The sequence below is a fragment of the Motacilla alba genome, chromosome 4, assembly GCF_015832195.1.
Source record: "Motacilla alba alba isolate MOTALB_02 chromosome 4, Motacilla_alba_V1.0_pri, whole genome shotgun sequence".
Classification (NCBI taxonomy): domain Eukaryota; kingdom Metazoa; phylum Chordata; class Aves; order Passeriformes; family Motacillidae; genus Motacilla; species Motacilla alba.
In genome coordinates, this window is record NC_052019.1 from 47,855,592 (window position 1) to 47,999,770 (window position 144,179).

At 44.8% G+C, this 144,179-nt stretch overlaps 1 protein-coding gene and 1 long non-coding RNA gene across 4 annotated transcripts; both read left to right on the forward strand.

Annotated features, from left to right (window-relative positions):
- Positions 1-6,348: 6,348 nt before the first annotated feature.
- On the forward strand, positions 6,349-9,076 carry LOC119700071. Its single transcript, XR_005256648.1, has 3 exons — positions 6,349-6,393; positions 6,553-6,629; positions 8,983-9,076. It is a non-coding gene; the product is annotated as an uncharacterized LOC119700071 (long non-coding RNA).
- A 2-nt stretch (positions 9,077-9,078) lies between these two features.
- CXXC4 (CXXC finger protein 4) lies at positions 9,079-87,579 on the forward strand. Of its 3 annotated transcripts, XR_005256647.1 has the most exons (3): positions 9,079-10,240; positions 86,146-86,297; positions 87,354-87,579. XR_005256647.1 is itself a non-coding variant. In XM_038134369.1 (2 exons), exons 1-2 carry the CDS (start codon positions 9,161-9,163, stop codon positions 51,032-51,034), a joined length of 1,095 nt encoding a protein of 364 aa, XP_037990297.1. In that variant the 5' UTR covers positions 9,079-9,160; the 3' UTR covers positions 51,035-51,145. The 3 variants fall into 3 exon arrangements, 2 of the variants coding, with proteins under 2 accessions (XP_037990297.1, XP_037990296.1); XM_038134369.1 differs by lacking the exons at positions 86,146-86,297; positions 87,354-87,579 and adding an exon at positions 51,020-51,145; XM_038134368.1 differs by lacking the exons at positions 86,146-86,297; positions 87,354-87,579 and adding an exon at positions 27,747-34,959.
- The last annotated feature ends 56,600 nt before the right edge of the window (positions 87,580-144,179 follow it).

Consider the following 144,179-nt stretch of genomic DNA (forward strand, 5'->3'; position numbering starts at 1 on the left):
AAATGTGAAAGTGGAACTAGCTCATCAAAAACTTACATACAGGGGTAAAGCAAAACCTGTCACTTCCAAGACAAGTACCAAAATTTAAAGGGCAGCCAAGCCAAGGAGGTACAACCTCCAGAATGTTTGCAAAGGTCACAGACTAAAGTACTGTAAATGTAGAAGATGCCTGAGTTGAGTTTATCCACTAAATCCTTACTGTACCAGTTCTGTACATATGTCTGATTGCATACTAATCTTCCCCCAGGATTGTTTCTTCATTTAGTCCCCGGTCCATTCTCAGCATCAGTCTTTTCTTCCTTCATACGGTTGCCCCAGCTCCACACAACCATATTCCAAAACTGGAATTTCAAATTCCCTTTTTGTACAGGTTCTCTCTGTGATATCTATGTGCTTCTCAAGCATCAGTGAGTTGGTCTCCGTTCTGTGGGATATCTTCCTTGCTTTGATAATGTGATAGAAGAGATCACTAAATTTGAATACTCTGTGGGTGATGCTGACCTTTTGCTACTCTCACATCGCTTAGCAGTTCCAGTGCAGGTAATGTATCTACAGAAGAAATCTTATTCAAAGATCAGCCAGAATTGGACACTTCAGAGAATTTTTCCCTATTGCAATTCTAGCAATTCTCTTGTGTGTGAACTAAGATTTCTTTCTTATAACTCAGAAATATGTGTAATTTGGCCAAATGAGGTATGTTCATGATCACCAAATTTCAAACTTTTTGCTTCTAACTGCAAAGGCATTACAGCTCCTTAGAAAAGTAGTTCTCAGATAGTTATTATTTTAGCACAGAAAATGTCTTAGTTAAGAATGAACTCTGGAAACCAGGTGAATGGTTTTATGGACTGCATACTTCTCAAATAGGGAACTTTTAAATCAAAGAGGTTAAACTTGACAAATGCAGAAGTATCTGAAAATAGGGCCCAAAAGGAAAGAAAAACTATCAGGCATCCTGAACTAGCAGCAGTGATTCAAATCTTTCTCACAGTTTTTGTTGTTTTTTGGTTTTTTTTTGAGGGGGCATGCAAGCCCTGAAAGAACAGATACACTTTCTGAGTAGCTGCCCCAGAAGAGTGTTGGTGCAATGCCATTTGAAAAAAACAGAATACAGCCGTAGCACTGAGAAGCCCAAAAGCTGATTAGGTGAATGAGCCCATGCTTACTGTGTACTGGCCAGGGAATGCTTATTCTAAAGCCCCTTGTTAGTTGCTGGCATGACATTTCTGTCTTGACATTTAGATTCATACAGCATTCACAGGGTAAAAGCCACTCAAGTCCCCCTTCAATGAGGGTGGTTCTTAAGAAGCATGAAGAAATGAAACTGTAGGACTGACATAGGCTGTCAGTCACAGGGGAGAGACACCTGGAGGTACTGAGTTGATCTAAGCAAATCCAGGTTGTTCTAGTAGCCAGTTCTTTGGACCCAGGTTTCAGAGCTCTCCATCTCTGTCCTGTCAGAGTCCCAGTATCAAGACAATAAGGATCCCTGTGTGTTTTGTTTTTCCTGGGCACTGCTGTTTCTCATTTGGCAGCATCCTATCAAATGCAGAGCTGCATTGTTGACTTGCATCAGTGATGGATCAAGCCCTCTGGGAGTTGGCATAATTGGGGATCAGCAATCTGGATGCCTGCCTAGGAAGCATCAGGAAAACATCTGTACCTGAAGCAGAATCAAACCATATTCAAAGTAATGGGAATGTTTAAGCTGTGATAACTTTCAGAAAAATCCCTCTGCTACATTATTTTAGTAAATATTTGTATGTGTCCATAATAGGGGGTAATCACTGCATTTCCTTTCAAACTAAAGGAGAGTAGTTTTCAGTAATATTGGATGAAAGCAAGGAATTCTAATGGATGGGTTTACCCTGATTTTTGCTGACAGATAGCGCTTTTTAGCAGTTCTCAGGTGTCTTCTCTTGCAGCACACAAAAACTAGTTTGTGCTTGGTCTTTCCCTTTACTAATACAAGAATTCCACAGTAGCTGGCAAGCAGTGAAGCATCCCCCTTTGCCAGGGAGCTTGGAAATCAAGAGGGGCAGGTATGAGGGAGGTGAATAGGGCATGTCTGGCTGCAAGCATGGGAAGGAGGAATGGTATGTAGGTGCCGGTGGGAGGGAGGGAAGGGAGGGAAGGGAGGGAAGGGAGGAAGGGAGGGAAGGGAGGGAAGGGAGGGAGGGAGGGAGGGAGGGAGGGAGGAAGGGAGGAAGGAAGGGAGGAAGGAAGGAAGGAAGGAAGGAAGGAAGGAAGGAAGGAAGGAAGGAAGGAAGGAAGGAAGGAAGGAAGGAAGGAAGGAAGGAAGGAAGGAAGGAAGGAAGGGAGGAAGGGAGGAAGGAAGGGAGGGAGGGAGGGAGGGAGGGAGGGAGGGAGGAAGGAAGGAAGGAAGGAAGGGAGGAAGGGAGGAAGGGAGGAAGGAAGGGAGGGAGGGAGGGAGGGAGGGAGGGAGGGAGGGAGGGAGGGAGGAAGGAAGGAAGGAAGGAAGGAAGGAAGGAAGGAAGGAAGGAAGGAAGGAAGGAAGGAAGGAAGGAAGGAAGGAAGGAAGGAAGGAAGGAAGGAAGGAAGGAAGGAAGGAAGGAAGGAAGGAAGGAAGGGAGGGAGGGAGGGAGGGAGGGAGGGAGGGAGGGAGGGAGGGAGGAGAGATGAACAGAGATGAACTGCAGCTCAAGAGGAGCTGGGCATGGTATCATGGCAGTGCAAACAGACAGCTTGCAGGTTAGATTGGAGCCCAGGTCCCTGAGAGTCCATGAAATAATTTGTAGCTCAAAGAATGTTAAAGAGTTATGAGGGATTGCAGGCAATGGGGTGCAGGTCTGCTGTTATGGCTGTGGATGGTGTACAAGACGTTTCCACATGTTTCTTGCACCAATTAAGTAAAAAATAATTTGTTTTGGGAATTTTGAGAAAACTGATGCATCTCTTTTTTAATTTACCTCATCTCAGAAGGAAAGGACCATGCATTCAGAGTGCCCACAAGACGGGTGCTAGAAGAAAGGCTATGCCAGAAATGTGTTTCTTCCTGAGAGTGCAAGACAGATGAGACACTATTTCCATTTTCATCAAGGGGTGCAGCACAGAGCTGTAGGCAGGTAAAAGGACATGGTCCTGAATAAAAACCTACCATTTCCATTTCGAGGCAGGAGATTTCCTCATGAGCAAGGGAGGGGAGCAGAGGCACTGCTTTTCCAATTCCCGTCCACAGTTCTTCTGTAACAAAAGCCCATACCCCAAGGTTTGCCTGCTCAGGATGTGTGCCATGTGGACTACCCAGAGGAGAACCAGAGTTGCAGCATGTCTGGTTTAGAGCTCTTGGACCCAGCAGAAGGGAACCTAAACACAGCAACAGGGTCAGAGTCTAGCCCTGACACTGGATCCAGGAGCTTTAAGAGGCCTAGGAAAAGAGCACAAGAAAGGAAAAAGTAATTATATTAGAAAAAAACCCAAAACTCCAGCTCGCAGTCTAATGAACTGTTGAATTCCCCAAGGGCTTGCTTCACCTCCTTTTTCTGTTTCTGGTACAATGCTTATAATCCCTGATGGATCTGGGCAGGTTTACAGTGGTCACTTGGTAGATACACACTAGAGTCAGTAACAGAATGGACAAGAACTGAATGTGAATTTCAGTTTGTTTCTCTTTTTTTGCAACTTTCAGAACAATGTCAATATTTACAAAGGCAGGGCAGCTCCCATGTTTCCATGTCACAGCATACTGCCCTAGCTGCATTCCTGTGAAAAAGGATATAGGAATGGTTTCTGAACTAAAATCAGAGCCTGTGATTTTAAACTTTCTGTCCCTCCCATGAATGCACGGATTATGGTGAAAAGGGTAATCCAGAATTGTTTTCTTAGGACTCCATCATGAGACAGTTGTAGCTACCTCACCCATAGACTCCTGAACATAACAGTCCTCTTCAGCTCCCAGATTGAGGGCAGGATGCAAGGTAAAACAGATTTGTATCCAAAAACAAAACAGAAACCAGAAATTCTCATCTACCTCACCACCCCTTCCCCCCCCCCCCCCCCCAAAAAAAAAAAAAAAAATCCTCAAAGTCCCCAAACCCTACTAAACAAAAGGTTTCAGAAAAAAAAATCCCCAAAACATCTGAACTGGATACCACACTTCTTCCCCAGCACCAAAAAAGTGTACAACTTTAGAGGCTGGAGTAAAAAGGTTATATATAGCACTGCAATGTAATTCACATGACAATTAAAAAATACATGAAATGGTCTTCCTTATGCATGAGAAAAGATTATCAGAGTTTTCCCCTTTTCCTCTTTTAGCTTATTAAAAATGTAACTCCTTCAAGAGTAATAAATTAACTCGGATAGGATTGCTTAAGTGAGACACAGGTTGTGATTAAAGGAAGTTTGGAGTTCAGGAGAAGTCTGTGTTTGAAAAACGTCCTCAGTGTTTGGAGTATTGCATATGGCTTTTGACAACTAATTTGGGAGAAGAGTGGTAGGGAATGAACCTCAACAGGAAAAGCTCTTGTTTTTTGTCACTTTGTGACATTACTGAAACACCGTTTCCCCTCATTTGTATCTCCCCCCTGCCCCATAGGTTTGTGTTAGAATGTATCAAAACAGAAAAAGACTTTGAAAAAGGCAGCAGAACTGTCATAAAGGATGATGGTAGCTTGTTGGGAGTTTATTCTTTATTATGTAAATCCATGTTTGGGGGTATTTTAAAATGCATCTTGTATGGTTAGAAGCAGCTAATTAACTCGATAAACTATACTGCTTCCAAATGAAGCGTACAAATCCATAACATAAGTGCCAGGGGCACGACTTCTTGCAGATCTGCAACCTACCTGATTGACCAAAACTGTCCCTCATCTGTACCAGTCAGTCTTGCTTGATGGAGCATTGGCCATGAGGCTGCTGGTCCTTGCTGAACCCCACTGCTCAAATCCACCTTGTCTTGCTGCTCCTGAGAAGAGGTTGCTGCAGTGCTCTCCCTTGGGTAACGCTGTAGAGTTCAGTACCCCGAGCTTGAATTCAGCTTGGAGCGGAAGGAAATAAAACTTCAGTCTGCACATAAATACTTCCTTTACTTACATATAAAACCAATGAAACAGTGCAATTTTCCCTTCTTTTTCTGTAATTTACAAACGGTTAAAATTATTTTCTTGGCAGGAACATCCATTTCTTAACTCTTAGTGCCCACGCTGGCAGCACCAGGCTGCAGCAATGGCTCTGTAAGTACCAGTGCTCACTTTGAAAGTACCAAGAGGGGCTGGATGAAGAACTTGCGATGCATAATTTATTCAGTGAATATAGGCCTTTTTTGTGCTTGCAAGAACTCCGGGAAAGGCAGGTGGGCTTGGCTGGGTTTTTTTTAATAGTTTGCTGAAATTCTTTAAAGAACTGTAGCGTGTTTGCATGCAGTACCTGTACTTCAGCGGCTTGTTTAGAGATGCATTTTAATGTTGGCACTTCAGGTGTGGGATTCGCGTGGCTTGCCCGGACAGGTGCCATGCACCTCCTGGGCTCTGGCACCTGCAAAGGGCAAATGTTGGGAAAGAACTTCTAGTGAGCGCCGAGACACTTGTCTAACATCCACTGTCGAGCTGGCTCTATTTCGCCTGAATGTGTCTGAAATCTGCAGCACCTCACGCGTCTGAAATAAAATGATTGCGTACGCGGTGGTTGGTAGTCATTAGAGATCTGCGAAGGCGCGTGAAAAATGACACGCTGCGCGGCCGTGCGCTGACCGGGGCACCGGCCTGCCGCTCCAGCCCGCCGGGCCGGGCCGGGCCGGGCGGGGGGAGCGCCGCTCCCCTCCGGAAACTTCCCGGGGCACAAAGTTTGCCGGCAGTTCCGCGCCCGCCCGCGGGGAGGGTGACAGGGCGCAGCGCGGGGGGCGCGCCCTCCCCGCCGCCCGCTCCCCTCCCCTCTGCGGCGCGGCGCGGCCCCGCCCCGCCGGCAGCCCCGCACCGGGCGGCCGCGGCCGCAGCGCCCCCGCCGCGGGAGGGGAGCGCAGGGGGCGGCGGCGGGGGCGGCCCCGCGCTGCGCCGCGGCCCGTGCGCGCCGCTCGGCGGCGGCCCCGCCAGCGCTCGGCGGCGGCGGGTGTCCGCATCCCTGCGTCCTCCCGGCGCGTTCCCTCACCTCGGCGGCGATCGCCTCCCGCCCGCCCCCGCCCTCCCCTCCCCCGCACCGCCACACGCACACGCACTCCCGGCGCTGTGTGCGAGGGCGGGCGCCGGGAGACGGGCGGCGAGCAGCGCGCCGGCAGAGGAGACCACCGCGCACACGCACACACACACTCCCTCCCGCCCGCCCTCCCTCTGTGCCTGCTCCTTCCTCGCCCCCCGCCGCCTCCCCTGCTCCCCCCTCCTCCTCCTTTCTCTGCAACGAGCTAGAAAGAGAGAGAGGGGGGAAAAAAGCCACTTACAGGTATTTGTTTAGTGGATCGGCGGCTTAATTTATCCCCCCCGCCCCCCCCCACCTTCCCCACCGCCCCTCGCAGTTTGTTTACAAGTATCAAAGTTGTAATTGAGGAGCTGCCAAGGCACATCTGGATATTTTTCTTCTTCTTCTTCTTCTTTGTGTTAGGGACTGATGTGCAACTAATTAAAGGCAGACAGGCTGGTAGCGTCTGCACACTCAAGCCCCCCCAAATAAAGAGCCTGGTAAGTGACTGGTTTGCTTTCCCCCCTCATCTTTTCCCCCCTTATTCTTCGCGGTTTTTTTTTTTTTCTTTTGTTTTTTGGTTTTTGTGTGTATGTGGTTTCGGGTTTTAGTTGTGGGGGGTTTTTAGAGGGATGGGTTTGGTTTTTTTTTTAATTTTGTGGGTTTGTCGGGTGCTCTTTTTTTTCTGTTGTTCTTGTTATCTGGGATCGTAAAAGTAGATTAATGCTAGACTTGGGCAATAAAAGGCGTCGCTATATTAATTTATTAATTAATCTGCACCCGCCCCTCCTCCTGAATCTTAAATATGACCTTTGATCTCTCTGTCTTTGGCAGAGCAGACATGCAATATTGAACGTGTACGGTCACATTTAGCTTAAGCAGGGACAGAATCGCAAAGCCCGGCTAGCAATTTCTATTTATTTATTTCATTCGTGGAAAAGAGGGCGATAGTTAGAGGGGGAGGGAAATCAATAACTGCGTCTCGGGTACCCTTTTCATGCTCCGGAGATGCATCGATTAAACAATAATGACCCGGTTGGTGGGCACCATCATTTTCTCGCTGCTGGTGGCAATAAAGCCTGAGAGGGGATCGTGGGGAGAGAAAACGCAGCCAGGGAGGGAAGGTTTTGTGGAGAGAAGCCAGTTTAATGCTGGGGGAAATAGGGCAAGAAAACGCATATGACTTCTGGCATAAAGGGCTGAACGCTAACATTTTATTCCTTACCAGATGCGTGGCTTTCGTACACATGGCTGGCAAAACTAGTTTTATTGAGTAGTTGTTATCGAGGACATTCAGCTAGGTTTTCCTTTCTGGAAACGGGAGAGGTTTGGTTTTTTTTTGCTGTAAGCAAATCCTTCGCATCCCTCCACAAGACGACGCTTAGCCTAGAGCTTTCCGGGGCAGCCTTTGTATTGCCACTAGACCTCTGAAGGCAGCGAGAGTCTGGGTTTTTCCCTGACGTGGAAACACAGAGGTGGCTCCTGCGAGCTCGGGGTCTTTTTTTTTTTTTTTTTTTTTTTTTTTTTTTCTCCGACGGGAGGACGCCCGCCAGTCCCCAGTGCAGCCGGGGGTGAGGTTCCTTCTGTAGATTTACGCTCCCTTCATCTGGATTTGTTTACATAAAGCCCGCTTTCAGTGCACGACGTTGGGAGAAGACGAAGTTTTTGCACTCGGTAGGTTGGGCTGCAAACGGTTCATTAATCTAATTATGATCGTAATTACCGTAATTGATAACCATTTTGAACTAAACATACCAGAGTCTGGAAACTAGACGTAGCCCCACGAGTGCCTCACGAGTGAGCGGTTCTGATAGCCCTGCATCAGAAAAGATGCTGGAAATATCTGAACTATTCAGGTAGAGCATCTGGAAAACAAAGAGGCAGTGTTCATAAACTGAGGGCTTTTTAAGTTATGCTTATGTTTTGCTTTAGTTCGCGCAGGCTGACATAATATACCTTCCTCATTGCCGTGAACTAAAATACCCTCCTTCACCTCCCTGGGGGAGAAAGGGGGCGGTAGGAAATAAATCGGACGCCGTGTCCTTAGCCCCCTCCTAAACTTTCCTAGCCTGGAGCAGAAAGCCCCCTTTCCCCGATGAGGGCTAGTTCAGTCGGTACAGCGACGTGCCCTCCCGAGCGTTCCCGGGCTGTCTCTCGGCGAAGCCCCCTGCCCCGCGGCGCCCACGGAGGGGCTGTCCCCGTCTCGGTGTGTGTGTCCCCAGCCCTCCCCGCGCAGCCCCCGGCGGCGGTGACGGGGAATCCTCCCCGAGAGGCTGGGATAAATACTCCGTCGTTAGTACAGCTGCAGGCGCCGGGATCACAAGCTGTGAAATTGCTTAAGTTTTTTTTCTTTTTTTAACCTAGCCCCGTGCCCCCCGCGGCCTGCAGGCAGCCCCCCCGTACCCGGAGGCGGCGGGGGGACCGGGGAAGCCGGTGCCGCCGCAACCAGCGCCCGGCGGAGCCAGCTGTGCCGGCAGGCAGCTAATGACCGCCGGGCGCAGAAGGACACCGTGGCAGCTGGCGGCTCCCTCCCCCACCTCCCTCTTTTTTCTTTTTTTCTAATTCCTTTTATTTATTCCCCCCCCCCCCCCCCCCCCCTTCTCCCTGCCTTTTCATTTTTCCCGGTTCTGGTAGGTGGGCAGCTCCCGGCCCCCGTGTCGTGTCTCCCGCCCCCCACCTTGTCCCGGGACCGGGTTTGCTCCACCCGGGCCGGCGCTGCGAGCCCTCTGCCCGCGGGTAGGGCGACGTGTGCCCCGCAGCCGTGTGTGCTGCCCCCTCCCCCGGGGTGGCCGTGGGCGGCCGTCAGCGCCCCCCGCGCGCGCACCCCCTCGGAAATGACTTTTTGTGTTTCAGCTGCGGCAGCTCCCGTGAGGATGCCGGAGGAGCGGCTGCCCGGCCAAGCACCGACCGCGGGGATGCGTCCGGAGGAGGAGGATTAAGCGACCCCCCCCCCCCCGCCCCGTCCCTCTCCCCCCGACCCCAGCCCCCCCCGTCCCGTCCCTTCCCGCCGCCCCCCCCCGCCCCGGCCACCATGAACACCAACGTGTGCGTGGAGAGCGGCCCCAACCCTGAGGCGCCGGGGCTGCCCAAGGACAGCCACCTGCCCGAGGGGGCCCTCAACAGCCTTGTGGATTACAACTCGGAGATGGAGAGGTACCGCTCCTTCGCCACCTTCTACAAGACCAACGGCGGCGCCTTCCCCCAGGCGGCCAAGATCGCCCGTATCACCACCCCCATCTTCCCCAGCGCGGCCGCCGCCGCCGCCGCCCGCATCGGCATGTCCCCCTGGAACTGCGACACCGCCACGGCCGCCGCCGCCACCGCCATGCTCTGGGGCAGCGGCGGCGGCGGCGGCGCGGCGGGCGGCGCGAGGAAACCCTCCTCCTCCTCCTCCTCCTCCGCCGCCGCCGCCGCCGCCTCCGCGGCCGCCGCCGCCGCCTCCTCGCTGCACGCCGGCAGGGGCGGCATGCACCACCGGAGCGACTCGCAGCGGCTGGGCAAGCCCGGCTGCCCGCCGGCCGAGCAGCCCGCCCTGCCCATGGCCAACGGCAACTTCCTCTCCACCCTCGCCCCCGAGCACTGCCGGCCGCTGGCCGGCGAGTGCATGAACAAGCTCAAGTGCGGCGCCGCCGAAGCCGAGATCATGAACCTCCCCGACCGCGTCGGCACCTTCTCGGCCATCCCGGCGCTGGGCGGCCTCTCCCTGCCCCCCGGGGTCATCGTCATGACGGCCCTGCACTCCCCCGCCGCGGCCTCGGCCGCCGTCACAGACAGCGCCTTCCAGATCGCCAACCTGGCGGACTGCCCGCAGAGCCACGCCTCGGCCTCGCCCGCCTCCGCCCTGGGCGCCGCCGCCGGCGCGGGGGGCGGCGGAGGCGGCGGCGGTGGCGGCGGAGGCGGAGGGGGGGCCGGCGGCACCGGCGGCGGGGCCGGGGCCGGGGCGGGCAACCCCGCCAAGAAGAAGCGGAAACGCTGCGGGGTGTGCGTGCCCTGCAAGCGGCTCATCAACTGTGGAGTCTGCAGCAGTTGCAGGAACCGCAAAACGGGACACCAGATCTGCAAATTTAGGAAATGTGAAGAGCTTAAGAAAAAACCGGGCACTTCGTTAGAGGTCAGAGGAGATGATTTCTTTTTCCCCAGCCTCCCGCCGTCCCTCCTCAACCCCCTGCCCCCGCCCCTCCAGTGCTTCTTGTCTAGCTTCAAGATGCAGCATCCCTTCTCCGAGGCCTCCTTCAGGCTCTGAGGGAGCCCCCGCCGCGGGCGCGGCTCCCCGCGGCGCGGCCCCGCCGCCCGCCCCTCTCCGCCCCGCAGGGAAGAGAAACGCCGCCTCCCGCGGCGCCCCGCCGAGCCGGCCGCCGGCCCCCGGCCCCGGGCCGAGGAGGGACGGCCGGGGGGCGCCGGCCCCCGCCCCGCCAGCTCGTGGCCGTTACGGAACGATGCTAACCTGGTTTACCTGCCGTGCTGTTTCCATAAGACTGCTGGCTCTTTGGTTTCTTTTTATTTTTCTTCTTATTTTTAAAAAAAATTTCTCTCCTTTTTTTTTTTTTCTTTTCTTTTTTTTTTTTTTTTTTTAATTAATGGCAATCATGACGATTCGGGGCGGCTTGTAGGAACGGGGAGGTGGGAAAGGGAAAGTTTTAGCTGAACACCAGGTTCTCGCTGTCAGAAGTTCAGGGAAAGCAATGGCGAGTTCTTCTCCAGGTTTGCTGGTAGCAATGTGTCCCAGACAGACAACGGGCCACGGAGCCCAGTAGTAGGTGAAACGCACCCAAGTGATCTCTTTGGCAATGTCTTTTATGAAATAACCTGCTCGTGGTGTATTAAACACAATGGAAGAATAGCACAGGTATGACTGAACTGATTTCTGACTGAACTGTATGTACGGTTACTCTTACAACGTTTCCTCGGAACTGACAATGTATTGTGTTCCCCAAAGCTGTAACAACAGGTTTTGAGATTTGCTAGACGTAGGAGAGACAGGCAGATCCCGTGTTGCAGACATTTCGGTTATTGTATTGGATATGACAGACAATGGGAAACAAAATACACAACCGTGAGGAAAATGGCAATTGGATGGTATCGTTAGGGGAAGGGAACAAGTGCGAGGAAAGACTAGTAATCATACTTAATTCCTTGTCATTATAAAAATTATAGTGTTGCCGGTTCGACACACATCTCAGATGCATCTGAAGGTGTCGAGGATGATGGATTTAGTACAGAGGAGTAGTGTGTGGTGGGTGACACCAAGATTTGTAGTCACAGAAATCAGCAGCTAAGTGAGAAATTGCAACTTCCCTCTCGCGTGTATGCGCGCGCGTGTGTGTGTGTGCGTGTGCGTGTGTGTGTGTTTGCTTAGCGGTTTATTCCCTTGCTCATTGCTCACAGGAGCTCTCTCCAAGAAGAGATGGGATGAGGGATTCCAGGGAAAAAGCAACACTTAGACCCAATTAATTTGTTCTGTGTTAAATAAATTGAGATAATAGTGTTGGTATTGACACTGCCATGGGACAAAAGCAACATTTGGGGGTTCACTGACATTTGGCTGATAGTATTAACTCTTTCCTAACCAGCCTCATCAAAACAACTAATGAATTCCTTCTTGCAAGAGTGAACTGACCTTGCTGAAAGTTTAATTTGTAGCTCTGCATCCTTTTAGCTCTTTTTTTTTGTGAATGGTGACCCAGCATTGCTAGCACAAAAACCAGGATGGACTTCCCAGGGGAGAGAAACTAGACTGGGTTTTCAACTCCTGTTTTTCTCAATAATATGCCTTTGGTTTTGTAGCAAGTTTGCAAAAAGGATAGTTAACACCCTGGTCTGCTAATGCTGAGTACAGCCTAAAAGAGACTCCCTGAACCAGAGGCATGGAGAATTCCCCCCACACTACCCAGCACTGAGAGTGCCTTTGTGTGTCAAGTTCCCTCATTAGGCTTGCAAACCAGGGTGCTGCTGGGATTTAATGTTTGTGATAAATGACAGGTTCTGATGGTTTATCGATTTGTGCAGAAAGTGAGCTATCTCTGGAAGAAACGAATTTGTACATTATCAGATCTTCCTATGGGTTTGTGTGCATCTCTGAGCACCTTTCCAGAAGTTCCTTGCTCCTGACAAAGGTCTTTGGTAGTGTTAAAAACTTTTCAGGCGTGCTATGAGAATGCCTCCCATTAAAATTGTTTAACCATTGTGACTAGTAAAACCCATGGTTTAATTAGCCACTTGTGTGCTCTCATAACCACCTGCCTTCACTTCTTGTCTTCATTTTCTCTTTCCCCCACTTGCTCTCTCCTGTTTGTGCTCTGTCAGATACGTAAACACAAAAGCTCCTCTGCTGCTGTACTGTGACTCGAAGGAAACAGGTTTCTCTTTCCAGCTGTGGAGATGTCAGTAAGGCATCACTTCTCTGCAGGTCATGGCCCATCACAAAGTTTTGTCACAGGATGTGGCTAATTTCTTTACAGAGGTATGGTTTGTCAGTAGGAGAGGAAGAATAACTTATTTACGTGGTGTTTTCCTTATATCTTCTTTCTTCTTTATAAAGAATTAAAATTAATAAAGTGACAGAAGGGCAGCAGCTACAGCACAGGTGCAGCAGCAGTGCTCTGGCTGTACGGCCACCAACTGGAAGGGTGCTGGAGGGTGACAGGGCCATCACAAGGGCCCTGTGGCAGCGGTGTTGGTGTTGGGGCTGGGCAAGGGCAGCCTCCCTGCAGAGTGAGTGCCTGGAGCAGCTCTTGGCCTGTGCTCCCGGGGAATCCACTGCTCTGCGTGGATGGTCCCCCGGCACCTCGGTTGGCACGCACCCATGGGTATGCGTCAAGGATTGAGGGGCTCACATTCCACTACACACTTAGGTGATTCGTGAATTGTGCTCGACAGTGGCTGCAAAGTGCAGGGGTGATTTACAGCAGGGGGTGGAGCCATGTTTAAAAACAAATTAAAAATTAGAAAAATACCAATAAACCGTAAACTGGCTGACCCCACCGAAACCATTTCTCTCTTTTTCCTTTAAATCTCTTCTATGGGTGCAATGAAGGCAGAGGATATAACTCTCAAAGATAGTACATGGAGTTCAAGACAGATTCACATGAATGCTTTCCAGTTCCTGACCCTTGCATTTTCCATGGAATGCTTCTCATCCAGCATTTTTTTTAAAACACTTGAATTATTTTTTCCTACTTTTCTTGTACTGTTTTCACATTAAAAGTGTCCCAATGCTCTAGTATTTCTCATAGAATGTTATTATTACTAGGAAATTTTATGTACGGCAATAATAAATCTATAAAAATCGGATTGACGTCATGTTGCACGCTGCCTACTTGTGTATGTATATTCTGTGTTCATTCAGATTTACAATCGGTTTAAAGAGACATAATCTTTATTTACCCGTAGAGACTACTTATTTTCCTCTGGTTGGTGCACATGTCTGTAACTTCTGCTGCAGGTTATGAAGATTAGGTGCCTGGTGGTAGTTCACATCCTTCTCTCTTTTAAGCGAACCCCATTCAGTGTGTGAATCTCAGTTGCCCCAGTGCTCATTTTCATTAGCGTGACAGCAAGTTCAGGCAGAGAGGCTGACTTGCGTCTGCAGGGGCTGAAGGGTCCTGCCAAATGTGAAATATCAGCTGTTTAGGCATGCTGTCATCGTAGCGGGCACCACTTGCTCCCTTTGTAACAGCCCAGCTAATTGATATGTGCGCTATTAAAGCGAGCGTTTGCATACCAACCTGATTGAGTCAATACCAGCCTCCAAATCCGAGGCACTTGGCTGAGCTGCGCTTCAAGCCAGTGGGATTTTGAGATGGCCTTCTCCAGGGATAGGTTGTGATGATTGATTTCAGCAGGAACGGCGTCTGATCCTGAAAGTCTTAACACCATATGGCATTGCCACGGGGGAGAGAGGCTGCGCTGGCAACCTCCGAACTTGCACTTCGTGTTGCGGTAGCGCGTGCGAGCGCTGTTAAGGGAAGACTGCTGAGCTCTGTGGATAGGGGTCAATTAGTAGGGGCCTCAGAGGAAGCAATTTCCCCGCTGTCTATCTGGCTTTAAATTACATGCACAAGTTAAGTGACGGCATGATGGAATTGAGCAGTGGTGAGGGGAAACTGTAAAGTCTGATAAGAAGCAGGCGGCTAACACGATCCAGCGGGCTAACTGGAAGGTGGAAAGAAAGACCACATTGTAGCTCGTGTTGCCGTTCATCACTAAACATCAGCAGTGCTGTTGTATGACAGGCTGTCTCTCCTGCCTGCCACTGTCTCGTAGCCCTCCATCTGGCTGAGGCTCCCTGTGTGCATGTGTTAAACACTTTGCAAAAGGGCAAAAAAGCAGTCCTTGTTCCCGGGCGTTTACAGCTGGAGCAAGAACTGCCATCTGCCCCGAGCGCAATTTACATTGGTGTTGGCTGCAAAGCCCTGATCAGCCCTGAGAGCTGTTTTTTCCTTTCTTTCCTCCTTGTTTGTGACCCTGGTGCTCTGCCAGGGTTCTCTTGTTCTTCTGTTCCCAGGCCTGAGCCTGCAGGGAGTGTGCCTGGTGCTGGAACTGGCTGCTAGCACCATAAGAGAGCCCTCACTGGATGACTGTGATGCTCATGCTTGGGGCTTCCAACATGGTGCATGATCCTGCTGTGACAGTGTGAGCAGGGAGGGTAGGAAGTGAGAGGCATGGCTAGATCTGACCTTTGTTGGACATTCTGCCATGAGGTTTTGTCACTTTCATTCAGATACTGCATGTCTGGGATAAACATACGTTCTATGATGAGTTTTCCTTTTGACCTCTGGAGGTTCTTGGGGACAGCACCAGGCCTCCTACTGCCACCTCCAGCAGAGACCAGAGCAGCTACATCTTTGCTCACCAGTGCCTGATCTCTGCTGCTCAGAAATCTCTTTGCAGGGAGTTGATCTTCTGCGTTAGGTTCACATCTTGCAAGGCAGGAATGTGCTGCAGTTAGTGGGAGTCATGGGATGGAGGAATATGTTTAGAGCCCAGAGGAGACAAAATTTTGGTCTCCTTGCAGTTCTGGCAGATGACTGAGTGCAAGTGATTTCCTCTGAAATGTGGTTGGATGGTGCCTGGTTACCATTTCATATGTTGTTGTTTCCCTTTCCTGGTGTCATACTTGCAAAGCAAAGAAAGTGCCCAAACCCCATGACATTACTGTTTAGTTTAGAGTATAAATGGCTGCTTGATACACTGTGCATACTGCTGTTAAGGGGAGGGGGGCAAAAATGAAGTTACTCCTGCCTAAGAAAATCTCTTAGTGGTGAGAATTGGTACTGAACTGAACAGAATTTCAAGAAATTCTGCAAAATTGTAGGCTAGTCAGGGACTTAACAGCTTCTTTCATACAAACACTGCCTTCTACTTGCATTGAAAATCGCTTGCTTTAAATCATTGAACTATGATTGTTTGCTAGTGAAATTGTCTGTATGGTAAGAGAGGTTAACTGGTTGCGGTGGTTCTGAATTTTGATTGCACTCAGTAGTTCTTTGCATGGTTTTCTAAGTACTAGTATAGGTTATACATTTGGAACATCAAGATTCTGTGCCAGACTCTGGATTTCAGTGTTGTGACTGTTTAATTATTTTTTTAAGCTGATATAATGAAATCTCTATGTAGTGTTTAGGCTGGGCAAGCTACATGTGTCATGAGAAAGATGATGAATGAGGGTGGTTTGGGATTTTTTGGAGCAGTAATTAGCATAATAAGTGTGGTTTTTTTCCCTTTTCTTTTTTTCCCCAAATCATCTCGGTCACTTTGAACTAGATATTTCAGTTAGAGGTACATAAAACCATCCTGATTTGGAGTCCTATGCCAGCTACAGGATGTTAGGAAAATCTTTTCCAATTTTGTGTTTGCACAAATTGTTGTAGACTATACACATCATGCCTGATTCATATAAGGAGACTTTGTTTAAGTTGGTAGGTATGTGAATGTCATGCCTCATGCCACTGATTAGGGGTGGGTTACAGTAAGGAACAATCTCACTTTTTGTCTGCTTATTCATGTATGTTCACATTATCGGATCTTGGGGTCACTTTCCATGCAATTCTGTTTGCTAAGTGCACACCTAACACCTTTACTGAAGTCAGGGAAGACCTTGCTCACTTGGAGAATAGATTAGGATGTCAGCAAGCAATCCCTTGATGCTGGGGAAAGAAAAGGAACAGAAACTTTTATTTTTTGGTCAGAAAACAACATCCTGGTACTGCTTTTTGGGTTTAAAAAAAAATGCCCTAAAGAGTTAAAAAAAAGGGTCAATATTAATTTCTGCATGCTGTGTCATGCATTTATGTATGGCAATGACTAAGAACAGGTCTTTTCCAAATGTCCTAAAATTTGTATTGTTAAAAAGGAAACTAGTAGTCTTACAACTCTTAACATGCATTTATTTTAAGGGTTATGCTTGGTGAAATAATTCTAAGTAGGCAAACCTAGAATGTACACCTTAAAGACTCATCAAATACAGCATAATCCTTTTGATCACTGGTTGCAATGGGAAATGGCTGCTGCTTGCATAGGGATAAGCTTTTTGGATGTACCCAAGTGAGTTGGGAGTAGTAAGTAACTCATGTCACTGTAGCCTTGGTGGCTAATAATCCTTAAGCCTCCAACTGTGTGCTTAAAAACTGGCAGCGGACACCATGTCTCCTGAGGAGTGCCACCACCCAGGGAAAGCATTTCTCTGCTTCTGTAGTGTCTGTGTTTTTGATAGCTCATCTGCTTGGATGATTGTACTGACCCACAATGTCTGGAAGCACGCAGCTTCCTTTGACACCTTTTCTGCTATTTGAGAGCCCTGACTGCATGTCTGCCTTCTCTCTTCTTTTGGGTACTTCAGTTGTTTTCCACAGTCTGTCTTGTTCAGTCACATGCAAACACCTGTCCTGAAATTGAATTACTCTGCGGTGTAATCTAAAGTCATCCCCCATTTCAGCATCCTGTGCTTTCTGTTGTGTGTTGAGTTATGTTGTGCTGTACTTTAGATGCGACAGCCATTTAATAATGTTGAAGCCTTAGCTCTGCAGGGGCTAAAAAGATCCCAGCAGGCTTGTTAACTTCTACTCTCAGACATTATGGGAAATATTTTCTCCTCCTGGAACTCTTTGGCATCCTCTTAATTAACACTATAAAAATCCATAGCCAGGTATGCGTGAAGCCTGTTTAATTCTTTTGCAGTTTTCCAGAGTTTCTCTGTTCCTTCCTCTTTAACCAGACAGTGGTGCCAAGTGAGATACGAGAACATAAAAGGAATAAAGGCAGCCTGGGTCATGCTGGATGCTGTGTTCTTGTCAGGCAGCATGCTCATCAAGCGCCTTTCCCATACTCACCATAGGACCTTATTTTTTCCCTGCTCTACTCAGTATTTTTCTTAACCTCTGAAGTGCTGGGCATTTTAGAACTTTGCACCTCTCTCAGGACAGTATTCTTTTCTGCTTCAGACTGCTGTGGTCGTGGTGTCTGTTGTACTTCTGTGTAGGATCCCCACTATCTGGTGTCAGACTTCATTTGACTAGAAGTTATCTTTCTATATATTTGACTAAAAAGCTATCTGAGACAGACATGAGAGAGATTATTGACTGGTTTAGGAGTGGAGAAGCAGTATTAAAATTTGAGGTGGAGAGAAGAACTTAATAAATATTAGAAAATGGCGTAAATCCAAGGGAGTTCAGGATGGATATCTCTTTAAGATGAGGGCAGAGGAGGAGCAGAGAAGATCTGCAGAGTGCTCAAACAGAGGAGAATTCCAGAGTGGCTGAGAGTTGGTTATACTGTCTGAAGCCTCAGTGAGGGGGTGCCTGCTACTCCACAGGGGTGACTCAGTTACCATGGGACAGACTGAACGCTGAAGGGTGCAGTGGTAGGGCTGAAGAAGCAGTGACATTTCCCTTGCTGAGAAGAACACGAGCTGTATTTGCTGCTATGAGTAATAAATTAGTATTCAGGTGAGGCAATTGAAGAGCTCACAATCCCAAAACTTCTGCAGGGGAAGGCCAAGATTTCACAGAGCTGAAGGGAACCTTGATGAGGGTAAGCAGGGCTTTCCCCATACCCTCGTGGACATCATGAACCAGTTTTTAAAATTAATTTTTAAAAATTGACTGGAGTTTGTGGAGAGAATTTCGATATCAGGGTGAGCTTTTGGCATGGGTGGAGTCTTGTCTTCCAAACAAGTTGTTCAAGGGGTAAGAAAATGAGAAAGACATACATACAGAAAAGCCAAAAGATATGGAAGAGAGAGGGGAAGCTTGCAAAGGAGAGGCTGAAAATGATGATTTCTTGCATGAGGACTTCTTGGTCTTAAAGGTTTCTTTGGTGGTGTGTACTGGGTTTCCTGGGAAAGCTGGAGCATGCTGATGGCATATCAGTCTGGCACAATGTTAACACAAAGATATTGCCCCATTGTCATGAAAAAAATACCCCACAACAACTGCAGTTCAGTGACACCTGTCCTACACATCCTAACTGTGATGGGAGATTGCGTCCAGCAGCCTTGGCAGTTACAGGCTTGGAAGATAGCTGAAGAGCTCTCAGAGTCTGTGTAGAAGCTACAAGGAGGGCAGAGTGAGAGGCCCTCATTAAAGATGCTGGAAACAGAAAAGGAGAGACAAGGAATATACAGAGAATATACATTTTTGAAATATGTGATCTCCAAAGCAAGTAGTACTAGTAAAAAAAAGTCTTTTAGTTTTAAAGCAAACCAAACAGAAGAAAAATACATTTGGAAGGGTTGTGTGGCCCACATGGCAGGGGGTGAGAGAGGACTCAGTTACACCATCTTAGTAATGATGTAAAACCCATCCCCTCTACATCACCAGTTCATCTGAGCTCTGGGAGGTGGTGAAATGGTTGGCTGGTTGCTTGGAAGCTGATGTAGAGTAAATTGGAGGTCAAAGTCCAGTGGAGGTCACAGTGTCATGAAAATAATTACTAAGATGGGTCTTAATTGTCATCCTTGCAAATTTCAGAAGACACATTTGGGAAAGAATGGGATTTAAAACCATTTACAATGTATTAATGTTTCCCTCACCCATCAGGAATTGTGGTGACCTGTGGTGTGAGAGTGTTGCTGCTCCTCTTCCTGTGTCGAGTCAAACAATACATGGTGCTCACCTTGATGCTTGGCTACAAGAGAGCCAAACTGGCACCTGTGATGGGTCTTAGGCATAGGCTGGTTATACTCCCTCAGCTCAGATATCGAGTGCTGCATTTGAGTGATGTATTTCTGTATTTCTCCTTCCTTTTTTTTTTCCTTTTTTTTTTTTTTTGCAAGCTTTGCAGAAAAAGAAACAAGCAAGCAGAGACCAAGAATTTAATGGATATATTTTTCACTGGCTCTTTTATCAACAGCGTATGAAAAATCCCAAAGGACAGAAGCAGTTAGCTAACCAATGAGGCATCATAGCTGATTTTAGGTTCCATGCAGGAGACAAAGATACTGAAGCCCTAGCAGCTCAAAGGGAAAGAGATTTAAATTTAGGTTTGGTACTAAGAAACGCGCCTCTCCTCTGCTTGGAGACCAGTCTGTAAGAGATTACTGTACCCCAGGGCAGCAGTTTGGAGGATGATAGAGATGTCAGCCTGTGAGTGCAAAGACTTGTACCAGTGGATGATGAACCAGCAGGGATTTCTCATTAATGGAGTGAATGTTAACAAGAATAATTCTGTTTTGTGAGCTGGTGTGTGTGGGAAGGATAAATGATAGGGGCTGATGGATGGTCTTCGCAGAGATTTGATTAGGGAGAAGGTGAATGGCAGTGTGCGTGTGAGAGAGGGGGAGGTGTGTGCACGTGATACATCCATTGCAGTAGGCAGGCACACTTCTAGTTGATAATGTCTGCCAGAGAAGTCATCAGAAGTACCCAGACAGGTCCTAGGCAAAAGCAGAAGCTGAGCACCGGTGTGGATGTTTCATTTTTAGTGTCTTGTGCATTGTAGAGTCTTGGGTTTTATGTTGCATGGTGGTAACAAACCTGTATCCAAGAATTTCTCTCTAAAACTTTTGTCAGTAACAGAGCTTTCTGCTAATAAAGCATTTGACTATTGATAGTAATTCCCACAGTCAGTATGGGAGCACTGAATGACACCTTTTCTGACCTGCTTAGCATCAGCTTTGGCTCTGAAGTAACACTCCTAAAGCTTATATGAGCCCTTCCTGAAAAAGCAGGAGACAGGCCAGACCTACTGGTTGAGAGGCCAGGCAGGCAGAACCAACAGAAACAATCCCTCATCCTGCCTGAGCCCTTCATATGCTGCTGGAATTCAAATAATAATTGAAAAAAGGCAAAATATTCACATAAGCTGAGTAGGCACTCCAGCGGACTTAGCAGCTCCACCCTCAGGTACAGGGTTAGCTGAAAAAGCGAATGAACTGCATGAACTGCTCGAGAGAGATGTAGAAATAGGGAAAGAAACGTGACTCCCTTTGGCAGCCAGATGTGGGAGACCCCTCACCCGAAAGGCCAAACCTCTGATACGTCCCCCGCTGCCTTTGGCAGGAAGCCATGGGGAGCCCCGGGCGAGCAGGAGTGGCCAGCTGGAGCTCAGGGCGGGTGGCAGGAGGAGCCCCGGCCCGGCTGGCCCGCCGCTGCCAGCCCCGGTGCGGCGTGCCAGGCTCGGGAAAGCCGGCGGCCAAGCCGTGCTCCCCTCGGGAGCGAGCGAGACGGCAGAGGTGGAGACTTGGCTCCGTCCCTCGGCTGGCTGGCCAAAAGGGCTGCACTGGCACAAGGGAGGGAGTGTGCTGGAAGGCGTCCGCAGCCAGCTACTCCCAGCCCGGGAGGGGATGGGCAGAGGAGGTGTGCTCCTTCCCAGGGCTCTGCCTGCATCCGTGTGCCGGTACCCTCTGCGCCCCGCTGCAGTGCTTTGGTGACTCGGGCTGGCCCCTGGCGGTGCTGAGGCCGATGGCGGAGCATGGGAGCTGCTCTCCTTAGAGCGGAAGGTGATGCTCACCGGCACACAGGGGGGCTCCGTCACTAACATTTCCTGGGACTGAGCTGTTTTTTCTTTGACAGCATTAGTCTGGATTCCTTACGATTTCTGATCTGTAGTTGCCGTCTGTTTTCCCCAATGGCATTACACATTTTTTCAGATCAGGACCCCATTCCCCCAAATTTGATCTCATCTCTATAGTGAAAAAAAAAGTTAATATATAAAATAAACTGTGGTGTGCAGTGAATGTAAATGAGGGATACCTTTGCTCCTTTTTTTCTCCCGTGGAGAAACACATTACTTCTCTGACTAATTCTATTGATTTGGCTGGGGAGCTGTGCCCTGCTGCTGATGTCAAGTCCAAGTGGCAGGATCTGGCTGTACAGTGGCAGGTCTCCGTGGCTGTTGGCACAAATGCTTTATTCCCCAGCTGACTCCACTGAAATCTCCTGAGGTTACCTCTGAGCTGTTTGAGAAGAGCTGGGTTTTCAAACCTTGACCCTCACTTGGGAGTACATTTTAAAAATTTCTGCTTGCAATGTCCTGTAGCAAAGATTTACTTTTCACTCAGTGGAGCTGGCGGCGGAGAAAGTCAAATGAGTTTTCCTAATCTGCTGCGTTCTAAATCTGGTTTGTCTCAAATACAGCCTGAGAGATATGCAGCGCAAGTGGAAAAATAACTGCCAGCACGCAGATGCGTGTCCTCTCGGAGCAAATAAAGCTGACTTTTAAAATGAATGTTAAACCTCATCCTTGGTATGAAGGGAGACAGGCCTGTAGCTCAGGTATGGGGAGAGATGTTTTAAGGTGGGCTGTGGAAGAAAGCTCACCACCAAACTTCTGACCCAGCGTACATGTCCCTTTTTATCTGCTAAGTCCAATAATAAGCTTGTTATTAGAGGACATCTGTTACTGCCTGATAACTCGTACAGCGAGCAGGAGCACAGTGTTGGTGGGCAGCCAGGGATTTTGGCAGCTGCAGGGAGCGGCAGCTTCATGGACTGTTTCACACCTCGTCCAGAGCTGGGGCAGCACATCCACACCGTGGGCCTGCGGCTGGGTGGGAGGATGCCAGGAGTTTGAGGCGAGGGCTATTCCTGCATGGAGCTCCCCTGTGCCAGCTGGTGTGCATGTGTGCCAAAGCCTCATTCACTCATCCTCCTGCAGCCACAGCTGGCCCCCTTGGTGCCGGGTCAGCGTGGTGGGTGTCCTGGCATACCTCCAGGACAGGCAGCGGAGCAGCTGGGAGAAATGTGCCACATGCTGGGTTCTGCTTTTTCCTTCTGCATTTCCAGGGGATGTAGTTCACACACTAGTTTCCTGCCCCCAAGCCTCCTTGCCTGAAGAAAAACGTTCAAGGAGACTGTGTGAGCTGAATCTTAGCGTCATGAGGTTTTCCCCAAAGTCATTGCTGTAGGTAATGTATATTTATGAGCGGAACAAAGTGGGCTGCAGATACTTTGAAAGGCTGCTTTCCTCTCAGGGTGGCTTAGCATTTAGGCAAGTAAGGAGCCAAGATGCTGTCCAGACTGCATTTGCCAGTGGCAGAAGAGGCTGGTGCAGGACAGATGACATCTTCCACCCGCCTTCCTGTGTGTCAGGAGATGCTGATGCTCTGTGGTTCAGGAGATGGTCATCTTTCCAGTACCTAGAGGGAGCCTTCAAGAAAACTGGAGAGGGACTTTCTACAGGAGCACGTAGTGGTAGGAAAAGGAGAAATGGCTTTAGACTGAAGGTAGGTTTAGATTACATATTAGGGAGAAACGCCTTCTGCTGAGGGTGGTGAGGCACTGGAACAGGCTGCCCAGGGAAGCTGTGGATGCCTCATCCCTGGCAGCGTTCAAAGCTGAGCTGGGCGGGGATCTGAGCAACCTGGTGCAGTGAGTGATGTCCCTGCCCATGGCAGGTGAGTTAGAGGTGATCTATAAGGACCCTTCAAATCATTCTATGATCTGACAGTGCTCTGCAGGTCAGGAGACTGCATCCCTCTGCTGGGCTTTAGCCTATCACAGTGTAAGACAGCTCCATTCCAGCAATGAGACTGTGCCTGTACCACCCTGTGTGCCCTGAGCCCAGCTCTTGTCTGGGGAAGGATCTTTCCAGAGAGGGAAATTGGGGTCGGAAAGTGAGTTTTGAATTTGCACCAGAGTCTGTATTGTTTATGTATGAGCCATGCTGATGTCATTTCCAGGCTGACCATCGGACACCTGAATTATCTTGTAGCACTAGAAATACAAGGTGCGACATGAAATAAAGGCCAGTTTGCTTTCCTGCTGGTGGTCATGTGGGCTCTGTGAGACTGATGAGGTGCATTCACACAGTGTAAGAAAAGCATGCAGGCACTGGTTTATGGCCAGTGGTGGTCAGTATTTGCAGAGCTGGGCTGCTGATTGAGTCAAATTGCATTTCATGCAGGGGCCAGGACTTTCCAGCTGAATTGTTTTGGCCACCATAGAGCACCAGATTTCTCTATATCTGACCATATATCTCTTTCACAATATATATATAGATATATTGAGATTTACATAGACACAGTCACACACATATACATGTATATATGTGTATATAACTTACTGGGCCAAACTGCTCCTCTTGTTCAAGGCATTTCAAGGAGGGATTGTTCTCCAGCCTGAGAAGCTCATGTTGGGTTATCTGCAGATCTTGGTAAACTCAGTTTTCCTTGTGTTGCTCGCACCAGTTCTGCTGCTTTGGGAAATCCACCAGTTTCATGTCATTTGCCATGTGAATTTCAGATTCATTAACACGCTGTGTATTTTTGTGGTTGCATAGGTCTCTGTAAAGACCATCAGGTAGCCAAGATTGTGTTGGACATAGCTCAGTTGCCATAGACTTCCCAAAGAGCTTCTGTTGAGCTGGATTGTTTCCAGGGCTCCTCAAGAGGAATGAGGAGTGCCATATCTGGCTAATAATTTGCTGTAGCAAACATATGAGTTTACTTCAATGAGAACAGGATTTTTGCTCATGGATCAAACATCAAAGGATTCTTACATAATGCAATATCTTTTAACATTGGTAAAGTATTAGGTCATAATCATGTAGTGCTCTGATATATTTTATTATTCTATTTTATTTCTGAATGCAGTTCACCTCAAATGATTCCCTAGCCTTGTAGGAAATAGTAATACAGGTGACTTACAGTGAGTCTTGGTTGGATAGCTCTGAATTTTTCCTGCACCCTAGCAGCAGCAGCATCCCAAGCAGGCACAGATTCTTTGTATCTGTATCACACCTTTCAGGTGGGTGTGAGACTCAGCTGAGGAGAGAGGATTCTCTGGCAGGTGGGGTAGGCTTGAGCTTGCTAAGGGCTGGGCAAGCAGGTGGGCCTTGCATGAGCAAATCCCACTGTCTGGCATCCCATGCCTCCTTCAATCAGTCACCCCAGTGGGCAGTGGGAGGCATCATTCTTTACTGAGTGCTGTTGCTGTGAAAACGCAAGTGTTGAAACAGACTTTGGTGAGGAATTTACAGCTCCTGCCAGCATGGTTTTTTATGTGTTGTGTATAGCAAGGGTCTGCTTTTACATTTCCCTATGGGACATCCAGGGCAGATACATAGGTATCATTTTTCTGCTTAATTGAGGAGATTTTCTGTTGGTTTCCGTTGCCTGTTTTTTACCTCCTTCTCCAAAAATGTAGCATGCTTGGTTCCCTACATGAAGCTCATTTTTCTAGGCAATAATTAGATTTTCAGATTTCAAATATTTGAGCTACTTCTTCTGCAGTGAAAGCTGGCATATAGGGAGCAGAATATAAAGTTTGAAAGTGTGGAGGACATTTCATCCCAGGTTTATGTAGGGATAAATCCTCTCCAGCACCATGCTTTATGGCATTACCCGCTTGGAGAAGCCAGGGCTGCAGGTTTCTGAGCTTCCTCCTGAGAGCAAGGCTGCCGTTTGTCAGCATTTGCACCGGCACGAGCAGTGAAGGCTTTTACAGCAAAACCATGCTGATCAACTCTGGTTCTGCTCCTCACCACCCCTCCCTAGGCTTCCAGGGGGATCTGTCTTTCCTGTCACTCAGGATAACGATTCCCCACCAGCAGCACAGAGATCCCGAAATGCGCTGTAATCTCGCCGAGAGTTTACACGGCCAAGCTGGGTTTATACGGCCAAGCACTAGATGGTCATTGCACTTAAACTTGTGTGTTGGTGTGCTGAACCTCTGAATGGGTTGAAGGGTCTCTCTTTGTCTGCAAATAACCTTATTCTTGGAGTGGTGACATCTATGGATTTCATTGCATATACTGGTTAAGATTTAACCTGATCTAGCCGTTCAGTTTTAAAAGATTTCTTTTTTTTTGTTTGTTTAAGGTTGGATTAATAATTCATTCCCAAACTGGTAGTTAGCGTAATGGATATTTAATTGTAAATGTATATCTTCAACTAGAACCCGGTACACAGATACAAAATTTCCTTATTTTGCAATTTTTCAAAAGCACACATATTAAACCACAGCCTTGCCCTTCAGAAATACTGTTCTGTGTATTTAAAGGTCTGAATGACCTTTTAATCAGACATTACACCTTTACTTCCAGCTGATATGACAACGTCTGACAGTAACTCAACCTGATGTGGCGAGAAAATAAATAAAAGCCGTCTCAGTCACTATGTCTTTAAATCTGTCTAGCTGTGGTTTTGTGTTCAGGCAGATGGACCCACAGCAGAATATTACATTTAGTTTTCAAGTGAAGACAATGTATTGAGTTTAATATGTTTGCATGTTTGACTGGTCTTTTGAGGTCAATTTAGTCATACGATTGTTTCCTGCCATTCCAAACTCCAGCCTCTTCTGCAGCCAGGCTCTTTATAAATTATAAATCTGTAAACCTCGCTCTCAGCAGCCATCTTACAGCCCACACAGACCGCTGTGCATGCTCTAGAAATTGCATTAGCTCTCCTCGGCGTACCTGGGTGCGAGGGCTGCTGTGCTCTGTCACTACTTGTGCTCATGCTCACCTCATGTAAATGGGCAGAGCAGGGGCTGGTAAAGATGGATATGAGCAATTCCTACTTTTGCACCACCAACACAAAGAGAACTCGCACTAGTCAGGGTGATTGTATTCAACACACCAGCTCATTGTCCTTGGAAGTTAATTTTAAGATGATTTATTGAAGTGTAACATTTGTGGAGGGGGAGTGGATATTGAATTGACAACAGGTCAGGGTTCTGATAATACAGCAGAATTATTTTGATCTCTGGTATTTCCAAGTGCTGAAGCAATAAACATAACAATAACAGCTCCCCTTTCATATGGCTTTTACAAAAAGAGAAGCTGCGTACTGCTTGAGCCTGTTTATCACAAACTGGGCTAATTATTCAACAAAAAATACATGCCATACTAATGAGCAGTTCCCTGGAATTCAGAAAGTAATATTGTGACAGCAAGTACAATGCACGTGTACACTGCAGGATCCATGGTCTGTTGGATTTTTATGAAAAATCTAGGAAAACATTAAAAAGGTCTTCTCTGAAACAATAAAGAAAGCATTCTTTCAAAAAGAGACAAATACTTAAATGTGGCACCAGCAACATCCATGAGAACTTCTTTGTTACAAATATTCATTTGCAAATTTCAAGAGTTTTGCTTTTAGGAGATTTTTTTCAGATATAACACTACTGTTTTGTGGGTAGTTCTTAATGAAACGAGTACTTGTAAGCTGGGACAGACTGATAGAGTGTCATGTTAGGGCTCGCTCTGCCCTCCCTGGACAGTGCTGTCATTAATTCTGGAGGGGACACATGTGGATCCAGATGCATGGGTTCAAGGGTGCTTTCATCATCTTTTGACTGAAGGAAATTGAGGACGAGAAGTTCCTCACAGAAATGACACAGCCTTCACGGGCTCAGTCCCTTTGGCCTCTCATGTAGGTTGTACTTTAAAGCTGTGAAGGGAATTTGCTGCTACTCAAATGTGTATGGAGGCATCCGAATGCAAGTGGGTATCATTTTCAGGGTGCAGCAGGTGGGGGAAGGAGGGGGGCAGTAGCTCTGTTTACACAGGACTGTTACTGTGTAAGCCAAGGTCCTGCACATGTGTGAAAGAAAGGACAGGGGCGGTCCTGGGCAGCACCCCTAAGTCAGCATGGTGATTCCCTCACTGGAACGAAGTCATGGATTTGTTTTCAGTTCTTTCTTTGCAACCTAAATGTGGAACAAGGTGAGGTTTGAAAATGCTAGCCTCTCCTCCTGAGGTGTCTGAAGACACAGCACGCTTTCCGAGTGACAGAGCAGGGCCTTTGCTACTCCCCTGTCTCGAGCACGGTCTTGCCAAAGTGTCTGTTTAACCCACAAACCCGCTGAGCCGTAACTGCGTGCCCAGTATGCTGGGTCAAGGCAGGAGCCACTGTACAACCGTGTGGTTATTCTAAAATCACTATCCGTTTTCCAGATATTTCTTCTAGCAATGTTTACATTTTCATGACTACCTTGTTAACAAACTAAAGAGAAATCAATGTGTTAGGTGTGTTGCATACTGAGTACAATGTATTGCGTGTGATCCTAAAATGGTGTGAGTTTGGAGAAGGATGTTTCTATTGTCAAGCAATGGGAGGCATCATGTTGTTCCTAGATAACTGAAAGTATGCCTAAAATGTAAAGGAAAAGAACAACTAGAACTCGAGTATGCCAATGCCACAAAAGAAAGCTTAACTTGTTTTCTTGCTTTTTTTTTAGAGAACACCTGTTCCCAGCGCTGAAGCATTCCGATGGTTCTTTTAAGCAGTAGTGTATCTTATTTTCGAGGCAGTCCGAAGTGAATGGCAAGCTAAAGTCTTGTTTTAAGAAACTGCTTAGTCCACCATTGAAGAATATACTCAGATACTATTTTCATTTATGTATAGGGGTTTCCTCAAAAGCAAAAGACAAAAACCTGTGAGCCTGGGGAATTGGCCAGCTTCTTCACATTCAGTACACCGATTCTTTCTTTGATGTAACTTAGCTATACTAGTGAAGTTGTTGTCTATTTTTAAAGTGGCTGTAAAAACAAAAAAAAGTTTGGGTAAACCCCTGCTATAAAGTCATGTATCTTTGAAAAGTAACATATCTATACTTCATTTTCAAATATATGTGTTTCAGTACTGTAAACTGTACAGATAGCAGCTTGTATTTTGTGTGTTTAGACACAAGGAGACAATCATGTCTGAGCATCAATGGAGATAAACGGTTTGTACACAACAGTGTGGTTCTGCGAATTAAATCCGGAGCAATAAATTCTAGCTTTAACTATTATTTTGCTAGTTGTTTAGCAGCAGCAGCAGCAACAGCAGCACTGTTTTACCATGCATCCTTCCATAGAGACTTGATGCCAAGTTTTCCAAGATAAAAAGATTGTGACACATCTAGCAATTACCTTCTGTTGTGGTGTTGTGAGAGGGGAAGACGTAACACTTAAAATTAATCTTTCAAGCACTATATTAGAATAGTGGTTTGTGCACTTGCATTGCTTCCAAAGGAGCTTTACAGAGGGGTATCTCTCCAAAAATGCTGTCTGGTGTCTGACTCATTTTTCACTGTGCCCAGCATAGGCAAATGTGCAAAACTAGTCATTTAAATAAAGGTTGTTCTAGGATACAAACCAGAGTATGGGACCTTAGGAAAAATGATGACTCAGCTTAATTACCCTTCACCTACAAGATCTTATGTAACATTTTCAGTCAATGGAGTAAATATTTTATAAAGTGGAATGCCATATTTTTGGTTCAGGTGGAGCTCTTCACAGTTAAGTGAGTTTTGACAGTTGGACTGGTTTAGGTCTCACTTGCACTTGTGCTCATTTGAGAGCCTGGGTATTTTTGCGGTATAAAAAACTTTTTTTTAAAATACTTTTAAAAAAAGACCACTTCTCCCCACATGTTTCTTGGTCCACTGATCTCGGCTTTGCTGAATGACTGGTCCCTTAAGCCCTTACAAAGATGCTTTGCTGTTCTTCTTCCTGTTCTAGCTGTATGGAAGAAATGTCTACTCCATGGAAAGACAGCACACAGAGGGATATAGCTGACATGCCATAAAAGATATGGAGGATTCTTTACTTAGGGATGCTTACTATCAGTCGATCAGCACTTTTTATTGCTTGGCTTTGTCATACCACTCACGAGTGAGAAGGCCATGCCACCAAAGTAAGTGAATGCTGTTGTGCCATGTATTTGATAGATTTATAATTTTATACAAGATAGGCCTACCAGTAGTTTCACAAACAAGGTGCTGGGCATGGAAATAACCGGTTAATGTTGCACAGCACATGTAAATCTCCTACTGTTTCAGCACTTTCTTCTGGTTTTTGCTAAGTACTTCAGCCCCTGGTCACACTTACTAGGTGAAGCACGAGGAATGAGTTGGGAATGCTCCAGTGTGGGACCCGTGCAGGTGGGGAAGACGCCAGCTTTGGCAAGTGAGGGCTGGCAGGTGTTGGGAACAGCCCAGAAAGTGAAGACCAAGGGATGGAGGCAGAGAAACCTCCTGAAGTCACATGTGTGTGTCAGCAGGACCGGGCAGAGCGTGGGTGACCCAGGGAACTGGAGGGCACAGTTGGGCTGGGCTCACACCTGCATCCTCAGCTTAGGGTCAGTGCCTGCGTCTGTGTCCTTGTGTCGTATGACGTCACGTACATGCCTTCGGAGGTGGAATGTCACGCTTAAAATGCTTCTATCATGGTGCCCCTCTTACAGTTTGTGAGATCCTCAGTTGAATACCCATCCAATGCCCATTCAATGAGCTTTGTGTCTGTTTGTAGGGCAGCCTTGTATGGATTTTTTTTTTGTGTTGGAGACTTTTTTGGTTAGGGGCCTCTGTTACTGATCGCTAGACCAATATGAGCTCTGCAAGGTCTTCTCTACCAAAGTGCTGACTGACTTACAAACTGAAGCCTTATTTGCACATCTGGCTGGTAAGCTTGCCTTGCTCTTTGGAAAATTCTCATTGCTCTTACAGAAGCAGAGGCAAAGTTAAGTTCAGGCTACATTAGGTGTACAAAGATACTCATAGCAATGTACTTACTGTCTAATACCCTAATGTTGCATGTCTTGCTGTGGTTCTTTTTTTTTTTGTTTTGTTGTTTTGTTTTAAAGAACTGATGGATCTGTATATTGTAATTGTGGTGTTTTACATGTCAATCCAAAATTGTTAAACACACAAACAAGCATACCTGTTAATTATTGAAAATGAATAAGAGGTGATTTTTCTTTGATTTACCCTTATGGTTTTCATTTCAGATGTTGTTCCTTTGCACCATCAGGTTTTTAGATTCTGCTGAAACAGTATTTAATATGATGTAGTGTGCATAGAGCATTTTAATTAGTGATGTTTGAAGAAGGAAATCCATTTTCTGGCCTGTCTCTCCCCACTGCCCTCCCCACCCCTCCCCATTTATATACATATTTGTCAGTCGGATTATTGTCAAGTTCTAATTACCAAACTTATGCTTTTCACAAGGTCCAATACAATTTTCCAGTGTGAAAATTTGTATTCTTCTGTGTTCTTCACTCTAACAGTGAAAAGTAAAAAAAAAAAAAAAAAAAAAAAAAAAAAGGGTGTGGGGGAAAAAAAAAAAAGCAGAACTCTTTCTGTCTTCTAGGTGTGAGCGCTAAGCCTAGTGGAAGCATTTTTGGCATACCCCAGATAAACTTATGAAAAATGGTAAGCTTGAAAGGGAGGCACACGTACCCATTCTGTCAATTAATAACAGACCCTCCCTATGAGGGAAAATACTCCCTTTTGTACAGACCCCCTGGTATGTAAGTCCTACAATTAATGTTGAAGAATGTAAAGTCTTTAAACGGGCTATATCTGTAATCAAATAATGAAGAAAGAAAGTAGTTAAATGAACATACCATTCAGGGTCGAATGCATTCAGCAAAAAGCAGTAGTGGGTCTTTGATCATGCTTAGATGCATAGTGATATCAAACAGTGGGTTCTCATGTAACAGCTAAATGTTTCAGATTTTGTTTTTATTAAATTTGGCAGTTTCACGCTGAGCTCTACTGTATTCTTAGTGAACAAAAGACAGCTCCTATGTTAGAAAGTACTCCATTTTCACAATTGCAGGGAACTAGGAGGGTATTTTCAGAAACATGGACCACAGAAATGTACTCCTTTCACAGTGTTCTCCTATTTCTGAACTGTGCAGTTATCTATTAAATTTTCTAATAGATATTTGTGTAAGGTGTATGTATGCTTGTGCAATTATGGAAAAAAACAGTTTTGGAAAACAGTGTATTTATGAAAAAAATAATCACTTATGGGGCATGTACAAAACTGTATAAAAACATTCAATTTGCCCAGTAAAGTTGTTTTTTGTGATATTTCTGTGTTGTTGAATAAAGGACTTTAGTATTCAAAATATCTCTCTTTTTCCATAAACAGGTCCTGTTTGTGGGATCTTAAACAAAGAAAACCTCTTTTACAAAAGAACCCTCAAAATGAGCGAGAAGGTCCAAATGCTGACCTCAGTCTTGCGTGTGGGAATGAATGCTTATGAAGTGATGGTACAATAGCCACAGAGCTTATTCCTTCTCAATTGGCAATTGATGGAAACCCCATAAGTTGTATAACTGAAGGTAACATCGTACTCTGGATTTTTTAAGATAGCAGAAAAAAAATGCTGCCTTTTCTTCGACTAGGAATGTTACTTTGAGATTTTGAAGCTATGAAAGGTTAGTGAAGTAAGAGCAAGACTGATTACAGAAAGCCTTAAACCCATTAATGCAGACCTGTGTTGTATAGAAAGAGTGGACTAGTGAGGGCGGTGTGATAAATTAGCAGTTAGCTTTGTATGGAGAAGCATGCAAAGGTGAAATCTCATCTGTAGCTCTTGCAACAAACAGTGGTCCTGAGGATAGATTGTCCCATTGCTGTTGAGGTACTTGGAATTACAAATATGGTTTGTGAGAGAATGACAACATTATCTTCCTTTCTGTTTTACTGCTTTTCAGTTCAAAGTTCAGCTCTCTACCTGTCTCAAAAGCTATACATAGCTAAGGAAATGTTTTCCTCTTGACATTTCATTTCCCCGTACTACTTGCCGGCATTGAAGCAACTTCAGACAGGTGGGAAGGTTTGTGACAGGCACATCATCTGATTTTGGTGAAATTTGGAACGTCATTTTTCTGCAAATATTCCTTTAATCAACAGAAAGTCTGCTCTTAGGTGCCAAAACAGAATTTTGAACGAGTTTGAAAAATGAGGTAGGTCCTTTAGTCTGTGAGATGCTTTCAATGCCAGCTGATTTTCCAGGGGGAGCCTTGGTGTATCCTTTTGTTTTTTCAAGAAAGCAACAAAAGAAAAAAGAACAGAAGTGGATTTTCCACTGATCCTGTCTGCTCTCATCGAAATCCATAAGGATATATGTTCTTGGGAGACGTAGACCGCTCATTAGACAAGAGTGAATCTTGAGGTCTGTTTGAAGAGGAGGAAAAGGGCTGCCAGGTTGCTCAGGCATACTCAGTGATCTCTCTGGATTAAATATAGAATTCACAGGGAGGAAATACACTCATTTCATGAGATGGTCGATTTGGAAGCAGGAAGAGGTCTCTGAGTTCCTATTCTTTTAATGCTTTCTCTTTCAACAGCTTTTCCCCTCAAGTATTGTTTTATACTGGTCTGAATGAAAAACGTCCCTCAGCTCTGAAGAAATACTCGCCTCAGATATGAACCTTGCAGTTTAAAACTACCTCTAGGTTTTTTTATAGCTTTTATTTTTTTAATTTAAAAAAACCCACCAAAAAAACCCCAAAAAAAACGGAACAACAAAACCAAGCAACTAAAAGTAAAAACCCAGTCAAGAAGCAGGTAATTCTTCAAAGCCAAAGCTGACCAACTTATTACTGAGCCTATTAAAGGAAGGAAAATACCCTTTTGTGTGGAAACTCAATTCTTCTGGGCTGTGTTGGGCTCAGTTTGGTTTTGCCACTAGCCATGGTAGTGCTCTCTTATATATTTCCACAGAACAAGTCTGAAATTATAAACAGTGTAGTGATACAGGGCAGTGTGCCTTCTGGGAGGCTCCAGTCTTCCCCGTGTTCCCATGGGCTTTACCAGACAGCTTATGGAATTGGAGGATATTGTATAGGTGGCTTGGTTATAAGTTTGATCTTACTTCCTTGTAAGGATCTACTCAGTTACCAGTGTGCCCTGAGCATGGATAGATGGCCCCAAAATCTATAAAGGAAAGAAATTCTTCTTCTTCTCAGTAATAACTGCAGAACATACAATGATCTTTGAAACCACTGTATCTATCTGAGGCACGAAAGATGAAGTGCTGCAGGATCTGCTCCCCCTGAAGGTTTGTCTTGGTTTGCTGCTTGGTTTTTAGGGTGGATACACTTAGCTGGGTTGCTGGGTGCTTCAGCAGAGCCGTTTTGCCCAAGGCAGGCAGAATAAAGGAAATGCCAGTAGCAAAATGTTACTCTTGCAAGACAAGGATCTAGATTGCCTAAAGAAGCTGTGATGTTCTGGAAGATTTTCACAGCTCTTCTAAGTTCTCAGATGATATTAAAGGATTGTCACATTATTAGTAATGTAATAATCAGGAAGAATTTGTCATGCTACCGCCCATTCCTGAAAAACAGGTTTTAGAAGTCAGCCTTAAAGGGTTAATTTCCCAACCAGCTCTGAAGGTGCTTCTTAGTATAATATGACTTCCCTGTAACAGAAGATGCTGTGACAGTGGGTTGATTGGCCTGCATAGAGTCTTGACTTGCAGAGTCAAAGATCTTTGATAGAAAATACTTCAGAATTCTAGTAGAAGGATCTGCAGGTGTCATGATGTCAGCCAGAGCCTGGATTAATTATTTGGTGCAGTTCTCCCCAGCTTGGTTTATGGTGTGTATAAGCATCCTACATTTGAGAAGAAGGCACCTTTCTTCCCTTGCTCCTTTAAGTCTGCTCTCTTCACAGAGTTAATGAGACTAACCCTCTGCACTTCTTCAGGAAAGGCCAAAGCATTAGAAGAAATATATCTCTTTTTGGCTAGACATTTTCTTTTGGGAAGAGACAGAAGAGTTAGTCTGGGTCAGAAACTCCTGCTGCTTTCTCAAATCTCCTAACAGGAGTTTCTCTGCATTGGATGTAGCTTGTGAGCAGAGTCCATACATCAGCTTAGCAATTGGTCACAATCCTACAGAACATCAGCACTAAAGCAGACAGGAGCCAGTGGGGGATGTTCCCACTGCCCTCTCCCTGGTACGTGTGACACACACAAGTTTATGCCAGGTGTCCAACACCCTTCCCATGCAGGGAGTCAGGCTTGCTATGCCCAGCAGAGAGGTGAACTTCCCAGAACTGAGCAGCCTGTAGCACCCTGGAGGTTTTTAAGAAGAGAGAAGGTTTTTACATGTCCAGACAGGGACTAGAACATCTCAACCCACTTGTCTCACGTTAGCTCTTGATTTATAGCTGTGGGAGTTGGTGGCCACCAGGCTGTAGGAGAAGGAGCTGGACTATTGAATATACCTAGTCTCTTACATGCCTACGTTTTAATGGTCATACCTAGAGATTGATAGTGAATTTGAGCAGCTGATATGTTGACCGAGATTAATGCAAAATTATTACAACTGGTTTTCAACCTTTTGTTGGAGAATTAGTGAGTAAATAACCTGATCTAGCAAAATCTGTCACCCACATTAGGAGATGTGAACTAATTATTGCTTTCTGATTCTCTGCTCTTACTTGTTTTGCCTTTTTATCCTGATTGTTTGCATTCCTAGGACTGATTTGCCTTTCTGATGCAATGCCATGTGATCTGCTGATTAATTTTTGTGAGCAATCATAAGCTCCAACCTATGGCTGACTCCATATATTTTTATGCTATGCTCCATAAACATTCATTCATTTATTATGATTACTGTGTGGAAACAGACTTTTACAGGCTAATAAACTTGGATTTGAACTGGTTGAAGCGTTTCCTGGTGTCACTTCTCTTTTTTAAGAAAAAAACCCCGAACTACACACAACAAAAAAGAAGAAATAAAGGTACAAACCTTGACTTGATTTAACCAGGTTTCTGTAACTATCTCCACAAATGCTGCCAGTACTAGACTTGGAAATACCAACAGCAAAAGCTTATTCTCAAGTTGATTTCATTAACAGTGAGAAACACTCTTTCAAAATAAAACAAACTTCCAGAGCTTAGGGCTGCGAAAGAGGGGGAAGGGAAATCGTTTTTTTTTTTCTTTAATTGGTTACTCTGGTGTCTTCTCTCCTGTAGACCTGCTTTCTTAAACACGCTGACATGAACAGGGCAGCTTCCAGCTGAGACCAATTAAGCAGAGCATTTGCCTCCAGTGTGGCTCACTGGCTGTGGCCGGGTGATGCTCATTGCAGGCTGTGCGTCGGCGCAGGCACAGCTGGAGCACGCGCGGGCCGCCGACCTCTCAGCACACGCAGGTCCAGGGCCAGCATCTTCTCACGCTCCTGGGGTCTGATGCTCCCTGACCTGCTGTGCCTGGCAAATGTCTGGTCAGAAATGACTCTGCAGGTGGTGGAGTATTTTCTTTTTTCGGTGGTTAGTTCAAACTCAAATAGCTTGGCAATACTAAGTGCAGTACACAGAAGGAACATGAATTCTCATGTCGTAGCTGTTTAAGACATCTCAGTAGATGAGGAAGCTGGCAGTAATTGATAACCCTTTACATGGTCTCTGCAAGAAGGCCATAAGGATGGAATGGCACTTTGTGCAGAGAGAGGCAGCAAAGCTAAAATAGGTTGGCCTGATGTCTGCACACAGCTACAGGTAGTCCTCTGTGTAAAGAAGTCATCCTTTCCATATGTTCATCTGCCGTGTGTCACAAACATTGTGCATTAAAATTGTATTTTTCAGTCCACTGGAGGCCCAGCCACACAGGTAATCTTAATCTCACCAAAGAGCAAATGGGAATTTAAGAGCAGAAGGATGGCTCATGTTTTGTCAGCTTTCAGGCCTTGAATGCAAGCAGTGAGATCAAGTGTCACTGAATGGCGCAGCTGGACTGGACAAGACCCAGCCTCCGTGTACAGTGACCCTGCCAGTGGCACAGCTGTCCTAGACAGGGATCTTTGGGGACCACTACTCTGGTCCCTGCGTTTCCTAGTTCTGCTGGAAAGAGTGACTTTTAGAAGGTGGGGATGATCCTGAGGCAGTCTCACCACAGAGATGAAGCACAAGCAGGATTATTAGTTGATGATTTTCCTGTTGTGACCCAGCACATCTTACTTCAATAACATAAGCTAGAATTGCAGCAGCTAGAGAAAACTGCAGCTCCCCAGCAAGGCAGAGGAAAAAGCTCATTTTCTCACTCTTTCTTTACCATTCTTTGTTCCCCTGTATTTCCTTCCTTTAACTCCTCTCTTCCCTAGAGGAAGGCAGATATGGCAGATGCTGTGGCTCCTGCCAGCAGTCCCCAGCTCCGTGCTTTGTGTCCTGGGAAGGTGATGTGGCTGCAGCTGCAGAGAGGCTTGAGCTCCTGGAGGCTGGAGCACCTGCAAGGTAGGTGCTTGGTGTGTGGAGTGGTGCCCCAGCAAGTGTGTGGGCTGCTGCTCTTCTGCTTGTGCCACTGGGTTCCACGGGGAAATGGTGGCAGATACCAGGCTGAAGCAGTCAATATTGGACTTTTTACATCCCCAGCATGGCAGGGTCAGGAAGCTGATGCAGATTGCAATGATAGCAGTGAATATGAAGGTTACATGTGCCCTAAAATGCTGGTGCTGAGAAAATCTAGGGGGACTTCTGGGGGGCAGAGAATAAGACATGTGCTTGATCCATCATTGGCACGTCCTAAACTTTCTCTGGCCACAGCGGGGTTCTGAAAAAGAGGTTCAAGAAAGGCAGATCTTTTTTCTCTAATTATTTTCTTGGAAACAGCTGAGTTGGTTTTGCTAGGAATTTGAAAGCACACCTAGCTCAAGGCAGGCACTGAGCTGGAGGCCGATAACTTGCCTGAAAGGTTTCAGCCTGCAGGATTAAATGTCTGAGTAAAGCAATGAACCGCCAAAAATGGGACCTGTAATAGGCACTTCAGGTGATGTAAACTGCAGATGTTGCCACCAGCTTTACTAGGAGTAAAGGAGGGACTGAGAAGGGTGATAATTCTGCAGCACTGTGTGGGGAGACTCAGTCTGGTTCTCTACCAGCAAGGCTGGAAGCACCTGGGGTGGGTCAGGGATTTTTGGGTGGGCATCTCCTTAGCATAAAATACCACTTGTATGATGGCAAGGAAAAGCTGGGCAAGGAAAGCAAATGGCTGTGGCGCTGCCAGCCAAAGTGCTTCTCAGAGATGCCAAAGTGTGCCCCAAGGAGCAGGCAGAAGAGATGCTCTCCTGGCACTTGCACTGTGTGGGATGCAATATCTGTCTCTGGTGCCACTGGAAAGAACCAGCAACCCAGTTTGTCAGCTTCCTAGCCTGGTGTGCTGAGCCCGGAGGCAGGTTATATCCAGGGTGGGTGTCCATAGGAATGTGCTGGGAGTGATGGTGATGCCCTGGCAGTGCCACTCCAGGGGGTGGGGTGGCCCCCTCCCCGCGCCCTGCTGATGGGGTGAGAGCCTCTGCCGTGTTTTGATCCAACATTCCACACTGCTGCTCTGACACTTCGCCGCTCCCACTGCGACTGCTGCATTTCTCTTCCGCTTTATGTTAAAACAAGGGAGGTGTTTAAATATTTATTAGCGCTGGAAACTCCAGAAGCCAACGTTCATTTGTATAAGCCACTGGGATTTTTTTTCCAATTGTCAGTAATAATTCATTAATTATTATTTTAAAGTTGTTGTTCTGCCTGGGATGTGTCACTTTCCCACCAATTTGGCAGCAATCTGCACAAGATGTGGGATGTACAGCACCGTGGTTCTTCCTCCTGTGGATTGTTGCTTCTCTTTCAAATATCTTCCCCTTAAACAAAGTGGGTGTTGGAGTTCCTGGTGTCTGTTCAACTAAAGGGAGAATTTTTTCCGTGCTCTTCCTCCACATTATTTTTTGGGGCTGATCAAGTGCCTTCTGCTGTCATTACCCCACCTGTGGAACTGGGGTCTGCTCCTGCCCCTCTGCAGGTGCAGGACACAAAACTCATGGCTTCTGGCACCTGGGGATGCTGCGTTTGGGTGTTGCTGCTGGACAAGCATCTCCTCTTGCTGGAGTGGCTGCACTGAGCTGTGCGAAGCCTCAGTGGTCCTTCAGGCTCTGAGCATCAAATTGTCACAGTCTGGAATCCAGAGCCATGAAAAAGCAATCTTGTCTGGCCATGGCAGGTTGGCATTTTTCTTAGATTACTCTAAATGCAGAGTGTTGCTTGTTTCCCCCTGCTTCTGCCTGCAAATGAGTGGGGAGGTGGCTGGGAAGTGCCAGGCTTCATCTGCGGGGAGATGGGAATGAGGAACTTGCACGGGGAAATGCTTTTTGTTTTCAGCTCAGAACATGTTATTTGTCTCCTGAATTCCCTTTTTGCAACGCCTTTCCCTTGAACACAAGTGGTAACTTTTTTTACCACTTGTGCGTTTGCCACTTTTGCAGGAGAGGACAGTCTCAGAGAGCAAAGCCATTCCCCATCTGAGCCTACCAGGGACATGCCTGTGCCTAATGCTCCCGCTGCCATATTTCCATAGGTCACGGCTGAGCTGGGTACCAGAGCTGCCAATAGCCATGGCAAACAGTAGCAGGCTGCTCAAGGCTGTGTCCTGACTGGGCTGCCCAAAACCTCTTATGGGAACAGGGAAGGAGATGGGAAAAGCCGCTGGGGTTGGTAATTTTGCTTTCACCTGAGGTAACCACAGGAGCTGAGCATCCCTGCTGCAGCCCAGGGGCTGAAAGGATAAACTGCTCCTCTGGGCTGAAGCGTGCCCAGGAGGACTGCCTTACGGGTCACCAAATGCAGCTGGCTGGCTCCTGGCGTGCCTGGGAAGGGCAGCAGCTGCTCTGCTGGGCTGCTCTGGTCTGTGCGGATGGGGCTTCTCTGCTCCTGGAGTTTGGGGCCAGGGACACCTCCAGGCAGAGGAGCAGGGGTGGAAGTGTGGGCATGTGTGGCTGCACACAGGTACCCCTGCAGCTGCCCTCTGTGTCCCAGGCAGCCCAAGCACACCAGGCACAGCCCAAAGACCATCTCTGCTGTTGGACTTAGGCAGTGCTGGGCTGGAGATTAGCTTTGTTAGTCTAACTCTACTTTTTGCTTTTTTAAAGACATGCCATGCAATTCGGCTCTGTTCCCACTCCTCTTTCTCTCCCCTACTCCCCCTTCCCTTCCTGCCCTTGCCACTGAATGGCTCCATAACCCCCATTTCCTTATGGGGAGAAAAAGAGGGAAAACAGACCTTGATTAGTGCAGCTGAGCAACTCCATGAGATCTGGCCTCGCTCTCCCTGGAAACCCAGGCACCAGTAGTGCAGCCATGCAGAAAGCCTCTTCCTGGGGTATTTCAGCTGGCACCTCGAGCTTGCAGCTGGAGCAGCTGGGAGTGAATGCAAATGTGGCAGCACCTGCACTCATCATTTTTGGGGGGGAGCTGGGAGATGTAAAACTTTGCCGGCTTTCCGCTGGATGGAGTTTTGCCTTTGCCACAGTAGCAGCTCTTGGGAGCTGCCTTCTGGGAGGCGAGGCGAGCTGCGGGGGCGCGGCTGCGATGCCAGGCTCAGCGGGATTCGCAGTCCGGATAATGCACGGCCAGGGTTCGGCCTGAATGGCCGGCTCGCGTTGTGTGGTCACACGAGTAATTTGCCGAGAAGGGCTGAGATGAATTGCTTCGGCTCCCGAGAGGCCCAGGAGCAGGGGGAGCCCAGCCCCGGCGCGGCGGTGCCTGCGGCTCCCTCCCGGCTTCTGCCCTGGGAGGAGCTGCTCCCAGGGGGTTTTTAATGGGAAACCCAGGCTCGGGTCAGGATCGCCAGCGCTGCCGGAGCTGCGGCAGGGACCGAGAGCTTTTGGTGAGGGTGCTTTAGCCAGAGAAGGAGTGCTGAAACCCTGCTTAAAACATGCACTTCCCCAAATAAAGGTGCTACAGCTCTGGAGGGGTAGACAGATATTAAAAAATACAACCCTGAGAGCATCCCTTATCAAATGCATGCATCACTGGCTGCGCTGGGAAATGTGCTGCCAGTCAGTCCCCACCCCTTCACCGGAGAGAGGTGGCAGCCCTGCAAGGAGAGGAAATAGGAGAGGGGAAAGGTCCAACAGGTGCTGTCTGGGTGTGTGTAGAAGAAGCTGGCATGGCCCTGATCCCGTAGGTGCACCGGGGCTCTTGGCGCTGCCCGCGGCCCCTGCTGGTCTCCCCTCCCATGCTGCATCAGAGCATTTGCCCCTCCCTGGCCCCTCATGAGAGGAGCCTGCTCCTCATGGCCCTTGCCAGTGTCTGAGGAGCCTGGCAGTGTAAGGCACACGGCCACATTTCCAGGAAACGCCTGCAGGGACGCCCTGCTCTGGCCATGGACCTGGCGCGGGATAGAAGCGGTGTGACACAATGCCTGCGCTGACCCCAGGCCTCTGCCCTATCTGGTGATGCTCTGAGCTCTTTGCTTCAGGTTTGGATGACATTTTTGCTTCATTCATACTCTAATGGGCGCCTGTCACAAGCAGCTTTCAGGCCTGTTTTTACTCTGGTTTGGCCCACAGAGGTGTGGGCAGCACCTCGGTAGGATACCAGAGGAGGAATTCAGGGAGCTGCCATGGTGTTCAAGAGGTGTGGCGGGAACTCCCTGGAACAGGGTGGAAAAAGGGATCTCAGCATCCACCAGGAAGTGGTAGCTTTTTTGTCATGCTTGCTGTGAAAGTGATTTTTTTACTTGTGGGCTGATGGTGTATTGCATATCACATTGCATATGAGTATTGCAGGGTGGACCTGCAGTCTGGGTTTACTGGTGGTTCTGCCTTTATCCAGGAGTGTCTCCAAACCAGCTGCATTTCCAGTGCTGGCAGCAACTAGGGTAGGAGTAATTTGCTGGGCTGGGGTGTCACTCAGCCATGAGTGGTGTGTGACAGCCATGATCGAAAGGGACATTTATTTGCCTTTAGGATGGAAGAGACGTGACACTTCTTGTCAAATCCCATCTTTGCAGATGTGGTTTGTGAGGCAATAAGGCAGAGGTCGTGGCAAAAGGTCAGACAAAGCAGCGCTCTGCCTCGGCGGGCGTTCATCCTGGTGCTGCATGGTGTGAACATGGCACGGGATAGTGGCAAGTGTGAGGAGCAGCTGCTCCACCTTCTGCAGGCTGCTGCCCCTAACAGCTCCGGTGCTTTTGTCAGTAATGGCTCACACGCTGTTTCGATACGTGCACACGTGATTTTACACTTTGGTGATATTTTACACCACGAGAATTACTCAGAAGACCAAGGGGTGCTTCATGTGTCACTTGCTGGCTTGGTGGAGCCCCACATGGATTTTTGCTGCTTTGGAGGCCTCTTTGAGAACTGGAGGTGTGCAACCTGTCTGAAGTGTGAGTGTAGATTTTAAAAATGTATTAAAGGAATCCTTTTGTTTAAATATGGACTCGGGTCTGTAGTTGAGCTCTGGTGGTCAGCATGGACTAAAGCAAAGCAAACTAAAAGTGACCATCAGCTGTGCACCATAATGGACTCCCATGGCTTACTCTGCTGCCATGAATATAAAGACAGGAGACTAAATGGACCAGGGAAACAGCAATGAGGGATTTCCACACTCAGGGAGGGGAATTTTTCTGGGCTACAGCCTGACACCTGCCATATCTGGGGCATCAGGGTTAGGTTCTGGATCTCATTCCCATCACTCCTGCTATTGGCAACAACCATGGCCACTTTGCAAAGCTGTGGCATGCATGCAATCTCTGCCTTGTCCTTCTCCAGCACTGCCTGTGCTGCTGAAAGCTGCTCTTTTGCAGCACTCACAGAAAAACCAAACCTGCCGTTTGCAAAGACCCACTCTGCTCCCCTTTTCCCTTTCGTAAATGCACATAACCAGCACTTTGCACCATTACACCTCCTCGGAGATGCAGAAAACACATAGGTTGTTTGTTTTCACATATACCTACCTAATTGATGGGTTGGGAAAGGGGAGGCGGGAAGGGAACTTCAGCCCTATTAAACTGTTGGGAATTGCGTTCCTTAGATTAGAAGTGTTTGTATTTATTATAAGTGCTGTGAGTAGCTGAGGCAGAGTGAGCTGGATCTCAGCATTTGGGATAAAACACCAGCCATGGTGGAGCCCTTTATAAACATTTGCATTTTCCCAGATGCCAGGGATAGTTAATCCAAACGACAGACCTGGAGTTCAGTTTCTGTGGCCTTCAACAGTGTTGCCTCCGTGCTGGGCCAGGACCTTAGGCAGCAGAGCCAAGATGTGCACATCCCTGCCTGGTCCTTTTTTTCCAGAGGAGCTGCTGGAAAGCTACTCCTTGGGTGTAAATACCTGTAATCTTTGCAGGTGGATTTTTAAATCTAGAATTGAGCTTTGCTGCTCTGATCTATTTATATACAGTGCGTGGGGCAGCAGTATATTCAGGTGAAATTTTTCAGGGACTAGAGAGATTTGTGGCTTATTTATGGCTGAGCATAAGAAAAGAAAACAAACGAAACAATAAGCTCCCAAAACCACCCAGAGTGGGTTTTTTTTGGTTGGTTGGTTGTTTTTTTGTTTTTTTGTTTTTTTGTTTTACTTTATGTCTGTGCACCACACTAATGTTTAATCAGAAACTGAAGCAGAAAAGTGTCAGAAAAGCCATGTTCATATTTCTCAGGTAACACTGATGGTTTTCTCTTTCTGGGAGCAGGGCTGCATCCTGCAGGGTCATGGTACCTGTGGAGAAAAGCACAGTTATTACGTAAAACAGAACGAAACGGATCCAATTCCATCTTCCTCTCATTTCAAGGGGTTGCTGTGAAATTCGGATGCGTAAAACCTCCTTTTGGACCCTTTTGCTTTTATCCTGATGGACAGGCCTGACACAGTGTGAGCACTCTTAGGTTAGAGATTTCTCCCTATGCTTCTCCCCAGACCCACATCCTCAATGGTGGGCTGCTGCCCTGCCCCCGCTGCCTCCAGCTCAAGCCAGACAAGCAGTCGAGGGCACTTTGGAGAGTTGTCAGGTGGATTGGGCCATGCTAAGTGAAGTGTGCAAGGAGGAGAGAGGGGGAAAGAAAAATACCAGGGCTGTGTGCCAGTTATTCAACCTCTGGTAGGGTGACAACCTCGCAAGGGCAGCAGAGCTAAACATGACTAAAACGGATCCTCTGGGGTGGTGACTCTCCACTTGTCATCTCCTGCCCTGGGCTGAACTCAGCCTGGCTGCCTGTAAAGCTGGGGGAACAGATGCGTGGATTAGTGATTACCTTTCCCCTAATAAAAAGGCAAAAAAAAAAGGGGGAGCGAGCGGTCCTTTAGCAAGTTATTGCTTTTATAGCCGCACCTCTGTGCACTGAGCTGAGACAGCTTCCTCTGTGCATTCAACTGAAAACAAAGAGTGAGAAGGAGAATGAAAGAGCAGGATGCAGCCTTCCCTCAGCTGGCTCCCAGACCTGAGCCCCACTCCACTGCCTGCCTGCATGGGGGGACACCCTGCCCTGGGTGTGGGGGCTGCGGGGGGCACCCCTCAACCTGTGCACTCCTTCCTACCTTCAGCACCCTCAGAAGAGTCAGGGGAAGCCACAGCTGGGGGCAAGAATGAAAATAACTGAGAAAGGCTCCCCCCATCATGGAGAAAACCCAACAACCCCCCCAAAAACCCACACGGGATCACGCAGGCAGCAACTGCACTGTGCACAAACCAGTCTAAAATGGAGAGCATCGCAGAGCCACAGCCTGGTGTCGCTTAGGTAAAATGGGTGCATTATCTGCAGTAATACAGCGATCTCGCTCTTTCACCTCCGCGGCTCCGCCGGCATGGAGGCGATTGCACAGACAATGTGCCATCCCTCATTCCCTCCACTTTTAATTCCTCCCCCCTCCTCCCGTGAATCTATGCAATTTTCCGTTAATAAAAAAAATAAGAAAGAAACTAAAGCTCTTCCTCAGAAATCTAGACATTAGCATACTCTCCCTAATACTTTAATCCCCATCATTGTTTATAATCAGGCTACACACAAGGTTATACACAATGCTGACAGATTTATCTCTCTATCTATGTTTGTCTATCTATCTATCTATCTATATATTTTTTGTTTTAATTGAAACGGCAACATTTAGGTTCCACCTTAACAGTGCACCTTAAAAGATTATCTCGGTTATTTCACAGGCACCGAGCCGGCACTAATAGTCCAAGGCAGATATTGAAAAGCAGCACAGGGCCAGGCAGATCTATTAGAAATTCCCATCCACGCGCCTCATACATATTGATTTCTGACACCAAGCAGCAGTGAAAGCCCCCGTGGGAATAATATATTTAGCAGGGTTCGCTGCGAGGAGGTCACAGAGTGCATACAGATTAGCTACAGAGGACCAAGGCACTAGTGTTGGAGCCAAATGCTAGATTTTATATCATTTTAATCTGAACTTTTATAATCCTTTTAGTTCTTCTTTCTCTGGATGGCAAAGGAAAGGCTCCTCCGCATGTATCATGCATCTTTTTTCTTTTCCTTCTTTATTCCTCCTATAAATGTGCAAATGCTGTTGTAATGGGGAGGAATGTACCCTTAGCATTAGCAGGAATAGGCACAAACAGATTTGGGGTTTATATATAGGTATGTGTGCATGTGTATGTATGCATTGATGTGTGTGTGTGTGTGTTTGTGTGTGTGTGTGTGTGTGTATGTATGCCTGCTTGTGGATAATAATGGTCATTTTGGCTGGAGACATCTCCATTTGAAGATTTATTTGAAGGTTTCCTTCAATGAGGGTGGTGGGAGGGGGTCTCAGTAAATCTCAGGCTCCAGTTTTAATGTGCAGAAATAAAGAACTGCTCTAAGACCTTCTTTTCTTTTATTTTTATCCCAGAGCTTAATTGAACAGAAGTCACATTTATGCTGTTGAGCCTCAGAAAGCAGCAGCAACAACAACCACAAAAATACCTAAACAGTTTTAATTACCTTTCTGCCTGTGCTGGGAGGGAGGAGGTGCCTGCTCGCCGTGCGGGGGGGTGTTGTGTCTGGCTGAGGCAGTGGGGTCGGGGGGCTGGAGGGGTGCCAGCATTGCGGAGGGAAAGGTTAGAGTTGACACACTTTGACACGAGAGTGAAATGCGCTCCGACAACAAAGAAACCAGGAGATTGCAGCTAAACAGACACAAAAGCTCTCAGGCATCTTGCAAGCGAGAGAAACACATTGACTCCAAATTTTTCCCTTTTCTTTTTTTCTTCAATTTATTTAAAGAAAATTTCTCAATTCTTTCCAATAAGCGGTATTCCCACTCTGATCAAGCCCACCTGTCTCTGGCAGGAAAGTCATTCCTAAAAGCTACGGGACATGCAGACCCACTGCTTTCAGTGTTCTCGATCCTGGCATGGGGCAACGAGAGTCACCACCCACTCAGACCCCAGCCTGCCAGTTGTAGATGCTGCAGGATGAGTATGGGTCACTTCCTGCCTGGGAGACAAAAATTAATTTGAGTCTTGTTTTCTAATTTTGAAAATGAAAGGGAGGAGCAGCTTTTGACACTTCTGTTGTCCCTCAAGCCAATGAGGCTCTCAACTTTGGCCTAGGAGAGGCTGTGAGAAGTGCTTGAAAGACATGAGTTGTCTTTTTTCCACTTTTTAGCTCTCTGAATGATGCTTTCCCTGCCAGAGGTGCCCCCCTGTACCTCAGACAATGAAGCAGCAGTCGAGTTGTCATGAGAGAGGAAACCATAATCCTGCAAGAGGTGCTGGGGAAATGAGAGGAGGAAGCTGGCTTGCTGTGCTTGGGGTGGGGTCCCTTGACACCTTGGGGCAGGCTGGTGTGGCCCCAGGCTCTCAGTTACCTGTGGGGCACTCTGGGGGCTGCCTGGCTGGGTCCCAGACCTCCACTGGGGGTCTGTGGTGGCACAGTCAGGGCATCCTCGGGACATCCCAGATAAGGGGAGAGGTGTTTGATGCTGCACAGAGGGGCCAGGTGTGGGTTTGGTGCACGTCAGGCTCCACCTTCCAGCTCATGGACTCGCTGCCAGTGTCATCGTGCCCGGCCATCCCGTCGTGGCTCCAGTGCGAATGGCCAGAGCTGGCTGGGCATCCTCCCCAGCTGCAGCACAAAGAGCAGCTCCGTCTTTCCCACCCATAACCTGAGCTTGCATGCTCTTCAGTCCTTCACATGGATTTGGACGCTGTTTGCAAAGCATTTCTGATTTGAAGAGCAAGCAGCAGTACAGTCCTACCTACCTTCAGAGCTGGCTGCTTGAACATAGGATTTATTTCCAAGAACTGTCTGCTCTGTTCTTGATGGGTGATGCTGTTCACCCCTTTGCTGCCCTCCTGCAGTCTCCACAGGCACCTGGCTGCAAACTCTTTGGCAATGAGTGCTCCTGATTCCAATGGGTGCTCACTGTGACTCCTTGCAGGCTCACTTACTGTTGGTCTTGTCTTTGGGTGCCTCCTGAGAGGAAAGACAAATCTGCTTCTTCCTTCATTGCTGCAGTCAGAAGAGTCATAAGCTACAAGGAAGGTGCAGTGTCACTAGAGAGAGCAAGGCTCTTCTTTGCTTGCCTTTCAAAAGTGCAGTGGTCTTGAGCATCACAGAATCATGCTTTTCTCTTCTTCCCTGCCACACCTTCTTGTGTATCAGCCTTATGGCCCTCCCAGGGATGATGGCTATCACCTATCTCTGTTGGCACAAGCACCCATTCCAAAGTGGGGGCTGTGCTGAGCCTGGCTTTCACCAGAGATCTGAAACTACCGTGGCACACATCTCCCAGTGTACACAGGTGCACTCTCTTGGAAAAACCCTTTCCATCACACTTGTGCTTTCCAGGGGCACAAATCCTGTCACAAACTCTGTGGCAATGGGTACTCCCAGTCCCAAGGCTGCTGTGCTGCAGTTAATGAACCTACCTGTCCTAAAAAAATTGCACCAATGGTCAGGCCATGAAGGTTGTCCCCTTAATCATCAGGTTATGAACTTGGGGCTGCTTTCCCAAGGCTCTGGATAATGTGTCACATCAGTGTTGCTCTGTGATGCCAGAGCAGGGCTTAAGCTGATGCCAGTGCTTCTTAGGGAATATGGGGCACATCTTCCCACCAACGAACTTCATGGGCTGCTGGTGGTGGCCACTTGCAGTTCACCAGCTTCTTGTGAGAGCTTTGGGGGCATTAATAATTGCTTTGCTGTGGCTCTAGTAAAGCACTGGAGTGCTGCACAGAAAAGAGGTCTCTTCATAACAGTCAGCCTCCCATTCCATAAACTCAGCACTTCTCCTGACTTGTGCTGGTTGAGCCAAGTGCTGGCATTTTGCAGAAGGGTTGGTGGGAGCTGTCCAGCCCAGTCCTCTGACATTTGAAAAATGGTAGGTCCGTGTTACCTCTGCACTGCTGGTGAGGTTATTCAATTGAGCAGCTGCCTAGAGCCAAGTCCCACCCACAAATTCTTTGTCTGAGTGGGAATTCAGTGCTGGGGCACAGTGCAGGTCTTGCCAAGGACCTCACTTGTCAACCAAAATATTTACAACTCCTTAATTTTTTTTTGCCAAGATAAAAGTGTGGTGTTTATCCTCTGTTGTTCACAACTCTATACTTTAAATTAAATCAAGTTATAGGTGAAAAAACCCGTGTTTGTTGACCTTAAAAATACAGGGTAAAGAGTGCCTGATGCAAAGCTTTACAGCAACCAGAGCTTGATCTGTATCAATAATGACACCAAACAGAAAAACATATTTTAGGTTTATATGCCGCCTCAAGTACCTGGCTGCACTTCTTGTTTTACTCAGGATTCCAGTCCAACATTCACCACTCAAAAAGTTGCTGCTGAGAGCATGGGACCAATTTCTTCAGATTTTGGTTTTTTCCCTTCATTCATATTTGAAGATCTCCATCCCAGTGGCAAATACACCCAATTTACCCAATACACCAATACTGACATAAGGTCATTGCTGGCCCTTGGCCATTCTCTTCCACACAAGTGCCCCGTTTCCTTCTGTGTCTGGAGGAAATGGCTTTGTTCCTGTGTTTTGGTTGACAGACTCTGTGCTTTATCCTCCTGCCTTGATGCTGCCCTGGAGCACTCTTTGTGGCTCCTTAGAAAGAACCACGCAAATCCTTGAGGGTGGCAGCTGTCTCACCTCCTGCAGGTTTTCTGCCTCTCTGATGGCACTAGTCCTCTTGAACTAGCAGCACTGGAGAGGTGCCTCAGGAATGAAGGGGAAAGGTGAAGGCTGATGGTGGTGGGTATGGTCAGGAAGCCCCTGCTACCCTGGCTGGGAATGGGTCCTTGTAGTAATGAGGAAATCTGTATGCAGACCCATTGTCAGATTTGGGAATTGAAGCCTGTCAAAGAAAAGAGACTGCTGAGGTCTAAGCAGGGTGGGAAGGCTGGGTGCATGCAGGGTGTTTGGAGAGCAGATGGGCAGCTTGGATGATGTTTGCTCCTGTTGTGTCACTGTTGGCTGCACAGCTGGTGGGTCAGAGGCAGGCACTGGCTTTGGTATGTGCTGGTGCAGCCAGTTCTGCAGCGGGGGCTGATAAGTCACCAAAAGAGCCAGAGCTGCTGCGCTCAAGGCCAGGATGAGGCTTTGAGCAACCTGGTCAAGTGGAAGGTGTCCCTGTCTATTGCAGGAGAGCTGGAAACAAAGTCTATGAGGTCCCATCTGATCCAAACCATTCTCTGATTCTATGAAGGGGAGTGTGTGGTTTTCAGGTAATTTCTGTCAGCAGCCTTCACACAGCTGTGCCACGTGCTTGGGAGGTCACTTTTCCCTGAGAAGCTGACTGCCAGAAGCAGACCCAGGACCTGAATATGTGGTTCTGAGGTACCTTCTGTCAGAGCAGCTCACAGGACACCTGATGGCAGGGTGTGAGCTGCGAAGCTGGGAAGTCACTCTTCCCCAAGTCTTCTTCCCTGGCACATGCCTGGAGTTCTTGACCTTTCTTGTGACAGCAGCACCAGTGGACTGGCCAGCTGCAGCACTGTGCAGGCCAGTTTGGGATGGAGGTCTGTCCTCTGTCCCTGCCGGGCGCTGCTGGCGCTGTGCTTGCCAGTGCCTCTCTGTGAACCCAGACGTGCCAGCGGCAAAGAGGTCATTCCTAAATGCAGCTTTTTGATGCTGCTGTGCTTGGGGCGTGTCCATAGGCTGCAATCCATCTCTTTTCCCCCTCTCCAGTTCTCTTCTCCTTCCCCTCAGTTGTTAGAGCCCAGAGGTCTGTGGGCTGCACTGAGTGACGGGTGATTATGAGTGACACTCCAGGATGTACCCAGGCCCTGGCGACGCAAAACAGGGACCAGATGTGGCATTGCCCTTTGGAGAGCAAGGCCAAGAAAAAATGGCAATAATTGGCACATGCAAACTAACCTTATGCTCTCAGAGGTCTTTTCCCAGTGAGGCAAGAATTAATAAATCCTTCTTCATCTTTTCTGACGTGGCGGGAGTTCAATGGCTACTTCCTTAGACCAGTTTTTGGGGGACTGGTTTCAACTAAGATGGACAAAATTCCCTCCACACTTGCACTGAGGCAACATTTATTTCCTATCCAGTACTGTAATTGATCTCAGATGCAAGAGGCCTAAGCTTTTCTGACGTATAGATAGGATCTTCTAAGCACCACATTCCTGAAAGATGCTTTTAATTATCCAGGATATGCAATATTATCTCACAAAACCAGTCAGGTCACAGCTCGGGTCTTTGAGGGGCTGCATGGCTTTGTTGGAGTTTTGTGGGGTTTGAGGGTTTTATTTTTGTATTTTTGATTTTTATAGTGCAGAATGCTGCTTGTATTATTTCCAATTAAACAAAATATTTTATTTTTCTAAAAAGTAGTCTGCACTTGCAATTTCCCTCTCTTGGAGAGGGAGTCCTCAGCAAATACCATCAAAGTCTGTCAAACTGATTTTTAATTTCAAAGTCTTAGGATAATGTAGAGATGCTCCTTTTAATGCAGAGCAGTGTTGGTTGGCAGGAACACAGCAGCCCGAGTTTCTGTGTTGAGGAGGGGAGCAGGGCTGTGTAAGTCCCTGCTCCTGAGACCCTGCCTTTGGAAGGGATGCACCACAGCTGGATTCACATCTGGCTTACACTTAAAAGACTGCACCCACGCCAGCTTCCTCCTGTTTATACAGCTGAGTTTTAAGACACTAAGTTTGTTCTGGGCTTTTGTTTCATCATGCGGTAAAAAGTTGCAGCTTGGTGGCATTTCTTTTGGCAACAAGCTACCTCTCAGGCTGGGATATTTGAAAATGAGCAGAGTTGGTGCTGGGGGAATGCCCTGTCCACATGGCCATCCTGCCCCTTCTGATAGCAAAGCACCAGCTTGTTTTATACCCATACTTCTTTTATCCCTGCTATATATTTATATACAACCATACATTTTTATACATCCATATATATATATATATATATTTTTATATATATATATATATATATATATATTCTAAGAGAGCACAAGGAAACATCTCATTCTGATGCAGATATGTTTCACAGGTATCTCAGTTAGTTTCATGATGACCAGGAAAGGGTGGCCCACTGTTAAATGAGGTGGGAAAGGCAGCAATAGGTGTCAGGAAGACAAAAGCACTCCATACCTTTCCTCCAGCTTTACCCAATTATTCACCAGTGAACTTTTTTAGGTTGACAGTGTTCATCTCAGCAACAAGGAGGTAGAATTTAGGGTGGAAGAACACAGCAGGATATTTTCCACAAGAACAGATCCAAGAGAGCTCACAGAAAGAGAACTTGTGGCAACCAGGGGAGGTCTGAAGCCTGGGAGGAGATAACAGAAATGCCCATCTTGGAAAAAAAGGCAAAGCAAGGGGACTAAGGAGCCATAGACCAGTCAGCCTACTTAGTACATGGAAAAGTGCTGGAAGAAATAATCAAGCAAATTATTTATGAGCCTCTAGAATATAGCATGGAGATAAGTAACAGCCATCAGGGATTTGTCAGGAACAAATCACGTCAAACTCACCTTATTTCCTCCTATGACAGGGCAATAAGCCATGAGGAGAGGCAATGAATATCATATATCTTCACTCAGCAAGGCTTCTGATGTCTCAAGCCACACTCTTCTGTAGATGCCACAGGGATCCAGACCATGGAGTGGGAAAAAGCCACTGACAATGAGCCATCACCCCTGCGCCCCATCCCTATGGTGGGATGCATGGCAGCAAGGACAGCTGGAGAAAAGGTGAGGTGCTTCAATAAGGACAAGTGCAAAGGAGTGGTTTTAGGTCAGCTTAAATGATGTACATCCCTGGTCAGGAATGTTCTGCAAAACAGCAGATCAACAGACAGAAAGGATCTGCTGGGGTTGGAGGGCATCACAAGCTGAGCATGAAGCACAGCTGTGGAAAAGCAGATGCCTCACTGGGTGAAACAAGGGGCAAATCTCAGGTGAGACAGACTTTCTGCACCCAGTGCTAGCAAGGGCTCAGGTGGCCTTGTCTGCCCCAGTTTGAGCGCTGCTGTTGAAGAAAAATATGGATTAATTGGCAAGAGTTCACCTGAGTGCACTGAGGATGGTGTGTGGCACGGGGAGCATGTCCTGCACAGGGGAGTGGAAAGACCAGGATTTATTGATGCTGAGGCTAAATGGTAGGTGCAGGAAGATGGAGGGTGATGTGGACAGGACCAGAAGCCCAGGCTGTGTAGCAGGAAGGGACTGGGAGGTTGGAAATGAGTGAGATTGGTGGTAAAGGTGGAAAGCGCTGGGAAGAAAGTGTGCGACCTGGAGGGTGATGGGCTTGCCGCTGCAGGGAAAACTTTGGGCACAGCTGATCCCACAAGTGAGCAGACAGGGTGGTCCCTCTGGCTCCTTCCAGCCCTCATTTCAGAGGGAGGGAGCTAGGGAGGGGTGTGGTTTTGTTTCCCTGGGCTTTGTGCCCGCACGGGGATGCTCTCCTGAAATCAGAGCAGGCTACTGCTGCCTCGTCAGCATTCGGGATGTTCACCAAAACGAGACCTGCATTAATCAGCACAACGGGGACATAATTAATTATTCTCAGCACCTTCTCAATGGAAATGTTAGAAAGGAGGGCTAAGCTGTCCCTGCTGCCCCCCTGTAATCCTGTGCCACGGCTGGCTTTATTGGCTCTAAGGGGAAAAGAGGCGCATTTGCTTTCCCGCTGATACGGCGTTAAGCATGCTCACTTCCCAGGCGCGTGCAGATGAAAGTGTAATTGCATGGAAGGTGAATTGATTGCAATTAACCTCGGGACTTGGCCTCGGGCTGGGGTGTCCCACCTTCCTCCCTGGGAAAGTGCCATCAGGGGCACAGCGCGCGGCTGATGAATACGTATATCACGGGACGAAACGCACACATTACAGGTGAAAGTACATAAATCATCCAGGAAAACACGTATTATACCGAAATGATCAAATTATAAATGAAGCACATAAATCATGAGATTACACCATTGGATTTTACCAGGGACCATAAATTATATGGTGAAGCCCGAGGTTCACCGAGAGGTTCACGGAATAATGAAATGGGACTCGTATAACTTAAGGAAAATATCGTTATCTCCATGAAATGGAAACGCAAATATCCAGCCCGACCTCCATGTATTTTTACAACATCTTCTATCAGGAAGGCTCACAACAATAGGGCCAGTTAAGCACAATAAGCCCCAAGGAAGCCTCCCCTGCCGAAGCAAACAACGATTACACATTAAAAAGCATGTTCGAAAGATAAGTTTGTAAGGAAGATAAAAAGTCTCCAGCAGGGCTGATAGTTGGGCGGCGAAGCTGCTCCGAAGGTTGGTGACACGCGAGCAGGCTGAAAAAGCTCCGCTGCTAAGTGCGAAAAGTAGGAAGAGTTATTCTGTGAGCAGCCGCTTGATTTCCTATTGATGGAGAGCGCGGGGTGCTGGGGATGGTGGGGAGCTCAGGATGGCGGCTGGAAATGGGCTCAGCAAGGCACTGCCTGGCAGCTGTAGCGAGGCAATTAAAAGTTAACATGAAAAAAAATTCAAATCGATATGCTCCACAATTGGAAACCAATGGTGTTCAGGGGAAGAAAGGGGGAAAGGATATTGAGTGCAGTCATTTCATACCTGATCTTCTGCCGGTTTTTGCCTTTACTGGTCTATTTTTCCTTCCTTGCTCCCTCCAAAAAGCAATTTGCTCTTTTTGCCCCCCTCCTCTAGGTTGGTTTTTCAAACAGATACAATTCAGCAGAGGAAAGGCCAGTCCAATAAAATAGAAACCCCTCGTTTATATTTTTCAAAACACAGCTTTGTTGTTAATGAAGCCAGCCGTCGTGAAAGAGTCCGTCTGTCCTTTGGCTGCTGCTGGGATTTCGTGTAACAGAATGGGTCAGGGCACTGGGTTTTTTCCCAGTCGGTCAGTGTGTCAGTGATGTCAGTGCCATAGGGTGACTCTGGGATTTACACCCGTTCCCAGCATCACGGAGATGGGGATATGGGTGGCACATGTTTACCGGGGGATTCCTTAGTTGTAAACAAAGTGTTTGACTTGTTTCCTTCCTCGGGCATGAGCTGGAGCAAACTGAATTTATGTACTGGGAATGGCTGGTTTATGGCTGACCCTGCAGGAGCACTGACTCAACCTATTTCTGGCTGAAGATGTTAATAAGGATGCAGAAGATGTCTCAAGTGGGCAGCAAAACTAACATTTAAGGCAGAATGCCTAAAATGTTTTGTAGTACACAGACATAATTTTTAATTAGCAGGCACACCAGATATAGTATCCACTAATACTCAGTAGTAAAATCCATCTTCAACAGCAAAACTGTCTTCAGCTCAGATGCTCAGCTCCCGTAAGAGAGGGCTCCACTCTAATTTATTTTTCAGTGAGCTTGGGATGGAAACCTGGGTTTGTATGATGGGAAAATAAATACACTTTTGAAGAAAAAAATGGGGTTTGAGCTGCTAATCCCTGGGAGGGGGAGGGCCATGCACAGCCTCCTAACCAAAATAAGTTGGTTAAAAATAAATAAATGGTTGAGCCTGCTAGGTGTGAGCATAATCATTTTACTATATGATCTATGCGTTTCATTAGTCGAGGTACACATTTCGCTGTAATAAATGTGCTTCAGCAAATGATCTATGCATTTCTTTCTGGAATGTATGTGTTTCACTGGGAAAGGTATGTGTTCATCAGCTATGAGTAATGCTCCTGACGGCCCTGCATTATATTGCTCAGCTGGTATCAGCTCAGCACTGCTCATCCATTCCTCCACAGCTGCAGATGCCGATCCGGCAGGACGGCACCGGCCGGGCCCTGCCGCTCCTGGGCTGGAGGGTGCTGGCACCGGAGAGATGGAGCAGAGGAGGGAAGCGGCAGGGTCTGTGTGCGATGCCCGCCTGCTGGGCACACGTTAGAGGTGCAAAAAGCAGGGGAGGTTGTTGGTGAGGGCAGGCCAGGCTTCGGCAGTGCACGCAAGGGCCCATCTAGAATGCAGCTGGAGGTGTGCCCATCTACTGTGTCCTCAAGTCCTCAGCGGTCCTTTCTAGCCACCCAGCTAAGAGTAGGGTGATTTCTTTTGCTTCCGAAGATCACCCAACGCGGTAAGATCCTCCCGAGATTTCAGGGGGCCAGCCCTGCAGAGGCATCCCCACCACCGCTCCAAATTTTGAATTTCGTACTTGTCTTCCTTGGCATTGCCACTGTGTTTTGGAAATTGCCCCTGCCAGCACCTGAGGCGACTAAAGCTAAGTGAGCAATTGAGAAAACGTTTCCTAACTGCTTGATAATCAGTCCCCTCCCCCAGCAAGGCTCCTTGCCCATTACAGCATTGTTATTCACTTGTAATGACATCGCTTATTACCGCAGAATACATATTAGTCTTGGCCATGGGACTAATGATTTGTATCTGAGCCTTCATTTTAAAATCACTTTTCATCAATACATCCATTTTTATAGATACAGCTTTATATAATTCATTACACATATTTCCCTTTACTGACCTATTTTGCTGTACCCTGCATCTATCACTGTGGATGCTATTCTGCTCTTCTAAAAAAATCCTGCCTTTTCTACATTTCTCTTCATTAATATGCTCAGGAGCTGTGGCCACACGTATTTTTGTATTATCTTATAGTTTCCTCCCCTCTGTCGGAACAAAAATGGTGATTCTGAAAAGGGCTGTAAAATCTGAATGAATCTGAATTAATTAGGAACTCTATTGATGTTACATAATGCCCATTTTGGTTTACCCGGTATATATTTTCTGATTAGTTCCACTCGCTTTCTCTTTCTCTCTTTCTCAAAAAAAAACCTAAACATTTTCAGAGTGTGTCATTCGGTGGAGGCAGTTTTAAAGGAAACCATTTCTGAAGGAACTAGTTCAGTGCTGAAATAGGGCTGAGCGTAGTTCTGGCTCCAAACTGGGTCAGCCAGGAACACTGGAGACCTGGAGTATCTGTTTTCCACGAGGGAATAAATATTTTGGGTCAGGTCCTCAGCAAGTCTAAGTTGGAATAGGTCACAGATTTATAAGCAGCTCGCGCTGTGTGTTGCTATATGCACCTGTCGGTAATGCTCCAGTCACCGAGCAACAGGATCATCATTAAGGGCCTCGTTAAGAGTGGATAATGATAGTCCCTTTTGCCTGTGAGTTTGAGAAGTGGAAATGTCATGGATGAGCCCGCTACTCGGGATGCTTTCATCACTCCTTGGTGTCTGTGTTGGTGTAGTGCTGGCAGGCTCCTGGGAGGGAAAGAATCCCATGTGCTGGGCTGTGTGTGGTTCCGAAGGACCCAAACCAGCCATCCTTGAGGGCTCCCAGGGGCTGGGAACGTGCGCCCAGGGCTGGAGCAATGAGCTTGGAGCCACAGTGGGATGTCCCACAGGGTCTCCCATCACTTTTGACCACCAGCTAATGCTGATGCAGCTGCCCCAGCAGGAATTTCTCCATGCTCTCCATGCAGGTCCGTGCCAGTCGCTCTGGTGGAGTGGACCCAGCTGGAGCAGAGCAGGCTTCCCCCGTGCCAGTGTAGTTTCTGAATGGTGCCTGAGGGTAGGACATGGCCATGCCTGAAGGTGTCCTCAGGTCCCACACAACAGCTTTGGGCCCGTGGCTGCAGAGCTCACTTTGGGTGTGAGGGGAGAGCGGGGCTGGAGGTGCTGCTGCTGATGAACATTGCAGTGATGGACACACAACAGGATGCTGCTGGTCTGCTGCACCCAGCTTCCCTCTCGAAAAAAACGGTGCATGATGCCCTTGCTTCCTCCCCAACACCACAACTCCTGTCTTATCTCCTCCCTCAGCTTTTTTCTCTGTCCTATTTGATTCTGGGCTTGTGGGGCACGTCAGGATACCTGCCAAATATTTGCTGAATCAAGGCTATGGTTAGTCTGTGATTCTCCATGCTCATTTGCTGACTGTAAATTTTTGCTTAGACTCTGGGACATACTTTTTTAATTTGCTGCGAATTGCTGTATCCTTTTCAGATGTTTTTGCTACCATAGCATTATGGTTATGAAATGAAGTTCAAAGAACGCTGGTGGGAAGTAGATAGACTGAAGCATTACTTTGGCTTGTAAAGTAAGGTGGGGGGAAGGAATCAGTTTATACAGATGACCACAAATCTTAAATTACTCTGATGTTTTGGCCATCCCTGGCAACCCCGGTGGGGAGATACATCAATTTTCGGCAGCTGCAGACAGCAATCTGACTGAGGGCCAGAACAGCCCGACTGGAGAGACACAGTACAAGTTAGGGGGCTGCTATCACAGGAGGTTTCCTGAAGGTGCAGAGGGATGGGGAAGGACAGGGAGGAAATGAATCCACAAAACAATATTCCAGGTTAGCCTGTCATTGTCATGAACTCAAACATATATGCAGAGCCTGACATTTGCAAACTTGATGTGCTCCTGCCTGTTTCCAATCTCTAAAATAAACATAGCACGAAGGAGGTTGTTGTTGCCCGAATCCACTTTGTTTGTTGCAGTCAACTGCTTTTTATTAGAACATTATTTAATGTGCAAGCCAGGAGTAAAATCTACTAGTTTTATATTGTTTTAATCTCAAATGGAAGCTAAACTTGGTTTTCTAAAATACTAAAAGCAGCTGTGGTCTAATACAAGATTCTTGAACTTGTCAGGGTAGAAAATCTTTGGTAATGGCATCCCAGATTGTCAAGCTAAAGTGTTTACAATGAGAATTTATTTTGCTTTTTAAACCACGGTAAAAATATTGTGCAAACTATAGCTCATCTGCTTCTTTCCACAGTTTCTTTTTTACCTTATATGCAGTTAATTTTGGAACATTTCTTCAGTGATTCTCAAAATAGCCTGAATTACTAGCGCGTTGCTCTTATCTTTGTTTCTTTGAATCTGCAAGGAACTGCCTCAAATGGTGAATGATTATATAATATTTGTCAGAGGCCATCTTTCCTGCAAATCCATTTCCCATGTGTGATAATCACAGCCAGTCGCAGACCCACAGCCGCAAAAGTGTTGAACAACATACTCGACACATCCATGTAATGGTGATATTCTCATGCCAAACGATTTCAGACTACTGTCAGTGCCAAATATAGTCCTGGCCTCAAATGCTGTTTCCCCCCTTGTTGCACATATAATCTCTGCTTTCCCTGCCATAACTCAGTGCTTGGAGTGGCTAATGACAGCTGATGATGGTGATGATTCATTTTAATACATCTGCCAGATCTGTATTAGATCCTGCCTGCTTCCTATTCTTTCCCCCACATCAAACAGAGGGTAGGCAAAGTCAGGACTGCATTTTCATTTTTTTTTAATCTCAGGATCAGTGACACAGTATCAGACATTGGTGGGGTTAATGCAGTCAATCCATTGGGAGAATTTGTTTCTTATGGAAATGTCTGAGGAGCTCCTTTCCAGATACCTATTCCAGGCATTCCCAGTGGGTTGATGCCTCCGAGCAGAATTTTGGATTTTGGATCCTGTAAAACAAAAACCAAGTGAAAACCTTGGAAATGGCATCAACTGCAGGGCAGTTTCCATGTGGTATTTTTGAAACACAAGAACAGGCTGACCATCCTACACTTCAGTCATACTGAGTTTAGTGGATGGAGAAAGGGAGATGAAGAGACCAGGACTGTTCACTGGTCAAATCAACCATTTCCCTGCTGATATCTCTGGTTTCTCCATTTTCTTTTACACTTAATATTATGGAAAATATGAGGTATCTCAGACCTCCTTTGTGAACTACTCTAATACATCATTTATAAGGAGTGCTGAGTAAAACTTTACTGATTTGTACCTCAGATTTTGATAGACTAATATCACAGCTGAAAACTGTGATTTATAAAAATTTTTGAGCAGTAAGTAATCCTAATAGGACAGGGGGTTGGGTGAACAAGCCCACAGAGGAGTAGGAAAAAAAACCCTATTTTTTTGGCCTGAATCAAGAGTATCTAGGAAAAACATGTAGATGTGATCTTTGTCACCAGAAGAGATTTGGCAGAGATTTGACAAGCACACAACTCGGGCTATTACGAGTGCTCATTTGGGCTTCTCCACCATTACAGAAAAAGCCTCCTTGTACAAAACTCTCCACTTGCTGTTAGAGCATGACAGTGTCTGAACAAGGAAGCACCTGTGAGGGGGAACTGTGTTCCTTTGAATTCCAGAGAGGGGTCCTATTGGGAAACCAGTCTATGCCCTCTCCTGGTAGTCTGCTGGATGGCTTCCCAAAGGAAAAATTGCTGGCAGATCACACAGGTTTGGGGGCAAATGTCAGGAAATAGGTCATCCTGACAAAGAGTATTCTAGAAGTTCACATTTTGTTGAGGGCAATGATGATTCCAGAGGACTGAAGTGGGGGAGCTAAAGGGCTTCAGAGAGCAGCAGTTACGTCTACTCAGCTTAAGTTTCACCATTATCCTAATTATCATCACTAAGGGATTACTCAAGCGAAACTTTATTATTATTATTATCATCATCATCATTAATTTTGAGGCAGGAATTGTAGACATTACGTGTATGTACCCCACAATTAGGATTTTTATAAGATTTAAGCCTTCATCAAGAGGACAAAGCAGAAAAATTTACTGGGTTGCTAATCCATAAAGCTTTTGGGACCTCATATTGAAAGTTCTCTTGCATGTGATAACCAAGAGTCTAATTTCACAGAGTTTTTTAACATTAGAAAACAATCCCACCATTCCACAGAGTCTGGTCAAAACCTTCAGACTGCGTATTCATGCCAGCACAGGAGAGCTCTTACAACACCCCACTTGGTGTCTGAAATACTCTTTGGAGCATGGAGCTGCTCCAAAACCAGACGGTTACGTCACAGTAATCAAGTACAATCAAATCCAAGCTTCCACCTGCAGTTTGCCATTGCATTTGGATGGGGTTTTGTATAAGCAATTGTGTCATAGCAGTAACGTGGACTGATTAACGCAGGGAACAACATGATGCTCCCTTAGCCTTACAGCACTGTTGCTGCCTGGGTTTGCTCCAAGAGGAACCCCACATAATTAACATGACTCTCACCCTTTCACTTTTAACATGCTTCCTAATTAAGCTCTCCAGGATCTGAACTTCACTTTCTGGCTGCAGTGGCTGCAAAATGATTTATCCCCCCATGATGGTCACTAGCGCCAACCTTGCTGTCAGGAAAGCACGCCGAAGCATTTAACACTTTGAATTATTTTATTCCTTCTCCTCTCCTGTTTAAGTAGGGAGGGCTGGTGCAAAACCTTGCATTTCAAAGCCAGCTCATCAATGTGCAAATGTATCCACAGGCCATCTCCTACCCGATTGTGTATAATGGACACACATACGTAAGGGATGATAAGGGTGCATATAAAAAGCCTTTGACCTGTAATTAGCCTATCTTGCTTTTAAAAAAAAAGCCTCTTTATGTCACTCCATTTGCAGATTAATTAAACCTAATAGATGTAATGAAACGCAAAGGGAGCCGATCGCTTTGTAGAGATTTAATATTGATTTGTGCGCTAAACCGGCTTTAGTGTATTTTAAACAATTATTGCCAATAGATAAATTTCTGCAACAACTCTGTTATGTAGAAACAGGTCCTGTTGAGGTACAAAGTCTACCTGTGCATATAGTTGATGCCTAACCCCCCCACCCCCATTTGTATTTGCACAGCACCTCCAGCTCCTTAGCTGAAAGGTGCTGTTTACACAATATTATTTTAATTTCACATGACAAATGTGCTACCATGAAGCTAAACATTCATCATTACCCAGGCGCGCTTTCCCCCTCTGTGGGGAGAAGCAGTGTCAACTGCTGGCACAGCCTCTCGGCAGATAACGCCAGCTGGGGAATAGCAGTCGTGTTCCGCAGAAATCCCATTGCTGGAAAAAAATTCATAGCGGATGTGCCCGGGGGCCAGAGGGACCTCAGGTACCATGGCTCCCGAATCGGGCTGGGATTCTGCCTTCCAAAGCCGCGATTCCCTGACTGGTTCAAATCTCCATCGCGGTGCCAGAACGGGAAGGACGTGGAGCCGGCAGTGATGATGAGAGCTCACACGAATCCCCCGGGCCTGCAAGCAGGGTTTCCTAATTGTCAGCTGCGCTGCGCCAGGCTTGTTTAAAATAATTAGAGTGCAGCGGCTTAAACAGACCGGGGAGGGTCGGGGTGGGCTTTTTTTTTTTTTTTTTTTTTAATCCCTCCATATGGGTTTTTATCAGTTGCTATCAGCTCCCTGCTCATTTCTGACACCATCACTCTGCCAGGCAGGGGGATGGGGAGGGGGGAGGGGGAAGCAAGGTATTATATTTTAAGTGCATGAACGCATTCGGAAAGAAAGAGGACGAACCAGCCCCAGTGTATGCGATGGATGGAAACAATACAGCCAGCACACCCAAACTATATTATTAAAATTAAAAAGTGGGGGGGGGGGGGGGGGGGGGGGGAGAAAAATCTGCTTGCTCCTCTTCCTCCTCTCTATCCTCCAAGAGGGCTAGCTGAAATCTTTCTTAATTACCGCTTATTTCAATGACAGAATTGTAATTTATCATTTAGTTGTAATTTGACATATGTTCACACCTTTGCCATTTCCAATTTCCTCCTTCACTCTAATTGTCTGCCTGGCTCGCCTGTCACGCGCGCCTCCTGGGATTAATTCGAGCTGTCTGTCTGCCGCGGGCTGGCGGCGCGCTCGGGGCTGGCGGCGCGGTGACAGTGTCACTGCGCGCTCCGCTTAGCCCCGCCACGGCACGGCACGGCACGGCACGGCACGGCACGGCACGGCACGGCACGGCACGGCACGGCCCGCCGTGTTTATTGTTTAGATCGCTCTCGCATTTCTGACTTTTCGGGGTTTTATTAGACGCTAATTGCGCTCCCCGGCTGTCAGCTGGAAGGAGAGGAAACCGCGCGGTAATTAGTGGGAGGGGGCCCCGGCGGCGGGGATGCGGGAGCCGGTAGATGTCTCTCGCTCCGCCTCGAGAATGCACACCGGCTTTAAATGCTCTGCCTTCGTTTTCCTCCGCGCCTGTTTATGCTCCCCTGTGTCGCTGACGTGCTCTCCATAGAGCCTTTGCAGCCTCCCTCCCCGGCTTTCTGGGCTCCACGACCCTGCTCTTCACCTTGAACACGCCGCATTCAGCTTCAGCATCCTCTTGGAACGACCTTTCCATGGCCAGGTGCTGCTCCACCCGGGTGCAGCTCCGCACGCCGGGGATGGATTTGGCGCAGGGGGTGTTTGCTTGCCGAGGATGGAAAATAGCGGGAAGGGCCCTGCGTGCCCAACATGAGTGCGCACCATGGCTAACAACCTGCCAGAGCCTGCTTTGGACACCAAGGAGATGTTTGGGCTCCTTTCCCCATGGCCGGTCCCGCCGTGTTCATGCTGACCCTATGCCCTTGTCCATGTACATCCATAACCGTGAGGCTGCCACTGCCAGGCCACAGAGACTGTTTCTTTTCATCAAGAGAAGAGATATTTTCACCAGTGTTGTCAAGTAACAGCTAGAATTAGATTCTCAGCCACACTTTTCACGCGCAACAGCCGAATTCACACTGCAACTTGTTACCTGGCCCCCTTTTCTCTGTCCCACCCAGATTCCTCCCAGAAGCTGTCCTGTGGGCCTCCAAAGCACATATGGATGCTATATGCATCCATACATGTATGCTATATGCATCTTGCTCCGGCAGAGGATCTGACACAGCAGCAGCACCTGAGGGAGACCACCCTCCGAGCTCCTCTCACAGATAAAAATGACTGGGAAAAGCCGTTCAGTGTACTGCTGCTATGGGGTTTTAAAAATTTCTTTCAGCCTTTGCCTGAAGGGACAGAAAACATCCATTCTTTCCCCTATTTTCCTAGGAGATTTTTTTCCTTTCTTCCTTCTTTCTTTCTATTTTTTCCTAGAAGAAGCATAGGGGCACGGTCTGTTTTTGCAGATGTTTCACTTACTCCTGACCCCTGTCGGGATCAGCTAGAGAATTGGATGGGTAAAAGTGAGACAACTTGTGGGCTGGGATAAAGATGGTTTAATAGGGAAAGCAAAAGCTGTCCATGCAAGGAAGGCAAAACAAGCAACTCATTCACCACTTCCCGTTGGAAGTTCAGCCATCCCCAGGAAAGCAGGGCTCTGTCACATGTAATGCTTACTTGGGTAGACGAATGTCATCACTCCAAACATCCCCCCACACTCCTTCTTCCCTCTGCTCTAGGTGCCAACACTGGCACCATTTGGTGTGGGATATGCCTTGGGTCACTTGGGGTCAACTGTCCCAGCTGTGTCCCCTCCCAGATCCTTGTGCACCCCCTGCCTCCTCGCTGGTGGGATGGAGTGAGGAGCAGAAAAGAGCTTAACTCTGTGCAAGCTCTGCTCAGGAATAACAAAAACATTCCTGTGCTAGCAAGACTGTCTCCAGCACTAACCCAAAATGCAGCCCCATACCAGCTACTGTGAAGGCAACTAACTCCCAGACAAAACCAGTACACTGTCCACTGTTCCCTCCACATTTCCTTTTCCTCCATGTGCAACCCAAGTAAAGATACATAAATCAAGGCAAAGAGATAAACTGCCTATCCCAACTGTTAGGTGAAGCCTGAAAATGCTGAACAAAACAGTTTCAGACAGGAAAAAATACCCTCGCATATTTATTAGTTTATTAATTTTCCAATGATTTTGAATGTCCCACCCATCAGTATCTGCATGAAAGAGAAACCCACACAAGCAAGAGTAAGTTGGCTACCATTGTCCCCTGCATTGGAAGTGTGGATGCTGGTGGAGGTGAATTTTGGAGCAGGCTCCTCTGCACTGCATCCTGCATGCCCTGTCCCCATACACAGCCTCTAAGAATGGTGAGCTCCATCACAACCTTTATTTCCATCTGCTCCTGTCAATGGTGTAGCCTTAGGTAAGTGCTTTAAGCCCAGTCTTGATGGTTCAGGTGCCTTAACAGATCCCTTAAGTGTTTAAAATTAGGCAAATGCCCTGAAAACACAAACCCATCCAGCTGATACAATTCCTCCCTCCCTAGAATTAGCCTAAACTCCTTGCTCTGGGCTATCCTGAGCCTTTCTAGGCATCACCCTGGCAACACACCACAAAACCAACCCAAGCGTTGAGTGCAAGCTAGAGGTCAGTGCATCCTGGCACTTTCGTATCCCAAAGGAATTAATTTCAGAGCCAAGGGACACTGGGAAAAAAAAAACAAAACAAAAACAATCGAAACCACCACTCCAGTTTAGCTGGGGGCAAAAAGGCAGTGGTTGGCAGCACTGTGAGAGGCTGGCAAGATGCTGCTGTTTGGAAATCCCTGGCTCAGGGCCATTTGCCTTCCCACAGTGATGTGAGCAGGCAGAAATGCTCCTCCAAGCCCAAGTACACAGAGCAGCTAGCACAGCACTGCTAGGAAATATTTAATGACTTGTAGGAGGCAAGACTGAATGGATTTACATTTATTTAGGTTTTTTTTCTCCCTTTCGATGTCTGCTTCCAACACCACTGACCTTTTAAAATTATTTCACTACTTACCGACTTTGTTTTCTGTGTGTTACCATTTTTACCTTCCAGCTTCCTGCCTTTTGCCATCTAGGATGACCAGCATTCTCAGGCAGTTTTCTTTGAACACCAGGATTTTTCTGATGTGCCTACAAGCTTTTAAGAGCCAGCATTTCTGGGTCCCTTAGCTGCCAAATTGTGAAAAAAACACAAAGTGCCCCAAGCTGAATCCTAAAAAAGATTTTCCAAATACTTACTCACATGCTCTAGCCTTGGTCTAAAGACTGGGGCATGAGGTACTTATGATTTAGTATTAGAGTTTCTCTATATTTATGGCCTGTTTCATATATCAGAGCTATTTAACTGGAAATAGTGTTGGAAATCAATGTACTCATTAGAAGTCAATACTAAGTGCTTTTGAAAATTCACTTTCTTTTGCATTTCTCCTAGCTATCAATTTTGCTGTTGCTTTAAACCTGACTTCCCGAGGCCTTATTCATTAATAGATAAGCAGTCATAAGTAGTTTATGAGCATACAGGAGGCTCATCTTCCACACTGGCATACCCAGTGCACTTCCCACCTAGAAATACATCTGTTTTTTCAAGGATGGCCATCTCCTTCAGCTCACAGCGGGTCTCTGGAAACAGCACACTTCTGCTGTATCAGTGGTGAGAATGTCAGAGTCCAAGAGGAGAGGAAGGAGTCAGTCCAGACCCCAGCTGGAAAACAACCTTACAAGTAGTTGTTCTCTACAGTACAGGCTGCAGTGCTCTGTACTGTCAGTGGGGAGGGTAAAGGGGATAAAACAGATAGGCTGAAACACAAAATTCTGGGGGAGCAGAAGGAGTTGCTGACTTTAGTAGAGGGATTTTTTTCTTTTTTGATTATTACCCTACTTTTTGGGCATGTATTGTCTCAGCAGTGCTAGTCACCCCCTTGTGTCACAGAAATGCACAAATGCTGCAGCACTGCTTGGTCCTACATGGTCTGTCCCACACAGTCACTACTGACTCAGGCCCCAAACCTTGCTGGTCATTTACAGCTCCTGTATGGCTACTCCCTCTACACCCCATAAACATCCCCAGAGCTGGCAGGAGCAGGCTCTGCTTGAGCAGCGCTCCCCAGGTGGCACCAGGTCCCCCGGTCTCTCAGGAGCAGTTCAGGTGCCATCTGAAGGAGATCCCCAGAACCATGCAGGAAGTTTGGTAGAAGTGGAGAGCTGCTGAAACAGTAGAGGCTGGCTTTTCTCTGGGGCTCTCTCAAGCCTCTCTTTAGATTTCAACAAAAACCTCTGTAAATCCTGATGCTACTAATGAAACAAAAGAAAGAGGAGGAGACCCCAGTAAGGCTTGCCTGAGAGGCCTTACAAGCCCTTTGCTGTACCCTTCCTGAGCTGGTAGTAGTTTAGTATTGCTCCAGCTCCTACTTGAACATGGTGCTCTTCTTATAGATGCTTGATCAAGAAGAGAAGAGGGAACTCCTTGTCTGTCCTCAGTATGCAGGTTTAACTTGTTGCATCCCTAAAAATCAAATCTGCTTTTGTTTAAAAATAAAATCTCCAACTCAAGCAAACATAGTAGCTGTCTGCAAAAGTATGAAATACTTGCAAGTAACAGAGAAAAAAGTTAATTCATTCATGTACAGAAAAAGAGATGAATTAATTTTCCTTTGAAGAAGCACTCTTGTCTATCCCTTAACTTTCATGTAAAGAACAGTATCTTGACCCCTAAATGTAATGCTCTGGGAAACTATAAGTAGGAAAAATTAGGCAGTGTTCTCATGTAAGCTTTTTGTGCACTAAAATACAGTGGTCACCACTGGTGCCCACTATAATATTCTCATATGTAGAAAGTGGCAGGCTATGACACTTTTTATATGTGCATATATAAAAGTGACAGGCAGGAGAGTAGGATGCCTGAAGGTTTAAGATATGAGTGTCATAGGCCACAATCCTTTTATTTTTATTGTTTTTGTCTCAGTGGGAAAAGTTTTCTGACATTAGCTTAAAAATGCAATACAAATGTTCTCTTGAGGCCTGAACACACAGAGAAAGCTTTCTGCTTTCACATCCAGGTATTTAGCACTGCTGCTCTCTGCTTGTTAGCATTTCAGGGGGAGTTATGTTGAGCTGTAGGACTGGTTCTGGCTGCTTGGGCCACATGTTCCTGCTGTACAGCTCAAGCACCACAGGCAGGAGGGTGGTCACAAGAACCTGCCAGGTAAAGCTTTGCAATATTTGGGAGCTGGCTGGAATGCTGTTTCTAGCTTTGTAGTTTCTGTTCCTTGGCATCTTTCAAAATTTTGAGAAGGAATGAAGAAATAGAGGAGGTAAAAGGAAGCAATACACCAAGGGATGCAGAAGCAACACCATCTGTCCTTGTCCAGAGCATTATCTCTGGCAGCAGCAGCATTGGAGGCTTTGGGAGAATGAATGGAAATGCCTCAAGTAGGGAAACCTGCTGTACGAGCTCACCACCCACCTTCACAGACAGCCATATTCCCAGCCTCCTCAAATCCAGCATTTCCCCTGGCTAGTGTGATTGTTGACATTTCTGTGGTATCCAGTCCTGGTATCCAGAAGGTCTTTGCTCCTGTTCACCTCAGAGCTTGCAAGTGACCGTGGCTGTCACAATCATAAAATCATTTCTGTTAGAACAGACTTCTGAGATCATCAAGTCCAACCACAAACCTAACACTGCCAAGGCCACCACTAAACCTCGTCCCTCAGTGTCACATCTACACCATCTTAGAAATAGCTCCAGGGCTGGTGTCCGCACCACTTCCCTGGGCAGCCTGTCAGTGTGCTGCAACCCATTTCCCTGGTGTGGCAGTGAGGGACTGCCATGTGCTGTCAGGGTTCCATGCCACAGGAAGAAGGAGGCATTTCCAGATGTAGAGCTACTGAGCTTGGTCAGATTTATCCTTTGGACATGGAAATTATATCTGCATAGAAGTTGAGTATTGCAGGCCAGGGGCAAAGGGGTTTAGGTCAGGGGAGACATCCCAGGGGTCCCACAGCGCAGCTGCAGACGTTTTACTGATGTTTCTGGGATGTGCTGGATTTGTCTTTGTGTGTTGCACATACATTCCTTGTCTGGGATAGCCTGGTTAGAAATATGGGAGGTCTGCACGTGTGCTGCTGTCTGAGAGCATGGAAATAAATATCCCTTTACACACACACTCAAATTGAAAAGGTTTCCAGCCACCCTCACCTGCTGTGAGACGAAGCTCCACATCTCACCTTAGACAGCAGCTCATGACCTGCATCAGGGCATCCCCTGTCTGACAGGACCCTGCCCTCAAGCCCACCGTGGGACAGGTTCTGCTGGGTGGGAAAAGCCTGCCAGGTCAACAAAGGAAAGAAATGTCCGGGTGACAAAAAAGGAAAGAAACTCTGGAGGATCTGCAAGGAGCATTCAGTTCCTCTGACATCTGTCACAGCAAGTGCTGGATTTACACCTTGAAATTTGTTCGGGGAAAAAAGTTAGGGAGTAATAAAGTAATAACCTGAGCAGAATGAGAATTGTTATCAGAAAATTATTTGTAATGCTGCCCTTAAAATAAACATTACAGATATTCCTGTGCTTTACAGTGTCACTTCTAACACTAAAAAGTCAGTGTGTAAATCTAATGGAGTAGCTATTCATAAAAGTTCAGCTTGAGTAATAAAAGTAACAATTTTCTGTAATGATATTTTATAGATTTGAATAAGACATATAAAATTGTTTTTGTTTTTACAGCATATATAAAGAGAGTAAGTATACCATGCCTATAAAACAGGGATTACTTTTAAATTCTTAAAATATTTCTAGAACAAAGTAAATAATACTCATAATTTTCTCCTGAAAGACTGGTGAAAAGCCACATAGCAAACTTTTCAAATATTTTATATGAAAACAATTCTCCTGCAGCTTCAGAGAAGACATAACACACTTACCTCTCATCTTTTAATAAAGGAAATTCACAGGCGCTTTCCCCTTCCTATTGCATATCCTTCCCTCTGAGCCCTTCAGCCCAGTTCTTTGCCAGTGTGAGTGTGTTACACGTGAAGAGAAGCTGGGATTTTATCCCCTGTGGTGTAGTTTTCAAATGCCAACTGAACATTGCAAAAAGGAGATATTTCATCAAATGTGGAGGAGGAGGGAAAACACAAATCTGAAAGGTAGGAGGCCTGAACTTGTGATTTACTTTGTACTGAGTTGGGAGGGAAAAATACCAGGTTCTGATGTGGTACTGTGGATTGTACACAAAAGGTAGGTGAGATCAGAGCTTACCCCTCAGACCTGACAGTCCATCAGAGCAGGGCCGTGCTCGATGCCACCCTCCAGGTCAGAGGGACAGAGGTGGGTGTCACCATCCTGCATCCTCCAGGATCCAGCCTGGCACAGACACCTGGGTCCGGGCTGTGGCAGTGTCCCGAGGCAGGTCTGTTACATTCACTGGTGGGGCCGTGGAGCACCACTGTGGCAGTGTCTGGTCAAGCCACGCGTCCAGCAGGGTGGGATGCTGGGAAGCTGGGTTTGCAGAGTGAGGGTGCCCATGCAAGGGGAATGGGTGGGCAGCTGGGCACACCACTGCTTGACAGCCACAGGGGAGTCATACCAGGCACAGAGCTGAAAGTGTAACCTGTAATCCTGGGAAAATGCAAAGCCTAGTTAATGCAGATATTGCTAGTTTGAAAAGCCTTATGAAAGAGACCAGAAAATGTGTGGCATGCGTGTGATTATTTCTAAACCTATTTCTATTTGGCTTCTCTCAATAAAATATGTTCCAAATTGCTTTATCTAAATGTGATTTGGGCTACCTTCAGTGAAAAGCCCAGGAGTACAATTTGATTAAGTGGTTAAAATAAGTCACAAAAGGACGGCCCCGTGTGGGGCTGCAGCCTCATGGTCTGGGTTGATGCTGGCTCCCAGGTGCTGCCCGGCACACTGGTGCACAGCCAGCCACGTCCCCTTCAGCTCCCGCCTTTCCACAGGGAACCACATCCTGTGTGCTTTCAATCACAGCCCAGCAGGAGCTGAACAAGGCAGCCAGCAGGCTTGGCCTTGCCACCCACCAGTGCCTACCCTGATGGCCTCTCTGCTGCCTTGATTTGCCCGTTCCCTGCCCAGTCGCTGCCTGTGGAGCCAGCAGCTCCAGGCACGGCTTGGAATGACACCCAGCTGCACGGACACACCCTCACTGTTACCATCCAGAGCGTGGAATTGTGTGTTGGCTGCTACCCTGCTCCAACATCCCTGCATGCACGCTGCTGGGTGTGCCAGCAGGAACACACAAACACCCTGTGGCCTCACACACACACACACACCCACCCACCCCACAAACACTTTCAGATCCATTTGCTTCCTTCAAGTCCTTGTAGAGCACATTTAAAAAGGAGACTTAAGCAAAACTACTATGTATATCTTTTCATTCATGTGCTAACATAGATATGCCCACTAGAGATGGTGTGCAGCTATGTCCACTTGCAAACATCCACTTGATAGCAAATCCTTGGGTGCACAGCACATGGTACAGCCATAAATACTTCTATCTATGGGAAAATTAAACCAAATATGACTCAACACAGAGAGTTTACACATATTTTTGTTGACTTGTCAATGTACCTGCATCTACAGCTTGGCTCCTGTACCCAGCTCTGAAGGACTTACTATCACTTTGCCTTCATGTAAGCACAAAATAGAGTCCTTCCTGCTGGATGTCTCTCTACATATGGCCAGGTTGTTATACAACCGAAGCTAGGACTTTTGAAGGTTTTTTGAATAGGAGAACCTATAAAAACCTTATACAGGACCCATTCAAGGACTGCTGGAGTGTATCAGCAGCAGGCTGGCAACAGGTAGTAACAATAAGCAAACTGTCTTTTGGGTTAAGCACCAGGCCATATTTTTGGGGTAAATTGTGAACAATAAATAATGGGCAAGATTCTCTGCTGTGACAGAAGCTTCAGTTCAGAGTTGGTGCTATTGAAGACTTCATGGCTTAAATATTGGCTAGGTCTGATTTTTAATTTTATTTTTTATTTGACAGTTGGCATATTTCTAAAAAGTCAGTGCACATTTTTGAAATTTCATTGCACATCCATGCATCATTACCTGTTTTCTTAGAGCTCGAGGGAGACGATATTGTTGGGGGTTTTCTCTCATGTGGGGAGGCGAGGCAACAAGGCATAACAGAAGTGAAGGATGGCCTTTGGGAGAGCAGCATTGCTTTTCTGAAGCACAAGTCTTTGGTCAAACTGAAAGTTCAAAACAAAGGAGAATCTCTGTCTCTCTCTCCTTCTTTCCAGCTGTACCTTGGTAATGAAAAGAAAACACCAAGGAAAGGGGAAAAAGAAGCTAAAAAAACAGTTAAAAAAAGAAAAAAAAAAAAGTAGAAGCTTACTATTTTTAAAACCTGATCCAAGGTTGGAGATTCTGTTGAACTGAAGCAAATACTCTTCAGAAATGCCAGACTGCAGAGCCAGGCTGAAATGTTCCAGGAAAACAAGATAGAAGAATATTTTTACCAGTAAATACTGGAGTTAAATGAGACTGGCTCATCTCAAAGAAAATGATGGACAAATGCTGCAGGGCATGCTGAAGAAAATAAAATGCTTATCCTTTTTCCCAAACCCATTTGGCTAGGGACCATTTTGTGAGCTGATGGCAGTTCTCTGAGGTTTTTCCTTTGCCCTTGTTCTTTCTTCTTTTCAATAGTGAACCAAAACCATGTTAGTGTCTCTGTTGATGGCTCTTTCATGCACTGAGAACTGCAGGTCTGAAAGACAGCAGCTTTTCTCTTGAGGGCTGAGCTTTATTATGTCAAGGAGTGAAGATGGTACCAAGCTTGAAGGTTACACTTGAGCTTTCATCAGTGGTGGGCCTTAAAAGTTCATCAGTGACTGGGCCTAAAGGTGGGGAGATAGGGAATAGCCCACTAAACTGGAACCTGCAAGCAACTCTTGCAGTTCCTTCTCCCAAGGCAGCTATTCCCGAAAACTGGTTCTAATTTAGCTGATATTTTGGCACTATTCTTTCTCTTTAGGCAAGACTGAGTTAGGTGTGGGAGGTCTGGGTACAGGTTCAGACTCTAAACCAGGGTGGAGTTTTGAGGGGGCAGGGCAGTGTCATGTTAGCCATCTTTTCTCTAACCTATTTTCTTGTTCTGTGGTCTGGCCCCACATCCCTTACTCTTGACAAGGACAAAAGGAACAGTGGTAGCAGATAAAAGACATCCTGCAGTATTTTACAACTGGGAAATACTTTTGCCACATTCTTCTGAGTTCTCCGGACTCCAGGAAAGCTTAGCATACTTTTTTTTTTTTTTCCTTTTGTACATCTGGGCTGAGAAGACACCGTTAACCCTTTGAGATCTCCCCTTGCTGCCGATCAAGGGGAAAACAAATGATTCCTTTCCACTTGCGCATCGAAGGCAGAAAGTGCAGCAGGCATCAGCTGGGGCGGTTCTCACCTGCTCCTCGCGGCTTTCCCGAGGACATGGCAGACAGGTGGCAGATGCCAGGCAGCTCGGGAAGCTGCTGCCGCTGCCCTGCTGAGGGAGGCTCACGGAGCACAGGCTCCACGTGCCGCTGCCGGCATGAAGGTTAGCGCCGAGCCGCGAGGTGCCCGATCACATCTGGCCCTGGTGCACGCACATCTGTCTTGCCAGCCTCCGATTTCCCCGCTGGTGGCAGGAGCAGCCGCCCTGCCGTGCCCGCGCTCCCCCGGGGCACGGAGGTGCTGCAGGAGCTGTGTCGTGCACATGCCGAAAGCCATTAATTAAATTAGAGCTCTCTGACAGGGGTTGCAGAAGCAGCTGTGTCATCAATCATCGCGCCGCGGGCTGACACGCATGCAGCATCTCATGGAGGGACATTTTTTCTTTCTAGAGGCAGCTGAGGGCTGTAACCAGGGGTCCCGTGCAGGAAGGTGGCACCATGGGGACCAGAGACCCCCCTCATGGAGCCCCAGCAGCGGCCCCGATAGCGTGCTATGAAATGGAGATTGGTGGATCCCAAGCACGTGCTGAAAAAGCAAATTCCTGTTATTTGCAGACTCTGGGCCACCCAATAAGGAACTTCCCACCTGCCCCCAAAGAACTGGTTTTAGACAGTTAATCAAATGAGAACGGCTAAGGGTCGTCACTGCACCCTTTACAAATAGCAGTCCAGACACAAGAGCAAATAATTTGTGTCAGCATGACAAGAGAAAATGGAATGTAAACTTGTTAAACAGCCAACATATACTGGCTTTTATTTATATATGTATACACACACACACACACACACACACACACACACACACACACACGTGTATGTTCTTCTGTCTCAAACCAAAGAAAGAATTCCGGCAGGCCTAAATTTGGGATCCATTTCTAACACCAAGTGCTCCTCCCTTTCTTGACCCATACTGGTGGGGAGAAACAGCCTTGCAATATCAATATTCCCCATGCCAGCTTTTCCACATCCACCTCTCAGAATGCTACCTATAGAGGAAAGACAAAGCTTCAGCAATTTTATTCAGGCCTGTTTCACAGTGTAGGTCATCTCAGCAGAGTCTGGAAACAATAGCACGTGCCAATCTCACAGCACAAATACTGACCCACGAATAATGAACGCTCCTAGCAACCGTGTACAGAAACAACAAAACTTTTAACAATTTTTTGCAAAAAATAATAATAAAAATAATTCGTTTTGCCCCAGTGAAGGTGTCCTGCATGTAAATTATCTGCAAAGAGAAAATTGTTCGATAAATTATTTGGATTGAGTAATTTGATCGGCTCTCCTTGGAAGCCTAATGAATAGGTTATTTTCTGCAACAGCTGCTGTTCAAACTCTCAAGCTTGAGCCCACGTGGTCTGGCTGTTCAAAGGGAATTACTGTGCTGGCTTTTTAAAAGTAACTTTTAAAAAAGCAAAACTAGGCACAATCTATTTGTTGACAGGGAGAAAAGATGGACAGGAGAAGATTTAAGCGTGTGGTAAAATTATTGTGAAGGCCTGAAAATTATTAGCAGAAAGGATAATTGTGTGAAGCCGCAAATAACTCGCCTGTCACAGGGACTCTGAGAGACCAAATCTTCATGGCTGTAATTCAGACACATCATCTGCATTTCACGTGTGCTGCTGTGGAGAGGAAATGCCTCCCAGATGGGCTGTGAGGCTGGACAGCCCCGGGAACTCTGCTGCTGGGTGGGCTATGGCCATGTAGGCACCTTGGTCTGGGGGTACTCCTCTCTGGTTGCCTACTTCATTTATACAAGGCCAAACACCACATGCCGACGTGCCAGTGGAGGAGTCTAGGAAAAATGAAAGATCTTGGAATGGCTTTTGTGGGTGTTTGGAAAGGGTTAAATGCATTCCGCACTCGCGCAGCAATTTGCCAGGCATGACATTTATTCCATGGTCTGCATTTGTCCAGAGGGAGCCAGATTTCCTTCTGCATTTGTTAGTGCATACTTGTCTGCAGTAGGCAAAGGCTGACCTGAACCTCTTATATGGGTGATATTTGCTTGTGCTTTCCTCTGACTAGGTCTAAGCAGGGTACAGTGTGATCTGCCAACCATAAAACCTGAATTCTTCCACCAGTGGAGTGAAATAAAGGCAAAGCTCTGTGTGCCTCCCTTGCTCCTTTGCCCTGTCCTAGCATTGCTTGTGTCTGCCTTGCACCATTCCTTTGGGGCAGTTTGCTGGGATCATTTTGCAGTTCAGCACTCAGTTTCCACACACTGCACCTTTTTACACTTGAAAAGTTAGACTGGAGTTTATTTAATTGTTCTCTTAATAATCTATTCAGAAACTCAGTGTTTTGCTCTTTTTTTCCTTCTTCTCGCCAATGTAACCAAGAGGAGACTTGTTAGACATTATGTTAACAGTGTCAAGTATGGAGCACTTGTTGAGGTGAAGTGAGTGGTGCCTCAGGTAGGATTTGGCTGTGAGTTGTCTTTGCCTTGTGTTCTCTAAAAGTATATTTAAGCAAACTGCTGCAATTGAAGACACTGAGGGTGGATGCATGCAGGCCTGCATGGTTCAGGGAAAGAAATCGACACTGAAAAACCAGAGGAAGCAGCCATAGACACATTTTATAATGAAGGATTTTCTGGCTAGCTCTCTGAGAGGTGCTCAACACTGTGAAGATCAGCTCGGTTAGGATGCTTCAGCACTGAGTCCAAGGCGGATGCTGCCCCTTTGCCAGGTCATCTCAATTTCCGCAGGTGGTTGAAGGAGCTGGCGGGGTTAGGAGTGCAGAGAGGGAGCCTGTTGGAACAATGAAGTCCTCCCTCATGTCCCAGGCTGCAATCCTAAACTGTGGTGTCACCTTTCTTTAGGGGCAGAGGCCAGGTCCTTGGCACTGTGCAAACAGAGGTGAACACGCTGGCTTTGTGCCTGCTGCTGCTGAGCGATGGCTCTGACCTCTCGTGGTTCAGCCTGCTTAGATAATAACTGCTGTTCTGTGGGATGTGACATGTCCATCTCTCTTCTCACCTGGCTTGTGGGGACAAGCCCCCAAACAGCTGCCAAATGGAGCTTACATGTATTTTGCTTTTGTGGCTTCTTGTATTGTTTTGGCTGAGCTGTGGAGAAAGCCGTGTGTTTCCCAACTAACTGGCTGCAAAATGAAACCCTGTAATTTTGGGGGCAGAATCTACTTTGTTTCTCATGAAGGTAATTTGGCATTTTGTAGGAGTGTACAGAATAGTTCATGTTTCATCTGAATTAATGAAGCGTGCCCATTGATTTCATGTATATTTCTACCGAAAGCTTTCTTAATGATGAAAAACCCTAAATCTTTCATTTTTCTAAAAAGACATAAATTCTAAGGGGTTTTTATGAAGAATTTTGAGAACCTTTATCTCAAGAAAAATACAGTTTTTGATGTCACTTGCAATTGTCTTCCTGCCAGTATCAGTGAGTGCATTTTGGTTGAGCACAGCCTGCCATTGGCAGCCGAGGCTCTTCAAGATCAGCGAGGAGTACAAGTCCTGCCTTACCTTCCCACTACATTATTTCCAGAAATAATCATTTTGGAAAAACAAGCTCCCATCCAATTTGTTTTGTGCTTCTTCTGTTAAGCTGCTGCAGAAAAATAGAGAGGAAGGGCTTTGTGGCCAGCAAACCACCGAGTCTCGCCACCACCCCACCAGTCTGTGTTGGTTAACCAAGAGCCACCACACAGAAAATACTGCAGCAGTGGCTTGGCTTTTTAATGAGGCTAATACAAGCTCAGAAACCATCCTTAAAGATGCTCCATGCTCAGATGGCTCTGCTGTGACATTCTGCCAATCCAGGGATAGGTAAACCTTAAGGCTGAAGGCACAGGTGCTTAAAATTTGGAGCAGGGCAGCATTGTGTCACTTGAGGGCAGATGTTGCCACAGGTAGAGTGGTCCTTGTCACCACCACCGATTGATGTATCCAGCCACAAAAAGGTGAGCTTCTGGGCAGTAGGTTAGGACAGGCAGCTGTAATCAATGTCTTGAACACTGGAACTTTGAACCAAACAGGATGCATGAGGTGCCCTCACAGATGGTGTATTTAATTGGGTATTCATGAACAGGCCTCAACATGGATTTTGTCCCTATTTGCTATCCACTAATACCTGCCCTCCAACTGACTGCAAGTGTAACATGCTGAGTTTGAGATTCACATGACTGAGTCACCAGTTGTGGGTTGAAACAATATTCAGATCCAGAGGTCATTTATCCAAAATGAGCACCTGGATATTAAAGCATCATATGCATGTTATATTTATCATCACTGTTGGCACACGTGTGTGACACATCATAATAGCAAAAGCAGGTTGTAACAGCAGGTGGCACCTGGCATACTCTGTCACATCAGTCACTTTTTTGTTTTTTTCTGTGCATTTGGATTGATAGATATATTTTCTAGATAACTGGCATACTCTTTTTCAGAGAGGAAGCAATTTTTGTAATACCTTTCCTAGCTTGGTCTCTCTACAGTTCCCCTTTTTATTTGGGATGATTAGGATTCATGTTTCCTTCTTTCAAAACTGCTTTCTAAGGTCCCTATTTACATATGATACAAGATCAATGGGCTAATAATTAAGGCAGTGGTGTGATGCTATTTCAGGTCTGTTGCCTATTTATTTGAAGCAGCTGTCTACAAATGTGGGATGCATGGTACAGAGGTTGCCATGGTTAAAAACCATGTTTACTGATTGCTCGGTAAATAGTTACACAACTTTCTGTGCAAATGCCAGATAGCACACCAGAATTTCCTTGAGCAGTTTCACTTAGGCACAAGCCTTCTCCCCAGCTCCTGTGACTGTACTGATCTTGTTTGCTTGCACACACCTTTGTGGAGTGAGGCGAGAAGGAAATGTGCCACCAAGAAAGGACTGAGTTTGTGTTTAGCCCAGAGAGATGAGGACTGAGAGGAGGTGTGAAGCCAATCTCTGCAGAGATGAAAGGCCACCGAAAGGTAGATGGGAATAATCTCCTCGTCTCTGGTGGCTGGGAGAGGAGCACCGGTCTTCAATCGCTGCCAGGAAGAATCGAGTTAGGCGTCAAGTAGAGACTTTGTAATGGTAATGATGGTGAGGCAGCAGCCTTCAGAGGCTGTCAAATCTCCGTTGCTGAAGATCTTGAAGAGCAGATTAGATCTAGCTTTGGCAGGAATGATATAGTGTAACTAATCCAGCCTTAAATCAAGGAAATGGGCTGGATGACCTCTTGAAGTACTTTGTAGCCCATAAGTCTCTTTATGCCATTAATACTTGGAGGCACAGTCTGATTAAACTGTGGTATACACCAAATGCTGGAGCAGCTGCTGCTTCTTCCACTCCTAACATGGTGAGAAGACCTGGCAGGGCTCTGTGGGGAGCAGGTTGCTCTGAGGAGGGTGGTTCTAATGTGCCTGTGCTATGCAAGTCTCAGCTTGGCTCTTCAGAGATGGCCATAAAGTCAGCAAGGAACGCCTGGCCTTTCCCAAAGTTGTATCCAAGTGTCCACTGGAAAATTCCTCTCCTGTCATCTACAGCAAGTCTACGCTTCTTTGCAGAGCACTGGGTACCTGGCCAGTGCTAGCAGCATGCTCATATCCTCGTCCTCCCCAGGGGAATGCAGGCGCCCTGCATCCTGCTTTGTGTTCCCCTGTGTCCGGCACATCTCATCAAGGAGCAGTGAGAGTCTGCTCCTTAGCACGGCCATTCTTTGTTTCCGTGAACCCACGTAATAATTCATTAAAAAATGTAAAAATGTTAACATGAAGAAAGGTGTCTTTTTTCCCACTTTCTTCCAAATGACATACACTTCCATTTTCAGATGTGTCTTATTTGCGTTTGGTTCTCCAGATGTAAAACAGACCCATGGGGTCAGGCAGTACAGGTTTTCTATTTTTCACATCACTGCATCCACAGAAGGACATAATTCAGTATCACTCACATTATGTGGGGGAAGAGCCTTCCTATTCACACTGTTTTCAAGAATGTAGACTTTTCTTGCAGGAATACTAAGAAACCCCTCTCATTTTCTGCTGCAAAGAGCTGCTGCAAGCTGGGGTAGAGCCGCAGACTGTGAATGGACACACTTCCCCATAACACGTTCTCTTTAAAATGGGAAAGCTGTGAAAAGCAAAAGTAACCAGTCAAGATTGCACACTGTAAAATGAATTAGCAGATAGCTGACTTTTTGAAATGGAAAGGGCTTGCTTTTCACAGGGCCTGGATTTACTTATCTGCCATGCAAGTACTTGCATAATAATAGCCAATCTGCATATGATAAATGAATAAAATGCATCTAAGTGTTGAGGGTGCAAAGAAAAACACTAAGCACTAGATATTTGGCTCTCTTTTATTTATCTCAATTAAAAACACCAGTGGAGGATCTGTGATGAAATTAGTAACACTTACTGGAAGAGAAGTTTTTGCATGTGCGATGGCTTCCCAGATCCTTCCTGTGGCAGCCACATTCTAGCCATACATTTCCTGAAATGAGAGCCTGTCCTGTTCCCAGTGCTTTGCAGAGCTGGCTTTATATGCAGTCACCTTCCTTTCAAAATAACAATCCAAAGCTTACAGAGCTGCAAATAAAACAGCAACCTGTGTAAGCCAGCATAGAACTTTTTCCTGAGTCCACAGATGATCAAAATGATACTGTTGGAGAGCATTATTTAAGCTCTTTCATGTCAGCAGTTACTGTAATGCTCAGTAGCTGTGGTGTAAAATAGTTTGGGCAGATGTGTGGGCCATGGCACTGATGAGCTCATTTGTGTGGCATGGGGAGAAGGGCAGCAGGGCAGCCAGGCGAGGCTGGGGAAAAATCCATGCCCATTCCTATCTCTGTGCTTCCAGCTTCCCACAGCAAAAGATTTTGATACTGCAGTCAGTGCTGGGCTACCAGATCTGACATCTCAGCTGGCTATTTTTGCAGTTGCACTGATTATGGCAGTAACTAGAGGCTTGTGGTTGGTTTTTTCTAAGTCCCTGTTGGGTTTTGTAATCTTTTTTTAAGTCCTTGCTGCAAAGTGTGGCTGAGCTGTTCTCTGCATCACAGCCACGTAGCTTGGATAGATCCATCTCTAACACTGCAGCCACTGCAGACAAAGCTGAGCAGGAAAACACTGGGTCTTTGTTTCTATAGTGGTGAGAGCCTCACCACCAGCTGGCTGCCCATTTCTAATCAAGCAGTAGACATGACAGCATGACATTTTTTCCTTACTTAGTTCCAGCTCTCATTCCACTCAGAAAACACCTCAAAATGTGGATTATTCATACACTGATCTTGAAAGATGCAGCAATAATTATGTAAACTTCACATCAGCTGTGCATGATGTTGACTTTGTTGCAAAACAAAAGCAGAAAGGAGATGTTTTGTGGGATTCTTTCCCCTCATGTCACTAGCCAATATCCCAGGCTGGCCTGATAGTCCTAACCGAGGATTGTGTTTCATTTTGAGAGGCTACGAAATTCTGCCTCTGAAGATAATAGACTAGAAAGAAGAGCAGTAAGCGAAGGACAGAGAAGAAAATCTCAGCAAAACTCTTGTAAATATTGTACCTGAAAAAGCTGTGCTCACCCAGTCAGGGAACTGACAAACCAGGTGAGCTATGGGCCCAAGGAAAAACAGTTAAATATTTCATATCAAATACTTGAAGTAGTAAATGAACAGCTTACCAGCAACTCAGTCTGGAATATGTTTGCATTGCTTTTTAGATAATTTGGAACTGTGGATGTATTAATGGAAGTTGTGATCTGTTTCAGAACGATTTACAAGCAGGCAAAATACCCGAATTCAACAAATTGATTCTTCGCTACAAATAGTCCAACCAGAACTAGTTCTTCAAGATAAGGTTTTGAGCATTTCTCATTTCTGACTCAAATAAATGTGCTAGTGCGCCATCACATTGTTTATCACCAGAAAGTTTGACTTCATAAATGCTGAATCATAAAATTGAGATTGCATAAAATCTTATGCATGTGCAAAAGAGAGTCATGCATCACCTGGACCCCCCTCCTTTACTGCTCTTCCAGGGTGCCACACTCTTCTTTGGAAAGGGGACAAAACTAGGTGAGCTCATCATAATTGAAACTATATCCCACTCCACCTGGACTTCTTGCCAGTGAGGTAAATGCTGACATTCATGGTGTGTCCCTTGCTTTAATACTATGACAAAATTATTTTTTCAAATTCTGATTACTTTGAGAAGACTGGGGGGGTTGGATTTTTGCTCTACATGCACACTGAACCTTGCTGTACCACTGCTGGCACCCAAGTGGTAATAGATTAACCAAACGCTTATTCGGGGCTCATTGTCTCACAAGTCTGTAAGGACAGATGGGTTTTGCAGAAGGGGTTCCATGTGTGGTGTCACTCACCTAGTCCGTGGTGACTTGCACCACACTGAACCCACTGTTTTTTCCTACTCAGCAGGCAATTTTGCCTTGAAGCTTTAAGAAGTAAGATCATTTATTGGAGGGCATTGAGTAGCATTTTATTGAGGTGAAAGACTGGTTTGGGGAAATGTAGCTGGTTTGGTCAAAAGTGTGAAGAATTGTTCTTGCCAGCAATGTCCTTCCCTGCAGTGGAGGGAAATGAGCATTTAGAGCCCTGAAGAGGACAGAAGGTGCAGCCACTAAAGCCATGTATTTGTGCATTTAGGAGAGTCACAAAGTCACAGATTCAGCTTCCAAGTTCAAGAATCAAAGCATGGATGGTATGTCCATGACACATCCTTTTATATCGTATAAGGTCAAAATTTCAAACCTCTTCGGACAATTTCAGCTGGATGGCAACATACTGTCTGACTTTTGTTGAACTGGATTTTAGTCAAGGAACATTATGTTTAGACAGAACACTGACAATAATTGTCTTGGCTGAGTTAGTAGTTACATATAAATGCATTCTCTCATGCTCCTGTAATATTTGCATGTCTCTGTTTGCACTGCTGGCTGCGTTCAAAGAGACCTTAGGGCTGCAGTATTGTGGGGAGGAACAGACCAGCCAGTTCTTACTCAAAGGTCAAGCTGAAGTCATGAAGGACTATGATTTTCACTAACTTTTATCCCACTTGCTGTTCCCTTTTGGAAGCCTGCGCCCAGAACCAGGCCTGCTGATGTTCTGTGGGCCTGCTCTCAGCCCCAGCACCAGTTTTGGAAAACAGTTCACCTCCCTACAGAATTGTCACTTGGTGTTGCTTTGGGTTTTTTTCCCCCTAGGATCTCCAAATGCACTGAAGTGTCATTAAGACAAATGGCAAACATTTCTTCTTTTCTCACGTCTGTCAAAACTTCAAAATCTACTTTCATGACATTTCACATAGCATTTTTTTACATACCACTCAAAGGACATGGAATCCTAATGAGCCTTGCTTCCATCATTTTCATCTGCCACGTTCTGCTATCCTGGTATAATAAATTAACAAAAGGGGGGGTTACTTAACAAGTGATATAAACAGTTGTAGAGTGGAAGGAGAGGGAAAGAGAATCAGGCTGGTACCCACACAGGGTTTGAAGACACTTTTTGAAGGAAGTAACTATACATTCCTCCCAGGAGGGCATGGTCCTGAGCCCCTGAGCAGAGTGTTTCCTCAGCCCACACCAAGGAGGCTGAGTTGCTCAATAGTAGAGAAACTATGTAAGACTGAGGAGAAGCTTTGCATTTCCAGTGTTAGGAATTGAAAGGGGACTTTATTTTTGGTTATTAATTTTAAAAATATTTTGTTATTTCTGCAGTTATAGACTTAGCTTGCAAATGTTAACTGATGCATTTGCTTTCACTATTAGTAAATGTGTTGATGACAGATTGAGGGTACTGCTTTTTCACATAAAACACAAAAGGAAAAATATACCCAAATTAGCTTAAGTGCCTCCTTTGTGGAGGAAAAAAAAAGTGGACAGTAATTTTTTTAAATTCAAGGCTACGAAGTCAGTAGCACTGGCAGCTCAGGTTCTTCCCTGTTAACCACTACAATGCAACAAATAGTAGTCACCTCCTCCCCCATCTTCTGGACTGGGAAAGGACATCTTCAGATGGACTGGCTGACCTGAAACAGCCTGGATAACAGCAATGTAGTTAACAAGATTCTGAGCAAATCTCTATCAGTTTGTTAAAAGCCACTCATGAGCAAAAGACTGCCTTTCAATATGAGGCTCTCCTAGCAGCATTCTGAAAGCACTCAGGAATTATGTGGGTCTTCTATTGCCAGGAATTTTGTCTTGGTTACAGGATACCAGCAGCTATAGTTGCTGTAGAATGGTCGTGTTTCCATCTTCAGGACACTAACTAGTCTGTTTGGACACAGACTGCATTGTTAATTTTGCAGAAAACGTGGAACTCAGAGTTGGTACTACCCAAATTAACAGAAATAAACTGATGGTGTTTGGATTCAGGATAGAACACACAATCACTGAAATGCCCTGCCTTTAGATGCTGGTCAATCATGTAGTGTTTCTGCTTTAGACCAGAAGTACTACCAGAAAAAACAGAACTACCACTACTGTCCATGCTACCAAAGCAGCCAATAAAGAAGACTACATATTTTTATGCCCTTATAAACTTGTTTCAGTTTTAACCTGGTGTGTCAGGATCTGTACATACACACACACTTCTATACACTCATTTGTAATAGTTTTAATGCATCATGTCCACCAGAGCAGTGCAATGTGCTGGGTGGCAACATGGCACTTCCCCTTTGTGCTCCTTCACAGCAGGGCAGGAGGCCATTACCTCCAGGTGACTTCCAGCCCTGTGGGACTGCTGCTGCCTTACAGTCCCTGCCTGAACCACCACAGCCATTGTACATGGCCTCACAGGTCTGCTTTATATGAGACCTGCAGCCTTCTTCCTGCCTGAGATGTGATACATAGACCAAATTACCTTTCACTGCCTCCCCTGAAGTCAAAGTTCAGATTTCTCCTGCAGCACCAGCCAGCGGGAAGCCTGGATAATAGTTTGACATGGTAGGTGTCAGCACAGAGGAATGTGCTTCTGCCTCAGTACAGAGCCTTATACAGGTTTTCTAATATATTTTCAGAAAGTTTCCAGATAAAGCAGATATGGCAAAAACTGATGAAAATTTGATTTCACTTGCAGCAGGGGAACAGGAAGAGGAAGGTGGGTTAATGTGCTTCAGAGAAGAAGATCGTCCAGGAGGAACGCTGATGGGTAGTCACCTGCCCTACTTTTACCTTTCATGTTGGATGCTATCTTTTACTAGATTGCCAAAATCCTCATTCATGAAAATAGGAGCTTCAGAGCACTCAGACTTCAGCAAATCAGTGTGTATTTGGGGAGCCTAAATCTGAACTAAGAAGAATAATTTTGTGCTTTTCATACCACTGGCAAAATGTAAATTTCATTGGTGCAACGTTCACTCATTATCGCTGAATCAAAGAGCAGTCTCAGCTCCTGCTACCATCCTATTTAGCAGAAAAATAAAAGTCTCTTCTGTTGCAGACATGCATTGCTGTGTGAATGGATGATGCTGCCTCAATCTTCATGTCTCACGTTCGTGTTGATTAGCTGCCCTGTTTTAGGACTGTTTGCATTATGCAATAGGCTAGTAAAATCATTAGTGTGCAAACAAAAGTAGGTCTTTACCTTAAGAGTTAAACACGTAAAACACGTGATTAAAATGACAGAGGTTTATAGGAATGGGGAAAAGTGCATGAACTAGGTGAGACACCGGGGTTTGAGGCAGATGAGCTCCACTGGCGATAAATGACAGGCTGAAGCACACAAATGAAAATAATCAGAACTCCTGTGTAAAGTGACGCTGATATATTCTGAATGTCACATTGCACTGCACAGTGCTACACTCGCTCCAAAAAGGCTCTTTAATTATAGTTGCTCAAGCCTTAAAATCACAAATCTCAAAGCGTAGAGGCGGGCACTGTTTAAGCTACGTAAATCTTGTTACTGAAGATGCAAATGGGAAGTTCAGCTCCTGGATAATTAGCAAGTCTCACCTCTGATATTTAATTATCCATGCATCTATGTAAGGCTAACAGTTTATTAAAATCATTATCCTTTTAAAATACTACTTTCTGTTTCTTCTTGCCTTTCCAACACTTGTAATATTAAATTACTTTTGGTTGGGTTTTTTGCTTATGAGCCAGTTACCTGTTCTTCCCATGTTGCTGTCAAGGGTGGCAACCTGTTCTAGAAATCTCCCCCTAATTATCAGCCCTTCCCAAGGATCTGCAAATGAGGGCAACACCTGCTAACTGAGTTCAGCAGTCCCAGTGGAGCGGGAGCACCTCACATGGGGTCGAGGAGACAGGAATGAGGGCACTTTGGAGGTTTTGCCACAGGGGCTGGGATGGCGGCGTATCAGCTGTCCATTGTAATTTGGCTGGCAAAAATGACTTTGGCAGCTTTGTCCTCTCCTTCCCGTTGCCTGTCAGAAAGGGGACCCATCCCCTCAGGCAGCACTAGAGAAATCTCTTACTTGGATATGGAAAAACAGGGGAAATGTTCAAGCCAAAACTCAGTTCCTGAATTAAATGAGGGAACTCTGCCCATGGTAGTTCAAGTGTCCTGGAGAGTGCAACCTGGGCCTTTGTTGGCTTTGTAAACTGCTGGCCTAGCCTGTTAAGCTAAAAATAAATCTTTCCTTGAGAGCCTTTCTCCCACACCTTTCTTTTCAGAAGCTGGCACTGAATAAAGAAAGAAAACAAACCAAAATGGGGCAGAGTTTCAAGCGGAAGAACTGAAAAGCCCTCTTGAGCTGTGGCCACACACAGTCACAGGCTCTCAGCTGTCCTGGGATCCTGCCCCTGCCAAGTCTGCTGCCCGCTTTGCTGTGGATGTTTTCTTTATTTTAGACAATACTGATGCATTCATTAGTAGACCTCTGAAGAATGATTTTTAGATCTGATATCACTTCAGTCGCCAGATTTCTTTCACACCCTCCTATGCTTTTTCTATGCCAGGCATTCCCAAAGGAAATGGGTTAGTTGGTGTAGGGCTGCAGAGGCTTTGCTGTGCTGCCAAAAGTGCTTTGGTACTTTGCAGACAGAATCTCCAGGATCATCTGTCTAGGCTGCTCTCCCAGGATGCCTCCTTGGTCATTCTGCAATTCCCTGTTTTCCCACCATTCTTCAAAAGGCAACTCACCTCTGTGCAGCCGAGTTCTAAAAATTAATTGTCATTTTAAGGAATGGCCAAATTACTGTCATCTTCAGCAAAACTCATCATCTGCTTAGGAAAGTTAAGGACGAGTATGTTGATTTAGAGGCATTGTGGCTTTACAAGACATGTTTTGCAGTTGTGAAGAAATTAATAGCTGTCACAAGTGATAATTTGGCCAACAGAAAGGTCCGATTCCATAAGGAGTATGTCCATATTCCTTAAATAAACTATTAGCAACAAAAATCTGTGACTGGCTCAATTCTGTGGTTTCCCTCAATATTTACTGAGGGAAAATCATGAATTAAAAATGAAAATAATTTAGTGCTAAATGAAACTAAACTAAATTATTCTCTTGGAAGATTGACATGAACAAATAAAAAAAATGTAATGGCAAAAATTGAAGTGGCAAGTTAGTATTAAGAATTAGTAATTTTTCCTAAACAAAAATAAGATATTGAAAAGCATGTAAAATGTGAGGAAAGAAATTCTTCTTTAGCATTATGGTACCCTACCACATTCCTCAGAAACAGAGGATGGGGTTGTCAAAGGCATTTAGACTTACATTGTCAAGAACAGCTTAATGTATATGCTATAATTTACTATTAATGAGCAAGAATGTGGTATTTCAAATGTATTATGTTACAGAGAGGTAGATTGTTTTGAAAAATGTGTGGTAGCTGTTCAAAAGTGGATGGCTGTCCCCCCTGCACAAGGTAGAATAACTGAACTGCTTGCTCTCATATTCCTTTACTGTGACACCAACTTCTTTGTCGCTTCTGACTTTTAGATGAGACAGTTCTTTCATGGAGAGAGAAAAACCTCTTCCTTGAATGTCTGCTTTGGTAAAGCATTGGTTTTACTTGTCACCAGTGATAGGTGTGAAAAACTCAGGAGAATCATTTCGGATGATCAGCATCCCAGGATTCATCCACATCTCTGGCTCTGTGACCAATGCATGGTCTTTTTTAAAAATTATTTTTATCTAATTTTATTTAGCTAAAAACCTCCTCTGCACCCACACTTGGAGCGCTGTGCAGCAGAGTAACACAAGAAATGGCTTCTCTTCTGGACAACCAACAATTCCTTTTAGTTGAGAAACCTGCAGCCATGCATAAGCTTATGCTCTCTCCGTCTCACTTCCTCTTTTTAAAATTTAAATATCTTTCTTCTCTTAAAGTGCCAAAAGAAAAATTCAGTCAGAGCTGAGTCTCCACACAAAATACAAGAGGTTTGCTGGAGTCTCCTGCTGTGCAGGGAAGAAGCATCAGCTGATTGATCCGCCACATCATTTTACCTTCTCCCAAGATTTCACGGCCTTAAATGTCTTTTGTCTGTAAAGATCCTAAAGCAGGGGTAAATATGATTGAGGTTTTACACTGGAAGAGAAAAAAAAAAGTAAGCTTTAAGAATAAGCTATGTGAGTGTGAAAGAAGCATTAGCAGGATTCATAGGTGTCATTTTTGGATTTGAGAACACACTAGCAATTTTGGAGGCCTGGGGGTGAGAGGCTTTGCATGCCTTCCCCCTTCTTTCTGATGGGTCTCAATTTACCAGGTTTATGTCTGTTTTATTTGGAAAATGCTTGCTGCTGTGTGTGTTGCACATGCCACGCTGCATCCTTGCAGCTACGGTTCTTTGTGCTCGGCGTTCGCAGATGGATGGCTTTTTCCTTCATACATCATGGCTGTGACAGCAGACGGATGATCTACAACTCCAAGCGCTGTAGCTCTGATGATGTGGCTGTGGCTGTAGTAATAATGCGGGCCCACTCCTGGGACAGCAATGCTGCACAGGCTTTTTTTAAAGGTGAGGCAAAAAGCTTAAATCCCTTCTTGTTTCCTATCTGTCTCCCTCCCCAAAGCTGTTTCAAGCCCCAGATCAATGGAAAAAAAATAAAATTAATCCGTCTTCCACGGAAATATCATCACTGGTATGAGAGAGCTCACTGATTTAGATGCTGGAGAGGATATCACAAAAGCAAGCTTTGTAAATACAGATTTGGGCAGAAATGCAAAGGAAAGCCTGACTTTCGGATCTCTTACCATGGCAGGTAAATATTGTCATATTGGAAGCAGAACAAACTGTTCTTTTGTGTAGCTGCAGTTTGATCGACCTTTGCAGTTTTTCCATAGGCTCATATCTCTAGTGTTCATTAAAACTCCACCTCCTGGAAGCCAGTGAGTTCCACATCTTCCCCAAGTAAATAAACATTACTTTCTTTGAAAGGAAAAGTAAATTCTTCAAATTGTGACATCAGTTACTCATGGAGGTTCAGAAATAAAAAGGTCACAGAAAGAAAAAAAAAGCAGTTTTTATTACTACAATATTTCCTGGCTTTTAAATAATTCTGCTAATTTAGGTTTGAGTCGTGATGCTTGGTCACTTGGGGGTAGCAATAAAATGGAATTTAGATCCTCACCTGGCACTGGCTCTCTGTCTCATTGTGGGCTGGCACCTGGTGGTGCCAAATTGGAAGCCAAACTCCCTTCTCTCCATCTCCCAAGTGCATTAACCTGTTTTTAGCAGGCTGGATGGACCCAGCTCTAGGACTGCCAGTGTGCATACAGACCCCATCCCCACCCACATCCCCAGCCAGGCTACATGAAAGAAGACACATATTGACTTCAGCAAGGTTCAATTCAAGCCCAAGCTTCATCCATCATACAAAATTTGAGAGTACTGCCTGTGCACACTGATAGAAACAGTGAAATGTGCTTTTTTGCTTAGTTGTTATTATTATTGTTTTATTTTTTATTATTTCTGCTTTATAAAGCATAGATTTCAGCTAGCACTGAAGGGTTTTAAAAAAGTGAATTCATAATTGATCTCTGAATCAGTAAAGTAATTTCATCTTTTCCCTAGGACATGAAACAAGAACTGCACTGGTAGACATATCTGCTAGTGTTGATCAAGTGACAACTGGTTACAGAGGACCTTATATACACCTGGCACTGAAAAGGAAAAATCATCACAGGTGATCTGACCCCCATCTCTGGCTGAAGGAGAGAGGAACTCCTTGCATGTCCTGTACACCAGCTCCTTCCTTTGGTTCCTTTGGTTCCTGTCCTAATATCATGGCAGGAGTACAAAAAAGGTAAAAGATGGAGCTTATGAAGCAAACTGTGATAACTTACTTCAATAAACAGGGAGAATTCACTGACCACCACTGCACTGGTTGCCTATGGTCAAGGTGAAACCTGCTGTGTTGTGTGTCAGCTCCAGAGGAGCCAGATTTCTTCTGATCTATCTGGTTTACAGCCCCAAGGCTACTTCCCTGTTGCCCACAGCTGGTGCAGGTCAAGCCTTGTCCAAAATGCCGATGCACAATCTCAGGGAGTAATTTGGGATGTGTAGCAGCCATATTATTTCCATGTGTCATCTGAGGACTTGACAGAAATTCCAGAACCTGCCTGCGTCTGGCAGTGGTCCCCAAGTGCATGTCACAACCAGGCATGAGGGGGACCAGCTGCAAGGCTGGCACTTCCCACCCCGGTGAGAAAATGTGGTTGGGAACCAAGGACAGAGCGCTTGGCAATACCCATCAATACTGACCCTGCTGCAGCAAAAACTCTGCTCTGTCACCAAGATGCTCATACCTGCATAGTTTCTAGCCCTCCCATGTAGTCTGTTCTTCCGGGGGGGCCTTGTTGTACCCATGAACCTCTCAGGAGAGAGGAGATTCCCATGGGGTTATCCATGGTCTCTAGCCTGACTACCAGAGGAGTTCTTGGGTGGTTTCCCCACTGCCTCTGGGGCCTGGTCCCTCCTGGCATCTCTGCAGTGGTGGCCACTGTCTGTGCTTCTTTGGCAGATTTCTCCATTTGCTGTTTTATCGTGGTGAGTTTTCCTTAATATTTGATCTAATTTTTTGCCTACTGGATTTAAAATCCATTCCTTACCATTCTGTCCTCTCTGATTAATGAGAATTGGTCCCAGTCTTCTTTATAATGCCCTTTAACGTGATTCTGGACAGTTATGTGTCCCCTCAGCCCTCTCTTCTGCATCCTGGACATGCCTTTCTCTCACAGGTCTTATTTTCTAAATTCTTTATCACCTCTGTTACTTTCGTCTGAGCTCTTTTGGATTATTCTTTAAAAATAAAATGCTCCCTGCAGCAAGGGCAGTGCTCTGTTCCTGTGTGCCATTGCCTCTGTTGCTGAAGGAGAGCAGTACAAGCAGCATTACCATCCCACCTGGTTTTCCCACAGCTCTGCTATTAACCATTTTATTGCTGGGGCAGTTTGTCCAGCTGGCAGCTTGTCCCACATTCAGGTTCGTGTAGGGTTTGACTGGCTGGGTGTTCAGCCAGGAGTCATATTTATGAGTTCCTGCAAGGCAGATGCTGCTTTGCAGGCAGAGCCCAATCCCTGCCTTCAAGCTTTGGAGAGCACTGGGGAAAGTATTGCAGTCTAGGAAAAACACTGTCCCAAAGAGGCTTAAGGCAGCAGGTGGCTCCAGGAGTTGGTGGCCCTGCTCCTGCAGGGGGGACGCTGGACACACTGGATGGCAGCCAGGGCAAACCTGGTAACTGTGCCAATGCCTCCCTGGCGTGTCTCCAAGGTGGCAGGGCTGCAAAGCACGACAAAACTTTCTGCCTGTGGCTGCTGGCAGGGAAGCTGGCTCCAAAAAAGCAGTGCCTGCAAGGAGAGTTCCCATGCCTCACAAAGCACTGCCACCCAGTCACAGCCGTGGTGCCCAGCAAAGCCCATCTCGGCTGCCTGGATGTTGTGTCTGTCAAAGAGCAGCGCTGCTGGCACCTCTCTCAGGGGCTTACTGGTGACCTCTGGATACCACAGCGATACAACACTCTTCCCAGGGTTTTCTACTGCCGTGCTACAGGGGTGCATTTCGTTATTTCTTGTGCAGAACACTGACTTTGTTGACTCTCAGTGTATTTCTTCAATTTATCTCCTAAACACCATCATTATACTTTAATCCTGTCCTCCTTGATATTCGCAAATCCTCCTTGGTTTGAAGGATACCTAAATGGGGGCTTGCTCTTAAAAACACAGACAGATTTGCATGTCTGACTATGCCAAGAGCTGCTAATGAAAATACCAACGAGCATGGGGGAATAAACTTGCCACCTGTGGAGTCTTGTTTGGCATCCTCATTCAGCCTAATAAAGAATCATTCATGTTTAATTGCTACATTTGATTGTTTAATTACAGTTATTTTACATGCCATCTTGTAGTTTTGTCTTGGCTTTAGACACTATCTGCCACCTTACTCTTTCTAAATAGCGAATTATACTATAATAGAAAATGATTTTGATCAAATAATTAGAACTAGGACTTTAAATTTTAATCAGAATGCTTAAAAAATTATGTTCATAAAATTCTTTCTGCTTGATGTTGCTGTATAGATTCAAATCCAGGCCTTTTTTAATGTGCAACAGGAATTACATTAGTAACTCTCTCAAATGCTCTTGCATGGCCACAATATGAGTAGTCTCATCTTCTCACTGAAGTTTTATCAAATTATGTTTACTTTGTTTAAATGCCAATTCATTTTAACCACTGCAAGATGTTTTTGTACAGGCTTAACTTGGCATAAAATTAGTTTATTGCAGGTTCACTTAGCTGGACAAAGTTCTGACTTCAAATCAATACAAATCTGTCTGAAACTTCAATAAGATGTTCTACTTGCAAACCTGGCACCTGTATAACTAAATGAATGGAAATAAAACCAGGAAAGCTCTTCTGCTTCTTCAGCTGTGCCTTTTTGATGCTCTCATCCTGTAATTGCACCCATTAGCTCCCAGTGCAGAACCCCAGGGCAGACCCTCACCTTGGTTGCTGGTGGGTTTCTCTCTGCAAGACAGCCTCCCTGAACTTTGTTGACAGAGTTGATGACTTTTTTGGGTTAATGATGGACTCGTCCTGGGCAAACCTTCTTCAAGCACTCCCCAGAGGCAGTCAGGCTCCAAATCACCTACCCCTGCCTTTCTCTTACCTTTGAATAGGCTGAGCTCCATTCTAACTGATGTGCTTAAGGACTTCTTTCAGGAGCAAACACCTCCAGTTTATTTATTTTGTTTCTGTAAACTGTACTGTGTTCCCCACAGGGCAGATATAACCAAATGGTGAGCAGTCCCCAGCTCCCCTCTTTGCTATTCAAGGAGGGCGAGGTGTCACTACCCTGCCCTGAGCTTCTCAGGTTTTCTTTCTGGTCTTGTGCCTTGGCATATGTAGGCTCCCTGCTCCCAGACTGCCATCCATCTTACTGGTACATGCACAGTTGTCTTTTTTTGGTCTTTTTATGCTAAACTGCCTGGCATTTAGTCAGTCACCCCTCCCACTAGTCTCTGAAAAATTTCTGTAGAAGCAGCTGAAGAGATGACAGGTCATTTGAAGGTCTGTGCTTTCAATTACCTTTGCCTTGAACCTTATGCTCTTTCCAAATCCTCACCCCAGCAGCTGACATCCTCAGACTTTTCTGACCCTCTTCCCTTGGCCAGCAGCATTCCTCAGTGTGGCACCATCCTGTGTGCCACAGAATGTAACCACACAGTGCTCCTCCCCTCCCACATTCCAAAATAAAAGACCAGGTGACTGCAAGTACCCCACATTGTGTCTTTCTCACCAGACAGCAATTTCCTCAATGCTTAAGCTCCCCTCTGGCACAAGTAAAGACAACTGGCTCTTTGTATGCCCTAGCAGCAGCAATGGCAGAGGCTGCACTGATCCCTCTTGGATTGGGCTGCAATGAAACATGGCAGCCTGGGGGCAGTTGCCATCACAGTACTCTACCTTTTGATGTTCATGTCTCTTAATTTTAGGCACCAGAGTGATTTTTTTACCTGGGCCATTTCTTTGTGAGCAATATAGGCACAAGAGGAGAGGTCTCCATTTTACCCTACTTTTATTCCTGCTTTTCTGTTGCAGAATCTGTCTTTGCGCTGGTTGCCCGGGTGCCATGCCCATCAAAAAGGCAGGCAACTTTCTCAGACTGGTCTTTGAATTTATTGTTTAATAGGAGAAAACTCTAGAATGACAACATTGGTACTCAGAACTTAGCGGGGGAAAAAAAAAAGAAGGAAAAGTCAACTATCAAAACATATCAAAAATTAATAAATTCATGGCACTGAATGGTGTGAGGGTTCTCCACAAAAAAAGAAAGAAAATAAAATAAGGCAGGTAAGGGAGCCAAAGAGCTGCAGGATGGTTTAATGATACTTGTTTACCTCCTTGGAGGCCCTAAGGGATTTCCCTTTGGACGCATCTTGAGCTTGTTCCCAAGAAATTTTTCCCCTGCTTTTTTTACCACTGTCTTGCCCTTCCCCTTCTCACCTCATACAGTTAAGAAATGATGAGCCACCTGAGTGCCTTTTTTCAGGATAATTTCAGCTACTTCTTTCTCAGTTAAGATTTTTGAAAAGATCAGGCTCATGTACTCAAATCAGTTTGAAGTGCTTTGCAAGGATGTGGCACAGGAATACTAAATCATTATTCAACATTTGACCAGACGTGAAAATAATCTGCATTTATAACTAGTTTCCTAAAATGGCCAGCATAATTGCTGAAATACAGAATAAGAAGGTAGGAAACAACTACTATTTCCACAGACAGGGAGCATCTTACTGAGACAAAGCTACACTGAAACAGGCAATTTTCAGTTCTTTTCAGCAAGGTTTCTACATCCTTTCTTGCCTTTGCACACACAGGAAGCCAATTTTCCATGTCCCTACTACAGGCAAAATGGGGCAAGATTTTAAAGATACAGCTCCACTCCATTTGACTGCAGCAGACTACAAGAAAAATGAAGTTCAGCACTTAACTGATCCCTCTGCAATATTTCAGAGTAAATTAAAAATCAAAATGTCAAGAGGTTCAATATGTCAGTGGGCCTTTTGACAGAGCAGCCACTTTGAAGCCTAAATGGGAAATGTGTTCTTTTTGAAAACTAAAACCAAATGTGTGCAGCTGCTGCTCTGTTTCAAAATTTGGGCCCTTCATCTTTGTATTTCTTTTGCACTAAAATTAGCAAAATATTCTGGCTGCTGTTTTACTTATTCTCAGAGCAGAAAGACTCGATTTCAAAGAACTGCTGTTTATTAGGATAGCTATACTTCATTATCTGCATTAAGGTAAAATCTGGGAATCTTGCAGTCTGCCTTCTTTCACTGAGCAACACTGTATTTACTGCCCACGATGTGTTTATCTTTGCCTGGCCATCAGCAAATCATTTTTTGTTTTGCCATCTCGGCTTGTATTTGTAGAACAGGAAAGATAATAAATGATAATACTTACCTTCTTCACAAAGATGTGGTGAAGATTAATTAGCTCTTGTTCATACAAAGATTGGCAATAGTGATCTGCAGGTTTGCAAAACCTGAAGTGATTGCTATCGCTGCTGTGCTTGACAAAGAAGCACAGTCAAGGACAGGAGCTGGTGCCACTGCAATCATTTACAGGACAGATGATATATGAGGCCTTGAAGAAAACTCCCCAAAAACATCTGCGTCTGTACCTAAAACTGGAAGGAAATGCATATGAGGACACGCAGAAGTTGGGTTTGCAGCACAACACTTGCAGGATAGCGACGTGGCAGCCCTATCCCTTGGCATCACAACAAAAGCAGTGTTCCCATCTAGTTGTAAGGTCTCCTTGGAGCCTGCAAGTGCAGTTAGCTGACACAAGCAAGAGTGTCTGGGTGTCATTAAGGTATCTGCCATGCTGCAGAGCTCCCAGCCCCATCACTGAGACCACAGACATGGGGCTCAGCCCAGCATCAGGCTGGTGCTCTGCCTTGAGGCAGAATTTGGTGAATCTCAGAACTTGCTCACAACAATGCTGGAAGCAAAAAGCTGGATTTGAGGATGCTTCCTCCTGCCCAACAGTCTGCTCCTCACCCGACCAGATGCCCTCTGCTCTCAGCCAGCCAGCATGGGCTGACACTGGAACCCACCTCAAGCAAGGTGCTCCTTTGCCACTTTGACCATGGCACTCCATGCTGGGTCTCTGTTACCCAGCACCAGGAACCCACTACCCCTCATGGAAAACACTTCAGTCTGCTGGAAAAGGCATGTGGATGAGCAATCCCAATTGCACATTAACCTCCTGGAGTGCATTAAGCTTCTCCCTCCTGAACTTTGCATTGGAGGCAGTGATGGACTCAACTTCTCCCACTTATGTACATCTTCCCTGCCGGTCTCTGTGCACACGTGCTGTTCTCTGGTAAATTGACACCTTTCTTGCTCAGCCTGCTGCATTAGTGAGATCCATGCAGGCTGTCTAGTCAGCAGGTTGAGCTATTTTCATAGTGATGCATCTGCTGTGGAATGCATTTTTCCCCACAGCTGCCCAGTTTGTTCTCTAGGTGCTTTGGAGCACGGCTGGCTTTCAGTCTGAGCTTGCTGCAGATGGGGCTGTCTCTGTATGAAGTGGCTGAAGGCTGTGCCAGCCTTGTCCTACACCTTTCCCCTGTTCCCTACAGCTTTCCATAGGCTTCAGCTGTCTCATTTTGCTTTCCTCAGCCGTTCCTTGCCACCCTGATAGCTGCCTCTGCCCTCCTGGGCAACTGCACTACCTGCGGCACAGAGGAGATGTGTCCAAAATGCCATGAGATGATGCAGAAAATCTGGAACTCCCCTTGGTCAAAGCTATGGCTGCTGGCTATGGCTGCTAATGGCAGTGACCAGCAGCTAGTGATGGCCAGGTTCAGGCACTGCAAGTTTCTGACAATCCCACCAGATGGGATTCCTGTGGCTGAAGCTTCATTCCTCCTGCAGCCAAAGTGGCATAAACCATCAGTTGGAGACGGCTGTGGAAGATGCTGGTCCTTGCATCACTGGTGACTGCTTTTGTCGAGTCATCTGGTAACACCTGGGTAGGTTTTGGAGGGAAATGTTTCTGATTTGCCTGAGATCAAAGCATTCTGTTGAGGACAGGTTAATTTAGCAGAACACGTGTGAGATCCGGGACAATGACACCACAGATGCAGACCAACAGGTCCCCAGAGCAGATGGCTGGCCCATCCTTGAATGACTGGGTATTACAGGGCCCCTCAAATCGCAAGACTTTGCTCTGTGCTTGTTTACTTACAGCCCTTACTGCATAGCCATGTCGGCAGTGCACTTGCTCCTCTGTCAGCCCTGTACAGACTACAGCCATCTGAAAAAAAAATGCAGCCATCACTGACTGGTTAGCAACTCCTTCCAGACTGTAACAAAAGCAGCACTGATTAAACTTCCATATTCTGTAAATACATAATTCCTAGCAAGGCTTTTTCAACATTTTCAACAGAGATTCAGTTCCTATGGTGGACTTGAGGACAAAGTCTACAGGTTAGATTGTGCAAAGCCAAAACTTCAAGCTGTGGGATTTCACCTCCATTTAGTGGTGTGGGCTGAAAGGAAGGATGTGTTTTGGGCAATTTGCATTGCAAAGTATATGCAGGTGGGAGTGCAAGATGTTATTACTGAGATTAGAATTTACACTTATAGCCCAAATTGAGATTGTATTTGTCTGAGAAATTATGGTACCCTGGAAAAAAAATGCTAAACATCTGCTAATTTAATATAGACTGCGTCCAGTAAATATTCTTTTGGTTTTCTATTTCCAACTAAGATTAATTTTCTGATCAAAGAAAATTTGATCAGAACTGCTAGACAGTGCAATAGCAGTGATATTACGTGGCTTGAGGATATGTGTTGTACCTTTGAATCTCTACAGGAAAGGCAGCCAGGAGGGGATGATGATGGCTTGTGGTAGAAGCTCTGCAAGAAATAATAACTCCTCTTTGGTTTGGGAAAGGAGTTATTTTTATGTATTTTTTTCCTGCTGTCAGTCAGAGAAATCCTTTCCTCACTTTGAAAGAACAGTTTTATGCCTGTAAAACTCTTAGGATGCCTTGGTTGAACCCTGTACTAGTTACAATTATTACTATTTTGGTTTCTTTTATGAAGTCCAATAGAGATGAAGAGTACCACACCATCATTTTGGTGTTATAAACTACGTTAAGATTAATCTCCATTCTCCCATGTTTCTGCCAAAGGATAGTTTCCTTCTCCTACCCCTGCCACTTCCACCTATTCCTGATGGATCAGCTTTTGCCATCACAGGTAGCATCCCAGCCACACAAGCTCTGAGTGGTTTCTGGTTAGCCTTTACCAGTCATTTTGCAATATTGCTTTCCTCACTCTACTACTATTGTTTTCCTTGCCGACTACCATACATTAAATATTCACTGCTCCACAATGCTTGTTAGCTCCATGGTTTGCTACTAATATCTGGGTCTGAATGGAGACATCTTACTCCAAGTATTCCCAGCACCATCTGCTGCCTTTCTTTATTTCCATTTCTAGAAAGGGTTTTTGCTGATATCTGAGAAGCAGGGGAGGAATCTGGATATGGTTGACACAAATCCCAGAAAACATTTGTCTGTTTGTCTTATGCACTAATTAGCGCAGACTTGGTCAAAAGTGTTCTGAACTTTTTAAAATTTATTTTACTCATTTCTATAGCATCTATCACCATGACAGCAATGTGCTTCAATGGCAGGAAATTAAAACACATAATGCAGGCAGCTAATCAAATGCAGAAGCAAAGAGAAGAATTTTGCACAGAGTCCTCAGTGTCGCTACAGTCCCACTTTGACAGACAGTTTCTCTTTCTGCAGGGAAAAAAAGATGTTTTGTTTGTTTCAAATTCCCTTTTCCCTTGCAAGCATAAACATGAAATTATCTTCCTCTGTTGGGATGTCTTATTTATTTTCCTGCTAGTGGCTGCTAAACCAGATGATGTTTAATTATTTGGAGGTTTTCATTCTCGGCTTGGACAGTTCAGCATGGGGATTATGGGAGGACTGGTGCAGACTGACCTGTGCTGTTGAGGTGCAGCCTGGTCTTAGTAGCTCAGTGCCCCCATGGCCAGACTGCCCCCCCACAGCTGCCCAGGCTCCGCCAGATCCCCCTTCTGTGCCGTGTCAGCAGCATCTTGATTCATCTTGTCCGCTGGGCCTGTGCTGGAGTTAGGAGGTCTCTGCACATGGGCAAGGGGCAGAATGCCATCTCAAGGCTCCCGGGGTGCAGCACACTTCTCTGGCAGGGGCAGGTGGAAGGGCAGCTGCCCAGCTTGTTCCCATGCACCAGGCAGCAGGGCTGGTAAGAGGTTTCAGCAGCCAGGAAAACCTGCTGAGCAGAGAAGAGAGGCTAAACCTGCCCAGTTAAAGGGGGCACCAAGCTGGCAAGGCTGTGCTTTATTGCTTTGCCTTTGGGGCAGCAGGTACCAGCAGGGAAGGACTGGGAGCTTGTTTTGGTGGATAGGAGTCACTGAGCTAGTGAGCTCTTATAATTAAATCATTCACTTAATGAGGAAAGACTGAGGGACTGAACCAGGACAAGAACAGGAGGGTTGTGCAATGGGACCCAACTGAATGGATGGATCGCACACCTTGTGGGGTAAGGAGAGGTGCAAGGGGAAATCCAACAGGAAACCAATTCAAGGCAAATCTCTCAAATCATGGAAAACTGGGGGGTTTTTTTCAGGATCCAAACTAAATCTCTTGTCTGGAGCTCCATGAAGCTTTTTTATTTTAGCAGTGTTTGGACACAAGTGTTACTGTAGCTCACAGCATTTCATGACCTTTCTCCACTTCTCCCTTTCCAGGCTGCAGCCAATTCATGACTTTGCATGTTGCAACCGTCTGCCACAGGCATTGTTCACATGCAAACCTAAATCCCTCCATCCCAAGCTTGTGGCACTAAAGAGTCCGGAATCATCAGCTCAGCTGGTCAATGGCAACATGTGAGTAGCAGAATTAGGGATAAAACTCTGCTCATCTGATGCCCTTCGTTCTGGACACTGGGCTGTGTGGTGTGATGCTCACCTCTCTCACCTTCAGCACATGAGGTTTTCCTGGTGTGAAGAGGCTAGCCTGTAGTTAAGGAATATGTCTATGACTATCCACATGCTGGAGTGAAAAGCACAGTTATGTGATAGGAGCAGTGTTTTGGGCTTCAGGTGTTCAGATAATGGCTATATTGTTTAAAAAGGAAGCTTTTAAAGAAAAACTTGTAAAAGAACATATTTCAAATAAGTGTAACATGGTTTGTTTGTAGTAACAAATAAAATTATTTTGGGTTGGTTTTAACTTTGACAGGAACCCTTTGAATTGTTCACAAAAGGTATTGCATGTGTCAATCACAGCCTGGCTGCTGGTGGAGACTTCAATTTGAACTCTGCTAACTTCTTTTTTACACTTGCACCAAATCACCATCTATACTGTAGTTTTCAGATTATTTCTTTGGGGTAACAGAATTTTAGCAAGCCTAATATTTGTATTATTCCCCTTGCACCTAAATTAGTTTTTCTAGTATTCTTTTGAGTCAAAAGTTCAAACAGCTACCACACCCACGAAGGAGCATTCTAATGGGAAGCTTTCCTAATAAGCTTTTTTTAGTATTAAAAATTGAAATGCATTTTTTTTATTGACCAGCACCGATAAAATGTCTGCCACGTTATTTGCATGAATCCAGACTGAAGCTTGAGTTCTTCCCTGAATCCAGGGATTCAGGGAAGACTGACTCTTGCAAGCCAAGTCTGGATTTCATGGAGCCATTGAGAAACTCATTTCTTAAATCCAAATACTAGCATTAGCAGTCCAACTTATCTCAAAATAATTACACTGCTTCTACCTCAGGTTGTAAACTTGGGTCTGTTGTTAAACAGCTGTTGGGTTTCATTGTCCAAATTAACGGAATGATGCAATGTGCACAGCAATCAGGTCTTTTCCACGGTGTGAGATGCTCCACAAATCTAAGAGACTCATTATTTGCCCATCCATTCAGATATATATAGGAGAAAATAATTTACCATACTAATGAATACATTAGTCTCTTTTTTAGTTGTCCATCCAGCTTTTAGAGTTATTTACTTGATACTAATTACTGGAAAACACTCCCGATTTTGTGGAGCTGTTTTACCCAAGTAGCATTATTTCCTGCTGTAAAGGGCACAGCAAGGTTAAATACCAAATGCCACTTGATGTGATTTTTGCAGAGATTTTGGGCATATGGAGCCACGAAAGCGCCTGAGGCCGTCATCAGCTCCTCTTGGCATCCATAATCAGGAGGAGTGAGCTGATTGTCTTTCCTTTCCACAACCCTGTGTTTGAGTAGGAACTATCCAAACTATTTTATGCGATAATGTCTTGGTGAAACTTTCATTTTGTGTACCTAGCCAGACAGTCTCTCCATGCTTTGAAAACTGATTTTATATCATAGCATATTTCTCTTGTCTCTGTTTCATATTTCAGGTGTCAGTCTAGAGGCTGCTATTTTAGAGTTTTTTCTTTTCCTTGCATGCTTGCTTTAAAACAATTTATGGATATTGAGTATTAGGTATTTAAAATGGCGACAATAGAGTACATTGATGTAGATTCAACAGAAATGGGTTTGAGACTGCAGCAACCATGGCAGCTTCACATGCTAACATTGGAAGGTATCATAGTTTCTGAAGTAGGCAATGTTAGCACCTGAGTAGTGCTCACTATCAGTCAGGTTCAGACTAAAGTCTGCTTCAATTTTTTTCTTAATTCTCTTGGCTGCAGAAACTTACAGTTTTCTGTTCTTGGAAACAAATCAAAGTTTGTCTTCCAGTCATCCGAGGAGAATAGCTTTATGAACCCTACAGTAAACCTGTCTGGACATAATCACACAGCACTTTTCAAAAATTAAAGCAATCCCCAAGAGCTTTTTGCTTCATAGGGAAAGGGTGGAGCTCACAAGTGCCTACTAAGGGTAATGGGCTCTAAATTTCATCTCTGTTCTTTGATCCACAGGGGCAATTCCTCTCAACCTGATCCCAAACTCCGCATCAAACTGTTGTATTTAAAAGCCCTTGGGAGAGTATTTCATGGAATGGAGATTAGAAAGCAAGAACTGAAAACTGGAAAGTGCTTCGTGGTGTCTCTTTAACAGCTTAGGATTGATTCATTTTAGCATTTGTGTCGGGGTTGTATTCACTGCTGCCTCATAGATCAATGGCACGACGTAGTCCCAGCTCTTGTTGATGCAGCATATGGGAATGGGATCCATTATCTTTAGTTCCCAAGACTATAAAATGTCTAATAAACTCAGCAGCAAGAGTGCCAGATTTGTGCAGCACTGCCAGCTGCTCTAGCCTTGTTGTCTATTAAGCTATGTTTTTGGTTTCATTATTGATGGAGAATGCTGATTTTCAAGCAAATTATGTCACTTGCAGATTTGAGGCACTTCACTAATGCATCAGTGATATTGGAGGGTTGAATGAGGTTAAAGGTAAGGAAAAACCAGTCAGAAAATAGTCCCTGTCACCTATAGGGTGAATGCATGTTTCACCTGGCTTACTTCTCCTTTGGAAACAAGGAGGCCTCCAAAGTTGTGCCAGTGGGAATTTTATATTAATGCTTGTTGCAGCAGAGAGGGGAAAATGAAAATTGTGCATATCAGAGCAAGAAGGAGACCCAGCTGTAACAGATTATGGCTCATAGGAGCAGCAAAGCCACTTGGTGGAATCCCATTCACCCAAGTGCTCTCCAACTCCATCCCAGTCCTGCCTCCTTCTTTGTCTTCTGCCAGCCAGGATCTGGAGCAGAAAAGAGGAGAAATAATCAGTTCACCACTAATTAAAAAATGTTTGCTCATTATCCCATAAGCCTCTTTCTACCATTTAGCTTCCTTCTCCCATGTCAGCATGACTTGTAAAGGTGACTTCAGCTGCTGTGCTTTCTCTTGCAGGGAGGGAGAGAAGGAGGGAGGGATTCATGCTGCAATGAGAAATCAATTTAAATTCACATGGGCACAGTCAATCCTTAATCAAATCAGCAAACTAAGGCTGGTTGCAGGAATCTGAGTAGGAAGTTCAAATATCTCAGTCCCAAATGTTCATTCTCTATCACAGAACTCACGTCAGGGTGTCCCTGAGCATTAATCTGCTGCTCCAGCACTTTTCTCAGTCTCTGCCCTAGCTACATTATAATTTGTTCCCTAGCTTACATTATAATGTGTCTCTCCCCTATTTTTCACACTCACCATTCCATAGCTCCTGCAATACCTTTAGAATAAATTCCATAGTCACCCTAAAAATGGTGCAAAACATGATTTTGCACATGAACATTACTATGGTGTGTTGGGGGAACAGCTTCCCTGGTTTTTATTTCTTGCTCCCTGTGCATTGTCACTAAGGGCATGTTGCAGCTCCTGACAGTATTAGTTTTTATTGCTTTCTTTACTCCTCCAGGACATGGAGATCAAGCACAGCTAGGCAACGTTTTTAGTCTCTAGTGTCTTTAGTTTAGGCACTTCAAAATCAGCAGCAGACACTCAATTGGAAGCTAATACAAGCCAGCATCCACAGCTCCCATTTAATCCACTGACTATGGATGCCTTTGATCATTGTCTAGATATTATTTCTTGAAAAGAGAATCCTGTATCCCATGGGCAGGATCAGTTTCTGTATCTTGGATATCTTGGACAAGGGAAACCAAAATTTGTCGTATTACTGCTGGCATAAAAGCAGAAGGAAATGTTCCCTTGAGTTTTACCTGGGCTAAGGTCTGTAGGAGTGGTGATTAGAGTAGCTATCACACAAGCTGGTAGGGAGGCTGCTCTTGGCTTGCAAGTCTGCTGTCACTGCCCGATGCCCGCTGGCTCCTGACAGCCTTCCTAGGGCATTTCCGAAGCCTCAGTATTTGCCATCAAGAGCTGCAGCACTGGGAAAAACCTGCTAAATGCTGTTGTGTTCCTGCCAACGATTCTGCAAGGAGCAGAAAGAAAGAAGCTTGTGAGCCAGGAATTTCTTTTAAAGAATGCAGATCAGAGGTTTTGTGCAAAGTACGCTCTTCAATTATTTAATATTTCCTGTAATTACTGAGTACTTAAAAATATTCTGGGGAATAATTTCTGGGCCCTTCTGTTGTTCCCTTCTATTTATTGCCACAAAAGGTCTCAGCCATTAGAAATGCTAAAGGATGATTTTCATAAAAATGAGGGAGATAGCAATGGCGTGTTTGACAAAAACACGAATTCTGCTTGAAGTGCAGCTGTATGTCCTGATCAGAAGACACTAAGAGCTGAAGGATTCATTACTTCCATTGATACCTTGATCAGAGCTTTAGATCCCTTTTCTTAAAAATGTGATCTTACCATGCCAATTTGTCTGTGTCAAGATTCCAGTTACTGGGTCTTGTTACCTCCCATGCTAAAACCCTTCATGGATGCAACTGTTTCACGAAGGTAACAGCACATTGTAATCAAGTCACCTTTCAAATTTTTTTTTTGATAGGCTAAACAGATTGTGCTCTGTTTTTTACTTTAGAGCACTTTCTTCAGCTCTTAAACCATTTTTCCTGTGCAGTCACCAATCTTGCTACACCCTTATTAAAAAAGATAAACTCTGGAGCTGAGCACTATCAGGAACTGGCCTCATCTCAACTATAGAAAAACTAAGAAGCCCATGCCTGAATCTGTTCACATTCTTTTCTTTTTCTATTGAAATTATTTTACCTCCTTTTAGTGCAGCTTTGCCCTCACAATTCGTCTACAGCTGCTTCTGCATTATGACCTTAAAATTTTGCTGTTATTGTGGGATTACCCTGCTTGCCCATTTCCAAGAGTGGCTTCCACTCTTCATCCCTACCCTTTTCACAGGCCTGTATTTAGATACAATTTGTTTGAGTGAGCCTACCTTACCAAATGTTGCACCATCTTCTTGCACATAATTTACAGTTTCTCTGAAGCACTTTTTTTTTCACTATTATCAAATAGAGGATGCTGATCTAGTGCCTCTTGTTCCAGCTCCACAGCAGATCTGCCCTGGGAAGGGACTGTAGTCCTTGGGAGATCACAGAGTGAATCCCCAGGGTCTATCTCTTTCAGCCAATAAAATGGGGAAAAATTAACTCCTCGGCTTCATCAGCATATTTGTTGCTGTTTGGCCCATCCTTGAGGCAGACCTGTTGCTACCTGTCACATCATTTAGGTGCAGCTTGGGTACAAAATGCTTTCAATGTCTTGGTCACTTCTGACCTGCAGTGGAAACATCTCTGTTTGAATCCCACTAAAAACACCTCACTTCTTCATTTAATGCAATTTTTACTGATATTGTGGAGTGCTTATTTTTTAGCCACCTTGCTGTACAGTATTAAGTGAAGCACCTGACAAGGAAAGGAAGATTGCTGTATCACCAAATCCATCGTCAAGAAAAGGAATATTTTTTGAGACAGGATTTCTATTTATAAGAATGCTGACTGACATTAATTATCACTTAAAATCTGTATCAGCATTTCCACTTGGCATAAGAATTATGCCAGACATCTCCTTCAGCAGTAAGAAAAACACAATGTATCTTCCACATTAGCTCCCCAGTGGTTGCTCAGGTGTTATCCACAGCCATACGTGGGTGTTGCCCTGTGACAGAAATGGAAGGTATTGCCCTCCGCTTTTAGAATCCCTTGATATTCCAATTCGGTTTGTATGCTCAGGCCTTTGCTTTGCTGCTCAACTCCACTTTATGAGCAGGGCAGGATGATTTATTAAGGATTTCAAGAGGGAGACACAAGGGTCACAAGCTACTCTGCTCATGCAGGGCTGGCCAAACCCCTTCCCCGTCTGCTCGGAAGCCGCGAAGCCGCAATTTGTACAACACGTGGTGGTGGTGCAGGAAGGCACTGACCCATTAAAATGCTTTCAGTGCTTGTCCCTGTGACTTAAATACAGGCTTTTGGTTTTCCAGGCAAGGGGTTTAGAGATGTCCATCTCTTCCTCTGTTGGTTTGGTTCGGTTTTTCTTCCTTTGCGCATTGTTATTCCTTACATTTCTTAAAGCTCCACAAATTGCAAGCTCACAGTGAAGGCATGCTGGTAAATGATTTATAGAGGGTCCTACAAATCATGTCACAGAGAGTGCAACCCCTTCCCCCACAGCAACAGTCATCATTTCAGAGCAGCACAGTCTTCAAGGGAGCTAAGCTGTCCTTTCCCTGCTGAGATTTAGGAAGCCAAACAGTAAAATGCAGCTAGAAGTGAGAGTAAACAAGCCACAACCTGGCATTTAAGTTTCAGCAGGGTTTAAGGTGGCCTCAGAGAAGCTCTTGCTTATCACTGAGATTCTGTAATAGCGTTAACAGCCATCTGTATGGTGTTTTACTGCTTTTACAGATACATAATTATATAAATCCTTAATATGGACCTGGGTCAGCAAGGAGTTAAAATTACTTCAAGGATTAAAAGGCAAGCAGAAATTTCTACCAGTTAAACGAACTGCAAAAATCCTCATTTTTAATTGTGGTCTTGGCTGTACCCACCCAGTCAAACCTCAGAGTGGTTGGAGCAGACCTCTGAGAGACTGAGAGAGAACAGTTTGGCTCTGTGACACCAACCTCAGGACTTTTCAGCCAGAGAGCTCTCAGCATCACTCCACAAAGACATCACATGTGAGGCTCCAAAGGGCATGTGGCAATGCCCATGGGTACAAAAAATGTTTTAAAAACCCTCAACCCCCTCAGGCTCCCAGACATGGAGAAAGAATGTTCTTACCCTGCTGCCCTCTTCAGCAGCTGGTGCAGCTCCCAGGCATCTACATGTACTTTGGTAGAGGTCATCAGCATTGGAAGTTTAGGGATCCAGCCTGGTCTTCTCTGGCTCTGGAGTGTGGTGAATATTAAGAGCTTGTAAAATTGCCTAAGCTGCCATCCCCTTTCCCTTGTTCTCTGTGTTGATGACAAAATCACAGCATAATTCAGGCTGGGAGGGACTCAAGGATCATGTAGGGCAAGACCTGCACAAAGCAGCACCAATTAAATGAGGTTGTGCCGGGCCTTGACCATATGGAGTCCTTACACTGCTGAGGATGGAGACCTGTAGGCTCTTGATCCAGTGTTTTGACTTCCCTTCCTGTGAAAAAAAAACCAGTTCAAATATCTAATCCAAATTTCCTGTATACCAGCTTGTATCCATTGTTGCTTCTCCTATCCCCCTGCACCTCTCAGAAGAGTCCAGTTCAAATTTTATTTTGGCCAACCTTCAGACAGTGATCCAGGTCAAAAAAAGCAAAGATCCATACCTTGACAACTCTGTTGCTTCTAGGGATCCTAAAGAGTCAATGCAATAAAGCCTCACAAGGAAACCAGTTCTGGTGCCTAGAAAGGAACAATTTTTGTGCACTGAAACTGGATTAACATTGTAATTTAAGCAAATTATTTTACCACGGCAGTTGCCAAACAGTAGAAATGAAAGGGATTTTTGTTGGGTTTTGGGGTTTTTTTTGTTTTGTGGTTTTTTTTTTTGTTGTTGTTTTTGTTTTGGTTTTTTTGTTTTTTACTAAATTAAAAGTTCCTCTGGGGCTGGGAGGGTGAATGTTTGTCACCAAGCTCTGCCCTCTTTAAAAAAATCAAAACATTGCTGAGCTATTGACTAATGTCTTAGCAAGATGCACGATCTCCTTAATGGAAAAGTGAATTCTAGCCACTGTGATGCTCCATCTGATGAGGATACTTAGCTGTGATGGTGTGGAATAAAGTGCTTTATTATACTACAGTGAACCACAGTGCTAGTGCTGGGGATATGGTTAATGCAAGTACAGAGAAATTACAGTGTCTGTTTTGACTTTGTGATTTCCTCTAATGGACACACAGCCTCCAGGCCAAGCGCTTGGAGAGTTTGTGTCGTGCCATTTTCTCCAATTACTAGCTAGGCTTTTCCTCCAAAGTACCTGGTGGCAGTGGCTCATTCACAAACCCAGCGTTTACAGAAAGGAATTCAAGGGGCTTGCCTCCCCTATCCAGAATCCTTCATTTCAACCCCATTTTCCTTTAATGACACATTAGCCATTTGAACACATTAACTGATGTCCCCTGCAAATGCAGGCAACAGCAAAGTCAACACCTCCCGGGCGTGGGATTGCCTCTGGGTTTTGTTAGCTCAGCGTTCATCTTCCAGCCTTTTCCCTGGTTAAGGTCCTCCGCAGCTCCTTGTGCAGATGCTTTGCCGGTGAAGGCAGGGCGTGGTGCCGCTGGGAGCAGGACAGCGCGGCCAGGGCCAGTTGCTCCTGCTGTCCCCGTGTCAAAGGCTGCTGCGGGAGGGACCCGGAGAGGCAAATTCCGCAGGGAAGCACAGAGCGCAGCCCCATGCATTCACTTACAGGGCCCTTGAATGGCAGTTTATAAGAAAGCCTTGCTGTTTCTGTACTGCTGATGCTGGCTTGGGGTTGGTTTGTCTTTTTGTTTATTTTTCCAGCTGGACTACCTGGGACAAAGTTATCCGAGGGAGCAGAGGGACTGTCAGAGATAAAGCCTTGAGTTCCAGTTATATACCTGTGCATTTTACACATTGTAGGTGGGGGGGAGGGGGTAATCTAAATATTCAACATGCATACATTCATACATACATACATACCTATGGAAAGGGACTGCTTTGCATCACAGCCTCTCCTCCTACTATGCTGAAAACCCACTGAAGTCCCCAACAGAGTATGATGCTCTACTTCACTGTTTAAATCTCTCCTCCTGTCAATCCACAGACTGTTTCTTTTCCCCACCCCTACTGAACCTGGCTTGTTATGTGGAGCTGAGTTATTGCAATGGTCTGGCTTCAAATCTGTCTTGGTTTTGTCCAGGCAATGCAAAAATAGTCTCCTAGAAAAACTGACCGTGGAAAATTCAGCTTAAGGAGCATTAAAAGAATTTACTGCTGTCACGTGGAAACCAACAGGAGAAATTTCCTGTCCCACAGCAAGCTCCTTTTGGAGGGATTTCCATTCTGGTGAAGGGAGGGAGTGTCCACTCAAACGAGGCCACCTTGGAAGCTCCCTGCAGCATGTGGCCATCCTTGCCCATCCATCCCCCCTTTGCTGAGCCCACTTGAGCATTGTGGAAATTCAGTTGAGGCAATCCAGCTTTGAGAGGAAAGTCAGCAGCTGCCCTCTGCTAGCAGCTGTCATCTCTCAGCTGCTGTGAGGGACATTTCCCTGGAAGGCAGGGTGCTTCTCCCTGATCCCACCCCTGTATCTCCTGCAGCCACAAGCACTCTGCATCCAGGGCTTTCTCAGTGTCCCCTCTGTCTCCTGCTAGTTTTCTCGTTGTTGCCTTTTGTCAGGCAGAACGCAGGATTTGCACTCCTCATTGACCCAGAGAAGGTCTCGGAGGGCTATCTTGTCTTCTTTCATCCAGGCACTTCTGTTTCCTAGCTCCCAGCCCAAAACTCAAGGGTAAACCAACACTCAGGACCAGTGCCCTTGAGAACCGCCTGAGAGACCCGAGCTGGCCTGCTCTGTGTGGGCAAGGGGTCTGGGCAGGATGATGGGCAGGCACCCTCTGCCAGCTGCAGCTTCTCATGGCTGTGTCCATGCTCTTTCACCTGAGGTGGGGGAAGACAGGTTGGTATTCCTGCAAAGGGGTTTTTTGGCAGGGTTTTCATAAGAAGGTTATTTCAGTATGCATGGCTCCGGGACCGTGCAGTGTTCCTTGCAGAGCTGGCCAGAGGAAGAGTGGTACACAGCCCTGAACACTGACTGTTCCTCTGGCTGGCATATATAGGTACCATGAAGACTCGACAAGTTTGGATGCAGCCATCTTTTCCTGCTCCCCATTACTCCAAAGTCTTTGCAATTTTCATTTTGACTTTTTTCAGTCTCGAGCTCTTTTTCCAGCTTTACGTCATGCTTTCCATTTTGGACATGTCAGATGATGTGTGATAAACTGACAGTATGTGCGGGAGCAGTGAGGAGACGAGGTCCATTTTAATGAGACTAACTCTACTGGGGAGTGAAAACAGTGCCTCAACAAGCCTCCAGATCTTGTTGCTCTTTGCAAAGCATCTAAATGGCACAAAAGGATTTTTACACAAGTAGGGAAAGGCAATTCCCCAAACAGATTTCTTTCAGTAGCCATTGAAATGGAAAGTTACCACAGAGATTTGCGTGCTCCCCTTTAAGAGGTAAGCACAATCAGAAATCAGTATTCTTTTGGCTCCTGAAACAGCCTGAAATATTTCTGAATAAACAGTGTGTTTGCTTGGGGTGCACCATTCACCCAGCAGATCCTGCATGCACTCTGTATTTCCTCTGTGGTCTTCTGTAAGAGTCTGAACCACCAAACACAGAGGGGTGAGAAGACAGCAAAAAGAGACAGAGCTGGTGAGGGAGGACTAAACAGTGGCTGGACTTCAGTAAACAGAACACTGATAATAAGAACAGAATGAAATTCTCAATATTATCATGGAGCTTCCCTGACTTAGTTACTGTGGCTTTTACAATCTCTTGAGAAGGCTATTGGTACAAACCCTGCCCACTGGCACTGAGATTTAATCCCATGAGCAATCCTCCGGCGGCCAGAGCAGAGTTTGGATGCTCGTGAGGCAGGATGTGTGGAGACACAGCAGGGCTCGAGGCAAAGGTTGAGCACCACAGTGCTTTCCAGCTCATTGTCATTTCATGAAAGGACTAAGTCGCCTTTCATCACCTATGTAGCATCATTATTCCCCACAGATGAAGAAGTCAAGTCAAAACAAAAATTTTGGTACAGTTACTATCTTGTATCTAGCACATAGGTAGGTAACTAAGTGCAAAGGTAATTGGGTGTGCATTTCAGGGCTGTATTAATTTTCTGACTCCCTGTGGAAATTACTGCTCATTCTTAACTTCAAGACAGACCTGATTAACACAGCACGTGAAGCCAATCTTCATGGCTAAGTTATTAGTCTTTAGGACAGACTGGGCTCATACTTCATGCTGGCTGCCAATACAATCCGGGTGAATTCTGGAGAAGTAATCGCAGTTCAAACAGGGTCAGCTGTACAAGGCCAAGGCTACCAATGGCTATTTTCTGAGGTTTGCTGTGGTCAGGAATGCCAGTGATACCTATTTCAGTTCAGAATCCTGCAGAAATCAGAAGGACCTCTTCACTTAGGTCTTCACTTAAGGAATTTCTTACCATAGGATAGAATCACAAACTGCAAAATGATTATGTACAAACCTTCAGCAATTAAGCAACACACAGAATAATTTATGCCCTGGCTGAATGCAAAAAGGCAGCTAGTCCTGCTCCAAGTGGCAGATAAAAGCACTCTTTCAATGGTTTATTTTTGACCTAGACACCACTAACTTAATATGTTCTGCAGCACCTACAGAGAATTATTTTTAGGGAATATTTTTTAAATCTTGCTTTCCAGGGAGGTACTTTTATTTTCTTTTTTTCTCTAGTATTCTTTCCTAAGCTATTTTTGGACCCCAGTGTATGAATTCTAAGATATCTGGGCAACATTGGGAAAGAGTGAATAGATAAATAAGAGATGTAAAATACCCCAGCCTGCATAAGAGTTATCCAGTCCAGTTTTCCTTTTCTCTATTGAAATGTGGATTTGGTGATGATTTGTTCAAGGCTGAGGGAAAGCTTATTTAGTTATGTATTTAAAAAAAAAAATAAATCAAATGTCTTAATCTTAACTCATATTTCTGACTACAAATGACTCCTGTGTTTTTTCAGCTTATCTGGAATATGTCTCCAAGGTACCTATGGTCTGTTCTTGAGTTTGCTTTTATTTGTAAAAGTCTGATTTGTACCTGTAGAAACTTCCATGTAATCAATGGTGAGAGGATATTCACTGAGTTTTAAAGGCCTGATGAGAACAACAGCAGGAAAACAGTCAACATAACTTGATGGTCATTCCAAGTATTAATTTTGACTTCAGCAGTACTAGATACTACCAGAAAAATTTGTAAATCTTGCATTAAAGAAAAAGAAAGTGTGATCATAGAAAACAGATGCAGATTTCTCCACATCTCCACGAGAGTCCAGTGTTTACACATCTGACTGATAGCTCTAGCAGCGGCACACATACATGATTTATTCACCGTCAGATCTTTAAGTAAGACAACAAAACAACACTAAAATCTGTTTCTCGTCAGTGAGTAGGTGGTATCCATCATGGTGAGGGTGGCCTGCAAAGGCACAGACAGCTGTAGGGACGTGTACCTTTTCAGACTGAGGTGAATGGAGTAAGGTGACAACAAAAGCTTTGATTTCCATCCATCTTGACAGCAAACAAACAAACAGAGCAGGTGGGCACAAACAATGATACCAAGACAGGCCAGGGCAGTATTAGATCAGTGCCTCACCAAAGCAATCGCAGGGTAGCAGCGATGGGATGGATGTGTTCCTTCAGTGCTCTGAGTTGACAGACCTCACACTCCTCTCCAGACAGCTCACACAGAAAGCTGCAACATGGGCTTCTCTGCACTATGGAGACCCCTTGTTGCTCCTTTAAGGACCCTAACTGTTGCTAGTAGCAGCCTGAGGGCAAAAAAGCCCAGGGCCTTTGGGTGGCATAGATCTTCTCTACATCCATGAAAAAGACAGAAAATGCTAGATGCCATATGTAGTACAGCCAGTGAGAGCTACTGCCCAGGCCCCTAAAAACAGCTGTGTAAATGAGTTAACAGCATCACAGCAAACACCTGCTTGTGCTTTCTGTGCCTCAGCATGGGCACTGCATCTATGTTTGTGCCACCTTGTACAATCAGGCACCAGAGACTGCAATAAATCCAGCTATTTGTCACCCCTTCCGAGGCAGGTGCTGGCCTCACCAAAGCAGCAGAGCAGCCTGGACTGGCTCCTCAGGCCCCACTTCCAGGGGGGAGCCTCTGCCATTTGCCCCCACAGCAACAGCCAACAAGATACGCAAAAAGCAGCAGCAGCAGAGATTAGAAAGATGTGTCAAAAAAAAGCTTCCCTGTCTGTCTCCCGCACAGTGGACCCAGCAGATCTTTGCTGGGTTTGAAGCCCTAAAAGGAGTTCTCTGTGTTCTGGTACTGCTTGAGCCTCTACAAAGGAGATGAAAAGGAGGAATAAAACATCTGAACAGCCCAATCTGGTCTGAACTGCATGCATTCATTACAGCAAAGATGGATTTCTTCTGGTCCCTCCTCCGTATCCTCCTCCTCAGTGGTGGCAGTGAGAAGCTTGACACTCCAATTACAGGATATTCACATTAAACAGAGAAGAGGGACAGCTAGTTGGTGGCAGACATTTAGGATGTGGCATCCAAGGCTCCATGCAGCCAGCAGAAACCTGAAGGAACAGAGTGAAACTGCTCTAATGTCCCGGCTCCTCGAAATGCTTTGTTATAGACTTGAATGAGCTCGGAGCCATCAGTGTTACCCATGACTTAAATCAGGGTCCAAATGTACTCACGTCGTCAAAACTACTGCGAAATGGGACCAGTGTTCTGTAGGCTGGAAGGGGCCCTGTTGTGTGGGGCTACTGTTGCAGTGTAGCATTGGGAAATGCTTTTTCCATGCTTTTTTTTCCCTCCAGGTTTGCCGTTTGGCTGGACCTCATCTCTGAGTCCTTCAGCACAGGCCAGGAGTGGATGCTCACTCTACTCATTTACAAAACCATGTGGATGAAATCCATTCAAAGGCTTGTGCAAAAGCATTTGATGTTTGTGGCTCAGAGACCGCTTTTTCCTTTCAAATTTGAGAAAAGTTTTTGTCTTTTTTCCCCTCCAATGGAAATGGTAATGCAGACTAAGAAAAATGTCATTAATAATACAAACTGGGGGCCTTTGGGAGGAAATTTTAGTTTTGAAAAGTAACTACTCTGCATGAATATGTCATGCCATCAGAAGTTTGTCTCCATTGTCTTGACTCTTCACATATGTATATATGTCTCTTCTGCCAGACATAGTCCATATCCTTAATTAAATAGGGTATAATTATAGATGCCTACTTAAATTACAAGAAATATTCATCTATTCAATAGGCATTTTCCTAGGAAAAAAATGTTTTCCTTCAGATATTGGTTTTCTTCAGGGTTTTTTTCTCTCTCTTTTTAATTTAAAGCTACTTCTCTTATGTTTTATTCACTTGTTTTCATTAGGTAAAGGAATGTCTTGGCATGAAAACCTGTCCTGAATCCACTGCCTGCTTGACAGATAGATATAAAGACCTGAAACATGAGAGGAAAAGCAGATGGTTGCAAAGGGAAAAAAAAACAACCCTTAAACAAAAGAAAGGAATTAAACCTAGCATAGGCACATGTATTAATACTTTGTGAGTGCCATTGCACATGCTGGTAAGACTGACAGACCTCACAATGGATCTCTACCACCTTCTAAAAAGGCAGAACCCTCCTTTTTATCTCCAGATTGATCCTGACCAGTTTGTTGCAAGTAGCTACTGCTTGAATTTCAAATATTGAATGCTGGTATTTGTGATTGGTGTAAATCACATGCTAATGTTTCTCTGTCTTGACTGGATGAGAATAAACATAATAATCAGGAAGAGGCCTTGAAGAAGCCACTGCGGCTTTAAATCACTCGGGGAACAGCAGCAGTTTAGGGAGAAGTGACTGATAAAGAGGATTAGGGAGTTCTAGAAAATTTAAAGCCCGTTCCTTTCTGGCCCACACAGGCTCTGCCCAAGGCGTCATTCCTAGGAAAATTAGGCTGCTGTGAAATTTATTGCCAGGGTGCAGAATTTACATTTCAATTTCTCCTGTCACAGCTTGGGCTTTGGTCAGATCCCCTCTCCCTGCCTCCCCTGCTGCTGCACCCTGCACCCCTCACCCTGGCACAGGCCCTGGCCCCTCGCTTCCCCCATACTCTTTGCAGGGGCTGGAGACAACTGCAAAGCCCTTTTCCAAAGGTTTGAGGAGAGCAAGGCTGGCCAGGAGGCATTGCAGAGGATGGCTGCTGTTGCTTTTCACCGTGCTGTTGCCCTCGTGGCCAAGCAAGGGGTTATTTTCTCGCCCCTACAGCAATTCAATGGAGTTGAATGTTTGCATTGTCAATAATCTCAGGGATTACCTGTGAGGAGGTAGTCACAAAACAAGGCAGATGATGACTGTCTCTAGATTTGTGAGAAAGGACCCATAATCCTCTTCCAAGTGTCTGTGGGGCTCTGCTGGGCTCCACAGTGAAGTACGGTTCAGGTGATACCAAAATGCTTCCATCCTGTGGGGAGGGACAGGGGGCACAGCAAGTCCTGCAGGCATCATCTGAGAAGCTGAAGAAGAAAAAGAAAAGGAAATAAAACACTTGGAGGGAGAAGAAGAGAAACAGTGAGAAATGGCAGAGTGCAAAATAATAAGATTGCTGACGATAAATCAATTCTGGAGAGTATTTGGTTGAACTTTTTAACAGGGAGCTCATTGCCCCTTTGTGGTCCAAGTTATTCTCATTGTCAAAGAGGTCACTAGCTGGAAGGTTTGCAGAAATGATGATCATTATCTGGATATTCATAAACGTCCAGTACACTGCCAATCACAGGACAGAAACAGGCTGCATCACCTCTGGGTCTGAATGAAATTAGCCAAGAAAGCTTGAAATTAGCAACTTGTTCCTTTGTGGCGAAGTCTAAATCCTAACACTGATGTCATGACTAGCTGAAATTATGTCTAAATTAGAGAGGGAAAAAAAGCCCAACTTCCTCAGAGCTGTTTTGCAACTGTAAATGAGGCATAATTGTATCACCTAGGAACAATGATAAACTGTTATTAGCATTTGAGCTGTGTTTCCCCGTAGAAATCCAGGAGGGCTTTTTACCCTGGATTAAGGGTCCCTCCTGACACTTGAATAGGAAGCGCATATGGAAATGGAGTTGTCCAGGGTGTCACCACCTTGAGGTGAAGGATAGCCTGAGGTGCAAGGGTGGAGAATAAATGTTACTGCAAGAAAAGCTGCTGAATTTCCTTTTGAGAGACTGATAATCCCACAGGCTTCTGCAGAAGCAGCTTTTGATTATCATTGCTGATGATATTAGAGGACATCTCTGGAGTCTGTCCTTTAAAAAATGTTTCCCCAATGCTACTTGAAAACATATGGGTTGGGAACTGAAGTGAAAAACTGATGTTTTACTAACTCTCTTGGCATGATGGAGGCTTAGAAAATGATGTGCCTAATACTGGGGATGCATTTTTAACAGTAAATGAAACCAGAGTGCATAAAATTTCAAAATACTAGACCAATAAATGTAGATGAGAAAAGAAGTTGGAACAAGAAAAAGGGACTGGCTAAAAAACCAAATGGAAGAAATGGAGAAAAGATGGATCAGACCTAGAGCTGGTGTGAACTGGAACAGTTCCACTAGCTTTAGTGGGTCTATTCTGAGCTGCATGGACTCATAGAAGATCTAGGTGTACACTGGCAGTTTAAATACAGGGTTGGAGTAAACCAGGTAATTTTCAAGTGCAGCAACATCCTGAGTGCTTTATCAAGTAATAAGATGGGCAAGCAATTTGTAAAGTAACAAATCTGAGGAGAAAAGAGCATAGACATGGAGTCAGTGCCAGTGTATTTCCTTAACTGCAGTTGCTGCACCAGCAATGCCTGCCTTCAAAGGAGGCACATCTCCATGGGTTACTGTTAGCTATCAGGAAAGGAAAAAAGGGCAAAGAAAGGAAAGAGGAAGGTTTTATGTCCTACCTGACCAGGCTTTATCAGTCTGGTATCTTGGGAAACTGGCCCATAGTTACATTATTTGAAACAAAACAGAACACCTGGAGAGAAGTTCATGCTCTCATTCCGGTGGCTCTTCTCTGGACAACTTAAATTTCTTTCCAGACAACATGCATTAACCTCCAGAAGATGTTTTATGCCAGAACAAGTGTGCTCTGTGCTTGAGTTGGATTAGGTTACTTTTGCTAGTTTAGCAGGGTATTTTAAAAAATAAAATTAAAAATTGTTACTCTGCTACTGCTTCAGAGGATACATTAGGCAAACTGCTGACCTTAAACAAGGTGGAAAACACCCCATCAGCTCCACAGTCTGTGAAAAAACTCATACATTTTGATTGCTGCAGAAGAGTTTTTGAGAAAAAAACTACTCTGGTAAAGTGTAGAATCTCTTGACTGGGCTTGTGGATTTGAGCTCCCTCCAGAAATTACTGATTTTGTAAATTTACTGAAGTAAAAAGGCATCCCCTTTCAGTGCCTTTCCCCTCTACTTCTCTTTTAGTCATCACACACATACCCACAGGAAAAGTCAGATGACTAGCAGATTTCTTGCCAGACAGGTGCTACAAAATTCCTGGTGAACTTCAGGAGGTTTTGGTGTGCTCTTAAGAAAAAAGTAAACTCTGCTGAGGTTGGCATCCTTCTGCATCAGTACAGGCAAGCTCTCAATCTGCTCCTTTTCTGTAAATAGGTCAGATATCTTGACCCTGGAAAAGATTTTTTAAATGTCAGAACTTATATTTTTGCTGTATGGTGGCTACAGTGTCTGTTGAAGCTGTGAGGCTCTGCAGCGTCCTAAAGAAATGTTAAATCCTAGAGACAGCTTTCATCCTTAGCCACAATCAGTTAACATAATCTATTTTTCAGTTTTTCTGGGCCCTCTTTACACTCTCTAGCTAGTAGCTTAACCTCTTTTCCAAAAACCAACACAGCTAAAAAACACTTTATATCACTCTCAGTTCTTATAGAAACCAGGACAGGTTTTGCATTTGTCTACACAAAGAAGTTTTATTTCAGTGATTTGAGGTGCTAGGGGCTTTCCGGATGTGACTCAAGCCAAGATTTCCCATTGAAATAAGCTTTTATCTTTTTTCCAAGAGAAAGATGGTGTTATGAGAAAATTCAAATTATTTTATTCTAGAAGCTGTCTAATTAAATTGAACAATAAAAATTGTTATCCTTTATGACCGCCAAGCAATTAGGTGACCTGGTGATAGGGAATTAAGTCAGTCTTCTTCCTTTGAAATGACAGCTGAAATAGGAGAGGCGCTGCTCTTTGTCTACCGCCTGCGTGCTGGAGAGGAGGCAGAGGGGGAAGGATGGAATGGAATAATACACAATCAGAAAAATCCTATCCCTGTTGCAACTGCAGAATTGTTTCTCATTAACTTTCCTAAGGGCAGAATTTTCCTCACTGTGTGTCATCTTCTAGGATAGCCTCATAAACAACAAACAAACAAGAAAAAGACCCAACGAACCTCCTTGCATCTACCACAATTTATATTATTCCCCGAACTGTTAATCTCAAATGGTCATTGAGTATATTGTGGTGCCTTTCTCTTTCTTTTTTCTTTGACATCACTTGGTGTAAATGACAGTATAGCAAGAAAAGTCCATGCTAACTTATTGAAGGTGTGTGCCAATTAACTTGTAATTCCAACATGACACAGTGGGAAGTGGACTGGGGACACTGAGTTTAAAACCAGAAGCATCTAAAGTACCAGAGCTGTGGCAAATTCACCAGCATTATAGACCAGAGCCTCTCCATCAAAGACATGACATACAGCCTCGGGGCCTGGTGACAATGTGGCCGAATAGAAAGTTTTCCCTTTTACATCACTACAATTATCTTAATTATAGGAACTTAATTCAACTGGCATACAGTTGCTTTCATTCAGTGATAAAAGCATCCAAGGTGACACAATCATCCAAGATGAAAAAGGGACATGCATAGGGAAATTAGTGATTCTGTTAGGGACATTATATTGGCGTGACTATTTTTCCAGAAGAATTGTGCCCCATCTAATGCTTTTTTCAGGTCATCCAATCCTTGGGTGGCTGCTGGTTATACAGCACTGTGTGACAGGATCATCGTGCATTAAGCATCAGTGAGTGCTTGCCTATTGGATAAAAGTATATGCAAAAATCAATTCTATACAAATTCTCTCAATAAATTGGCGGAAAGCTTGTAAGATGTAACAAAAGGATTTTTAAAAAAGTACTTATTTTGGTGTCACTTGCCAGTTAGGGTAAGATATTTGTCACAGGATATCTCATTGCATAGTGGTTTTGCTTCCTTCTCTCTAGACTGCCATAACTGTGATCTTCCACTGGACACCCTTTGGTAAGGAAAAAAGTCATTACCAACTGCCCCTTGTCACATGGCAGTGTCCATCTGGAACAAAGCCTGCATAAATTTGGTCTAAATATTAATTACTGTAATTAATTAACCTCTACAAGAGGAAAAATATGAAAACAAGCTAAGGAACAAGACAGTTTCATTGCAAAGATGTTTCTACAGCAGCTGAATACTGTGCTTTTACACCACACTTGTAAAACTTCCTGGGTTTGTAGTTTTCCTTGTTGATGGTGGCATTAATAATTTCCAACAGTGACAGATTTCAGAGTGTCAAAAGAATTAGGGCTGTAGTGTCAGAAAATAGGAACATAAGCCACACAGCGCAAATGCAGAGCTTTTTAAATGTGTTTAGATTTTAAATCCTTTTAAGGGATAGCATTGCAGGCTTCAAGTGCCCTAGCAAATCATTAATGATAATATGAAATCCCAGCAGAATTATAGCAGCTATTTCACCATGAACTTGGCCATCCAACCATGTAAAAAGAGTCCTTTCCAACTCTGAGTCATTACTCATTACAAAAAAAGCCCATCATCTTTCCACCAATCTAGCAGGGTAGCTGGAGAGACTAAAACTAGAAGAGTGACCCATATTGGCTGTGTATCTTAACAAAAAGTAAGACTGGACAAATTCACACAAGAAAAATTCTTCAAGCACTATTAAATGCCTCAAGAAGTTGGTGAGATGCAAATAGCTGCAATCTGGAAAAGTTCTTGGAAGGAGGATCTCTGTGTGTTTCATAGGCATCCATTGTTGGCTGCTCCCAATTTCTTCTGGAATTGTGTTCAAGACAGCAACTTTGGGGGGAAATTGTAATTACTGGTTTATTATTAGATACTGTAATTTTGCCAGAAGGCCAAAAGTTGCAATAAATCAGCTTTAGTACTATCTGTTGTCTCCAAACATGGAAAAGGGCCACAAATTCAGCAGAGGGACAGATAATATAGTTATATTAAAATACATTCTTATCCAAAGTGTTGCCTATTGACAGTTTAATTTTTATTGCATGGCAAAGGTTAACATCTTTAGGTAATTCAAAGGACCCAAAGGGTAAAACATTACCAAGAATTCATCTCTTCAGCATAGATATGAAACTCTCAGAAAAGACAGTCAGTATGGTGCTAGCACCCTCTGATCTAGATGATAGATTTGATTTGGCAAAAATTTGGTTGTCATTAATGGTGGACAGACATTGACGGCTGAAAAAAGGTGCTAGCTTATTTTTCTGCAGCTGAAATGTAGCTCTTGGTAACAAAATTCAGGAGTCTCAGATTCCTGCTGGAAACTGAGCTGTGATTCATTTTGGGAAACTGCGAGAATATTTTTATTTCAGGTTATCTTACTGTTTTACATAGAAATAATCCACCCAGACTTCTTTTCAATTAAACAGAGGAAGAAAATGGAATGAAAATAACAATCTATATGGAGAAAAAAATAGGACATTCTTCCACAGCTTTTTGTTACAGGCACAGATCGTTCTTACGGGCATCAGACTTGACAGTCTATGCTGGATCCTTCAGGACAATTTAATCTCAGAGGAGAGTGCACCTACTCACTTACTTAGTGATGCTTAAGTGAGCAAACTATTTCAGTAGTACTGCAGTTGTTTGCTTTTGATTGGTCTCCAGGATTAAATAAAGCACTTTGGGTATCTTTTAAACTACCCTCATGTTCTAGATCTGAGAAAATCTTGGTGTCTGTCACGTGATGGGAAAAGAGGAAAAGGTACACCGCACCTGACAAACAGTTCCAATACTGTGAGTTTTCAGATAATGGTGCTCTGTCATTTTGGCCCTAAAGTTTTACTCTGGCTAGGCTGATGTTCTATCATGTCATCACTATTTAGTGTTTTATTCTTTGTAAGGTTCAGTGATATTCCATCACTGCTCATTCCCCAGCTTGGTTCTGCACTCTGCAGAAAAGTGTTTCAAGTCCACCACCATTTAAACATATCGAAGCTTTCTCTTCTTGTGGGATGAGAAGTGGTGGCTAGAAATGTCCAGCTGACCTTCTCTTTTGCCTCTCTCACTTCTCATCTAATTCCCTTTCTGCATTGGTCTGACAGAGCCCGAGATAGTGGCACTTCGGGCCACATTGCAAGACCCGTCTATTATTATGCCTTTTACCAAAGAGACTGATTTGAGGCATGAAGTTTTGTGAGGCTTCTGAAGTGTTGAATTGACTTTTCTGTCACTTTTGCTTTAAAACATTTTAGTTTCCATGAGTTACATCACTGATGGAAATATCCTTATAGTCTATGACAGGCAGATTCTATAAATAGCATGTTAAAGAAATTGAAATATTTTTTTTTAAATTAACAATTGTTCAAAAGTTTTTTAAAAAATACAGATATTGTTATTACAATATATGTAATAACAAAAAAACTACTGCAGTTTTCTTTTTGGCAAAAGATATGTAGTAAGAAGGGAAACTATGCAGTTCAATTTTCTCCTTGGTATTAGCTCTCATAGTATTTGCCAGTAATGGCAACATTATAATTTGTAGAATTAATTAATGATCTGGCATCTGATTTTGATTCATTACTGCTTAAGCCAGCTAAGTCTCAATTATCCTCTGGACTATTTATTCCTTAACAAGCTTTTAGCTAATGTGATTTTAAAAATATGAAAATAGGTTTTAACTTGCCTTTAAGACGCGGCAATATTTTAACACTCCTCTATAAAATAAAGGAACCTTCATATTTCTTATTCTATTATAGTTACATTCAAAATTAGACTAGGGGATTTGCAATGTATTCACTAAATATATATTATATTCATATGTACCTGGAACCTGACTTCAATTTAGTCTTGATTAAAAAATGTACTGAATTGGAAACTGTGTAATAAAGGATGCCTAAATCATACTGACCCAGAATATCTCACTCAGTCAGACAGTTAGCAAATAAGTGCACAAGCAAGCAGATGATACAAGAATTCAAAATTAATTCTATTCTCAGAGGATGCACAGAGTAGGAGATAGCATCTGATTCTATCTGCAGAGGTGTAAATCCAGAGTAACACCTTGGCTAAAGTCTCCTTACCCTGAACTTGATTGCTTATCGTGCAAATGATCAGAATTGGACTCTCCTGTGCCCAAGGCTAGGTTAAAGTAGCTGAAATATCCAGTTCTACTTCATTACATTTTTGTGATGCAACTAAACATATCTACCAATTTCCAGGTATTTATTATTTATACCTACTTCATTTACCAGATGTAAGGACTCCTGGTATTTTCTCCAAATGAATGACATTTTTTAAAGTTCAATCACCACATCGTTTAGGAAAGTCTGCCCAATGCAGTTGTGACTTGTGTTGCAATTGTGTTATGATAGGGGGCATTCAGAAACTGCATACCTTTGATTTGGAATTGTCAGGCACCAATTCAGAGCTGAGTTGAACTTACCTTGAGAAGATGCTTCTATTTCTGGGCTCTGACATGATGGTCCTGCCTGTCATCACCACACCTTGTCCTTGCTCACATCAAAGCTGAAAAGCATAATTACAAAGATGGGTAAATAAAGGAGTAATGGGTGTTTTAACCACATAAGCATTGTTGATTACTTTATTACTGAGATTTGTTTTGAAACTACCTTCTGAAAAATTTCAGGCATTATGCAAATGGCAGAAAATACCATTTTTCTAAGCTATCAGTGTTGCAGTACATGGAAAAAAAAAACAAACCATCCTCTCCTGAACTGGGCTTCCTTCTCCTAAGAAGTCATTCAGAGGCTTCCCAATACCAGCATGTCAATGTAATACCATTGGTGTCAATGTGTTTTTTCTTAGTTCACACAGCTGTGACATACTGCTAGAGCCTTCCCCACCCTTCTCATCAAAAAACACCTGAGATAAACATCCAAGAGCATCTTGGATACTTGGATACATTTTCAGAGCAGTAGGTCTGGCTCCTTTCAGTCCAAGGTGGGAAGTCAGTCCCAACTTTTAATGCATGAGCTGTAATGCCAGCTCCTTTGAAACCCAAGGAGCCCTTAGTTCAGCTAGTTCCCACATGGCTATCCCAAAACTACTGCGTAGGGCAACTGCTATCTGTGGGTTTAAAACTCAAAACCCATTTACTAAGTCAGATCCTTTGGCCCACTGAATCCATGCAGCAATGCTCCAGGGACACAAGGCAGCTTATAAAAAAATAAATCCAGCTTATGTGGCCAGAGCAGAACTCCTGGTGCTCACAAAACCAGCTACCAGAGTCATACCAGAGGCAACAAACAAAGGAATCAATCTCCAGTTACTGCTGCACGAGGAAAAGTCCAAGGTACCTGTGTTGTTATGGCAAGAGTTCATTTGGGCTAAGAGGTAAACAGAGACGGCTGAGCTTGATCTCTAAAGCTGGGGCTGGACGGCTGGAAGCATCAGCTTTCTCAATTGCTTAGAGTACAGGATTGAGTTGATAAATCAGAGCAGCCCTGATCGCTTTTAATCAACTGAATAGGGAGGAAGGAGGGGAGGTGGAGGCTTGGGAAGAAAAATATGTAAAGCTTAAAAAGTTCCAGCTGCTGTTCTCTAATGGAGTCTCGTTCCTCATGAACGGTGGAATGGTTAGGCCACCTGGTGGCAAATAGCAAACCAGCAACCTTTGCAATTTCCAAGCTACAACAAATGTCCAAATGATCAGAGAGCTCTGGGAACTGTCAAAGGCCGGAAGCTTTTCACACCCAGGTGCTGCTATGCAGCCACTGCTAGGAGACAGCAGCCAGCAAAGTTTGCCATCAGCCACTCCACAGGTGCAACGCAGAACAGCTGACCTGGTGTCTGGCCAATTTCTGCCAGACAGCTGCCTCTATCACCAAATCTTCCACCGCAGCCAGCCTCTCCCTCACCTCAGGATGGAGGCAAAGGAGAAAGCAGCCCAGGAGAAAGGAACTGAACTTAGCTTGTAGCTTGTGAAGAAGTAGTCAATGGCTCAATGTTCCAGTGCACACTGGTGAAAAGTGGTGTCCTTCAGGGGTCCATACTGGGACCAGTACTGTTCAGTAGCTTCATCAGCAACATTGACTGGGGGGTTCAAGCACACCCTCAGCAAATTTGCAGATGACACTACACTGAGTGCTGTGGTTGACACACCTGGAGGACAAGATGTCATCCACATGGATCTCGACAAGTTTGAGAAGTGGACACGTGGGAATCTCATGTGATTTAGCAAGACCAAGTGCAAGGTGCTGCACTTAGATCAGGGCAGCTCCTGGTATCAACACAGGCTGGGGGAGGAACAGGTCGAGAGCAGCCCTACTGAGAAGGACTTGGTGCTGTTGGATGAAAAGCTGAACATAACCCAGCGATGTGCACTCACAGCCCAGAAAGCCAAATATGTCCTGGGCTGCATCCAGAGCAACATGGCGAGCAGGGTGAGGGAGGGGATTCTGCCGCTCTGCTCTGCTCTGGTGAGATCCCACCTGGAGTGTTGTGTCCTGCTCTGAAGTAAAGATATGGACCTGTTGTAGTGAGTTCAGCAGAAGGACACAAAAATTATCAGAATGTTGGAGCACCTCTCATACGAGGAAAGGCTGAGAGTTAGGGTTGTTCAGCCTGGAGGGGAAGGCTCTGTGGAGACCTTGTTGTGGCCCTTGAGTACTTAAAGCGGCCCTATAAAAGGCTGGGGATAAACTTCTTACCGAGGTCTGTTGTGATAGGATATGGGGTAACATTTTTAAACTAAAAGACAGTAGATTTATACTAGCTATAAGGAAGAAGTGTTTTACAATGAGGGTGGTAAAACACTGGAACAGGTTGCCCAGAGAGGTGGTGGATGCTCCTTTCCTGGAAACACTTAAGCTCAGGTTGGACCAGGCTTTGAGCAACCTGATCTAGAAGAACATGTCCTCATTGTAAGAGAGTTGGATTAGATGACCTTTAAAGATGACCTTCCAACACAAACCGTTCAATGATCCTATGATTCTAAATAGGAGCCTGACATGATGTTTGTTAAGAGTCTGTCCCTATGTGTAGCATCAGGTAGCAGGTTTACAGGTAAATCAAGTGGGGCTCATGTGAAAGGCTGTGATTATACATTTCAGAGGGCAGTGCAGTCCTTCAGAAGTACCTTGACAACTTGGAGAGATGGACAGAGAAGAAGCATCTGAAATTCAACAAAGGCAAATGCAGGGTCCTGCACTTGGAAAAGAATAACTCCATATACCAGCACAGGCTGGGGGTTGATCTGCTGGAAGCAGCTCTGCAGAGAAAGACCTGAATGTCCTGGTGGAGAATGAAATGTCCCTGAGCCTACAGTGTCCTTGTGGCCAAGAAGGCCAATGGCATCCTGGGGTGCTTTGGGAAGAGCACTGCCAGCTGATTGAGGGATGTGATCCTGCCCCTCCGCTCAGCCCTGGTGAGGCACATCTGGAGTGCTGTGTCCTGTTCTGGGCTCCTCAGCACAAGAGGGACATGGAGCTCCTGGAGTGGGTCCAGCAGAGGCCACAAGGGCAATGAGGGAACTGGAGCATCTCTTATGAGGAAAGGCTGAGGGATCTGGGTCTGTTCAACCTTGAGAAGAGATGACAGAGAAGGAAACCCATCAATGTCTGTGAGTACCTGAAGGGAGGGTATGAAGGGGATGGAGCCAGACTCTGCTCAGTGGTGCCTGGCAATAGGACAAGAGGCAACAGCAGAAACTGATGCACAGAAAGTTCCACCTGAGCATGAGGGAGAACTTCTTTACTGTGCAGTTGACTGAACACTGGAACAGATTGCCCAGAGAATTTGTGGAGTCTCCCTCACAGAAGATATTCAAGAACTGCCTGGATGCAATTCCTGTGATGCTTGTTCTAGGATGACCCTGCTTGAGCAGGGAGGTTGGACCAGATGAGCCACTGCGGTCCCTTCCAGCCTGACCCATTCTGTTATTCTGTTATCTGGAATTCATATTTTAACAGATATGCCACAATATAGTTTCCATTTCTGTGTCTGCAAATTGTTTCTTCCAACAAATCTACTCACCGGAAGTATTGCAAAGTATCAAACATAAAAAGGGAATACATGCAAGATGCCAAACCTGTTGAAGGTTTCTTCTCCAGAAGCACTTCAAAGTACTCATCTTTAATAGCCAAGAATTTAGCTGAGCTGGACAGTGGTTTACTGCTAGAGGGCATTCCCAGATTGGTTCAGTACAGGCAAAAAAAAGAGAAACTAAAATCTGTTTGAAAATGTAATAATTCTTAAAGAACTGTCAGTTGTTTTCTCCAGTTTTGTCCACTGTACTTTTAATATAAGCCTAGTGAAAACAAGCATGCAAGTCCAGCAGCTGCTGCTCTACTGAGCATTGCTTCTAGCTGCTCTCTCCTTGCTGTTCTTCCCTCATTCCTTCACTGCATTCCCTGACAGTTGAAAACTCACCAGACTTGTGACTCACATTTTAATCTTATCCAAGTCACAATGTTTATTTCACAGGATGTCCAATTAAACGTCAATTCAATCTGCTCTGGAGTTGTTTCCTTCCCCTCTGGTGATTAGTATAACCTGAATAACGTAGGAAATACAGAGAAAAAAGGGCAGTAAACAACTCCAGTGACATCAAGAAACCAAGCTGAAACTTGGTTTCAAGTTTCAACAAGACAAAGGAGGAAGGTGATGCATAAGAATGTTAACATGGGTCATACTTTCTAATGTTCTGACTATGAAGAATGGAAGGGAAAATTATGCTACCTTAGGGTGAGTAATGGGCCCCCTTTGAGCCTGGGGAAACATGAGTAGGTGTGGGGCTGTGCAAGCCACACAAAGTGAAATAAAATCTCTGTCCACATTTTCCCTGAGCTTTGAAATGCCTGCTGTTGACCTTCACTGAAGCCAGTGTGAGTACACCACTTCTCTGCATCCTGCCTCCAATGCAGGTACTAAAGCTCTGCGGTCTCAAAGTGAAAAAGCAGACCCCCGCCTACCAGGTGCTGCACACTACTGCCCAGAAGCTCTAAAAAACTACCATCCATCAGCCCACTGACTGACTGAAGAGGAATCTTATCATGACAGAGACTTGCATACTTTCTCGGGGCTTTTTTTATCTTCATTCAGGCATGTCAAGTGTCACAGGATACACAAAACTGTAATTCTACTTGATGTTTGCTCCAGAAGTAGCCTTCTGCAGCATACCAGGCTTACACTGGAGGCTTGGAAATGGAGGTAGGGTTCTGCATAAAACAAGGGGCTGCTTTTCAAAATAAGAGAGAAAATTGAACTAAACTTTCAAATTCTACCTGGTCTTTGAAAAGCCACCAATGGAAAACCTCTTCGGAATCACCAAATTTTGGTGAAGCTATGCAAGAATGGAGCTTAGAGTCATCTTTCTTCCCAACTTGTCCAGCTTTCAAGTCAATGCCGGCTGGGAGTTGAATATCACCAGTTACTCAAGGGAAATACCCTGGTTTCAGGATGAAACTTTGCTCACTGGAGGTCACTCAACATAAATGCAAGCATGGGGAACTCTGTTGGAGAGATCTCCTCTAAACACAAGTGTTCCAACAAAAAGTGGCGCTGGTTCCTCACTCTACAGAAGCTTCCTGTGTCAGTTCCCAAGGAGAGGCCATGCGGTATCTTTGGATTTTCTGTGTGTGCACCACGACAAACTGAGCAGAGACTCATGGGGGTAGCCAAGGGGTGCTGGGGATCTGCAGAGCCAAGCAAAACTGTGCCAAGGACCCCAAGTCCATGGGCACATTGTGGGGCAGCTCTCTCAAGAAGCCAGATGTTCTCTCCAGTTTGCAAAGGGAGCAGTTTTGTGACTTACGGAGAAATATTTCCATTTGAGCTCCTGCTGTGACAGTGCTCATTACTCTGAGCTGTGTGTAAGTGGCAATACAAATTGCTCCTCACAAAACATGCCCTGTGCCTGCCCACTTTTTTTTTTTTTTTGTTTTGTTTTTAACCTATGAGAGGTTTGGCACTTGACTTTTTTTGGCAGTAGCACTGTAAAACTCTTTCCAAAGAAAATTTTTGTGTGCCTTGCTGAGACTTCCTAAAAAAATATAGATTAATTGTGATAATTAAATTTCCCTCTGAGTGATTTCTTTGATAAATGGGTCTAGTTAGGACTTTCAATTAAGCACCAAGCCCTGCTGTGAAGTCAGACTGAGCTTCATGTTGCAGGCATTTATTGCCTCATTTACACAGAGACAATCTGAATTATTTTACATTATACTGTTTTCTTTATCTGTCCTTTTTTACACAGGTATTAGAATTCCTATTAACCCTTCTATCAGGGAGCCAATTAAAAAAGTAGGGTCAAGCAACTTTTAACTATTTTGTTATAGTTTAAATAAGCCTCCTGGAAGCAGGGCACTTAAAATCTTTCTCTTGTCCATACTGCAATGCATAAAGCCATTGGTTTGTTACTGTGCAGATTCTCACAGTCTCCAAGTGATAAAAAAATATGAAAATAATATAAAGTGGGGAAGAATAGACAACTACCACAAATGTTTTGATGAATGGAGGTAATATGCAACAATCCTGGGAACAGAAGCTTTTATGTTTTTGCATTGTCCAAAATTGTGAGTAAATGGTAACCACAGCTTGGAGAATTTCAGCTACCAGGTGTGCATTCCACCTTTATGGTCTATATTTTAAGTTATATCCATGCACTCAAGCAGCGTTGCATGGTCATTTTGAAAATGGACTGAAGTATTTAAGATACACAATTTCTACTTTTTATAATACAGTTGGGACTATTTGCTTGTTTTTCTAGTCACTGGTACTGATGGCTACAGAAAAAACATCCATGTACTGTCAATCACTGCTGTTAACCATGAAGAAAGAAAGGTCCACTGATTTAACAAAATCAAACTCCCAAACTGAACGAAAAGAAGGTGTATTTTTAAAAAAATGCACACCCATACATAGGATTCACTGTCATTGATAATAAAGAAGTCTACCAGCCTTAGAAAATGGTTTTAAATTTTTATGAGTTTTCTGTAAAGCCATCCACAGCTGTGCTAGCTAAGATGAAATTGCAAGGTTTAACAACTGGTGTGCTTTAAGATATAAATCAGAAACTAATTGTCTGACATTAAGAAAAAATATGTTTCCTCTTCTCCCACACTACCCAACAAAATAATATTTCTGTTTCTTTTATACTATGTAGCATGTTGGAATCTATGCAATGAGGGTATATACATTTCTGAATATACTTTCGAGCTTGATTTTGATACAACCAGTGAATTGGTATGCTTCTCAAATGACAGTCACAGGCACATTTTAATTCCTATCAAACAGAACTTTTTCCAGGAGGCAGAAGGATTTCTGGGGAATCTCCACAATCTACAGAAATCATTCTGTCTGTCCATATATGAATTTAATCACAGTCAGATCTCATATCATCTGTACTAAGCAATAAATGTGTTATGACTACTCAGAGTTTAAATAATTGACAGAAATTTCAATGCAATTAATGTAAACAAATGAAACAGACTCACTGATGAGAAATTAGGGTTTGTAGATTATTGAGGGCTGACAGTAAATCCAAATGTCAGCCCCCACCCCCTTTCTTTTCTTCAACATAAACTACCAAACCCCCATGCTTCTAATGCAGATTTGTTATGCTCTGGCATATCTAATTTCTTAAACTGGGAAGACAAAGATGAACGATATCAAATAATATAAGTGTACATTTTAAAAATCCAAATGCTATTTTAAATGCAAGTTTAAATGAGAACACTATGTGGTTAATATTTATCTAGCATCCTCTGTCTTTGAGGCACGTTTCATCATATAAGACTGTGCTGTTAAAGCAGTTCATGGGAATGATGTGCATGACTCCTTTTGCTAATGGGAGCTGGTAGCACAGAACAATCTAGCTGTTAGTGCTCTGAGGAGAAGGGAACTTGAATAGCGGGGGCTTGGAGTGCAAAATAAAAAGAAAGCTGCTAAGGGCATTTGAAAATACACTCGCTATTCTTTTCCCTCCTAAGCATTGCTGCAGTAAACAACAGCTTCAAGACTCCTCTTTAAATAAGTGACATGAAAATGAAAAGAGCACGACTTTGTATCAACAGCCATTCAAACTGCATCCAGGATCCCAAACTAACCTTGGGGATAGGAAAGGCTTGCAGGGGGAGGGAGGGTGCTGCTAGGATGGTTGATTTGGCTTGTTTCTTTCTTTGCTGACCAGCTGTTAAAAGAAATTATCCCTGGTGGGTGCATTCTGCCCCAAAACCAGGGATGCTGTATTTACTGTGGGCAGTGTATTTAGGCACCGATTTTAAAAATACAACTGCCGAAAATTAGACTCCCAAATCGATGTAAAATGTTAAAGAAATGCCCTGGTTTTCAAAAGAATCAAACATCCACAGTCTCCAGGTCAAGGTCCTGACCCAGGAAAGCAGATGAATACTCTCCCCAACCCCCCACCCCGAGGCAACGTGATTGCTCAAGCATTTAAGGCTGAAGTGCTTAAATGCTCCCGTAGGTAGGGGTTAGAGAACTTAAACATGGGGGGAGAATCGACTGGGCACCATCCACCCTTTTAGATCTTGGCTGGAGGGAAGTTTTTTCATTTGATTGGTTTTTTATCACTTTGCCTGTGTAGAATTTTCCCAACCAAGCCATAGGCAGCAAAGTGCTTTTTAAACACATTGCAAACCTTGGTCCCAAAGCACGCCAGGACAATTTCCTTTGGGAGGTGGGCTGCAAATACACAAATTGTTGTAGGGTTGTGTACAACCCCTAAAGTCAGGACAAATGTATACCATGGTGGAGAGCAGCTTCTTTCAAAGAAAGAAGCTAAGCTAACCGCAAACTCTTTCTGATGATTAGTCAGGACAAGAAGTACCTGGGATTTTAAAAAAGGCCAATGGGCATTGGGCATCACACAGCCCTTTTCTAAATGCTGTGATGCAGATCTGTTAGTGGGTTAAAAGATGGCTCAAGGCACTGGATCGTGACACAGAAAATGTGACTCAAGCCCCACTTCCAGAAGAAATAATGATGACCTTAGGCAAGCCCCTGACTATTCACTTCTTTAACAGTAAAAGGGCAATGTACTTTTCTGCCTTTGGAGTGAAGGGAGACTAAAATCCATTAGTGATTGTGAGGTGCTCAGATACTAAATTCTTAAGTGCTGAGAAACATCAGGAAAGGAATTTTCCAAAGAGATATTATTGAACAGATCTGTGCAGGCTTTTTGGTACTATCTGTCATAATGTGTTGTTGTATGTCTTTATTCCTGATGTTTTATTTATCACAAAGTATTAAAGGCTGGGTTTCTTTACCATAGAGGATTGACTTGGAGGAGCTCCATGGGGAAAGGAAATGTTTTCCATGTTGTAAGACTAATAATGTAATGGGGGAAAGAAGAACCTTATGTTGCCATTTGATTGAGACAATAAATAAATGCTTTCACTTTGGCCCATACCATCTAACTACAATGTTCTTATGCCTGCTCAGTCTCATTAACTGCCTTGCTTTTCACCTATTGTGTTTCCTTGTCCCTCTAGAACAGTTTTACTAGATATTGAAAAAAAACCAAAACCCAACCAACACAAAAAAATACCACCCAAAATCGTTCAGATCATAACAAAAATAATTTTATGCTTCCCAAATTGAATGCCTCTGTAGGATGTTCCCATGACATCAACAGAAGTGCCCTATTACTGTTTAATTGTCAAGTTCTGACTCAGTCTGTCTGAGGTGAGTGACAGTAATAAGGACAAAAAAATGGAGCAAGCTTGCAGACACCAGGATCAGCTTTAAGCTGAAGAAAGATGGGCATGGGACAGGACAAAGAATTTAAAAGAGTGACTTAAAGGAAGGTGAATGTTCTTCATCTAAGTCTGTGTCTAAATGTTACGCTTAAGATCCCACAGAAAGATGGCTTTTCTCTATTTTCTGTTTTCTCATGCTTTTGTGTTCTTTCAGGCATGTAACAGTTGATCATACTCTGGCAATCAACACAAACCTAATGATCCTCTTAAGCCTTAGCTCAGAGTAGGTGACAGAAGCTGCATTGCTTTCAGGTCTTTAATAATTTGGGTCCTGGTTCTCAGTATGACACCTTCCTTGGACTGCTGGCTCTGCAGGGATTGCTGCCAACCAGCAAAGCATTCCCACTGGTGACAAACATGACTTTGCAATCCAGCATCTTGTGCTACAGCTGTCTACTGCATCAAACTGTATGTCCCATTACACAGCCTGGCTTCTCTTATGTTCATCAATGGCTGTTCCCTGTGGTCTTCTTTTGGGGCTCTTTTTGTCTACGACAGGATATCTTAATTTTCTCAATCAGTACGCTGAAAATGTATGACGAACTTCCAGATCAAAAGACACCAAACATTTGGCTCTACTACTACCCTAAGCATAGCTCAGACTAAAATTTCACCTTTCTGTGGGTTTCATACAGCTCCTTTATATCCCACTTGATACTTGTTCTTTCTATCCAATACTTTGATACAGAATTAGCACTGAACTCTGATTTATTACACCAAGTAATTCTTTTTTTGTCTGCTCTTAGCTGGCATTGTAAACAACACGGGCCGGGGTCCTATGTTGTACTGGTACTGAGAAGGTACTTTAACTCTCTTTTGCACCATTTGGATTCAGATCTTATCCCAAAGATTGCTCACTTTATGATTTGTATCAGCCTAAAGAGAGCTCTCTATCGATAACTTTGCAGTTCAGAGCCATAGAGAATTATTTTTTAATGTTTAGCAATACAACCATTTTGCCTGCCCTCTCTAGCAAGCCTTGGGCATTTCTGGAGGTTGGCAGAGCTCCAGAGCAGGCAGTAGAATCAAATAGTGTTTAAACCTATTTTTCTAATAAAACCAAATTCAAGTTATCATAGAATAACAACAATTCATGATATCTCCCTATCAATCATCAAAAGACTTACAAAAATAGGGTTATGGCCCCTATGTTAGTTAAAGCAAGAGATGCCCAATTTAAAAATTAGGAAACTCAGGCAAAGACAGAGTTTACTACTGGTATGAAAATAGCTGAGGATTAGAGTTTTGAAGTAGTTTTACAGCAACTAAAAAGGGCAAAAGGGGAGGTCTAAAGACCTTAAAATGTCTGGGTTTTTTTCTTTCTCCTGACGTTTATAGCCCTTCTGTTTTATTTTTCAGAAACAAAAGCCTGTAAATTTCGCCTTCTCTTCCCCTGCCCTTTTCTAGAAAGAACTGACATGAAGCTAAATGGTTGTCCCTGGATTTGGTCTACATTCCTCTTAAAAAAAATAAAAAAGAAAAAAAGGAGAAGGGAGGAAGAAATTTGATTTTTTGATTTGAGGCATTTTGACCAACATTTAGAATGGAACACACAGCACTGTTCTGTTTCTGCCCTTTTCTCAGTTACCCACAAGAAAGACCTAAGCCACATTCATGCAATTTGCTCAGCCCACAGCCTGAAATCAATGAGGTCTATGCAAGAAGAGAGCACCTGCCACAGGCTGTTACTGTTTTTATTTATTTTCTGTACTATTGGACCACACAGGAACCCAACAACAAATATTGTCTGGAGCACTGTGTAAACATCGACCAAAATGATGGCCCTGTCCCAAAGTGGTTACAAAATAAACAGAGAACACGAGACCACAGATGAATACAAACAGACAGAGGGAGAATAAAGGAAATGAATGCTCAGTGACAGCAGTGTTACCTCACTAGCAGCCTAAGGGCTGTCAAAGCTTTAGTAGACCTTGTAGCCCAGGAGACTTATAAGGAGATTGTAGAGAGCTACCAACAGAAATCTGAGACTGTGTATGTAGGGTATTCTCCAAGTATGACAGACACCACAGAGGAGAAAACAAGAATGGGCTTGCTTGGAGATTAACAGAGGAGGATGGTAACTTCAAACAAAAGATGACAAACCATTTTAAGGTTTTAACAGCATTTAAACATGGGAGTTGTCTTCATTCCTGACTGCCTTTAATAGTCACCCCCTTTTTTTGACCCAACCAATTGTATTCGCCCACATCCTACTCCAAAAAGGAATGTAAGGACCACGCATGGCAGAGCTGGAAGTCTGCTCACACAGGGAAGTTCCTGCCTCCTGACAATGAGAGATGATAGGTGGAGTCCCAAGGGACCTTGGAAATGAAGACAGGCAGCTTATGTTGATGCGAGATAGAGGAGGGGGAGGCAGCACAGTGCTGCCAAGAGAAAAGTGACATGTTCAAAGAGACAGGCCAGGGAAATGATCTTTGAAGCAAGAGCAGCCATATGCAGCATGATTAGGGCAAAGGCAAGCCTGCATGTGTCAAGGCCAGAGAAAAGGAGGCTGCACCAACTCAGCTTCTTAATAATGTGAACTTAAGCAAGAATTTAGCTGCATGAAGAGTGAAAAAGATGCATCTTAAAAGATTTAGGAATTAGAGGTGGGGTGGTATAAGCAGCTGAAAGGCTTTACCTGTATGTAAGAGAAGTCAGAGCCGATGCTCACACACAGCCATGAGTGACAGACAGCATGGCACGCTGTGCACAATCACAAGTGCAGGGAATGGCAGCAATCAAGAAGTCGAGGTGTTTCCTCCCTCTCATCTCCTGTTCCACTCTTTTCACTGCAACTATTTAACACAGACAACTACAGAGTAGATGCCTAGGATAAGCCAACAGCTCAGCAAATAATTTCAGTCCCATCAATAGTTCTTTTCTCATGTGGTCCAGACCCTGTTCAATACACCCATGAGGATGTGTCTCTCATCTAACTCAGAAAAAAATATGACTGACGCCTTTCCTCCATGTTCAGTAATAAACTGCACAGCCCTTGTGCAGTTTTCTGCTGTTCTCCTGGAATAAGATTACCAGCAAGATTAAGGCCTCTGGTTGTGAGAAGGGAGATTTCACAGGATTAAATGTTATCCAGTCTACTTCTGAAACAGAGGATAAAATACAAGAAAGGACTACGAATTATATTACTGAAAATATCACAGACCATGGTGGTGGTAAAAGGGATAATGAAAGATCGAAATTTTAAATTATATTCATAAATAAAAGCAGCAGGGGAAAGTACTGCAGGGACTACAGTTGTCATCTGTTGCCAGAAGAGGGCACTCCCAGCTTTTTTTTTTTTTTTTTTTTTTTTTTTTTATGACTTGAGAGATTTAAATCAAGATTTCCCTTGGTAGCATTTCTCAGGCATAAATCAAGCACAAATGAATAACCTTTGATTTATCATTCCTAATGGAGATGTACATCATATTGGCGTGTCATCACATTTCAACATTGGCCATTATGATGCCAATCATATAGTAATTTTCTTCCGTGTCATAATCAGTGATGAAGATGTACGTTTCCATTCAGTACAATTAGATTTTCATGTTTCTTAATGGTAGCTGAGGGCATTAGGCAGAATATCTGCTTTTGCTCTAACTCTTTTGTACTCATATTTTTTCTGAAATTGTATCCAAACCATTACCCAATCACCACTCTTCACTAGTTAAATGCCACCCCTGCTCATATGGGAAAAGGTGAGAAAGATTTAAACTATTATTCCAAGCTGCAGAGGAACAGCCATTAAAATCCTGGGCAAATACATGGTGCTGAAAAATACCAGGCCTTCATTATTGGAGAGTTTCTTACTCCATGACATCAGCTTGGGCTTGTCACTAGTGACCTAACCCAGACCACAAACCACAGTGAAGGTGTCTGGCTGGGCCCGCTGTCCAGCTGGCCAAGTCCAGTGGTATTGTTTGGTATAACCTCTCTGGGAAAACCCAAGCTACAGCTGTTGGCACTGAAACTCTTCTGTGAGCAGAGGCATCCTACCGGTTGGTTGGATGAATGGATAGATGCATAGATACAATGTGTTACTGTCATTTAGAACGACTCCTGGCTCTCCTGCAAGGGGCCGGCGTATGATGGGTTGGTACAACCTAAACAAGAGAAACAGAAGTCACAGCATTTTCAAAAGCACCTGAGCCTGTCTAAGAAAAATCCCATTACACGTCTTTAATGGATATTTTGCCGGTCGAACATTTTACTAAAAGGACGCCTTAGTTTTTGTCACCTTCGCTCTCCGCCCAGATGCAGAGGGGTGACGCTTGATCGCGGGGCAGACCGATGCGCTGGGGCTGAGGACGGGGAAACCGAGCGGCATCGCTCCGGCCTTGTCCCCACACCGCGACATCCCCAAGCGAAGTGAGCAAGCACAGCACAGCCCACGAGAAGGACACCCGTGCCTCAGAGCCAGGCGCCCCAGCGCTGAGCCCGGGCGGGACGTGGCACCGAGGCCCGCCGGTGCCCGCGGAGCGCTGAGATCCGCAGCATCTCCAGGGAGGGCTCCAATGTCACCTGCCGCCGCCTCCTGCTGCCGGCTGGGAGCGCAGGGGGCCCCGCTGCCCCGCACACCCCGTGAAGGCGGAACGGGGCGCCCGGAGGAAGATGGCTCCGGCGGGCAGCAGGGGCACTGCGGCAGGGGACGAGCGCTCCCCGCGGCGCCGCCGGCGCGGGCAGGGATGAGGCGCCCCGGGGGAGGACACCGCCCGCGGGAGCCGGAGTCGCGCCGCCTCCGCCTATCGCGCCGCCTTCCCCCTCCCCATGTCAGCGCAATCAGCTCCCCCGGGCCCGCCCGCGGGGGCGTTCGCGGCCGCCGGAGCTGCTCGGGGCGGAGGGATGAGCGCCGGGAGCCAGGAATGAGCGCGGGGAGCGAGGGACGAGCGCCGGGAGCCAGGGAGGAGCGCCGGGCCGGTGCGCCCTCTTGCGGCCACGGCCGGGAGAGCCGCGGGGCCCGGCCGGTGCCCTCAGCGGGGAGAGGCCGAGGCCGCCGGGGCCAGGCACACCAACACACCCGCAGCTGCTCATCGCTCCTCCTAATGAAAGCCCCGCCGCTGAGCTGTCACCATACCGACAGGAATTCTTCGGCAAACTTGACCTGGCTGAATATGAGCCAGCATGTGCCCAGGTGGCCAAGAATGCCGATGGCGTCCTGGCCTGTATCTGCAATAATGTGGTCAGCAGGAGCAGGGCGGAGATTGTCCCCCTGTACTCGGCACGGGTGAGGCCACACCTTGAGTCCTGTGTTCAGTTCTGGCCCTCACTGCAAGAAAGGCATTGCAGTGCTGGAGGGTGTCCAGAGAAGGGCAACAGAGCTGGAGAAGGGTCTGGGGCACAAATCTGATGAGAATTGGCTGGGGGAGCTGTTTATCCTGAAGAAAAGGAAGCTATGAGGAGATCTTGTCACTTCCTACAATTACCTGAAAGGAGTCTGTAGCCAGGTGGAGCTCAGACTCTTCTCCCAAGTAACAAGAAGACAGAATGAGAGGACATTGCACCAGAGGAGCTTATGTTGGATATTAGGAAAGTTTCTTCCCCAAAAGGGTAGTCTGACATTGAAAAAGGATGCCCAGAGTAGGATTACCATCCCTGGAAGCATTCAAAAAATGTGCAAATGTGATGCTTAGGGAGATGTTTTCCTGGCAGTGTTAGGTTAATAGTTGTACCCAAGGGCCTTGGAGGTCTTCTCCAGCCTTAATGATTCTATGATTCTATGACTGGGTTGTCTCATCTCTCTTGAGTGTAAGACAACTTCTTTCTCAAAAAGGTTAAGGGCAAATAATTTTCTGGGATTAGAAAATTGGTCAAAAAAAAGTACCTCACCTTTAAATGGGAGCTGTGGAAAGACTAAGCAGCCCTTTCTGGTGCACACCAAAGACAGACCTTTCCCACGAGGGTAACTCACTGTTGCCAGGAGGCACCTAGAACACCCTGGCACTGTGAGAGCACCAAGCCTTTGTGCTAATAACAGCAATGTTCTAAACATAGAAAGCCTGAATTCCTGTCAAGGAAATCAGTTTGCATCTTAGCAAAACAAAAGGTGAGTTTCCTGCTTGGTATGGGAAAAGTTCCCAATTATGCTGCTGTCAGGCAAGCCTGGAGGTTTTACCTAGGTACAAAGTCTGAGAACTGCTTTCTTCCCAGGTATAGCAGAACTAAACTGTTGAACTGAAAAGTTACTGGTTTGTGCCTGGGTTTAAATTACTGTTTTGAAATGTATCTGTTGAGGTAATGCAATATGGTTTTTAAATGTATGTATTGATGTTGATGTGGCAAATATCTTGACCTTCTCTATCTCTCTGTCCATAAGCTGTGCAGGTTTGTGGCCTGCCCTCGCAGCAGACCGACCCAGGCACCCCAGCTGTAAATCCACCTACCTGAGTCAGATGGCCTTGAGAACTGATGTGGCATTCCTAATTGTCCATGTGCTGTGGCTGGCTGCAGAGTCACACTGGACCTGTTTTGGATGAAAGAAGCTTTATTTAGTGAACTTGAAAAGGTGCTCAATTTCAAACTGAATCACGGCAATGTCTAAAAGTTCTGATGGTAATCCCATTTCATTTCCTAGTAAAAAATGTTCTAAAAAACCAGGATGCCTTATGATGGTAAATATAAACCAGAAAACATACTCAGTAACAAAAAACCCAGTTCTCATTGAGGATGACTTGGGCAAATAATTATTTTAGGATAAAGCTTGGGAAGAAATAAAAAGTACCTTTCTTTCAAAGAACAGAGAGCAAATGACAATTAATGCTGCCTACAATAGGCCATGTTGGTTCCCCTTTTGAAGATGGAACCTTTTTCCACTTATATAGGGCTGAGTTAGGGATAACTCCACTGAAATTAGTAGTCACAATAGTGCAGAAGCAGACTGAGGAAAAAATGAGGTTCTTTAAACGTCAACTTGAGTGTTACTAATGGGTGGCAGTAGCTGCACATGTCACTCTTAGCTTCCTATTTTCACTTTCAAATTTGTCAGTAGTGTCCTGGTTAAAATTGTACAGTTCTGTAGCTGAGGTTTGGATTAAGTTAAAATTATTAGGATTAGAAATGGTGCAAAACCAGAACCTCAGATCTGATCCTCTTTGAATTTCTATGGAAAGGAGTTTGGATTTAAATCCCCAGATGTGAACCCGCTTGCATGTTTAATTCTGGGTCAGTAGGAATCTAAATTCCTCATATGGTTTTGTGTGGGTGTAATCCTGCAGGAGCATTTGATTGTGGGATTTTGTGGGGTTTATGAATGAAAGTGAGAGAAAAGAGACATTTCATGACTGGTGATAAGACTAGTTTTTTATTCAAAGATATGAGGAAATGAAATACAATTACTACACTAGTTTTTATAATTTGTTGGGAATACTAGACATGGGAGGAAAAGTAGAATAAGGTTTCTGTAAAGTCAGCACAATGGAACTTCACTTTTTGTTAGTTTTAGTCATTATTATAACAAACATGATTAATATTGAAAATGGAAGTCAGAGTTTTGAGTGTTATCTTCTTTAGTTGTCACCATTCAGTTCTAAACAAAATATCAACATAAATTAATTTCAATTCTGTTACTTTACCCAAGTCCAGAATTTGGCCTACTATGGAATGGTGCATTTAATTCAGCTGGAGAAGATAAAGAGTCCAGGCTCTTTAATTATTTTACACTGGAAAAAGCATCTGGTCTGCTGACCTAGGAGGAGTATTCTGGGCACAAAAGTATTACCTTGTGTAAGATACATTTACTATACTCAGCATGTCAGCTGGTCCTAAATTACTAAACCCTTATTCAGCTTTTCCTTTGTGCATGTAGAATTGCTTTTTCAAGAAGTGAAGCTGGAGATTGCTTAGTCGATACTGTAATTAATTTGTGTGATTCTGCAAGAACATCTCTGTTGTGTGGTGGGTAAAATTATTGTGCATTCTCTTTTTCTTTTTTCACAATTTTGGAAATGTGTGTTTTCTCCTTGGTGGGCTAAAGCACATCTAGAAGCATTCCTTTCCCTCACTACGTCTCCCATCGCTGACTAAAAACATTGCCATTATCCTGGAGCAGGAAGAATATTGGGTTGGATCAGCCATTTCACTGCCTGTGTGTGTCTGTGAGATAAGCACACAGTATTCAGCCTTTGAAAAGATGTTCTTCCAAGTAGCTTCTGTCTGTGTCTCTGTGCCTTTCATTTATTAACTCTCACATGTGACACGTATGTCTAAAAGCCAATATGCTGTATTAGGGCTCAATCCCACACCACTGACGTCAGGGAGAGTTTTATCAATTACTTTAATGAGCATAGGATTAGGCCTTTGTGATTACACAAAGAACCAATTATTGGATTTTTCTATGAACCTACATTAAAACCTCCTTACAAATGTGACTTGCAGGGTGGGAATCAGAGAAAACATTGCTTTTCTGTTTCAGTATAAGCTCTACTTCAGTACTGAGCATATAGTATTTAGGTTTGAAATGCAGTGCATTGGCAGAAACAGACAGATTTTGCCCTCTACTCCATCTTCTAGTAATAAGCCACTGCATGGTTTAATCTCTTCCTAGTCATGTCTTGCCTAAGGATCCAGTATTTTTAGTCTGTATTAAAAAAGACTTCTAGCATCCTGTAGAGTGAAACACTCCCCCCAATATATTTTGTTTGACAGATGATCTTCCCACAATTCCATTGTCAAACCAGAAAGCAAACAATTAAAAAGCAACACAAACAAACAACAAACACCCAAAAACAAACAAAAAACCCCAAACCAAACCAAAAAAAATTAACCAAATCTAAGCTAGAAAAAGGCCTGAGTCTGTGATTTATTGATCTTGGTTTCATTCACAGTCTTGCAAGTATGCCAGCTGTGCTGTAATGACCTGGCCTACATTTTGCCACGGATCTTTTTATTTTCCTTTTGTTCCTAATCATTATTTATTATCTGAAATTATTACCAATCACTTCTTGTACAACTCCAAAGAGAGCAAGCACATCCTCCAAGCCTCATGATCTTCTATATCTGAAGCTCAAAGAGTGCCTGACTTCATTTTAACTTTCTGAAATCCATTAATCCACAGTGCAGGGGAATGTAATTTTCATGTAACTATCGTCTCTGCATCAGTAATTTATGCTTAAAATCAGAAACACTGAAAGTGAACAGCTGCCTCTCAGGCACAACTTGTGATGGAGTTGAGGCAAAGGTCATGTTTTTTTCCTTTATTCCACCATAAATTCATCCTGGCATTTCACTATGTTCTTGCACATCCACATAAAAAGATGGTTATAATAATTATTACTTTTTGTCTTGTTTTTGGAAGTGCTCTGCACAAGGTAGATAGAAACTGCATCATGTTTTCTTGGAATAAATGTTTATAATATTACTATGCTGTAATGATTGGAACTGAACCTTCCTGGGTTTTTTTATTTATTGGCATGATAAGAAAACACTACTTACAAGTTATAAAAACCACTAAAAGATGCAGTAGCAGAATCTTACTCTATAACACACAAACTAGAAACAGTGTTTTGTTACCCTGGCAAAATGCTGTTTCCCAGAGCATCCATTCTGTGCTTGTGAGAGAACATATAGATCTTATTTTAAGCTGAGGAAACATTAAGTAAAAAGGGCTTTATATTTGGGGTCATTAGGATTCAGTGCAAAGCTCCAGAGTAATCTCATGAAAGTAGTGGTATGATCTAGGGGAGAGACACTGGCTTAGGAATCAGGAAGCTTGTGTTTCATCCCTAGCTATCTGTCTTGCTTGATAGTTCTGGCCTCTTCATCTCAGCTCTTAGTAATGCCATTTTTCACTTGTTGGCTGTCTTCACTATTTAAACTGTAAAATTGTTGTGACTGCCATTATTCTTTGGTGGGCGTTTTTAAGGCGCTTACTACAGTGGAGCTCTGTGGAGTAGATCAGGCATTTTTAGATCTGTTCTACCATAAAAATAAAAGAGTCTCCTCTTTAACTGGACAAAAGGAACAACGTGATGATGTCAGAAAAAATACAGGAAGGAAACTCATACCTGAATTTCTGATACAAATGTGAAATATAACAAAGTTTTCTTTAATAAACTAGGCAGTTCTAGTGGAGGAATTAGACAGAAATTATTCATGAAGTGAATGAAGCCAATTTATCATAGCTCAGAACATCCATAAGTCTATTTGTGCTTTTCTCTAGCTGCTGAAATATGTTATTAGATTTACACCTGTTGTTCATCTATGGGTTAATGACAAACTAGCCCAAAAGAAAAATAAGCCCAAATAACTTGTTTTGGCTGCAAGAGATCAGATAGGATTCCTGACACCGCCTCAGTTCTTTTCTCCAGCAAGCCCACCAGCCCCTCTGGTGTCACTATGCTGTCCTTCACAAACAAAATCTGGTGCCCTGAAACACTTCAAGTTGCAATTGAAGAATTACTTTTGTATTTCCTTTCCAAAAGTAGTTTCATGCAGCAAATTTAGATTGCATACAAAAATGAGGCAGAAATGTAGCTGAAGGTGATTGACTTGGGACTGTAACTCTATTAAAACAAAAGCATTCTTCATTGTTTTGATACCTCTAGATTTAAGTTGACAATTTCACAAAATGTTGACAGAAGAACTTGTTCTATTGAAAAATGAGTAGAGTTACTTGTGTCCTCCTGTGCTTTAATGATTTCTTCTTCCTTCTCTTTAATTTTCAACTTTTTGTTTATTTGTTTGTCTTCTTTTTTCCTTTGATTATCTCAGTTTGGTTTTTTGGGTTTTTTTGTATTCTTGCAATTTCCCTCATAACATCTATTTGTGCATTTATAAATGTTAGTATTATTCTGTGGTCTTAAGACATCCTTGTTTTCGAAAAGGAGGGCTAGATCTACTTGTGCTTTTAGCTACTTTGTGCTGTTCAGCTGATGCAAAGCATCTATAAAGCCATGTTAATCAGTTAAGCCTGATTTATGATAATGAGAACTCAGCCTCTATGCTTCTTTTCTTGTTTCCCTTCTTTTTTAGTATTCTTTTTTCTTGAGAAGATTCCCTTATTCTTCCATAAAATGTAGCCAAGTAATTAAAGAGTATTCATGAGCTGGAAATAATTTCTACAGTTAATCAATAATATATTCAATTAATATTTCTCCTCATTACTCAAACATCCCAATTACTACTGTATTCTTTTCTGCAAGGTTCTCTTGTCATATTCCACAAATTATTTTCTTACCTTCTTTCACAAAAATCTTCTTACTCTTTAAAACCACTAATGTAGAAGCAAAAACGATCCTAATAATCATAATCCCAGTAAGTCAATATAGATACTCTATTTTCCAAATTAACAACGGATTTCTTACTCTTTAGAGTATAAAAATACTTATGGCAGAAATCTTTGCTTCCTATTTAAAAGCCAGTGCTAGCTAAATCCAGATCTTCAGAGCCCAAAGAGCTCACACAAAGTCTTGGAAGTGCCTGAACTTGGTCTCAGATTTTGGTCAGTGAGATCCTGCCGGGGTGTCTGTGTGTGCATTCTGTGGGCACTCAAGCCACAAGGCACTCTCAAAGTCCTGGATGCCAGGCAGTGCACCTCTGGTGGAGATGCCACCACCAGCAGCTGATGCCACCTCAGTGATGCCTTCGTTCCCAGCCCACAGAGCATTTACCAACACCTGGGATACCTCCATGCAGTGCTCTTCAGGGGATCTCAACCACTGCAAGGACTATGCAAGAGTACTAATGTGCAAAGCGTGTTGGGATAAAAGAGAAGGGATCATCTTCTTCAAAAGGCTCTCAGGCTTCAGAATAATTACACAGAAACACTGATGACAGTAAAAGCCTAATGGATTGAATACATAATTGAGCAACGTGAGCTTCTAGCTCTACTCCACTGTGTATTTTTTATATTAGATTTTCAGCAGAGCAAGGAAAACTAAATCTTCCCTCTTCAGCCAAGCATTCCAACCTTTCATGATATCACAGCTCTTGTTCTACATTTATACTCAGCCCATAAGAGGTGGAATACCTTCAAAAGGCATGTTAAAAATGTTCTTTTCTAAACCTGGAAAAACACACAATCTTATAGGAGAAGTATTCCTATAGGAATAGGAAACCATAGGATTCAGCATACATCTAGTGAAACTAGCCTTAATTCTCTTAATTTTCAGTGGTACTTGGTTTTAAGAACCAACAAGTTTAAAGAAGAAAGGAACCTAGCTCCAGACTATTCTGTGGATATAGGAACATCAAGAAGGAATCACCTTCACAGATCATGAAGACTACTGGTGTCTTTGTCTTGGGACCAGTACAATGAACATTAGTGAATTACTGAATTACTACTTCAAGGATGTTTTCCTTAGTGGGTAAGATTGGATTCAGTAAAAATTTATTTCTTGGTGATTTTTTGAAAAGAGGAATCTTTTCCAAAGTGCACTGATAAATATTCTTCTTTGTATGGATAACAGATGCCATTATAGGGACAATGATTCCATTATAACTTATTTTTCTGCAACACCATCAGCTCTGATACCTTTTTTCAGACACAGTTTATCAGCCTCTTTATTCCAAGCCAGTGATCTATATCTGGAGCTATCTGAATGTTTCTTTTTATATTGTTTCTTTCTCATCATGACTCATAAAAATCACCATTGCCATTTCTTTCATTATCCACCTATGCTGTGCAGCTTGCACACAAGATTTTGATGTACAGTGCAACCTTTTCTCATTTTTTTCTCTTTGTCCTTTCTGCACAGATTGCATCCATCAATATTAACATTTCATGTCTCTGATTTATCTCATTACAGTTCTACATTACCAGCTTAACCATAATTTCCTTCCTGTAATGTCACTTCCATCTCATTTCCTATACACTTTGCATGTGTATATAGACAATTATGGGGTTTATTGCTTCCTTCCTACTGGTCTTGGCTTTTCTCCTTTGTCTTCATCTTCCAGCATTCATTTTATAGAATATAAAAGAAAGAACTCTGCACTGAGTTGTAACATCCCAGCCTAAGTTCATGGCTGCCTGAAATAGCATGGCAGCACTAGTGTCCTGGCATGTTTTTTAAATCTGAACTGAACTGCCCACCTTTTCCACAAATCTCAGGATGTGGCCATGCTTCCAGTCCCACTGGAGTCCTATACGTGTGTGAAAACTATGGCCCACCAGTTTAAGGCTCACTCATTTTGCAAAGCAGGAACACGGGAGTTTGCACTGACTTTGCACTGATAGTTTGTGAGCAGAAATTCCTCATAAACAGTGACTTCCCAGTGGTTTGAAAGGAAATAGGTTGCAAGAAGGACTCCTTTTACCCAGGACAGCAAACCTTTGTCTTTCACAAACCACATGCCCCACTGAGGCTTCCTGTGAGAAAACCACTCTCTGAGCACCTTATGACGAGAAGGGCAAATGTGGCCCAACACCAGCTGGAGGCAGTGCCTAAAGGAATGAACAGCTCTCTCATGCCTGGAGGCCTGGCATGGATGGACACACATAAGAGAGACCAGATTGTTTTGGAGGACTCCATTTCTTTCCTACCTGGAGGCAATTTCAACCATGCAGCTGGAGTAACGCACATGGGTCCAGGCTGCCCTGAAAGGCCTTTTGAACCTTGGCTTTATTCTTAGTCTTTGTAAAACCTGGGGCCTTCACACAATCCCCATCTTCAGCTGAACTGCCATAGCTCCACTCAGTGAAAATAGAGGCTGAAAACTCTTGCAGATCCTCTCTTTTTCAAAAAGTGGAGGTGCTTGTATGTATTTCTTTGTCCGCTGGAGGGCAACATTGGCTTAAAAAAAGAAATAAGTTTCGGTCACACGGTGAGTGACGTGACACAGACACACACAGAGAAAACAGGTAAGAAATTCCCAGGATGCTGCTTCACAGGCAGAAAAAATAAAATGTCTACCGCAATGCTAAGGAAGTATCTCAGACTGCAACAGAAATCAGTAACTATGGAATGGAAATGAAAGGTGAAAAAAAGTTTGTAGAAACTTTTGTTCTCTCTCTAGAAACTCATTCTCAGAGGGATTTAGATGTGCTTTATTAATCTGAAACAGAGCATTAGCTCTGTTATCCTCAATCAGACTAACCTTATATAGACAACATTTTAGGCATATAGTATTAAAACTTGCTGAAGGCTAAGGACTCAGAAATTGTTCCATTCTTGGGACAAGCCATTCAAATTAAAGGGAAACTGTTGGGGGGCTGCTACTATTCTTGGGAGAACCAAGAGGGAAAGGAGGGATGTATGGCAGGCCCTGAAGAAGTAGACTCTGGAGACAGGAACCTTAAAAATGGAAAAGAGAGACTGTAGCAAATCTGGTGGCAAGAAGAGCTAAGCAAGAGTTTCTTGCTAAGAAGAAATTTGCAGGTGTGATTAGAGCCAGCAGTGGTCAAGAGTCCTCCTTGGATTGATGCAACAACTAGCACAGAAGGGAATTTCTTCTGCTTTTGTCTGTAAGTTTTTTCTTCTCTTTTATCCCTGCTGAGGGAGACGACTTCTCTCGTTTATTACCTCTGCTGCCACAGTAGGATTGTTATCCCTCTCCCTCCTGACGGTGATGTAATTATGTCCCCAGAGAGCCGTGCCTGCAGGCAGCAGTGCGAGCCTGCTGAGCCTCTCCCGGTCGCGCTGTGCACTCTGGTGGCTGCAAACTGTGCTGCTGCCCACTTGGTACCTATTTCAGATATTCCTGCTGGGGTCCACAGGGGAAACAACAGGCTGCCTGTCCACTTAGCAGCTGCATGCTGGTAAATGTGTTGGTGTTAGAAGTACCTGAAGACTTTTGCTAGCAGTAACATGGCTTGTCAGAATTTTATAATACGGTTTTATAATTGGATTAGAAAAAAGAGGCTAGATTCACACTGTGCTCTGTGGGGAGCATCGCTTTGTGCTAGTCTGGGCTGCTGAGGAGGAGCGGGATGTGTGTGCACACTGCTTCAGGTGGCATTGGTTAGATAAGCAGCAGTTGTGCCTCATCTGCAGCCTCATTGATCCTGCTGCAGGGCTGCACTGGCTGTGACGAGCACTGCTCAGGAGCCCAGAGACAAGGTGAGTATGTCAAGTCTCACATATCCTGTGTGAAAATCCATACTTGGCCTCTGTCTCCCCGTGCTTCATCTCACATCAGTTCTCTCGCCTGCTACAACCTGCAAGGCTCAGGCTCAGAGCTGCTCAGAGCCTTCCCAGAGGTGGTGGTGCTGTGCCTGCTCTGTGAGGGTTGAGCATGCAGGGACCTGCTGCCTCCCTGCTAC

Excerpts from the sequence above, each read along its gene's own strand:
- CXXC4 (XM_038134368.1), top strand. The coding sequence starts at position 9,161 with ATGAACACCAACGTGTGCGTGGAGAGCGGCCCCAACCCTGAGGCGCCG. Across the intron at positions 10,241-27,746 it reads AACCGGGCACTTCGTTAGAG|AGAACACCTGTTCCCAGCGC; the intron begins GTCAGAGGAGAT and ends CTTTTTTTTTAG.